Raw genomic sequence first — 130,213 nt, 5'->3', positions numbered from 1 at the left:
TAGAACAACACTATTAACACTGTACTGTAGAACAACACTTTTAACACTGTACTGTAGAACAAAACTATTAACGCTGTACTGTAGAACAACACTATTAACGCTGTACTGTAGAACAACACTATTAACGCTGTACTGTAGAACACTATTAACGCTGTACTTTAGAACAACACTATTAACGCTGTACTGTAGAACAACACTATTAACGCTGTACTGTAGAACACTATTAACACTGTACTGTAGAACAACACTATTAACGCTGTACTGTAGAACACTATTAACACTGTACTGTAGAACAACACTATTAACACTGTACTGTAGAACAACAACTTTCCCACTATTAACACTGTACTGTAGAACAACAACTTTCCCACTATTAACGCTGTACTGTAGAACACTATTAATACTGTACTGTAGAACTACAACTTTCCCACTATTAACACTGTACTGTAGAACAACACTATTAACGCTGTACTGTAGAACAACAACTTTCCCACTATTAACGCTGTACTGTAGAACAACAACTTTCCCACTATTAACACTGTACTGTAGAACTACAACTTTCCCACTATTAACACTGTACTGTAGAACTACAACTTTCCCACTATCAACACTGTACTGTAGAACTACAACTTTCCCACTATTAACACTGTACTGTAGAACTACAACTTTCCCACTATTAACACTGTACTGTAGAACTACAACTTTCCCACTATTAACGCTGTACTGTAGAACAACAACTTTCCCACTATTAACGATGTACTGTTGAACAAAACTATTAACGCTGTACTGTAGAACAACACTATTAACACTGTACTGTAGAACAACACTATTAACACTGTACTGTAGAACAACAACTTTCCCACTATTAACACTGTACTGTAGAACAACAACTTTCCCACTAACGCTGTGCTGTAGAACACTATTAACGCTGTACTGTAGAACAACAACTTTCCCACTAACGCTGTGCTGTAGAACACTATTAACGCTGTACTGTAGAACAACTTTCCCACTATTAACGCTGTACTGTAGAACTACAACTTTCCCACTATTAACGATGTACTGTTGAACAAAACTATTAACGCTGTACTGTAGAACAACAACTTTCCCACTATTAACGCTGTACTGTAGAACAACAACTTTCCCACTATTAACACTGTACTGTAGAACTACAACTTTCCCACTATTAATGCTGTACTGTAGAACACTATTAATACTGTACTGTAGAACTACAACTTTCCCACTATTAACACTGTACTGTAGAACTACAACTTTCCCAATATTAACGCTGTACTGTAGAACAACTTTCCCACTATTAACACTGAACTGTAGAACACTATCAACACTGTACTGTAGAACTACAACTTTCCCACTATTAACGCTGTACTGTAGAACTACAACTTTCCCACTGTTAACGATGTACTGTTGAACAAAACTATTAACGCTGTACTGTAGAACAACACTATTAACACTGTACTGTAGAACAACACTATTAACACTGTACTGTAGAACAACAACTTTCCCACTAACGCTGTACTGTAGAACACTATTAACGCTGTACTGTAGAACAACTTTCCCACTATTAACACTGTACTGTAGAACTACAACTTTCCCACTATTAACGCTGTACTGTAGAACACTATTAACACTGTACTGTAGAACTACAACTTTCCAACTATTAAAGCTGTACTGTAGAACTACAACTTTCCCACTATTAACACTGTACTGTAGAACAACAACTTTCCCACTATTAACACTGTACTGTAGAACTACAACTTTCCCACTATTAACGCTGTACTGTAGAACTACAACTTTCCCACTATTAACACTGTACTGTAGAACAACAACTTTCCCACTATTAACGCTGTACTGTAGAACCTTATCTTTCTCACTATTAACGCTGTACTGTAGAACAACACTATTAACGCTGTACTGTAGAACAACACTATTAACACTGTACTGTAGAACAACACTTTTAACGCTGTACTGTAGAACAAAACTATTAACGCTGTACTGTAGAACAACACTATTAACGCTGTACTGTAGAACAACACTATTAACGCTGTACTGTAGAACACTATTAACGCTGTACTTTAGAACAACACTATTAACGCTGTACTGTAGAACAACACTATTAACGCTGTACTGTAGAACACTATTAACACTGTACTGTAGAACAACACTATTAACGCTGTACTGTAGAACACTATTAACACTGTACTGTAGAACAACACTATTAACACTGTACTGTAGAACAACAACTTTCCCACTATTAACACTGTACTGTAGAACAACAACTTTCCCACTATTAACGCTGTACTGTAGAACACTATTAATACTGTACTGTAGAACTACAACTTTCCCACTATTAACACTGTACTGTAGAACAACACTATTAACGCTGTACTGTAGAACAACAACTTTCCCACTATTAACGCTGTACTGTAGAACAACAACTTTCCCACTATTAACACTGTACTGTAGAACTACAACTTTCCCACTATTAATGCTGTACTGTAGAACACTATTAATACTGTACTGTAGAACTACAACTTTCCCACTATCAACACTGTACTGTAGAACTACAACTTTCCCACTATCAACACTGTACTGTAGAACTACAACTTTCCCACTATCAACACTGTACTGTAGAACTACAACTTTCCCACTATTAACGCTGTACTGTAGAACTACAACTTTCCCACTATTAACGCTGTACTGTAGAACAACAACTTTCCCACTATTAACGCTGTACTGTAGAACAACAACTTTCCCACTATCAACACTGTACTGTAGAACTACAACTTTCCCACTATCAACACTGTACTGTAGAACTACAACTTTCCCACTATTAACGCTGTACTGTAGAACTACAACTTTCCCACTATTAACGCTGTACTGTAGAACAACAACTTTCCCACTATTAACGATGTACTGTTGAACAAAACTATTAACGCTGTACTGTAGAACAACACTATTAACACTGTACTGTAGAACAACACTATTAACACTGTACTGTAGAACAACAACTTTCCCACTAACGCTGTACTGTAGAACACTATTAACACTGAACTGTAGAACAACAACTTTCCCACTAACGCTGTGCTGTAGAACACTATTAACGCTGTACTGTAGAACAACAACTTTCCCACTAACGCTGTGCTGTAGAACACTATTAACGCTGTACTGTAGAACAACTTTCCCACTATTAACGCTGTACTGTAGAACTACAACTTTCCCACTATTAACGATGTACTGTTGAACAAAACTATTAAGGCTGTACTGTAGAACAACACTATTAACACTGTACTGTAGAACAACACTATTAACACTGTACTGTAGAACAACAACTTTCCCACTAACGCTGTACTGTAGAACACTATTAACGCTGTACTGTAGAACAACTTTCCCACTATTAACACTGTACTGTAGAACTACAACTTTCCCACTATTAACGCTGTACTGTAGAACACTATTAACACTGTACTGTAGAACTACAACTTTCCCACTATTAACGCTGTACTGTAGAACTACAACTTTCCCACTATTAACACTGTACTGTAGAACAACAACTTTCCCACTATTAACACTGTACTGTAGAACTACAACTTTCCCACTATTAACGCTGACCTGTAGAACTACAACTTTCCCACTATTAACACTGTACTGTAGAACTACAACTTTCCCACTATTAACACTGTACTGTAGAACAACAACTTTCCCACTATTAACACTGTACTGTAGAACAACAACTTTCCCACTATTAACGCTGTACTGTAGAACCTTATCTTTCCCACTATTAACGCTGTACTGTAGAACAACACTATTAACGCTGTACTGTAGAACAACACTATTAACACTGTACTGTAGAACAACACTTTTAACGCTGTACTGTAGAACAAAACTATTAACGCTGTACTGTAGAACAACACTATTAACGCTGTACTGTAGAACAACACTATTAACGCTGTACTGTAGAACACTATTAACGCTGTACTTTAGAACAACACTATTAACGCTGTACTGTAGAACAACACTATTAACGCTGTACTGTAGAACAACACTATTAACACTGTACTGTAGAACAACACTATTAACGCTGTACTGTAGAACAACACTATTAACGCTGTACTGTAGAACACTATTAACACTGTACTGTAGAACAACACTATTAATACTGTACTGTAGAACTACAACTTTCCCACTATTAACACTGTACTGTAGAACAACAACTTTCCCACTATTAACGCTGTACTGTAGAACTACAACTTTCCCACTATTAACGCTGTACTGTAGAACTACAACTTTCCCACTATTAATGCTGTACTGTAGAACACTATTAACACTGTACTGTAGAACACTATTAACACTGTACTGTAGAACTACAACTTTCCCACTATTAACACTGTACTGTAGAACAACAACTTTCCCACTATTAACGCTGTACTGTAGAACAACAACTTTCCCACTATTAACACTGTACTGTAGAACAACAACTTTCCCACTATTAACGCTGTACTGTAGAACTACAACTTTCCCACTATTAACACTGTACTGTAGAACTACAACTTTCCCACTATTAACACTGTACTGTAGAACACTAACGCTGTACTGTAGAACTACAACTTTCCCACTATTAACGCTGTACTGTAGAACACTATTAACACTGTACTGTAGAACAACACTATTAACACTGTACTGTAGAACAACAACTTTCCCACTAACGCTGTGCTGTAGAACACTATTAACGCTGTACTGTAGAACAACTTTCCCACTATTAACGCTGTACTGTAGAACTACAACTTTCCCACTATTAACGATGTACTGTTGAACAAAACTATTAACGCTGTACTGTAGAACATCACTATTAACACTGTACTGTAGAACAACACTATTAACACTGTACTGTAGAACAACAACTTTCCCACTAACGCTGTACTGTAGAACACTATTAACGCTGTACTGTAGAACAACTTTCCCACTATTAACACTGTACTGTAGAACTACAACTTTCCCACTATTAACGCTGTACTGTAGAACACTATTAACACTGTACTGTAGAACTACAACTTTCCCACTATTAACGCTGTACTGTAGAACTACAACTTTCCCACTATTAACACTGTACTGTAGAACAACAACTTTCCCACTATTAACGCTGTACTGTAGAACTACAACTTTCCCACTATTAACGCTGTACTGTAGAACTACAACTTTCCCACTATTAACGCTGTACTGTAGAACTACAACTTTCCCACTATTAACGCTGTACTGTAGAACAACACTATTAACACTGTACTGTAGAACAACACTTTTAACGCTGTACTGTAGAACAAAACTATTAACGCTGTACTGTAGAACAACACTATTAACGCTGTACTGTAGAACAACACTATTAACGCTGTACTGTAGAACACTATTAACGCTGTACTTTAGAACAACACTATTAACGCTGTACTGTAGAACAACACTATTAACGCTGTACTGTAGAACACTATTAACGCTGTACTGTAGAACAACACTATTAACGCTGTACTGTAGAACAACACTATTAACGCTGTACTGTAGAACAACACTATTAACGCTGTACTGTAGAACAACACTATTAACGCTGTACTGTAGAACAACACTATTAACGCTGTACTGTAGAACAACACTATTAACGCTGTACTGTAGAACAACTATTAACGCTGTACTGTAGAACACTATTAACACTGTACTGTAGAACAACACTATTAACGCTGTACTGTAGAACCACTATTAACGCTGTACTGTAGAACACTATTAACACTGTACTGTAGAACACCTATTAACGCTGTACTGTAGAACACTATTAACACTGTACTGTAGAACAACACTATTAACACTGTACTGTAGAACAACACTATTAACGCTGTACTGTAGAACACTATTAACGCTGTACTGTAGAACACTATTAACACTGTACTGTAGAACAACACTATTAACACTGTACTGTAGAACACTATTAACACTGTACTGTAGAACAACACTATTAACACTGTACTGTAGAACAACACTATTAACACTGTACTGTAGAACAACACTATTAACGCTGTACTGTAGAACAACACTATTAACGCTGTACTGTAGAACAACACTATTAACGCTGTACTGTAGAACAACACTATTAACGCTGTACTGTAGAACAACACTATTAACGCTGTACTGTAGAACAACACTATTAACGCTGTACTGTAGAACAACACTATTAACGCTGTACTGTAGAACAACACTATTAACGCTGTACTGTAGAACACTATTAACGCTGTACTGTAGAACACTATTAACGCTGTACTGTAGAACACTATTAACACTGTACTGTAGAACAACACTATTAACGCTGTACTGTAGAACACTGTTAACACTGTACTGTAGAACAACACTATTAACACTGTACTGTAGAACAACACTATTAACGCTGTACTGTAGAACACTATTAACACTGTACTGTAGAACAACACTATTAACGCTGTACTGTAGAACAACAACTTTCCCACTAACGCTGTACTGTAGAACAACACTATTAACGCTGTACTGTAGAACAACACTATTAACGCTGTACTGTAGAACAACACTATTAACGCTGTACTGTAGAACAACACTATTAACGCTGTACTGTAGAACAACACTATTAACGCTGTACTGAATAACAACACTATTAACGCTGTACTGTAGAACACTATTAACGCTGTACTGTAGAACACTATTAACGCTGTACTGTAGAACACTATTAACACTGTACTGTAGAACAACACTATTAACGCTGTACTGTAGAACACTATTAACACTGTACTGTAGAACAACACTATTAACACTGTACTGTAGAACAACACTATTAACGCTGTACTGTAGAACACTATTAACACTGTACTGTAGAACAACACTATTAACGCTGTACTGTAGAACACTTGTTTTGTCAAAATACCAACAAGATCACGTTGGCAGTTGATTAGACACACCCTGTTTCTGTTTTTTCTGTCTGCATGCCCTCTGGTAAAGAAAGCCTTATCAGTGATCTCATAGTGTGGACAAAACAAGATGACCATTCCACTAGTTCAGCTCTCTCCCATAGGTCTCATCCTAGGTAAATAGACAGTACATAACCTTTGAAGTCCACTGATATGAGTGTATCATATTGTAACTGTACCTTTTCACGTAAGCTGATTTGAGATCCTACGTGGTGTCGTGTGAGTGTGTGTTGGTGTGCCATGTGTGTTGGTGTCGTGTGTCCTCCTGCACCTTGTGGATGTGAGCTTTAGGGTTATGTTCAGGGTTAGAGTACGTGCATGTCGTGAGCTAGCTACATAAATAGATACAGAGTGAAGGTTCAGATATGAAGGTTCAGATATCCATGTTTGTGTGTGTGTGAGAGTGTATGTTTGTGTGTGTGTGTGTGAGAAAGAGTATGTTTGTCTGTGTGTGTGTGTGAGAGAGAGTGTATGTTTGTGTGTGAGTGTGTGTATGTTTGTGTGTGTGTGAGTATGTTTGTGTGTGTGTGAGTGTATCTGTGATAGTGTATGTTTATGTATGCGCGTGTGTGTGAGAGAGAGTGAATGAGTGCCTGCATGTTTACCACATTCAGGATTCAGTCCAAGGTACATGTAGAGAAGTGCATTGCACTAGACTTTTAAAGGTTTAGCATACATCCACTGCGTGAACCGTGAATGGGATCTCTGCAAACGTTGGGAACATTGCCTTTAATAGGAGCATCGTCAACAGTGTAATGTGCTTCTCTACAGGTCTGGAGGTCTGGACCTATAGCCGGGAGCAGTGGGCTATCCTGTTTCTCTTGGGCCCGTGAAATGCTCAACAAATTGTGTGAGGAGTTGGATTGGGCGGATTTCGCAATTCCCTTCTCAGACCGGTGCATTGGGAAGTTCAATGTTACAGTCTGTCAGGTTGCATAATCCTTGTAATGTTACGGGGGAAATACAACTAATGGGACGCAGAATTACATTTATATCACACTCGCACAAATGCGACCAGTTATTTTTCGTATTTGCATTTAATTTCTTTCACTAGCAAATGTGAGTGAACTGCTGTCACTTTAGAGCCACTGAATGTCCATCTTATGTTCGCTAACGTTAGTTAGCTTGAACCAATGTGTTTACCTTTCTACAACAAGGAGTCCAAAAGGGATTTGTCCATGTGTTTACGTACAGCTGACTGTCGGCAAACTCAGCATCACAACAAGCAGGAGGAGGGGCTGACTAGCAGTAGCTACGTCCAATAATAATGTATTCATATCAGTTGACACAAACGCCGTACATGTCTGTGTTGCAGATCAAGAATCGGGATGTTAGATTTACTCAGTGGATTTATTTTTTTATTACAATGTACATTAAAAAAATAAAATAAATAAATAAATCAGGCCCTATTAATTTCTGCGTAATTTTAACTGGGATCTCATATCTGCTTACATGGACAGGAAACAGCTGTCCACTCCTACCTGACCCATGAGGACTTGACTCACACACACACCAATCTGTGTCTACTACCATAAGATCATACTGTATGTGGAGGCTAGCCTGGTCTAGACCTGTATCATACTGTATGTGGAGGCTAGCCTGGTCTAGACCTGTATCATACTGTATGTGGAGGCTAGCCTGGTCTAGACCTGTATCATACTGTATGTGGAGGCTAGCCTGGTCTAGACCTGTATCATACTGTATGTGGAGGCTAGCCTGGTCTAGACCTGTATCATACTGTATGTGGAGGCTAGAACGGGACCACTGAATGCTGAAAAAAAATATATAAACAAATCTGTCCTTGGTTGCAACATCACTACCGAGTTCCAAACTGCCTCTGGAAGCAACGTCAGCACAATAACTGTTCATCGGGAGCTTCATGAAATGGGTTTCCATGGACGAGCAGCCGCACACAAGCCTAAGATCACCATTCAGACCATTAAACTCTGTGACATGGTGAAATCCCTGAGTGGTTTCCTTCCTCTCCGGCAACTGAGTAAGGAAGAACGCCTGTATCTTTGTAGTGACTGGGCGTATTGATACACCATCCAAAGTGTAATTAATAACTTCACCATGCTCAAAGGGATATTTAATGTCTGTTTTTTTTAACCCATCTACCAATAGGTGCCCTTCTTTGCGAAGCATTGGAAAACCTCCCTGGTCTTTGTGGTTGAATCTGTGTTAGAAAATCATTGCTAAACTGAGGAAACTTACAGATAATGAATGTGTGGGGTACAGAGATGAGGTAGTCATTCAAAAATCCTGTTAAACACTATTATTGCACACAGGTTTTTACTCCTGAACTTATTTAGGCTTGCCATAACAAGGGGTTGAATACTTATTGACTAAAGACTTTACAGCTTTTCATTTTTAATGAAAAAAACATAATTACACTTTGACATTTTTGGGTGTAGGCCAGTGACAAAAAACATCTCAATCGTGTAGATTTTTTTATTCAGGCTTTGTGAAAAAAAATCAAGGGGTGTGAATACTTTCTGAATAATAAAGACAAGATAAAAAATTTTTTTGTTTTTCCAGAAGTGGTTTGACAACAGCATTATCAACAATTCTTAAATAACGATGGACAACTATACAACTATCCAGACTTCATGAGAACACAATGTTCCCATCACTCCTGAGGAGTTTCAAATAATTGTTGGTACTGTCCCTAGTGCTGCTGTTCCTCTTCTAGGACAATATAGCGCTTCTCCAAGTGAAACTTTTGAGGAATTTGTAGCCTCAATTCAGCTTGAAGGAATTTACATTTTTTAATACTCTAGATGTAATAACATATCTAAGAACTCTGTCAATGTGTTACTATTACTTCTGCTAAAATATACTGGAATGTAGACCTGGGACAAGTGAACTGGAACAAAGTTGGTGTTGTTTGGCAAATATTGAATATCTAATAAGGTGAAAGAAGTATGATATAAACTCATTCAGAGTATACCCGGTAAAGACCTTTACTGTACACAGATTTAAAATTGTTATTGATGACAAATGTTAGTCGTGGTTGTGACCCAGAAACTGACTGCTCTCATGTCAGAAGGTTTGATTTAGAATCCTTTAAGGGAAACCTTCTAGGTGCTGCCAGGTGGGATCAGGATCTGCACGGGGCACGTATGAATACTGAATGAATGGTGACAACTGTATAAGCATCTGCAATGTCTTGTTTATAACAGTATGATGCTGTTATAACATACAGTTCAAATCAAGAGTTAGCTACAAAATATCCTTATTATACGTCTATTTAATAAAGACCCCAAACCAATACCCTGAACTGATCTATCATCCGTGTTGACTTCACTTCCTTTGGAAAGAATGAGAGCAGTTCCCTTTTCAGGGAAAAAACATCTTGTTCCCCCTCTAATTGGAGCCATATGTTGGGCAATACATCCTAAACATTATTCCATGACTCTATAGTAAGCTGCTGCTACAGCCTGCTCCACAGGAAACCCAGGGCTTCATGTTCACCTGCTAAACCTCTGTTTAGATGGGTGGCGTGGACTAGTGTGTGAGTGAGAGAGAAAGAGAGAGAGAGGGGTGGTCTAGTGAGCGAGAGAGGGGTGGTCTAGTGAGCGAGAGAGGGGTGGTCTAGAGAGAGAGAGAGGGGTGGTCTAGTGAGAGAGAGAGGGGTGGTCTAGTGAGAGAGAGAGGGGTGGTCGTGTGAGAGAGAGGGGTGGTCGTGTGAGAGAGAGGGGTGGTCTAGTGAGAGTGAGGGGGTGTAGTGTGAGAGTGAGGGGTGGTCTAGTGTGAGAGTGAGGGGTGGTCTAGTGTGAGAGTGAGGGGTGGTCTAGTGTGAGAGTGAGGGGTGGTCTAGTGTGAGAGTGAGGGGTGGTCTAGTGTGAGAGTGAGGGGTGGTCTAGTGTGAGAGTGAGGGGTGGTCTAGTGTGAGAGTGAGGGGTGGTCTAGTGTGAGAGTGAGGGGTGGTCTAGTGTGAGAGTGAGGGGTGGTCTAGTGTGAGAGAGAGGGGTGGTCTAGTGTGTGAGAGAGGGGTGGTCTAGTGTGAGAGAGGTGGTGTAGTGAGAGAGGGGTGGTGTAGTGAGAGAGGGGTGGTGTAGTGAGAGAGGGGGTGGTCTGGTGTGAGAGAGAGGGGTGGTCTGGTGTGAGAGAGAGGGGTGGTCTGGTGTGAGAGAGAGGGGTGGTCTGGTGTGAGAGAGAGGGGTGGTCTAGTGTGAGAGAGAGGGGTGGTCTAGTGTGAGAGAGGGGTGGTCTAGTGTGAGAGAGGGGTGGTCTAGTGTGTGAGAGAGGGGTGGTCTAGTGTGAGAGAGGGGTGGTCTAGTGTGAGAGAGAGGGGTGGTCTAGTGTGAGAGAGAGGGGTGGTCTAGTGTGAGAGAGAGGGGTGGTCTAGTGTGAGAGAGGTGGTGTAGTGAGAGAGGGGTGGTGTAGTGAGAGAGGGGTGGTCTGGTGTGAGAGAGAGGGGTGGTCTGGTGTGAGAGAGAGGGGTGGTCTGGTGTGAGAGAGAGGGGTGGTCTAGTGTGAGAGAGAGGGGTGGTCTAGTGTGAGAGAGGGGTGGTCTAGTGTGAGAGAGAGGTGGTGTAGTGAGAGAGGGGTGGTGTAGTGAGAGAGGGGTGGTCTAGTGTGAGAGAGAGGGGTGGTCTAGTGTGAGAGAGAGGGGTGGTCTAGTGTGTGAGAGAGGGGTGGTGTAGTGAGAGAGAGAGGGGTGGTGTAGTGTGAGAGAGAGGGGTGGTGTAGTGTGAGAGAGAGGGGTGGTGTAGTGTGAGAGAGAGGGGTGGTGTAGTGTGAGAGAGAGGGGTGGTGTAGTGTGAGAGAGAGGGGTGGTGTAGTGTGAGAGAGAGGGGTGGTGTAGTGTGAGAGAGAGGGGTGGTGTAGTGTGAGAGAGAGGGGTGGTGTAGTGTGAGAGAGAGGGGTGGTGTAGTGTGAGAGAGAGGGGTGGTGTAGTGTGAGAGAGAGGGGTGGTGTAGTGTGAGAGAGAGGGGTGGTGTAGTGTGAGAGAGAGGGGTGGTGTAGTGTGAGAGAGAGGGGTGGTGTAGTGTGAGAGAGAGGGGTGGTGTAGTGTGAGAGAGAGGGGTGGTGTAGTGTGAGAGAGAGGGGTGGTGTAGTGTGAGAGAGAGGGGTGGTGTAGTGTGAGAGAGAGGGGTGGTGTAGTGTGAGAGAGAGGGGTGGTGTAGTGTGAGAGAGAGGGGTGGTGTAGTGTGAGAGAGAGGGGGTGGTGTAGTGTGAGAGAGAGGGGTGGTGTAATCAGAGAGGGGTGGTGTAATCAGAGAGAGAGGGGTGGTGTAGTGAGAGAGAGGGGTGGTGTAGTGAGAGAGAGAGGGGTGGTGTAGTGAGAGAGAGAGGGGTGGTGTAGTGAGAGAGAGAGGGGTGGTGTAGTGAGAGAGAGAGGGGTGGTGTAGTGAGAGAGAGAGGGGTGGTGTAGTGAGAGAGAGAGGGGTGAGGTAGTGAGAGAGAGGGGTGAGGTAGTGAGAGAGAGGGGTGAGGTAGTGAGAGAGAGGGGTGAGGTAGTGAGAGAGAGAGAGAGGGGTGAGGTAGTGAGAGAGGGGTGGGTGTAGAGAGAGAGAGGGGTGGTGTAGAGAGAGAGAGGGGTGGTGTAGAGAGAGAGAGGGGTGGTGTAGAGAGAGAGAGGGGTGGTGTAGCGAGAGAGAGGGGTGGTGTAGCGAGAGAGAGGGGTGGTCTAGTGAGAGAGAGGGGTGGTCTAGTGAGAGAGAGAGGGGTGGTGTAGTGAGAGAGAGAGGGGTGGTGTAGTGAGAGAGAGAGAGAGGTGGTGTAGTGAGAGAGAGAGAGAGAGGGGTGGTCTAGTGAGAGAGAGAGAGAGAGAGAGAGAGAGGAGAGAGAGAGAGAGAGAGAGAGAGAGAGAGAGAGAGGGGTGGTGTAGTGAGAGAGAGGGGTGGTGTAGTGAGAGAGAGGGGTGGTGTAGTGAGAGAGAGGGGTGGTGTAGCTAGCCAGTAGTGTAGTGATTACTCACTGCAGCCTAACATTATACAGTGGGTACATTATGTCAACATTGTAGAGTAAGTTTTGCTTAACAAAAGCAAGAGGGGCTCCTTAATACCATGCATTCATTGGTCTGTTATGTGCTTCCACTCAAGGAAACCTAAAGGTCAATGGTCTGTGTAGTGTACCCAATGTAATGACTACTTTATACACTGGGTACATTGTATCAACATTGTATCAACATTGTGGAGTTAAGTTTTGCTTTAATGGCAGACGCTTGGAAACCATTCAAGAAAATGTGTAGGCTACACGTGCAGTATTTCAAATGATGCAACACATTGTACCAAAACTAAAAACCAGACAGCATTGTATGAAATCCATGGTTCCTGCTTTAACTTCATACTTTTGTACGGTGATGTAATACCATAGTTCAGACGGTTTACCTGACCGTCAAAGGGGCAGAAGTTCGGACATCGTGGTTCTGATCAGATACCGTAGCTCGCAACCAATCACAAAAGGCTGCCATTGTAAGTGGCTTGTTTCAGGTCGTTTGATCTTGTTCTTGACACGTCTTGTTTTGACTGATGTCACGTCTATGTAATATGGCAAAACAATTGCTCTAAAAATGGCAAAATGTAGCTAAATCAACAACTGGAACTATGTATTTGAGAGACAAGTGCTCATTGGGCAACTTTATGTTTTAAATAAACATTGGAGATTAAACATAGTTTACATGTTATCACCAATCTAAGCCAACCTCGTCTGTTTTTGCCCCATCGTTTTACACGCGGCAGTTGAGTTTCTAAACAACCAACCCGTCTATTGGTGCTTTGCTGCAGGTTTGTGCCAAGACTATTAGCTAGGTTCCCATCCAAACATGCACTCGCAAATACAGCGCAGGTATTATTGTGGACAAAAGAGCAAGATTATTTTTAATTGTCAAACAGCTGCCAAGCATAGATGATCATGTCACCAGAATAAGACCCTCGATATTTATTGAAAAGATCAAACTCATCACCGTGCACTTTCACCTCTTTGTGAAGTTGAAAACGCATTTCATATGTAACCTGTGAACTGCGTGGTTTCCCAAGTCGTAGTGGTTCAACCACACAATATTATCGCGTGACGCCAATTTACATCAATATTTCTGCATAAGAGTTTCCACCGCCATTCTTGCATAATTCATTTTTGCAGACAAAAAGTATACCGTATTTTGTGTTGTCTGAATTTGGAAATTTTACCGACAGATTTGCTGTTTCCATCATGCCTGTTGTGTTTTTTATTTTTTTATAAAGAAGGCTTGATGGAAACATGGTTCTAGATGGATATGCTGATTAGACTAGGGGAATGCTGATTAGACTAGGGGAATGCTGATTAGACTAAGGTAATGCTGATTAGACTAAGGTAATGCTGATTAGACTAGTGTAATGCTGATTAGACTAGGGGAATGCTGATTAGACTAGGGGAATGCTGATTAGACTAGGGTAATGCTGATTATACTAAGGTAATGCTGAGGGCACATAGTGGAGACAGCTACAGTGGGGGGAAAAAAAGCATTTGATCCCCTGCTGACTTTGTATGTTTGCCCACTGACAAAGAAAGGATCAGTCTATAATGTTAATGATGTTTATTTGAACAGTGAGAGACAGAATAACAAAAATATCCAGAAAAACGCATGTCAAAAATGTTATAAATTGATATGCATTTTAATGAGGGAAATAAGTATTTGACCCCCTCTCAATCAGAAATATTTCTGGCTCCCAGGTGTCTTTTATACAGGTAACGAGCTGAGATTAGGAGCACACTCATAAAGGGAGTGCTCCTAACCGCAGCTTGTTACCTGTAAAAATGACACCTGTCCACAGAAGCAATCAATCAGATTCCAAACTCTCCACCATAGCCAAGACCAAAGATCTCTCCAAGGATGTCAGGGACAAGATTGTAGACCTACACAAGGCTGGAATGGGCTACAAGACCATCGCCAAGCAGCTTGGTGAGAAGGTGACAACATTTGGTGCGATTATTCGCAAATGGAAGAGAACACAAAAGAACTGTGAATATCCCTCGGCCTGGGGCTCCATGCAAGATCTCACCTCGTGGAGTTGCAATGATCATGAGAATGGTGAGGAATCAGCCCAGAACTACACGGGAGGATCTTGTCAATGATCTCAAGGCAGCTGGGACCATAGTCACCAAGAGAACAATTGGTAACACACTACGCCGTGAAGGACTGAAATCCTGCAGCGCCCACAAGGTCCCCCTGCTCAAGAATACATATACATGCCCGTCTGAAGTTTGCCAATGAACATCTGAATGATTCAGAGGACAACTGGTGAAACTGTTGTGGTCAGATGAGACCAAAATGGAGCTCTTTGGCATCAACTCAACTCGCCGTGTTTGGAGGAGGAGGACTGCTGCCTATGACCCCAAGAACAACATCCCCACCGTCAAACATGGAGGTGGAAACATTATGCTTTGGGGGTGTTTTTCTGCTAAGGGGACAGGACAACTTCACCGCATCAAAGGGACGATGGACGGGGCCATGTACCGTCGTCAAATCTTGGGTGAGAACCTCCTTCCCTCAGCCAGGGCATTGAAAATGGGTCGTGGATGGGTATTCCAGCATGACAATGAGCCAAAACACACAGCCAAGGCAACAAAGGAGTGGTTCAAGAAGAAGCACATTAAGGTCCTGGAGTGGCCTAGCCAGTCTCCAGACCTTAATCCCATAGAAAATCTGTGGAGGGAGCTGAAGGTTTGAGTTGCCAAATGTCAGCCTCGAAACCTTAAAAGAGAAGCGGGACAAAATCCCTCCTGAGATGTGTGCAAACCTGGTGGCCAACTACAAGAAACATCTGACCTCTGTGATTGCCAACAAGGGTTTTGCCACCAAGTACTAAGTCATGTTTTGCAGAGGGGTCAAATACTTATTTCCCTCATTAAAATGGAAATCAATTTATAACATTTTTTGACATGCGTTTTTCTGGATTTTTTTGTTGTTATTCAGTCTCTCACTGTTCAAATAAACCTACTATTAAAATTATAGACTGATCATTTCTTTGTAAGTGGGCAAACGTACAAAATCAGCAGGGGAGCAAATTCTTTTTTCCCTCACTGTACATACATTAACCCAGTCAGAACATGCTGAGGCACCAGACTAGCAATCAGAACATGCATACCATAGTATAAGTACAGTCATGGGAGTCTTGATTTACATCTGAAAATGAAAGCCAGCCATCAGTAGCAAGTAGAGTACTCATTTCATTAAATCCTTTGATTTAAGAGAGCGAGGCAGATCATTTTGTTTTGTGTGTGTATATATTTAAAGTAATTACATGGTGAACTTGCTGTATATACACATGGCTTTCTGGACCACATGAGGAAACAAACATGACTGAACTCAAGTTTAGCTTTTATACTTATTTTTATTTTGAACTTTGATACATTTCAGTTCCTCCTCCACAGGTAGACGCATGGAAGAGCCTGTCCAACAGTCACCCCAACCTCTGACCTTTAACCTTATGCCAGGGTCAGACATGGTGACCCCTCATAGGCCCAGCAGCCCCTCCAAAATCAAGCAGCAACTCTGCCGTCTTGACCAATCCCGCCGTCCCTGTAGGTTTCATGTAAAATCTCGTACATCTCTCCTTTTAAAAAATACAAAGTACCGTACTCTTATGTACAAATCAAAAACCAACAAACACAAATGTATTGCTTCTTCCAACCTTGCAGCTCAGACACTAATCTTGCAACCATTGACGTTCTCCGCTTAATACACTGGTTCTAAAAAAAAATTCTAACACGGGGATCAACATATCCCCATTCTCTTTTTGTTTTGGGGGTTTCCTCAACAAAAAGTTTTTAAAAAAGGAAGTTGAAGAAGGTGAATGTGACGCATGCTGGTAGTAAAGGACCAATCAGACGTCAGAACAGAAGATAAAACAGTTCTCTCCACAGGAGGCAATGAGCTGCTGCTCAGATGTCCATTTCAAACTGGCTGTCATCTACAGAGGGAGAGAGACAAAAGGAGAGAGCAGGGAGAGAGAGAAAGAGGGTGGGGAAGAGAAGAGAGAGACATTAACAAATCCGTCATTACTTGTATCAGTCCACTAAGTCCTAACCACACCCATAATAATGGATTGACGGGGAGCGTGACAGTGTTGTGTTCATCCTTCTTACAAATGTGTTTTTGTCAACTCCAGACAGGCGAGACAACAAATCTCCCAGAGCAGACACACAATCACCTCACCCTTCTGTTTGTTTCTGTCTGGGGGAGAGAAAAGAGGTCATCTTTAATCTCCATCATATTTAGCCTCACAGAGAGAGGAGGGACAGAGGAGGAGAGCGGAGGGAGAAAGGGGGAGAGATGGACAGAAAGAGGGGTCAGAGGATGGTGTGCCTTCTCCCCACAAAAACAGTCATCTCGTGACCAATAGAAGCAGCTAAAACTCAGACCACTCCATCTCTACTGTTTATCTCGTATCCATGTGCTGACCTGACCTCAACACACTCAGATAACCAACCTGACACAGTCTGCAACTAGCCCACAACATAGTAGTGTGTCGTCAGCTGTAAAACAGAACCGTGCCCTAGGACAACAGATAGCCAGCTGATACAGTCTGCAACTAGCCCACAACATAGTAGTGTGTCGTCAGCTGTAAAACAGAACCGTGCCCTAGGACAACAGATAGCCAGCTGATACAGTCTGCAACTAGCCCACAACATAGTAGTGTGTCGTCAGCTGTAAAACAGAACCGTGCCCTAGGACAACAGATAGCCAGCTGATACAGTCTGCAACTAGCCCACAACATAGTAGTGTGTCGTCAGCTGTAAAACAGAACCGTGCCCTAGGACAACAGATAGCCAGCTGATACCTAGAGATATCTACAGTCAAGAACCAGATAAGATACACACTGATATAAACAGATAGCTGCAGAGCTTTTGGTAGGACAACATTACAATGTTCTATGGGTAATTCCACAGAGATGGACTTACGCTGAGACTCAGATTTTTCACTTAAAATGTACGCCAAACCAAAACATTTAACAAACCAGAACATTTTACCAAAACAGATTTACTGGAACAACTGTGCAGATGCAAAGTTTGGTAACAGAGATCTGGTAAAAATATTTAAATATCTGCTCTGAATTAAGATTCAATAATGTCTGCAGAAATAAGTGTCAGTTAGGCCATGACACATTGAGTTTGAAAAAATATATATATTTTAATTATTGAACTACAGTAAGTGAAATGGATTTAAACCCAGTAACAGAATTACATCATAAATCCCTGATCTGTACTACACAATTATGGATATGAATGTCATTCTATTCATGGTGATGTATCCTAAATAGGTCCACAAAAAGGTAGAAATACGCACTATCCTCCTTTGCATATTTGGGTATTATTCTACACACCGACTTATTTTAAATGAGCTCTGCCCCCAAACAAGACCATATCTGAACTATACTACTTCTCCGTTACCGTACTCTACTGTCCAAATTCGTGAACCCAACTGTTCTCTGTGACTACTATAATTTCCCCATTGTAACCAATTCAATTGCAGAAATTCCATTTACAGATTTGGTAACGGAATTTCAAGTTTTAAATCACTCTATAACTCAAACAAAATGTGATATCTGTAAAAACACTAACTAATTGATAGTTCAGAGAAGTAACAAGTGAAGGTAGACCTGTCATTATCCTCCCTTATGAGGGAGAGAAATTAGAAAATACCTTGAAGATGTGGGTTTTTGGTAATGGAATTTCAAAGCACAAGGCAAAGTCTCAAACTTACAACAGGCAGAAAAAATGATCCAAAACGAAATAGAAGTGTTGATATTAGTTGGCCGAGGTCTTTACGTCAACATTGTGTTTATAGGCATTTATAATATCTTAAGACTTTAATGGTAGATGTTTTCTAAGACCTCTTGTCCATCTGTTTTAGGATGGACAGTTTAAGACAAAATGTTTATTTGCCTTAATAACAAAAATAAAGACCCAGCTTTCATTTGACATACTCCTATGAACTTCACATGTTGGGGCTCATGGCTCCTTTACCTAATGTGAATAGGCTACTTCTAGGAAGGAAGCCTTGTTCTATAGTAAATGAACAGGGCCCAGGACTTGGAAGGCTAGGTCCTGACTGACTACTATTACATAGGCTTATTACGTCACTTTGGGTCCAAGGCTGCAGTGGCCTCGCGTCACAGTACTGTCAAGGGGTTAAGACCTAGTAACGTTCCACATACACTCAACACAGACAGGAATAACAGAAGGTGATAATGCCTGTAAAAATGCTGCTCTGGTCTTCTACTCCCCCTCATCCACTTCTTAAAACACTAGGTTCCATGAAGACATGGAATGGACATAAAGGTAGGTGCATGTCAACATGATCATATAGGTGGTTGAATGGACATAAAGCTAGGGTAGAGCTAGCAGGTTATACCAGTGTGTACCTACCATGTCCCCTTTGGCCTCCTCTGTGTGTACATGTTCATATGCACGTTTATGTCAGTGTGCACATCTGTACAGAGTCTGTGCATACACAGTACGCATGTCTAGTGTGTCAGGTGTGTGCGTATTCCTACCTCCCAGGTCCTTCTCCTCCTCCTCCTCCTCTTTAAGTTCCTGTAGTTTGCCCAGAGGGTGGAGAGCGGGCACCGTCACCCCAGGGATCTGGGGCAGGCAGCATGGAGGTGTACGGGCAATGGGAGAGTTCCGACAGTCCAGGAGGAACTTCCTGTCGTAGATGATGCGTGTTCCTGTCGGGGGGGGAGGGATGATGTGTTAGCTTGGTGGTGCAGACTCAGGGGCCTTTCAGAACACACACACACACACTTAGATCATGTGACACTTAAAGTCCACCTGTGTGCAATCTAACTAATTATGTGACTTCTGAAGGTAATTGGTTGCACCAGATCTTATTTAGGGGCTTCATAGCAAAGGGGATGAATACATATGCACGCACCACTTTTACATTTTGAATTTTTTTATCCAAAGAGGAGTGGGACAAAATCCCTCCTGAGATGTGTGCAAACCTGGTGGCAACTACAAGAAACGTCTGACCTCTGTGATTGCCAGCAAGGGTTTTGCCACCAAGTACTAAGTCATGTTTTGCAGAGGGGTCAAATACTTATTTCCCTTATTAAAATGCAAATCATTTTATAACATTTTTGACATGCGTTTTTCTGGATTTTTTTGTTGTTATTCTGTCTCTCACTGTTCAAATAAACCTACCATTAAAATGATAAATGATCATTTCTTTGTCAGTGGGCAAACTTACAAAATCAGCAGGGGATCAAATACTTTTTCCCCCTCACTGTTTTACAGTTTTTAGTGTCCCGTTGGTAGGATAGTCTTAATCGTAGATCGTCCAGTTTGTTTTCCAATGTTTGCATTATTGGCTAACGTGCAGAGGTTAGTGGTGGTTTACCTACTTGTCAACGAATTCTTACAAGGCACCCGCCCTCCTCCCGCTTTTCTTCAAACAGATGACAGACGATTTGAGCCTTGGCTCGACAAAGCAATATCCCCTTCGCGTCAGACTCATTAAAGAAAAAAACTCTGTCCAGTTTGAGGTGAGTAGTTCTGATGTCCAGAAGATCTTTTTGGTCATAAGAGAAGGTAGCAGCAACATTATGTACAAAATGAGTAACAGTTGAAGTGGGAAGTTTACATATACTCAGGTTTGAGTCATTAAAACTCTTGTCAACCACTTCAAAAAGTTCTTGTTAACAAACTATAGTTTTGGCAAGTCGGTTTTCCAACAATTGTTTACAGACAGATTATTTCACTGTATCACAATTCCAGTGCGTCAGAAGTTTACATACACTAAGTCGACTGTGCCTTTAAACAGCTCGGAAAATTCCAGAAATGTACGTCATGGCTTTAGAAGCTTCTGATAGGCTAATTGACATCAATTGAGTCAATTGGAGGTGTACCTGTGGATGTATTTGAAGGCCAACCTTCAAACTCAGTGCCGCTTTGCTTGACATCATGGGAAAGAAAAAAATCAAGAAAAAAAAAATTCAGCCAAGACCTCAGAAACCAAAAATTGTAGACCTCCACAAGTCTGGTTCATCCTTGGGAGCAATTTCCAAATGCCTGAAGGTACCACGTTCATCTGTACAAACAATAGTACGCAAGTATAAACACCATGGGACCACACAGCAGTCATATCGCTCAGGAAGGAGACGCATTCTGTCTGCTAAAGATGAACGTACTTTGGTGCGAAAAGTGCAAATCAATCCCAGAACAGCAAAGGACCTTGTGAAGATGCTGGAGGAAACCAGTACAAAAGTATCTCTATCCACAGTAAAACGTCTCCTATAAATCGACATAACATGAAGCCTCTCAGCAAGGAAGAAGCCACTGCTCCAAAACCGCCATAAAAAGCCAGACTACAGTCTGCAACTGCACATGGGGGGTTGGCGCCCCCCTTGGGTTGTGCCGGGGCGGAGATCTTTGTGGGCTATACTCGGCCTTGTCTCGAGATGGTAGGTTGGAGACATCCCTCCAGTGGTGTGGGGGCTGTGCTTTGGCAAAGTGGGTGGGGTTATATCCTACCTGTTTGGCCCTGTCCGGGGGTTTCATCGGATGGGGCCACAGTGTCTCCTGACCCCTCCTGTCTCAGCCTCCAGTATTTATGCTGCAGTAGTTTATGTGTCGGGGGGCTAGGGTCAGTCTGTTACATCTGGAGTATTTCTCGTGTCTTTTCCGGTGTCCTGTGTGAATTTAAATATGCTCTAATTCATTCATTCTTTCTTTCTCTCTCGGAGGACCTGAGCCCTAGGACCATGCCTCAGGACTACCTGACCTGATGACTCCTTGCTGTCCCCAGTTCACCTGGCCGTGCTGCTGCTCCAGTTCCAACTGTTCTGCCTGCGGCTATGGACCCCTGACTTGTTCACCGGACGTGCTACCTGTCCCAGACCTGCTGTTTTCAACTCTCTAGAGACAGCAGGAGCGGTAGAGATACTCTCAAAGATCAGCTATGAAAAAGCCAACAGACACTCTTGTGTTACTGACTTGTTGCACCCTCGACAACTACTATTATTATTATTATTATTATTATTATTATTATTATTATTATTATTATTATTATTATTATTAGACCATGCTAGTCATTTATGAACATTTGAACATCTTGGCCATGTGCTGTTATAATCTCCACCCGGCACAGCCAGAAGAGGACTGGCCACCCCTCATAGCCTGGTTCCTCTCTAGGTTTCTTCCTAGGTTTTGGCCTTTCTAGGGAGTTTTTCCTAGCCACCGTGCTTCTACACCTGCATTGCTTGCTGTTTGGGGTTTTAGGCTGGGTTTCTGTACAGCACTTTGAGATATCAGCTGATGTAAGAAGGGCTATATAAATACATTTGATTTGACAAAGATCATACTTTTTGGAGAAATGTCCTCTGGTCTGAGAAGGATGGCAGCATCATGGGGGTGGCAGCATCATATTGTGGGGGTGCTTTGCTGCAGGAGGGACTGGTGCACATCATGGAGGTAGGAAAATTACGTGGATATATTGAAGCAACATCTCAAGACATCAGTCAGGAAGTTAAAGCTTGGTCACAAATGGGTCTTCCAAATGGAAGCATACCTAGCATACTTCCAAAGTTGTGGCAAAATGGCTTAAGGACAACAAAGTCAAGGTGTTGGAGTGGCCATCACAAAGCCCTGACCTCAATCCTATAGAAAATTTGTGGGCAGAACTGAAAAAGCATGTGCGCTCAAGGAGGCCTACAAACCTGACTCAGTTACACCAGCTCTGTCAGGAGGAATGGGTCAAAATTCACCCAACTAATTGAGTATGTAAACTTCTGACCCACTGGGAATGTGATGAAAGAAATAAAAGCTGAAATAAATTACTCTACTATTGTTCTAACATTTCACAATCTTAAAATAAAGTGGTGATCCTAACTGACCTAAGACAGGGAATTTTTACTAGGATTAAATGTCAGGAATTGTGAAAAACTGAGTTTAAATGTATTTGGCTAAGGTGTATGTAAACTTCCAACTTCAACTGTAAAAACAACGCGGAATATTAAAATAAATAGCACAGTTGGTTAGCAGTCGGTAAATGTCAGTCTTCCCCTCCAGCGCCATTATAGCCAGTCAGGCCCTATTGGTCATCCCCTCCAGCGCCATTATAGCCAGTCAGGCCCTATTGGTCAGGTGCTCCAGCGCCATTATAGCCAGTCAGGCCCTATTGGTCATCCCCTCCAGCGCCATTATAGCCAGTCAGGCCCTATTGGTCATCCCCTCCAGCGCCATTATAGCCAGTCAGGCCCTATTGGTCAGGTGCTCCAGCGCCATTATAGCCAGTCAGGCCCTATTGGTCAGGTGCTCCAGCGCCATTATAACCAGTCAGGCCCTATTGGTCAGGTGCTCCAGCGCCATTATAGCCAGTCAGGCCCTATTGGTCAGGTGCTCCAGCGCCATTATAGCCAGTCAGGCCCCATTGGTCAGGTGCTCCAGCGCCATTATAGCCAGTCAGGCCCTATTGGTCAGGTGCTCCAGCGCCATTATAGCCAGTCAGGCCCTATTGGTCAGGTGCTCCAGCGCCATTATAGCCAGTCAGGCCCTATTGGTCAGGTGCATGCAATACATAAATGAGTCACGAAGAGAGCACGGGTTGAGGGAATGGTTTTCCTCAACAAATTAGGGATTTGGGCAAAATGTTCAGCAACACGGACAGCGCGATAAACACTGTTCTTTTGATGTTGAGGTGGTCGCTGTAGCAGGGTAAGAGAACGACAACGGTTGCTAGTTACAGTCACTCTGTCAATTTGTTTTTTAACACAGCGCAGCAAGTCTGAGGCTCAGTGCATATAGTTGATTTGATTAAAACACAGGATGTGTCAATATATGTAAAATAAATGTTGACCAATCGATTGGTCTGAAAAACAGACCACATTCGGTCGACCAATATTTTTATTTTAGTCAGGGACATCCCTAAAACTGACTCATGTACCATAACATCTATTGGAGAGATTAGTTATAAACTCAACCATATTATTCAGTGTACAAAAATGTATGATTCAGATTTATCCAATATGCTCCTTGAAAACCAGCCATGAATCTTTTGATGTCAAAACTGCACAAATACAAGAGTGTATCTGGAAGAAACTGGGACTGCACCCCTCCCTGGCCTTAGGGTCAGGGCTGTTGGATGCATGCCAAACACACATACGGTTTTCAGCCCAAGGAGAAGAGAGGGAGGAGGAGGGAGGGAGGGGAGAAGAGGGGTCATCAGTTGGCCATTGTGAGTCAGGGAAGAGAGGAAAACTGGAGGATACAGAGGAGAGGTTGTGGGTTGGCAGTAGTGAGCCAGTTCTAGGAAAGTGGAGAACATAAACAAGTTCTCCTAGAACCAGGAAGTGGTGACAGGAGGCAGACCAGAAATATGTGGTCACCACCAAACATACCGAGCACTCTGGGTCGCCTGCACCGGGCACTCTGTGTCGCACTATGTAGTACGCTACAGAGCTGTTCTGTAGTCACCAGCAGAGTTTTCCCTACATTATGTTTGCTTAGGTGGGTTGACGAGGCCTCCTGTGGCGATACCCCATTCCTGAGGTTGCCTGGTTGAGTGGAGGTTATGTTGAGTCAAACCAGATGTCATCTCCTCCTCAACAGGCCTAGACCATTAGGAATACAGTATGTAAAAGGAAACTTGACATGCCACTCCATACAAAGTTTGTCTGCATGTTTCACTTTGCATGTCTACAGTAGAGACTGTTTGGTAAACTAGGCTCCGACAGGTCGCTGACAGACTGATGACATCCCTGAATTGCAACATAACATTGATAAACAGCCGTTCCAGATATTATATCATACTGAATATCATGCTGATGAACTGAAGTTTCACCTGAACCACTGTATCGATCATAGATTTAAAAAAAAAAAACTCACTAGCAGGCTGACTGACAGAACATTTGATAAACAGTCATTAGATATGAATCATCCAATGTTGTGGTGTCTACTAGTGAAGTCTGCCCTGGACAGGGTTACACGGAGAGGACAGGGAGTGCTGCCGTGCAGTATTTAGTATTAGCAGTGGTGTAAAGTAATTAAGTAAAAATACTTTAAAGTACTACTTAATTTGTGGCATCTGTACTTTAATTTTAATATTTTACTTCACTACATTCCTAAAAACAATTATGTACTTTCTATTAAGTTATCTTTACTTTTACTCAAGTATGAAACACATTATCGCTTTTGGCAAGTGGCCGATCAGAGTACTATGGGCTTAGGCGCGTGCCCGAGTCGACCGAATGCTTTATTTTCTTTAGTCTGTTTACCTAAACGCAGATTCCCAGTCGGAATATTATCGCTTTTTTATGAGAAAAATTGCATAAAAATTGATTTTAAACAGCGGTTGACATGCTTCGAAGTACGGTAATGGAAAATTTAGAATTTTTTTGTTACGAATTGCGCCATGCTCGTCACCCTTATTTACCCTTTCGGATAGTGTCTTGAACGCACGAACAAAACGCCGCTGTTTGGATATAACTATGGATTATTTTGGACCAAACCAACATTTGTTATTGAAGTAGAAGTCCTGGGAGTGCATTCTGACGAAGACAGCAAAGGTAATAACATTTTTCTTATAGTAAATCTGACTTTGATGAGTGCTAAACTTGCTGGGTGTCTAAATAGCTAGCCCTGTGATGCCGGGCTATCTACTGAGAATATTGCAAAATGTGCTTCCACCGAAAAGCTATTTTAAAATCGGACATATCGAGTGCATAGAGGAGTTCTGTATCTATAATTCTTAAAATAATTGTTATGCTTTTTGTGAACGTTTATCGTGAGTAATTTAGTAAATTCACCGGCAGTGTTCGGTGGGAATGCTAGTCGCATGCTAGTCACATGCTAATGTGAAAAGCTGGTTTTTGATATAAATATGAACTTGATTGAACAAAACATGCATGTATAACATAATGTCCTAGGGTTGTCATCTGATGAAGATCAAAGGTTAGTGCTGCATTTGGCTGTGGTTTGGGTTTATGTGACATATGCTAGCTTGAAAAATGGGTGTCTGATTATTTCTGGCTGGGTACTCTGCTGACATAATCTAATGTTTTGCTTTCGTTGTAAAGCCTTTTTGAAATCGGACAGTGTGGTTAGATTAACGAGAGTCTTGTCTTTAAAATTGTGTAAAATAGTCATATGTTTGAAAAATTGAAGGTTTTGCATTTGAGGTTTTTGAATAACGCGCCACGGGATTACACTGGCTGTTACGTAGGTGGGACGATTTGGTGCCACCTACCCTAGAGAGGTTAAAACCTGTTAGGGACAGACGTTCCGCTAGCGTAACGCCTCACCAATATCAAATGGTGGAGCGTGGTGCGAAATACCTCAAAAATGCTATAACTTCAATTTCTCAAACATATGACTATTTTACACCATTTTAAAGACAAGACTCTCGTTAATCTAACCACATTGTCCGATTTCAAAAAGGCTTTACAGCGAAAGCAAAACATTAGATTATGTCAGCAGAGTACCCAGCCAGAAATAATCAGACACCCATTTTTCAAGCTAGCATATAATGTCACAAAAAACAAAACCACAGCTAAATACAGCACTAACCTTTGATGATCTTCATCAGATGACACGCCTAGGACATTATGTTATACAATACATGCATGTTTTGTTCAATCAAGTTCATATTTATATAAAAAAACAGCTTTTTACATTAGCATGTGACGTTCAGAACTAGCTTTCCCACCAAACACTTCCGGTGAATTTACTAAATTACTCACGATAAACGTTCACAAAAAACATAACAATTATTTTAAGAATTATAGATACAGAACTCCTTTATGCAATCGAGGTGTCCGATTTTAAAATAGCTTTTCGGTGAAAGCACATTTTGCAATATTCTGAGTAGATAGCTCGCCATCACAGGCTAGCTATTTTGACACCCACCAAGTTCGACCCTCACCAAACTCAGATTTACTATAAGAAAAATTGGATTACCTTTGCTGTTCTTCGTCAGAATGCACTCCCAGGACTACTACTTCAATAACAAATGTTGGTTTGGTTCAAAATAATCCATAGTTATATCCAAATAGCGGTGTTTTGTTTGTGTGTTCAAGACACTATCCAAAGGGTGACGAAGGGTTACGTGCCCGATGCATTTCGTGACAAACTTTCTAAATATTCCATTACCGTACTTCGAAGCATGTCAACCGCTGTTTAAAATCAATTTTTATGCAATTTCTCGTAAAAAAAGCGATAATATTCCGACCGGGAGTCGTTGTTTTCGTTCAAAGACGAAAGAATAAAAACATGGTGTCGCCTCGTGCACGCGCCTCCAGTCTCGGTTCTCTGATCGACCACTTACCAAATGCGCTAGTGTTTTTCAGCCAGGGCCCGCAAAGACATCATTCAGCTTTTTGCCGCCTTCTGAGAGCCTATGGGAGCCATAGGAAGTGTCACGTTACAGCAGAGATCCTCAGTTTTGGATAGAGATGATCAAGAAGGCCAAGAAATGGTCAGAGAGGGCGCTTCCTGTTTGGAATCTTCTCAGGTTTTGGCCTGCCAAATGAGTTCTGTTATACTCACAGACACCATTCAAACAGTTTTAGAAACTTTGGAGTGTTTTCTATCCAAAGCTAATAATGATATGCATATTCTAGTTTCTGGGCAGGAGTAATAATCAGATTAAAATCGGGTACGTTTTTTTATCCGGCCGTGAAAAATACTGCCCCCTATCCCAAACAGGTTAACATGAAACCTAGCCCATCCCATGTAATGCTACGCTCTGTCAGTGGCAATGGGATAACACACACCCACCCTCCCCTCATCACATTACAGCAGGGAGAGACTGGCCGGGGGACCGGAGCAGTCTCTCCACACCATGTGTATGCTTGTTGTGCTCACATCAGCAGTTAGTTGCAGAACATTAACTTCTGGTTATAGAAGTCATGTAAAACTGCTCTAGGCCATCTGTTATTATTTAACTTGGCAAGTCAGTTAACAAATTCTTATTTACAATGACGGCCTACCCCAGCCAAAACCGGACGACGCTGGGCCAATTGTGCGCCGCCCTATGGGACTCCCAATCATGGCCGGTTGTGATACAGCCTGGAATCAAACCAGGGTCTGTAGTGACGCCTCTGGCACTGAGATGCAGTGCATTAAACCACTGCGCCACTCGGGAGCCCCTGGTGTAAGGCATCAATGAAGAATCACCATAAGCACTGTAATGACAGTAACAGAGCTGTTATAGATAGCTATGTTATAACTACTCCTTAAAGCTCATAACGAATTTGTTCTGGCCTGGTCATGCCTTCCACGACACAAAAGTACCATGAAGGATCCATAGAGGACCTGAAACCCCACTGCTTTCTGCAGTCAGCCAAATCGCACATTCCACCACTCCCGCGCGCCCTCCCACGTGTCCTCACTTCAACAATTCTTAGAAAGGCCTCTCGTTGCAGTCCATTTATGCTTCCCAATCCCTCCCCCTCTCACACTTTCCTCTCTCTCTAATTCAAAGGGCTTTATTGTCATGGGAAACATATGTTTACATTGCCAAAGCAAGTTAAATAGATAAAAGTTAAATACACAAGAGAAAATGAACAGTAAACTACACTCAGTAAACAAAAGTTCCAAAGGAATTGAGACATTACAAATGTCATTGTGTGACAGTGATGTAACGATGTACAAATGTTTAAAGTACAAAAGGGAAAATAAATAAACATAAAAATGGGTTGTATTTATAATGGTGTTTGTTCTTTACTGTTTGACTTTTTCTTGTGGCAGCAGGTCACACATCTTGCTGCTGTGATGGCACACTGTGGTATTTCACCCAGTAGTTATGGAAATTGTGGGCAGTGTGCACATAGCCTGTCTTCTCTTGAGAGCCAGGTCTGCATACGGCGGCCTCTTTCAATAGCAAGGCTATGCTCACTGAGCCTGTACATTGTCAAAGCTTCCCTTAAGTTTGGGTCAGTCAGTGGTCAGGTATTCTGCAATGCTGTACTTTCTGTTTAGGGACAAATAACATTCTAGTTTGGAAAGAATAAACAAAAAAAACGAAGTAATGTGTCAAGTAATAATTTTTGTTTTCTCATGATTTGGTTGGGTCTAATTGTGTTGCTGTCCTGGGGCTCTGTGGGGTCTGTATGTGTTTGTGAACAGAGCCCCAGGACCAGCTTGTTTAGGGGACTCTTCTCCAGGTTCATCTCTCTGTAGGTGATGGCTTTGTTATGGAAGGTTTGGGAATCGCTTCCTTTTGGCTGTTTGTAGAATTTAACAGCTCTTCTGTATTTTTCCGGCGTTCCCTCTCACTCGGCTAGAACATAATGTTCCTACAGTATTCCTGAAATGCACCAGGGAAGCTGTGGTGGTGCCCAGAGGGCGTCTCCCTCTCTCCTCCCCAATCATCACCCTGAATCTGGCCAGCCCACCAATAGGTCATAGGTTAAGAGGAGCTTGTTGTCCACCAGTCGGCTTTTCCGCTCCATAATGTGGCATGTTTTCAACTGACAAAACATAGACAACTGACAAAACAGCAGATCTCAACTGACAAAACATAGTTTTATGTAAGCTAAAACTACATTTCGCCCCAGCAAAGTTAAATTGGCAATTGGTTCCCAACATAGCACTTTACATGAGTTTTTTTTTTATGTGAATTTCAGCAGCCAGTTCTCTCAGCGAGTTTACAGAGGTCTGAGCTGTGTAGTAAACAGAAAGTTTCTTATCCCACCTTCATACTGCTCTGCACAGACTGCACGTAAACAGCAGCCATGCAGTTGAACACGTGATCCCCGTTATTTTCCACATCACTTAACTCATTTTCGTCTATCAATAATAATATTGCCGTAACATTACGGGAAGAGTGAGGTCCCGTATTAAAATGACTGGATGCAATAATATAAACACATTTTTTAAAGATGCATTGAATGAAGTTGCAGTTGCATTTAAAATATCACATAGTATACCGTACGCAATTTCCAACAAACACAGTTCGCTGCAAGTCAGTCAGACAGAAACGAACCTAGTTTTAGCGAGCTAACGAGCACGTGTCACATTAGCGCATGTATTATATCCGAGCCGAATAAACGGGAGTCACAAGACAGTGAGGGTTAAGTAACGTTGATGAGAGGTTGCAAGATTTGGGGAAGTAATGTACGTTTCAATACAGCTATATTTAACTTGTTATTTCCTTGGACAACCTTCGTCAAGTACCTCGCTAGTTTAGTTCCCCTTTCCCCAGAATATAAACGTTAGTTTTCTATATAACATGTTTTGCTGGCTAACCTTAGCTAAACTACCACTGGTACAAAACGTGTTGTGCGTGTTACACGGTTGATCGTAAACATCCGGGCCAGGTGCTCTTACCTCCGGGCGTTGTGGAGAAGAGAGTACCCCCGGGAGTCTGACTGTAGCAGTCCGGGAGCTGAGACCAGTCTTTCAGGGTGAGAACCCGGGTAGGGATTGGGCAACTCTTCGCCTCCTGAGCGTTGGTCGTCATCCTGGGTTTATTTGGCGTCTTCTGATCAACCGCAGACAGATGCTTAGTGTGAAGATCGGTTGATCTTGCAAATTGGATTGTTTACCAACGTTTACCAAACAACAAGTAATTTGCTAACAAGATAAAACAACAAAACCTTGGCTACAGTAGTTCGTTTTAACTAACAAAATAAAAGACGGAATCGACTGCAGAGCTGTTCAGGGCGGACGGTTTTGTTGCCAGATAAGTGGAGCTGTCAGCTCAGCAACAACCGCAGCATGAGAGAACGAACTGCCTATTGAACATGTTAGCGTGCATTTAACAACTATCAGGGTGACTCCGGTCATGTGACGTGTTGTGATCGCTACAGCCATATATTATACATACAAAGGCACCAGCCGAACCTGATCTCCACGAAGAAGGGCGACTGGTTGGTCAATCAAATATTAGCTCCGCCTGTGAAGGGTGGAGCTGTCCAAAACGGGAGTGACATGGTCATTTCGATCCGGAAGTAATCTAGTGGATCTAATCTGAAGCGATGGTGTCGAACAGAAAGCAACACTGACCAGAAACAAGTCCCAACTTGTTTCACTTGACAACAATGGCAAAGCAAATACATTATTCAGCAGAAACACCACCAAGACTCCAAATACAATAAATTCCATCAAAAAAGAGAATCAACTGATCTACATAAATTCACCACATTCTGATAATGTACCTACCTGGACGTCACTAAATGGATCTTTCTGTGTATTGATTTCCATTTCCATGTGATGTGTACACAGGCTAGATATATAATACAGGTCATGGGTACAGGGAGTGTGCTAGTGTATGACGTTTCATTTTTAATTGACACGAATTTCTCCCAAATTTCGTGGTATCCAATACAAAGTGTAATCTAGAATTGGCTTCCTATTTCGCAACAAAGCATCCTTCACTCATGCTGCCAAACATACCCTCGTAAAACTGACCATCCTACCGATCCTCGACGATGTCATTTACAAAATAGCCTCCAATACCCTACTGAATAAATTGGATGCAGTCTATCACAGTGCCATCCGTTTTGTCACCAAAGCCCCATATACTACCCACCACTGCGACCTGTATGCTCTCGTTGGCTGGCCCTCGCATCATACTCGTCGCCAAACCCACTGGCTCCAGGTCATCTAAAAGTCTTTGCTAGGTCAAGCCCCGCCTTTTCTCAGCTCCCTGGTCACCATAGCAGCACCCACCCGTAGCACACGCTCCAGCAGGTATATCTCACTGGTCAACCCTAAGGCCAATTCCTCCTTTGGCCGCCTTTCCTTCCAGTTCTCTGCTGCCAATGCCTGGAACGAACTACAAAAATCACTGAAGCTTCATATCTCCCTCACTAGCTTTGAGTAGCTCACAGATCACTGCACCTGTAAATAGCCCATCCAACTACCTCATCCCCATACTGTATTTATTTCTTACTCCTTGGCACCCCAGTATCTCTACTTGCACATTCATCTTCTGCACATCTATCACTCCATTGTTTAATTGGTATATTGTAATTACTTTGCCACCATGGTCTATTTATTGCCTTACCTCCCTTGCACGCACTGTATATAGACTTTTTCTACTGTATTACTGACTGTTTATTCCATGTGTAACTCTTGTTGTATGAGTCGAACTGCTTTGCTTTATCTTGGCCAGGTCGCAGTTGTAAATGAGAAGTTGTTCTCAACTGGCCTACCTGGTTAAATAAAGGTGAAATAAAAAAAACTCAATGAGAAACAAGATTCTCTGGTCTGATGAAACCAAGATTGAACTCTTTGGCCTGAATGCCAACTGTCACATCTGGAGGAAACCTGGCACTATCCCAACGGTGAAGCGTGGTGGTGGCAGCATCATGCTTTGGGGATGTTTTCAGCGGCCTGGGACTAGTCAAGATCCAAGGAAAGATTAACGGAGCTAAGTACAGAGATCCTTGATGAAAACCTGCTCCAGCAGGACAATGACCCTAAGCACACAGCCAAGACAACACAGGAGTGGCCTGAACCCGATCGAACATCTCTGTAGAGACCTGAAAAGAGCTGTGCAGCAATGCTCCCCATCCAACCTGAACAGACCTGGAGAGGATCTGCAGAGAATGGGAGAAACTCCCCAAATAAAGGTGTGCCAAGCTTGTAGCGTCATACCCAAGACTCGAGGCTGTAAAGAGTCTGAATACTTACGTAAATGTGATGTTTTTTAATACATTTGCAAAAATAAAAATGACGTTTTTGCTTTGTCATGGGGTATTGTGTGGATTGATGAGGGGGAAAAAACATGAATCCATTTTAGAATAAGGCTGTAAAGTAACAGGTTCTGAATACACTAACTATTTAGCGGTCTTAAGGCTTGGGGATAGAAGCTGTTCAGGAGCCTGCTGGGCTGTCCGCACCACCCTCTGTGGCGCCATACCAAGCAGTGATGCAGCCAGTCAAGATGCTTTCAATGGTGCATTTGAGGGCCCATGCCAAATCTTTTCAACCTCCTATGGGTGAACAGGCACTGTGTGCGTGGACCATTTTAAGTCCTTACTGATTTGGACATCGATTGTGGGAGAAGTCGGAGCTCAGGGATGATAGACGTGTTTCCCCACTAGTAATCACCAGTTGGAGGGGCGTTGAAGTAGATTTTCCCCAGTCATATGTGGTAAAAACCACCTTCCCACGTGGTTATGAGCATTAGCTGTCAAATTCAGTATTTATTCAAATGTAACGCATCAGAGCCATGAGTTGAGTGTGCAGATTCTATTTTGTAAGATGACAATACATAAAATACATTGTGCTGTAACTAGTCAAACATGCTATTCATTTTGGGGAAATGAAAACAAAGCCCTACCTACACAAACAAAGTGCACCGCCACAAGTACATTTCAATATGTTTATTGAATATTAAGGTAAATATTTCACATTAATACAGGCTACGTAAAGTAGAGCTACTATACGACGTGAAATGTACTCTCATTTTAACCCTTTTTAGTATGTAAACAAGTATACATGTATTTACCACTAAAAGATATTCTGATTTCTTTCTCTCTTTAGGTAATCATCATCCTCTAGTTGTTGGCTGAGTATCATTAGCTACGTCATCACCTTCATCAGCCCTCCCCCGAGGAGAGTGACAACTCTGTACGTGGGTGGAAGTCCTAAATCTAAGCTACACAGAGCATGGAGCCGGTTGGACAGTTTGTTCATCAGACATCAACAGGACTTTAAACAGAACTAGGGCCCAGAGTTTTCCCTCCCGAACCCACAACAGCCATCGCTGAAACGGTAGTAGATTTCTTTATTTCTTATTTTGAGTTAGGCACATTAAAGAACGGTGTCAAGATCATTTCTCTCCATTTCTCCAAACTCTGCTTTGTTCTCCGTTCTCTACTAAAGTTAACACGTTTTACAATTCTGTTGGTTTTTGTTGTCAGTTGGAAATTAAATTCATGTTTGTGGTGTATGTGTGTGTGTGTGTGCGCGTTTGATTTCTGTCGATGCCGGCCGGCTAGTTGACGTGGTTCAGGTGCACGTGAGGAGCCCAGGTACCAGGCCACACCTGAACGAGGAGGAAGAAGAAAAGTGGAACATGTGAGAGAGAAGGAGATTCCATTAGCAAAGATAACTGTGTGTGTGTGTGTGTGTGTGTGTGTGTGTGTGTGTAGAAAAAGTCTCACCTGCTGTGGGTCGGTGTTGTCTGCGTTGTTGGGGACCACCTTGATGATGGGGCTCCATGCAGGGTCAGCAGCGTGCAGTCCGTTGAACATGCCCCCCCCCGGACTCTCCCCCATAGGGGGGTTGGGAGGCAGTATGGTCCCTCCATACATCGACATGGCCATACCCTGGACACAACCAGGTTATTATACACATCACAACCAGGTCCACTAACTACAGTATATTAACATGGTCCTACCCTGGACACAACCAGGTTATAATACACATCACAACCAGGTCCACTAACTACAGTATATTAACATGGTCCTACCCTGGACACAACCAGGTTATTATACACATCACAACCAGGTCCACTAACTACAGTATATTAACATGGTCCTACCCTGGACACAACCAGGTTATTATACACATCACAACCAGGTCCACTAACTACAGTATATTAACATGGTCCTACCCTGGACACAACCAGGTTATTATACACATCACAACCAGGTCCACTAACTACAGTATATTAACATGGTCCTACCCTGGACACAACCAGGTTATAATACACATCACAACCAGGTCCACTAACTACAGTATATTAACATGGTCCTACCCTGGACACAACCAGGTTATAATACACATCACAACCAGGTCCACTAACTACAGTATATTAACATGGTCCTACCCTGGACACAACCAGGTTATAATACACATCACAACCAGGTCCACTAACTACAGTATATTAACATGGTCCTACCCTGGACACAACCAGGTTATAATACACATCACAACCAGGTCCACTAACTACAGTATATTAACATGGTCCTACCCTGGACACAACCAGGTTATAATACACATCACAACCAGGTCCACTAACTACAGTATATTAACATGGTCCTACCCTGGACACAACCAGGTTATAATACACATCACAACCAGGTCCACTAACTACAGTATATTAACATGGTCCTACCCTGGACACAACCAGGTTATAATACACATCACAACCAGGTCCACTAACTACAGTATATTAACATGGTCCTACCCTGGACACAACCAGGTTATTATACACATCACAACCAGGTCCACTAACTACAGTATATTAACATGGTCCTACCCTGGACACAACCAGGTTATTATACACATCACAACCAGGTCCACTAACTACAGTATATTAACATAGTTCTACCCTGGAGACAACCAGGTTATAATACACATCACAACCAGGTCCACTAACTACAGTATATTAACATGGTCCTACCCTGGAGACAACCAGGTCATTATACACATCACAACCAGGTCCACTAACTACAGTATATTAACATGGTCCTACCCTGGAAACAACCAGGTCCACTAACTACAGTATATTAACATGGTCCTACCCTGGACACAACCAGGTTATTATACACATCACAACCAGGTCCACTAACTACAGTATATTAACATGGTCCTACCCTGGAGACAACCAGGTCCACTAACTACAGTATATTAACATGGTCCTACCCTGGAGACAACCAGGTTATAATACACATCACAACCAGGTCCACTAACTACAGTATATTAACATGGTCCTACCCTGGAAACAACCAGGTCCACTAACTACAGTATATTAACATGGTCCTACCCTGGAGACAACCAGGTCCACTAACTACAGTATATTAACATGGTCCTACCCTGGAGACAACCAGGTCCACTAACTACAGTATATTAACATGGTCCTACCCTGGAGACAACCAGGTCCACTAACTACAGTATATTAACATGGTCCTACCCTGGAGACAACCAGGTCATTATGTGTGTGTCAAAACAAATACAAAATGCTCAGAATAAAACAGGTGTAGACCTTACTGTGAAATGCTTACTGACAAGCCCTTAACCAACAATACAGTTCAAGAAAGAGTTAAGAAATGTTTTACTAAATAAACAAAAACTAAAATCTAAATGAATCACAAGGTAACAAGACATATACATAACAATAACAAGGCTATATACAGGGGGTACCGGTACCGAGCCAGTGTGCAGGGGTACAGGTTAGTCCAGGTCGTTTGTGTGTTACCTTGGGGAAGTCCATGTAGTTGTTGGGGTGGTTGATGTGTTGCTGGTGGTAGTTGTTAGCGGGGTTAGAGATGCCGGTGTCGTCCTGCTCCATAGGCTGGTACTGGGAAAAGGTGTGGTCCGCCTGCAGCCCAGGGTGGATCATGTGACTGCCCATCAGGGGCTGAGACCAACCTGACATGGCTTCTAGAGGAGGAGGAGATGGGAGGTAAGAGACCGAGAGATACCGTGTGTGTGTGTGTGTGTGTGAGTGAGTGAGGGGGGGCGGTGGTGTGTGTGTGTACGCGAGGTGGGGTGTGTATATACCCATTAGCTGTTCATCAGGGTTGTAGACATTGGGGATGGAGAGACCAGTGTCATGACGTTGGCCTGTGGGTAAGGTTTATGACCCCCCCCCCCCCCATAAATAGCTTTCTCTCTTCCCCTCTCTGACCCTACTGAAGGACTTGAATAGCCTGTGTTAAATATAGAGAGTCTGGGAACATCAAACAAATGGGGAAAAGGAACCATATTTTGGTAATAAAACCAGTTGGAAATATGCTTGGGAACGTGAGTATGGATTTCATTTCAGTTGTCATCTGAGACATTATGACTGATGACAGGACGACATAAACTGTACCTGAGAAAGTATACACCCTCTAGTTATCAGAGTAACATGGAATTGTTATGCAATTGAAATGTTTGATATTGAAATTGTTTGTTAGGAGATTAAATGTAATTTTAGCTTCCAAATGAGAGAATTGGGTTTTCATAAGGAAAGTGCCCTGCTTGATCAGTGGCCCACCCCTGTGAAGAGACAGGGGTTATAAACGATAAAAACATCCTTCCCCCTCTCCACTATATAAGCCTTTGATGAAAAGATAACCACAGGTTCCAGTACGTGAGGTCTGCAGCCTCTACGTTAGAAGGACACACGTCAAGTACAGAACTAAGCCAACCTCGGCGTGAGCTTTGGTGGCGAATGGTATGAACTTATTCACTACAGAAGTGATACTTCCTAGCCGTTGAGTTAGCAGCGGCCGCTGTAGACGTGGGCTAGGAAAGGACGGACGACGGATCCAGTCTAACAGACGGACGAAGATATCACCACGTATCCAACTTACCACCAGAGACATTCTTCCGAGGACAGGAAGATCTGTTGGCCAACCCGGCCAGCAGCTACGACCAATCTACCGAAGCGCAGCTCAGAGTAAATATTTATTGCATTTTCCTTTTCCAAATGGGCGGTAATTTAGAATGCATAAGATAATGTATTTACGATAGCATAGCTGCTGTTTCTTCGTTCCTAAGTCTTCCTGCTCTTTCATTCAAGCCCAACCCCCTTTCCTTTGTGGAACCTGCCATCATGTATGACATCATTTCTATTCGGTGTATTTGTAATTCTGTGTGATTAGTTTAGGTATTTAGTAAATAACTAATTAAACCCAATTTTGTATTGCTGATTCAACTTGTTAGCCAGGGTTCGTGAAGATAGCCAAGAATTTACAACTTTCATTATGAGACTGAAAATAAGATACGGGTTAATATTGACTGCTATCGATGTAAAATATGACTAAGTATTTTAAGAGTTTATTCGGAAGATAACGGCTCTATAAACTTTCTTCCGTGGTGCCCCGACTTTCTAGTTAATTACATTTACATGATTAGCTTAATCAGGTAATATTAATTACAGAGAAAGGATTTTATAGGTTAGCATGTCATATCACTTAATCCGGCATAGCCAAAGACACGATACCAGCGTGGGTTAGTAGTTGTGTGTGAACACATCAATCTGGTGTGTGTCCGTCTGGTTTGTGTGACTACTCACCCGAGGCGCTGCCGACCCCGAAGGACCATATGCCTCCCTGTCCTACAGGAGCGGTGTAGGAGGTCTGGAGGAGAGGAGGGTTGACGGTGGTCTGTCTGATCCTCGCCAGCCTCTCTGTCCCGATGGGAGGAGGCACCTTCCTGTCCTGCTGGCTGCTGCCCTGGCCCTGCTTGGACTGGTGGGGAGGGGGGGCCGCGGGGCCAGACGACGACACCTTGGAGGGAGGGGGCACCGCCTGGGACTCGCCTGGGGAGAGGAGGGGTTAAAGATTAGGGGTTTTGAGTCTAAAAGACAGTTATACAATTTAAGTGAGAGTTTTGCCTTGGTTAAATCATTTATTTTCTGTGTGCTGAATTCCTGGAAAATAATCTTTGTGGGCATTTTAGATACATTTTCACACATTTTACACATCTGTGTCAGTACCTGATGTGGCAGCGCTCCAGGGGTGAGGGGAGAAGTGCTGTCTGCTAAAGGAGGGGGTGCCCACAGCTGCTGGGCCGTGGAGATAGACTGGACTACCAGACATACTGGTAGCATAGCTGGTCAGACTCAGAGCTGTAAGACAAGGAGAGAGTTTGGGACATATAGAATGTAAGGTCAAACAAAGTCGAATATAATTTTTTTTATTACATCTAAAATGTCCCTTTCTTTTACCAATAGGACTGTTGACCATCCTCTGTGAGGCAGAGCGGTACCCAGGGGCCTTGGAGCTGTCTGGAGGAGGGGCCATCATGCCATCCATCTGTCCCATGTAGGCAGGGGGGGCAGAATACTGCTGCTCAGGAGGGGAGCGGGCAGGGAGGTGACACGCACCCCACACCTGGTTGTTACCCACCTAATAAAGAGACAAGTGGTTAGTGAGCAACTGGGCCACAGGTATGACCCGAAATTAGTAGGCACTGAAGTTTAGGTCACAACATTTTCTGCATTGAATCTTAACTGGACATAGGTAAAGTCGGGGCAGTCTCTTTGGATCTTACAAAAGGCCTTTGATACTGTGATTCATGAGGTCCTCCTATCCAAACCATTCTCCCTTAATGTGTCCACTGAAGTTATTAGTTGGATGTATTCCTATCTGACGAACAGAAGTCAAAGGGTTTGTTTGGAGAGTCAGTCTCTTTACTTTACATTGGGGTCCCACAACGGTCAATATTAGGCACCCTTCTGTTTACCTTCTATATACAGTTGAAATCGTAAGTTTACATACACCTTGGCAAAATACATTTAAACTCAGTTTTTCACAATTCCTGACATTTAATCCTAGTAAAAATTCACTGTTTTAGGTCAATTAGGATCATCACTTTATTTTAAGAATATTAAAATGTCAGAATAATAGTAGAAAGAATGATTTATTTCAGCTTTTATTTCTTTCATCACATTCCCAGTGGGTCAGAAGTTTACATACACTCAATTAGTATTTGGTAGCATTGCCTTTAAATTGTTTACCCTGGGTCAAATGTTTCGGGTAGCCTTCCACAAGCTTCCCACAATAAGTTGGGTGAATTTTGGCCCATTCCTCCTGACAGAGCTGGTGTAACTGAGTCAGGTTTGTAGGCCTCCTTGCTCGCACACGCCTTTTCAGTTCTGCCGACAAACTTTCTATGGGATTGAGGTCAGGGCTTTGTGATGGCCACTCCAATACCTTGACTTTGTTGTCCTTAAGCCATTTTGCCACAACTTTGGAAGTATGCTTGGGGTCATTGTCCATTTGGAAGACCCATTCGGCCAAGCTTTAACTTCCTGACTGATGTCTTGAGATGTTGCTTCAATATATATCCACATAATTTTCCTCCCTCAAGATGTCATCTATTTTGTGAAGTGCACCAGTCCCTCCTGCAGCAAAGCACCCCCACAGCATGATGCTGCCACCCCCGCTTCACAGTTGGGATGGTGTTCTTCAGCTTGCAAGCCTCCCTCTTTTTCCTCCAAACATAACAATGGTCAGTATGGCCAAACAGTTCTATTTTTGTTTCATCAGACCAGAGGACATTTCTCCAAAAAGTACGATCTTTGTCCCCATATGCAGTTGCAAACCGTAGTCTGGCTTTTTTATGGCGGTTTTGGAGCAGTGGCGAGCGGCCTTTCAGGTTAAGTCGATATAGGACTCATTTTACTGTGGATATAGATACATTTGTACCCGTTTCCTCCAGCATCTTCACAAGGTCCTTTGCTGTTGTTCTGGGATTGATTTGCACTTTTCGCACCAAAGTACATTCATCTCTAGGAGACAGAACGCGTCTCCTTCCTGAGCGGTATGACAGCTGTGTGGTCCCATGGTGTTTATACTTGCGTACTATTGCTTATAAAGATGAACGTGGTACCTTCAGGCATTTGGAAATTGCTCCCAAGGATGAACCAGACTTGTGGATGTCTACAATTTTTGTTTCTGAGGTCTTGGCTGATTTCTTTTGATTTTCCCATGATGTCAAGCAAAGAGGCACTGAGTTTGAAGGTAGGCCTTGAAATACATCAACAGGTACACCTCCAATTGACTCAAATGATGTCAATTAGCCCATCAGAAGATTCTAAAGCCATGGCATACTTTTCTGGAATTTTCCAAGCTGTTTAAAGACACAGTCAACTTAGTGTATGTAAACTTCTGACCCACTGTAACTGTGATACAGTGAATTATAAGTGAAATAATCTGTCTGTAAACAATTGTTGGAAAAATGACTTGTGTCATGCACAAAGTAGATGTCCTAACCAACTTACCAAAACTATAGTTTGTTAACTTCTTATGGCTGGGTGGCAGTATTTAGTAGCTTGGATGAAGAAGGTGCCCAGAGTAAACTGCCTGCTACTCAGGCCCAGAAGCGAAGATATCTACTAATAATATGCATTTGGATAGAAAACACTCTGAAGTTTCGAAAACTGTTTGAATGATGTCTGTGAGTATAACAGAACTCATATGGCAGGCAAAAACCTGAGAAAAATCCAACCAGGAAGTGGGAAATCTGAGGTTTGTAGTTTTTCAAGTCTTGGCCTATCCAATATACAGTGTCTGTGGGGTCATATTGCACTTCCTAAGGCTTCCACTAGATGTCAACAGTCTTTAGAACCTTGTTTGAGGCTTCTACTGTGAAGTGGAGGGGAATAAGAGCTGATTGTATCAGGTGTCTGCCAGATGGGCATGAGCTTCAGCCATGCGCACGCCCGTGAGAGGTAGCTCGGGTTCCATTGCATTTCTGAAGACAAAGGAATTCTCCGGTTGAAATCTTATTGAAGATTTATGATAAAAACATCCCAAAGATTGATTCTATACATCATTTGACATGTTTCTACGAACTGTAATGGAATTTTTTGAGTTTGTCTGGCCTGCGCGTTGTGAATTTGGATTTGTGAACTGAAGGCGCGAACAAAAAGGAGGTATTTGGACATAAAGGATGGACTTTATCGAACAAAACAAACATTTATTGTGGAACTGGGATTCCTGGGAGTGCATTCTGATGATGATCATCAAAGGTAAGTGAATATTTATAATGCTATTTCTGACTTCTGTTGACTCCAACATGGCGGAAATATTTTTGGCTTGTTTTTGTGTCTGAGCGCCGTACTCAGATTATTGCATGGTGTGCTTTTTCGGTAAAGCTTTTTTGAAATCTGACACAGCGGTTGCATTAAAGCATTATTTTCATCAACATTTATGATGAGTATTTCTGTAAATTGATGTGGCTCTCCGCAAAATCACCGGACGTTTTGGAGGCAAAACATTACTGAACGTAACACGCCAATGTAAACTGAGGTTTTTGGATATAAATATGAACTTTATCGAACAAAACATACATTATTGTGTAACATGAAGTCCTATGAGTGTCATCTGATGAATATCAAAGGTTAGTGATTCATTTTTTCTCTATTTCTGCTTTTTGTGACTCCCTTCTTTGGCTGAAAAAATGGCATGTGTTTTTCTGTGACTAGGCGTTGACCTAACAATCATTTGGTGTGCTTTCGCTGTAAAGCCTTTTTGAAATCGGACACTGTGGTTGGATTAACGAGAAGTTTATCTTTAAAATGGTGTAAAATACTTGTATGGTTGAGGAATTTTAATTATGAGATTTCTGTTGTTTGAATTTGGCGCCCTGGACTTTCACTGGCTGTTGTCATATCGATCCCGTTAACGGGATTTCAGCCGTAAGAAGTTAACAATACATTTTTGGAGTGGTTGAGAAACGAGTTAATGATTCCAACCTAAGTGTATGTAAACTTCCGACTTCAACTGTAAATGATCTCCCACAAGTTAACATGCAGATGTATGCAGACGATACAGTTCTGTATGTACACAAAAAATAAAAAATATATTAACAAGTTAACTGAAGCTGTAGTACATGTTTCTAAATGGACAACTAATTCTTGCCTGCCTTTAAATAGACAAAACGATGTACTTCTCCAAGAAATCCATTGATTCCTCCCAACGAGCTGTTCTTGTTAATGAGGAGAATCTGAAAGTTGTGTCTAACTTCAGGTATATCAGAGTTTTTTTGGGGGACTCCAACTTGACATTTAAGAAACATGTGAAGGTGTTTAACAAGGTCAAGTTTGGATTATCCAACTTTAGGTTAATAAGACCTTTCCTTCTTCTGGAGGCCACCAAACACTACATGCTATGATCTTCTCACATCTGAGATATTGCCTCACATGCTGGTCACAAGCAGGACCTACTATTCTGAAACCAATTGAATCACTCTACAAACAAACACTTACCATTTTTGATAAACTAAAGTTACCACCATTGTCATATCATTTACAAACAATTTATGTAGTCTGGATAGCTTAAGCAGTATGTAGATGCAAGCCTTTAAGCAAGTCTTTAAGATCCTGCATGTTCTTGGCCCTCCACTCCTATGCCAGCATATGATGCTCAAGGAAAGCACCTCCAGGATAACAAGGGCAATAACTAGAGGTTGATTGCATTGTCCCTTTTTGACACAGTAATTTTGATCAATCGCCCTTCTCTGTTAGAGCTACAGTATACTGGAATGCAATGCCCATGGACTTGAGAAGCTGCACTGATTATTGTATTTTTAAATTTAAATTGAAAACATGACTCAAAACCTACAGGAGGGTAGCTCTTCAGGAACAGGGTTGGAGTGAAAACCTACAGGAGGGTAGCTCTCCAGGAACAGGGTTGGAGTGTAAACCTACAGGAGGGTAGCTCTCCAGGAACAGGGTTGGAGTGAAAACCTACAGGAGGGTAGCTCTCCAGGAACAGGGTTGGAGTGAAAACCTACAGGAGGGTAGCTCTCCAGGAACAGGGTTGGAGTGTAAACCTACAGGAGGGTCTCTCTCCAGGAACAGGGTTGGAGAGACCTGCTCTATTGAAATAAAAAAGGATTCTGTGGAGAACAGAATGTGTGGGGACACCCACCTGGTTGTTGTTGTCGAACATGCTGCTGAAATGGTTGAAGAGGGCTGCAGGGCCGAAGTTAGGGGGCATCTGCTGGGGCTTGGCCCCACCATGGACCTGCTGCTGCATCTGAGAGCCGTTCATCAGACCCATGGAGGGGGGCTGAGGGGGCATGGAGGGGGGCTGAGGGGGCATGGAGGGGGGCTGGGTCGCCTGGGGCTGCTTTTGTTTGAGGTGCTCATGTTGTTGTGTGTTGTGGGGTAGGAACGTTTGTTGTTGCTGGTCGAGGTGTTGGTAGTAGGGCCCTGTCGGGGGCTGCATGCGGTGTGAGACACGGGGAGCGGGAGCTGAGAAGTGGGGTACGGTGCTGGAGGAGGATGGGGGGAGGTGGGAGCTGGACTGAAGAGGGAGGAGAGGTGGAGGGGGGTCTGATGAGGAGGAGGTTAGGAGAGGAGGGGGTTGGTGCTGCTGGCGGGGCTCAGGTTTGGAGGGGGCAGCCATGACAGGGGCGGTGAAACTACCTGAACTAACCACATTGTTGACTGAGATGGACAGGGCCTCCTGAGAGAGGGAGGGGGTCAGCTTCTCCTTGCCTGGGGGAGCAGTGGCGACGCTGGGGGGTGACTTGGGGGGCTGAGAGATGGGGGTGACCTGGGGTTGAAGAGGGTTAGGGGTGTTTGTAGCCGTTAAGCCCGTGTGTTGGTGGGCGGGAGACCCTGTACCTCTCACCGAGTGACTACTACTACTACTGACAGTGGTGGCAGTAACCATGGAGACAGAGTTGACCCCTATGTGCTTGGGGTCAGAGGTGAACAGCTGTTTCCTGACTGAGAAGGATGTGGGGGTGCTGGGCTGGGCCCCAGGGGGGGGGTTAGGGGTGTGGGGTGACCCTGTAGTCGTAGCTGTCTGACTGTTAGAGGCACTAGGGCTGGAGACCGAGGAGCCCGTGGATGATGTGTTAATGTGATCATTATGACTAGACATGTTGGATCTGGCCTGGTTGTTCCCACTACTACCACCGTTGTGTTTGGGGGAGCTGTTGGCACTACCGGGACTCAGCGGCCGCACCGGGAACGGGCCCCAGGTGCTGGCGGCAGGGGAGAAGGTCCCACCGAACTGGGCCATGGGCAGCATGGGGTGTCTGATCTGATGCATGGTCTGAGCTGCCAGGAGGGCCAGCTGGGGATGGGCGTAGGCCAGGGGGAGAGACACGGGGAAGGGCTGCCTCACCCCAGACAGACCCTTACCCATCTTACCCCCTGTCTGAGAGGAAGAGGACTGGAAGGAGACCCCAGAGGATGTGACCAGGGAGCCCAGGGCCTTGGCCCCGACGCTGAGGTTAAGGTTAGCCCCAGTGGGGGTGGGGAAGGGGGCTGAGGTGATCTTGGAGCCCGGGGCCCTGATGTGGTTCCTGGGGATCAGGTCCTCGAGTTCCTTGGCTGGGTCCTGGATCAGAGAATTGATCAGCTGGACCGCGTGGCGTGTTGACTCCGTGCCACCTCTGGAATGGACCATCACAACACAGGGGTCAGAGGCCACACAATGTACACATTCCACAGACATGGTTCCAACCAATCACAGTATCTCAACTCTTCACTGATATCCTGGAGATACGGCAGGAGAATTGATAAATCAACACATCTATTACTCTGTTAAATACTTAGAATCCCTCAGATAAATCATCTATTACTCTGTTAAATACTTAGAATCCCTCAGATAAATCATCTATTACTCTGTTAAATACTTAGAATCCCTCAGATAAATCATCTATTACTCTGTTAAATACTTAGAATCCCTCAGATAAAACATCTATTACTCTGATAAATCATCTATTACTCTGTTAAATACTTAGAATCCCTCAGATAAATCATCTATTACTCTGTTAAATACTTAGAATCCCTCAGATAAAACATCTATTACTCTGTTAAATACTTAGAATCCCTCAGATAAAACATCTATTACTCTGTTAAATACTTAGAATCCCTCAGATAAAACATCTATTACTCTTTTCTCTGCTTCCTCCTGTTCAGCTCTAGACTCTGCTGACTGGTGTAATAATGGGCTGCTGCCACCAGAGGTCATGCTCTCCATCTCTCAGGTCCTACCTGATGGTGATCATTCGCTCTCCGTTCTTGTCTTTCTGTTTGTCCACGTCAATGTGTGCTCCCGTGACGTCCTGTATAGCTGTGATGTTGCAGCCTCCTCTACCCATGATCCTCGACACCACCGAGGCCGGCACCGACAGCTTCTTAGACCTACAGCCCGGAGAGAGAGAGGTTCATATGGGGTTTAGAACCGGGGTTTAGAACCGGACCAAAGGACAAGATCCATGAGGAGCCACAGGCCTGACAACTTACTTTTCCTCATTGCCTAAAACAGTGGTTCCCAACCAGGGAACCTGGGGGTACTCCGGGCACAGAAACATTCAGTTGGTGGTACAGTAACCAAAAAAGGTTGGGAACCACTGGCCTAAAATATCCGATAGATTTACTTGAAGCATTTTTAGATGGTGTGTGTGTGTCTACCCACCGTCTCACCACCTCCTTCCAACCCTCCTCTCTCTTCTGTCCCCTCTTGGGGCTGGTGAGGCTCTTGCTGTTGGGGGATGTGATGGGTAGAGACATGGTCTTAAACTGAGACGGTACAGAGCTGCTGGGGGTCAACTCACTCATGTCTGGAGCTCTGAGAGGTTGAGGGGAAGAAAGAGGGGGGAGAGAACAAGGGGGAGGAAGAGAGAGAAAGGGATAAAGGTTAGATTGTAATTTAATAAGGTTATGGTTTTATCTATGTATTTGTAATAGAAATGCACTGTTGTGTGTGATTTGATGGTTTCCTTTAGGAAACCTACAGTTGTTAGTCTAAGTCAAACCAATGGCTCTCCTCTAAAGCGCTGCAGTTCACTCACTTATGTGTAGGCTTGGAGATGGAGACGGTGACTTGGTTGCCTGGATGTAGCTGAAGACAGTGTTTCTTCTCTGGGCCTGGCAGCAGGCTGTGAATGGGACCCGAGGACGAAGAGGAGGAGGAGGAGGAAGAGGAGGATGAGGAAGAAGAGGGGAGGTCGGGGAGGAAGTTGAGCTCCTGGCTCTTGCCCCCGCTGCTGCTACTCTCACTGGCACAGTCAGTGCTGTCCAGGGGGTCTGAGTCGCTGGTGCCCCCCGCCCCTGTCGCCCCACCACCCCGTGGCTCCCCATGGATCTTGTTGGCCTTGTGCTGTGCCAGCACCACCTGCTGGACAGAGATGGAATCATCACTGATTAGACACCTTGATTGACAGATTGACTTATAACTGAGTGGGAAAAAGACAAGTGGACATATTTGCAGCCACCCAGAAAATAACAGCTTCACTCTCGTCCTTAAATTTAGCTCGGCTACATTATATTCTGCAGTCATGTCACATTGTACATCATATGGGGAGGCAGGTAGCTTAGTGGTTAGAGCGTTGGACTAGTAACCGAAAGGTTGCAAGATCGAATCCCCGAGCTGACAAGGTAAAAATCTGTCGTTCTGCCCCTGAACAAGGCAGTTAACCCACTGTTCCTAGACCGTCATTGAAAATAAGAATTTGTTCTTAACTGACTTGCCTAGTTAAATAAAGGTAAAATAATACATTTTTAAAGAAATACAGTACCAGTCAAAAGTTTGGACACACCTGCTCATTCAAGGGTTTTTATTTATTGTTACTATTTTCTACATTGTAGAATAATAGTGAAGACATCAACACTATGAAATAACACATATGGAATCATGTAGTAACAAAAAAAAAAGTGTTAAACAAAACAAAATATATTTTTGATTCTTTGAAGTAACCACTCTTTGCCTGATGACAGCTTGGCATTCTCTCAACCAGCTTGAAGGAGTTCCCACATATGCTGAGCACTTGTTGGCTGCTTTTCCTTCACTCCACGGTCCAACTCATCCCAAACCATCTCAATTGGGTCTAAATAAATCACAAACAGTGTCACCAGCAAAGCACCACCACACCTCCTCATCCATGCTTCACTGTGAAACCACACAGTCACAGTGGTTAGAACCAAAAATCTCACATTTGGACTCATCAGACCAAAGGACAGATTTCCACCGGTCTAATGTCCAACGCTCCTGTTTCTTGGCCCAAGCAAGTCTCTTCTTATTATTGGTGTCCTTTAGTAGTGGTTTCTTTGCAGCAATTCAACCATGAAGACCTGATTCACACAGTCTCCTCTGAACAGTTGATGTTGAGATGTATCTGTTACTTGAACTCTGTGAAGCATTTATTTGGGCTGTAATCTGAGGCTGGTAACTCTAATGAACTTATCCTCTGCAGCAGAGGTAACTCTGGGTCTTCCTATCCTGTGGCGGTCCTCATGAGAGCCAGTTTCATCATAGCGCTTGATGTTTTTTTGAGACTGCACTTGAAGAAACTTTCAAAGTTCTTGAAATATTCTGGATTGACTGATCTTCTTGTCTTTTAATGATGGACTGTCGTTTCTCTTTGCTTATTTGAGCTGTTCTTGTCATAATATGGACTTGGTCTTTTACCAAATAGGGCCATCTTCTGTACACCACCCCTACCTTGTCACAACACAACTGATTGGCTCAAACTTTTTGGGGTTACTACATGATTCCATATGTGTTATTTCATAGTTTTGATGTCTTCACTATTATTCTACCATGTAGAAAATAGTAAAATAAAGAAAAACCCTTGAATGAGTAGGTGTGTCCAAACTTCTGACTGGTACAGTATAGATATATACACATTACAAAAATTAAATGAAATCTATATTTTAAATACACCAACCACTTGTGGGTCCTGCAGTATGATTGGTTAATACCTGTGGGTCCTGCAGTATGATTGGTTAATACCTGTGTGTCCTGACATATGATTGGTTCGCTGGGGGACGAGTCCTTGGTCTTGTTCTTCTTAATTTTGCGGCTGGCACTGGTCGTCGTGGCAACACTGGCCCTCTTCTTGCCGAACACACAGCTGAAGGTGGCGGGGATACCGATGGTGGTGGTGGTGGTCGCACTGGGGGGATCGATGGGGGGGTCCACTTCTGAATAGTTCCACAATATTACATATTACACATTTGTTTCCTTACCTTGAAAACTGTCTATGGACACGGAGTGACTACAATCTGCACCTTGCTTTTGTTAAACTAGCCACCGCAAACACATTTTATTATCAGCATTTTGGGAACAAATAATTAGATATTGAAACCAAGATATAATTTACCCTCAGCGGAGTCGTCCTGCTTCTGCATCTCACTGTCTTCCTCCTCATCCTCCTCCTTGGTTGTCTTCTGCTCCTCTTCCTCCTCCTCCTGCTTTCTCTTCTGCTCCTCCTTCTTCTTCTTGCGCTTCTCCTTGCGTTTCTCTCTCTTGGCGGCCAGGGCCTGCTTCTTGCTCTCCTCCCTGGACTTTTCCAGGTCGAGCTCCTTGAGCAGAATGCTGGCGTTCTTGTTGGCCTCTGCAGCCTGCTGGTCTTTGGCTTTGACGATGGTCTCCATGCACTGATGGCACTTCTTCAACAACTCCTGAGAGAGAGGGAGGGATGGAGAGAGAGGAGGGAGAGAACCATTAGGGTTATGCTTTGACGATGGTCTGCATGCACTGGTGGCACTTCAACAAGTCCGAGAGAGAGGGAGGGATGGAGAGAGTTAGTGGAAACTCAAATCTTTCTAACCCACCGTCATACTTATACAAGCTAAGGCGTATTTGACATTCAATGACATCCAGCCAACATACAAGCTCACAGAGTGATCATTCCAAACCGGTGGAGGTGTTACCTTGTCAGCGATGGTGGCAATGTACCTCATACACTCAATGTCTGAGGGGAACTGGTTGACCTCTTTTACCAGGTACTGAACCACCTTTACATGACCCTGAGAAACACAGACACAAAGGGGGGGAGCGCTAACTGTAAATAGGCAAACATTGTTTCAGGCTGGGGGCAACAGGTAAAGGCAGGGGGAAGACTGCAGGGCCTTATAGTGGAACCAGATAGTGAGGGGGCCAGGTGTTGCAGAGGGGAAGGGTCATCCTGCGACACAACCTACCTTGCGGAAGGCAGCCATGAGCGGTGTGATCTTGCGGTTGTCTGCAGCGTCTACGTCGGCCCCAGCCTGCACCAGCAGCTGAACCACATCAAAATGGCCGCCGTTGGCCGCCAGCCACAGAGGTGTGTTCCCTTTCTTATTGCGCACGTCAATGTGAGCCCCTCTGGAGAACGGAGCAAAACAGACAACAGTTCCCATTCAATGTGAGCCCCTCTGGAGAACGGAGCAAAACAGACAACAGTTCCCATTCAATGTGAGCCCCTCTGGAGAATGGAGCAAAACAGACAACAGTTCCCATTCAATGTGAGCCCCTCTGGAGAACGGAGCAAAACAGACAACAGTTCCCATTCAATGTGAGCCCCTCTGGAGAACGGAGCAAAACAGACAACAGTTCCCATTCAATGTGAGCCCCTCTGGAGAACGGAGCAAAACAGACAACAGTTCCCATTCAATGTGAGCCCCTCTGGAGAACGGAGCAAAACAGACAACAGTTCCCATTCAATGTGAGCCCCTCTGGAGAACGGAGCAAAACAGACAACAGTTCCCATTCAATGTGAGCCCCTCTGGAGAACGGAGCAAAACAGACAACAGTTCCCATTCAATGTGAGCCCCTCTGGAGAACGGAGCAAAACAGACAACAGTTCCCATTCAATGTGAGCCCCTCTGGAGAATGGAGCAAAACAGACAACAGTTCCCATTCAATGTGAGCCCCTCTGGAGAACGGAGCAAAACAGACAACAGTTCCCATTCAATGTGAGCCCCTCTGGAGAACGGAGCAAAACAGACAACAGTTCCCATTCAATGTGAGCCCCTCTGGAGAATGGAGCAAAACAGACAACAGTTCCCATTCAATGTGAGCCCCTCTGGAGAACGGAGCAAAACAGACAACAGTTCCCATTCAATGTGAGCCCCTCTGGAGAACGGAGCAAAACAGACAACAGATAAACACAGGATAAAAAGATGAACGAGTGAGAAAACATGACCTTTTAGGGAAATTCCTGGTTTCAAAATGAATACCCACTCAGACAAACACTTTGATTCATTCAGATTGGTTGATTGGTTGGTTTAACACCCACCTATTGATGAGCAGCTCACAGAACTTGTAGTGGCCCTTGTCTGCAGCGATGGTGAGGGCTGTGTCCCGGGACGAGGGGACAGGAGGGGCGTTGACGTCAGCCCCTTTATCCAGCAGCACCCGGCCCACCTCAGCATAGCCCCCCGACGCTGCCTCCATCAGCGGGGTCAGACCAGTCTACCAGGGGAGGGGGAGGTCAACATCACACGTACAATATCACACACTGATGTCAATTCTCAAGTTAGGATTCACCAGAGCCTATATGTACCTTGGCTCTGGACTTCCTTGATATACTACTATAACATGGACTGTGAACGGTCCCGTCTCCTAACCTTGGCTCTGTGCTCTACGTTGGCCTTGCGGTCCAGCAGCAGACTGACCACCTCAGCGCGGCCCTGGAAGCAGGCCAGAGTCAGGGCCGTGTTCCTGTTGGTCTCGATCTGAGCGTTGATGTCTGAGCCCATGTCCAGCAGCAGCTTGACCGCTGGCACGTGACCGTTCATCGCTGCCAGCATCAGGGGAGAGATACCCAGCTTACTGCCCGTCCTAGAGAAGAGCCACACACAGAGAGCCGGGCGACAGACAGACACAGAGACACAGACAGACAGAGACACAGACAGACAGACAGACAGAGACAGACAGACAGATAGACAGACACAGAGACAGACAGACAGAGGAAGAGAGAAATGGAGGATTTCATCAATGAATGAGATACATGAGGAGAGGTGCTTTCACTACCAAAAGGTGCAATTATCACTTATTTTAACAACCCAGTGGAAGTTTGATGAAGAAATGTATTTGATGAAGACCTGGAAAAGTCAAAGTAGGGGTATCAGTTAAAAGAGAAGATGTGGTCTCGCCCTGTCCTGCCTCGCCCTGTCCTGCCTCGCCCTGTCCTGCCTCGCCCTGTCCTGCCTCGCCCTGTCCTGCCTCGCCCTGTCCTGCCTCGCCCTGTCCTGCCCAGTACCTGGAGTTGATCTCTGAGCCGGCGTTGAGGAGGATCTTGATGATGTTGACGTAGCCTCCGGACGCCGCCAGGCTCAAAGGGGTGTAGTCTGACACGTTACGATGCTCTTTATTGGCACCTCGCAAGAGCAACAACTCCACCACCTAGGAGAGGAAATTACACTTATCTGTAAGTACTGGCAAATAGTCTTTAATATGTTTTCAATATGCTATTTCAGTCAGTGAATGGTGAGTCGGTTCAGTGAGTCATTTCAGTGTGGTGATTCATAGAAGGGAAATGAGCGTGTACCATAGAATTATTAGAAATAATAAACTCATTTCAATCAGACCTCTGTGGTGTGCAATCAGACCTCTGTGGTGTGCAATCAGACCTCTGTGGTGTGCAATCAGACCTCTGTGGTGTGCAATCAGACCTCTGTGGTGTGTACCTCTTGTCGTCCCCCTGAGCAGGCCAGGGAGAGGGGTGTGTCTTTGGTTCTCTCTGACTGGGCCTCTATGTCGCCCCCTTTATCCAGAAGGACCTCCACCACCCCTGCGTGGCCCGCTGTCGCAGCCAGGATCAGAGGGGTGAACCCTGGTGAGAGGACGAGCAGAGGGGGTCACAACCAGATATACAGATACACCCAATACAATGCGAAGCACTTTCAACACTGTATAAATCCTGCCTTGTGTGTAAAATAATATATATATACCTGATTAATCAGAAATGAAAACATGTCTTGACGGATATACAGGCCCTAACACTGGACAGTAACGTTGTGTGTGTGTGTGTTACCTTTCTTGTCGCGGTGCTCGATGTTGGCTCCTCGTGCGATGAGAACAGACACCAGCTCCTCGTGTCCTCCAGCACATGCCAGCGTCAGCGCTGTGTCATGATTACTCTCCGTCTGAAAGGAGAGGGACACTTACAACAGCGCTGTGTCATGATTACTCTCCGTCTGAAAGGAGAGGGACACTTACAACAGCGCCGTGTCATGATTACTCTCCGTCTGAAAGGAGAGGGAGACTTACAACAGCGCTGTGTCATGATTACTCTCCGTCTGAAAGGAGAGGGACACTTACAACAGCGCTGTGTCATGATTACTCTCCGTCTGAAAGGAGAGGGACACTTACAACAGCGCTGTGTCATGATTACTCTCCGTCTGAAAGGAGAGGGACACTTACAACAGCGCTGTGTCATGATTACTCTCCGTCTGAAAGGAGAGGGACACTTACAACAGCGCTGTGTCATGATTACTCTCCGTCTGAAAGGAGAGGGACACTTACAACAGCGCTGTGTCATGAGTACTCTCCGTCTGAAAGGAGAGGGACACTTACAACAGCGCTGTGTCATGATTACTCTCCGTCTGAAAGGAGAGGGACACTTACAACAGCGCTGTGTCATGATTACTCTCCGTCTGAAAGGAGAGGGACACTTACAACAGCGCTGTGTGTAGGTGTGTGTCTCAGCCTTGAATGGGCTTTACATGAGCACTGATAACCACAGTGTGTGTGTGTGTGTGTGTGTGTGTGTGAGGAGTGACTTACGTGTGCGTCAATGTCCACAGAGGGGTAGAGGGGCAGTGGGGAGGGGGGTGAGCCCATGTTGGAGGGGGTCTGTGAGAGGGGGTCAGACAGGGGGGTGGGCGACGTCGTAGTGTTTAACATGGGTACTCTGCTGCTCACCGCTGCTGGAACAGAGAAAGAAGGAGAGAACGGAGGGAGAGAGAGAGAGAGAAGAGTTAGTATTTGTTACTTCTCAGGCCTTTCTTCTGGGGATTTTGTTCATCAGTCCTGAACTTTCAAATCAGAGCAGTTGAAGGAAAGGAGAATTCTAAGGAAATGAGTTAAGACTATTGAGATGCAGCCACCCACAACAGGCAGAACAGCTGTAAGACAACGCCACACTACACAAACTCACCTGCCATGATGTCATCCAGTGTGTCTGTAAGCGTCTGAGCAGGCGTAGCCACCATGAGTCCGTCTGGGGCCTGCTGCCCTACCATCCCTGGTCCTAACCCCTGACCTTGACCCAGCATCTGCCGGCCCACTAGTACCCTCTGCAGCTCAGGGCTGGTAGTGCCAGGGCATGGGTAGTCGGCTGGGCACGGGCTGTACTCAGGTAGGGGCTGGATGGGCACGAAGGCAGTCTGGAGGGGGGGAGGAGGAGGGTGGAGATGGGAGTGGGGTGAGGACAGGGGCTGGGGGGAGGGCGAGGGCGGCAGGGGGGGCTGCTGTCCGTCCCTGTAGAGGATAGTGTCCACCTGGGGTAGTTTAGGGTAATCTTCCACCTCATCGTCGTCTTCATCATCATCGTCATCCTCCTCATCATCCTGGAACAGATACGAGGTAAACTTCTAAAAATCAAACAAAGCTTTTAAATAAAACAGTTCACAAAACACAGCAGGGACGGATCAGTCAGCTTCTATTAGACACGAGGGGACGGATCAGTCCGCTTCTATTAGATACGAGGGGACGGATCAGTCCGCTTCTATTAGATACGAGGGGACGGATCAGTCCGCTTCTATTAGATACGAGGGGACGGATCAGTCAGCTTCTATTAGATACGAGGGGACGGATCAGTCAGCTTCTATTAGACACGAGGGGACGGATCAGTCCGCTTCTATTAGATACGAGGGGACGGATCAGTCAGCTTCTATTAGATACGAGGGGACGGATCAGTCCGCTTCTATTAGATACGAGGGGACGGATCAGTCCGCTTCTATTAGATACGAGGGGACGGATCAGTCCGCTTCTATTAGATACGAGGGGACGGATCAGTCAGCTTCTATTAGATACGAGGGGACGGATCAGTCAGCTTCTATTAGACACGAGGGGACGGATCAGTCCGCTTCTATTAGATACGAGGGGACGGATCAGTCAGCTTCTATTAGATACGAGGGGACGGATCAGTCCGCTTCTATTAGATACGAGGGGACGGATCAGTCCGCTTCTATTAGATACGAGGGGACGGATCAGTCCGCTTCTATTAGACCCGAGGGGACGGATCAGTCAGCTTCTATTAGATACGAGGGGACGGATCAGTCCGCTTCTATTAGATACGAGGGGACGGATCAGTCCGCTTCTATTAGATACGAGGGGACGGATCAGTCAGCTTCTATTAGACACGAGGGGACGGATCAGTCAGCTTCTATTAGACACGAGGGGACGGATCAGTCAGCTTCTATTAGACACGAGGGGACGGATCAGTCAGCTTCTATTAGACACGAGGGGACGGATCAGTCAGCTTCTATTAGACCCGAGGGGACGGATCAGTCAGCTTCTATTAGACCCGAGGGGACGGATCAGTCAGCTTCTATTAGACCCGAGGGGACGGATCAGTCAGCTTCTATTAGACCCGAGGGGACGGATCAGTCAGCTTCTATTAGACCCGAGGGGACGGATCAGTCAGCTTCTATTAGACCCGAGGGGACGGATCAGTCAGCTTCTATTAGACCCGAGGGGACGGATCAGTCAGCTTCTATTAGACCCGAGGGGACGGATCAGTCAGCTTCTATTAGACCCGAGGGGACGGATCAGTCAGCTTCTATTAGACCCGAGGGGACGGATCAGTCAGCTTCTATTAGACCCGAGGGGACGGATCAGTCAGCTTCTATTAGACACGAGGGGACGGATCAGTCAGCTTCTATTAGACACGAGGGGACGGATCAGTCAGCTTCTATTAGACACGAGGGGACGGATCAGTCAGCTTCTTCTATTAGACACGAGGGGACGGATCAGTCAGCTTCTATTAGACACGAGGGGACGGATCAGTCAGCTTCTATTAGACACGAGGGGACGGATCAGTCAGCTTCTATTAGACACGAGGGGACGGATCAGTCAGCTTCTATTAGACACGAGGGGACGGATCAGTCAGCTTCTATTAGACACGAGGGGACGGATCAGTCAGCTTCTATTAGACACGAGGGGACGGATCAGTCCGCTTCTATTAGACACGAGGGGACGGATCAGTCCGCTTCTATTAGACACGAGGGGACGGATCAGACCGCTTCTATTAGACCCGAGGGGACGGACCAGTCCGCTTCTATTAGACCCGAGGGGACGGACCAGTCCGCTTCTATTAGACACGAGGGGACGGATCAGTCCGCTTCTATTAGACACGAGGGGACGGATCAGTCCGCTTCTATTAGACACGAGGGGACGGATCAGACCGCTTCTATTAGATCCGAGGGGACGGACCAGTCCGCTTCTATTAGATCCGAGGGGACGGACCAGTCCGCTTCTATTAGATCCGAGGGGACGGACCAGTCCGCTTCTATTAGATCCGAGGGGACGGACCAGTCCGCTTCTATTAGATCCGAGGGGGACGGATCCAGTCACGCTTCTATTAGACCCGAGGGGACGGATCAGTCAGCTTCTATTAGACCCGAGGGGACGGATCAGTCAGCTTCTATTAGACCCGAGGGGACGGATCAGTCAGCTTCTATTAGACACGAGGGGACGGATCAGTCAGCTTCTATTAGACACGAGGGGACGGATCAGTCAGCTTCTATTAGACACGAGGGGACGGATCAGTCAGCTTCTATTAGACACGAGGGGACGGATCAGTCAGCTTCTATTAGACACGAGGGGACGGATCAGTCAGCTTCTATTAGACACGAGGGGACGGATCAGTCAGCTTCTATTAGACACGAGGGGACGGATCAGTCAGCTTCTATTAGACACGAGGGGACGGATCAGTCAGCTTCTATTAGACACGAGGGGACGGATCAGTCCGCTTCTATTAGACACGAGGGGACGGATCAGTCCGCTTCTATTAGACACGAGGGGACGGATCAGACCGCTTCTATTAGACCCGAGGGGACGGACCAGTCCGCTTCTATTAGACCCGAGGGGACGGACCAGTCCGCTTCTATTAGACACGAGGGGACGGATCAGTCCGCTTCTATTAGACACGAGGGGACGGATCAGTCCGCTTCTATTAGACACGAGGGGACGGATCAGACCGCTTCTATTAGATCCGAGGGGACGGACCAGTCCGCTTCTATTAGATCCGAGGGGACGGACCAGTCCGCTTCTATTAGATCCGAGGGGACGGACCAGTCCGCTTCTATTAGATCCGAGGGGACGGACCAGTCCGCTTCTATTAGATCCGAGGGGACGGATCAGTCCGCTTCTATTAGATCCGAGGGGACGGATCAGTCAGCTTCTATTAGATACGACGGGACGGATCAGTCAGCTTCTATTAGATACGAGGGGACGGATCAGTCAGCTTCTATTAGATACGAGGGGACGGATCAGTCAGCTTCTATTAGATACGAGGGGACGGATCAGTCAGCTTCTATTAGATCCGGGGGGACGGATCAGTCCGCTTCTATTAGATCCGGGGGGACGGATCAGTCCGCTTCTATTAGATCCGGGGGGACGGATCAGTCCGCTTCTATTAGATCCGGGGGGACGGATCAGTCCGCTTCTATTAGATCCGGGGGGACGGATCAGTCCGCTTCTATTAGATCCGGGGGGACGGATCAGTCCGCTTCTATTAGATCCGGGGGGACGGATCAGTCCGCTTCTATTAGATCCGGGGGGACGGATCAGTCCGCTTCTATTAGATCCGAGGGGACGGATCAGTCAGCTTCTATTAGTTACGGGGGGACGGATCAGTCCGCTTCTATTAGATCCGAGGGGACGGACTAGTCCGCTTCTATTAGTTACGGGGGGACGGATCAGTCCGCTTCTATTAGATACGACGGGACGGACCAGTCCGCTTCTATTAGACACGAGGGGACGGATCAGTCAGCTTCTATTAGATACGAGGGGACAGATCAGTCAGCTTCTATTAGATACGAGGGGACGGATCAGTCAGTTTCTATTAGATACGAGGGGACGGATCAGTCAGCTTCTATTAGATACGAGGGGACGGATCAGTCAGCTTCTATTAGATACGAGGGGACGGATCAGTCAGCTTTTATTAGATACGAGGGGACGGATCAGTCAGCTTTTATTAGATACGAGGGGACGGATCAGTCAGCTTCTATTAGATACGAGGGGACGGATCAGTCAGCTTCTATTAGACACGAGGGGACGGATCAGTCAGCTTCTATTAGATACGAGGGGACGGATCAGTCAGCTTCTATTAGACCCGAGGGGACGGATCAGTCCGCTTCTATTAGATACGAGGGGACGGATCAGTCCGCTTCTATTAGATACGAGGGGACGGATCAGTCAGTTTCTATTAGAGATGAATGGAGGATAACGCCAGAAAAGCAGAAACTCCTGATTACCCTTCAGACCAAAATGACAAAAAAAACAGACCAGCACCAACTCCTAACCTCTTCTTCCTCCTCTCTGTTCTCCTCCTCGTCAGACCCTGTGTCTGACCCAGGCTGCGTGTGCACATTAACCCCTGGTGATGCTGTGAGGGCCCCAGGCATGGTAGTGTTGGCCCCTTCCCCCGGCCCTGGCCCCGAACCCTGGCCTGCCTCCTGCTCTTCCTTCAGGCCCTTGGCCTCCATGTACTCTTTGGTGAACTGCTGCTGGGTCTTCAGCTGCAGCTGGCGCTCCACCTTCTGCAGCTCCTTCAGGATCTTCTTCTTCTTCTGGACCTAAAAGACACGTCGCCACGGGGGGGAGAAATCAGACCCATAGCTCTATGGTCAGACCTCGCACATCCATTCGTTGAAAGACTAGATGGGTGGAGCTTATCGATCTATCTGTCCCCTGTTCATTAGGCACCAAACTAAATACATGTAACAGGATGGGACTACTTGGACTGCCTGGAATAAGAAATGCACATTTTCGCTTTGTGTTGCAAAAAGCTACAAGTTTCCGTTGTGTGCCTTATACTTGTATTGAGGGTCTATGACAGTGTTTCCCAAACTCGTTCCTGGGGACCCCAACGGTAATGAAGTCATCCAGATTTGATTATTTGAATCAGCTGTGTAGTGCTAGAGGAAAAACCCCTTGGATCCCCAGGACCGAGTTTGGGAAAGTAATTCAATAGGATCTCTGTGGTCCAATAACTATGAATGATCCTCTCTGTCTGCTTTCACCTGCTCCTCCCGGCTCTTCTTCAGCTCTTCGATCTTGTCTTTGGTGAGCGGCTCTCCCTGGATGAGTTCCAGAGACTGCAGCTGGGCCTTCTCTATGGCTGAGATCCTCTGGCCCAGCTCATTCAGCTTCCCCTCCGTCTCCTCCACGATACACTCCAGGGGCTGGCACAGGTGGAAGGGGGGCAAGGCCTCTGCATCCCCGGGACCCGGGCCGGGACGTACCCCCCCTGGACTGGAAGGGCTGGGAGGGAGGGCAGCCTGTCTCTGCTTGGATGAACCTGGAGAGGAGGGATGGAGGAAGAAGAGGGATGAAGAGAGATGGAGGGAACGAGGGAGAGAGGGATGATTTGCAGGATTAGGTCGCATTAAAACAAAGCCGATTATAGATAGATAGATAGATAAAACTATATAAATAAATTAATTAATTAAAAAAACAGGCCAGGCCCCTCCGTTCATAACAGGCCAAGCCAAGGCCCTCCGTTCATAACAGGCCAAGCCAAGGCCCTCCGTTCATAACAGGCCAAGCCAAGGCCCTCCGTTCATAACAGGCCAAGCCAAGGCCCTCCGTTCATAACAGGCCAAGCCAAGGCCCTCCGTTCATAACAGGCCAAGCCAAGGCCCTCCGTTCATAACAGGCCAAGCCAAGGCCCTCCGTTCATAACAGGCCAAGCCAAGGCCCTCCGTTCATAACAGGCCAAGCCAAGGCCCTCCGTTCATAACAGGCCAAGCCAAGGCCCTCCGTTCATAACAGGCCAAGCCAAGGCCCTCCGTTCATAACAGGCCAAGCCAAGGCCCTCCGTTCATAACAGGCCAAGCCAAGGCCCTCCGTTCATAACAGGCCAAGCCAAGGCCCTCCGTTCATAACAGGCCAAGCCAAGGCCCTCCGTTCATAACAGGCCAAGCCAAGGCCCTCCGTTCATAACAGGCCAAGCCAAGGCCCTCCGTTCATAACAGGCCAAGCCAAGGCTCTCCGTTTCACCTTTGCTGGAGACGGGTGGTGGGGACGTGGTGATGTTGGAGGGGGTTCTGTCTGGCTCCTGGGGGGGAACCACCATGGCCAGGGCCTGGAATGGGACACGAGGAACCTGGGGATAGATGAGTGGTCGTAAAACAACTAGTTAAAGACAATGTCCATGCTGGCCATTTCCTGTTTCAATAGGGTAAAACAATTTCATCAAAAATGTCTAACCTGAGAGAGGTCTTGTGAGGGGGGTGTGAGTTGGCAGAGCTCGGACGCGTGGACAGACAGGATGTTGTTAGGGAAGTCTAGCAGGTAGGACACCACGTTGGTGTGGCCACCCTTCGCAGCTTCAATCAGCATTGTCGAGCCGTCCTATTGGAGGATAAACAGGAAGTGAGTAGGTCTGGATGAGGCTTCATTACAGTTAACTTTCTATTACGATACTCTTGTTCTTATGGCTGAGTTAAACAGCTTCCTCATGAGTTTGATGTGTGTTTTACCTAGAGTCTGTGTGTGTGTGTGTTTTACCTAGAGTCTGTGTGTGTGTTTTACCTAGAGTCTGTGTGTGTGTTTTACCTAGAGTCTGTGTGTGTGTTTTACCTAGAGTCTGTGTGTGTGTTTTACCTAGAGTCTGTGTGTGTGTGTGTGTGTGTGTGTGTGTTTTCTACCTTCAGTCTGTGTGTGTGTGTTTTCTACCTTCAGTCTGTGTGTGTGTGTGTGTTTTCTACCTTCAGTCTGTGTGTGTGTGTGTGTGTGTTTTCTACCTTCAGTCTGTGTGTGTGTGTGTGTGTTTTCTACCTTCAGTCTGTGTGTGTGTGTGTGTGTTTTCTACCTTCAGTCTGTGTGTGTGTGTGTGTTTTCTACCTTCAGTCTGTGTGTGTGTGTGTGTTTTCTACCTTCAGTCTGTGTGTGTGTGTGTGTTTTCTACCTTCAGTCTGTGTGTGTGTGTGTGTGTGTGTGTGTGTTTTCTACCTTCAGTCTGTGTGTGTGTGTGTGTGTTTTCTACCTTCAGTCTGTGTGTGTGTGTGTGTGTTTTCTACCTTCAGAGTGTGTGTGTGTGTGTGTGTGTGTGTGTGTGTTTTCTACCTTTAGTCTGTGTGTGTGTGTGTGTGTGTGTGTGTGTGTGTGTGTGTGTTTTCTACCTTCAGTCTGTGTGTGTGTGTTTTCTACCTTCAGTCTGTGTGTGTGTGTGTGTGTTTTCTACCTTCAGTCTGTGTGTGTGTGTGTGTGTTTTCTACCTTCAGTCTGTGTGTGTGTGTGTGTGTTTTCTACCTTCAGTCTGTGTGTGTGTGTGTGTGTTTTCTACCTTCAGTCTGTGTGTGTGTGTGTGTTTTCTACCTTCAGTCTGTGTGTGTGTGTGTGTTTTCTACCTTCAGTCTGTGTGTGTGTGTGTGTGTGTGTGTGTGTTTTCTACCTTCAGTCTGTGTGTGTGTGTGTGTGTTTTCTACCTTCAGTCTGTGTGTGTGTGTGTGTGTTTTCTACCTTCAGAGTGTGTGTGTGTGTGTGTTTTCTACCTTCAGAGTGTGTGTGTGTGTGTGTGTGTGTGTGTGTGTGTGTGTTTTCTACCTTCAGTCTGTGTGTGTGTGTGTGTGTGTGTGTGTGTGTGTTTTCTACCTTCAGTCTGTGTGTGTGTGTGTGTGTGTGTGTGTGTGTGTGTGTGTGTGTGTGTGTGTGTGTGTGTGTGTGTGTGTGTGTTTTCTACCTTCAGTCTGTGTGTGTGTGTGTGTTTTCTACCTTCAGTCTGTGTGTGTGTGTGTGTGTGTGTGTTTTCTACCTTCAGTCTGTGTGTGTGTGTGTGTGTGTGTGTGTGTTTTCTACCTTCAGTCTGTGTGTGTGTGTGTGTGTGTGTGTGTGTGTGTTTTCTACCTTCAGTCTGTGTGTGTGTGTGTGTGTGTGTGTGTGTGTGTGTGTGTGTGTGTGTGTGTTTTCTACCTTCAGTCTGTGTGTGTGTGTGTGTGTGTGTGTGTGTGTGTGTGTGTGTGTGTGTGTGTGTGTGTGTGTGTTTCTACCTTCAGTCTGTGTGTGTGTGTGTGTGCGTTTTCTACCTTCAGTCTGTGTGTGTGTGTGTGTGTGTTTTCTACCTTCAGTCTGTGTGTGTGTGTGTGTGTGTGTTTTCTACCTTCAGTCTGTGTGTGTGTGTGTGTGTGTGTGTGTGTGTGTGTTTTCTACCTTCAGTCTGTGTCTGTGTGTGTGTGTGTGTGTGTGTGTGTGTGTGTTTTCTACCTTCAGTCTGTGTGTGTGTGTGTGTGTGTGTGTGTGTGTGTGTGTGTGTGTGTGTGTGTGTGTGTGTGTCTACCTTCAGTCTGTGTGTGTGTGTGTTTTCTACCTTCAGTCTGTGTGTGTGTGTGTGTGTGTGTTTTCTACCTTCAGTCTGTGTGTGTGTGTGTTTTCTACCTTCAGTCTGTGTGTGTGTGTGTGTGTGTGTGTGTGTTCTACCTTCAGTCTGTGTGTGGGGTCAGCTCCGTGCGCCAGCAGCAGCTCCACCACCGCCAGGTGTCCTCCAGCGCAGGCCAGAGACACCACCGTGTGGTCCTTGTTAGCTGTCGCTCTGTTCACATTAGCACCTGGACACAAAACACAGGAAGTCAAATCTAAAACGCAAGAATATTACAGAGTTACATTTTATAGAGGGGAATAAGTTGATTGAAATACATTCATTAGGCCCTAATCTATGGATTTCACGACTGGACAGGGGTGAAATGCAAAGCACTCACTTTGTCACTTCAACTTCTCCTTCCAGTGTCTGCCATAGTAGGACTTAGTTTTAAAGAGCATCGTAGTGGTTTAAAAAACGGTCTAACCTAACCCACCCTTGCTGATGAGGAACTGCACGGTACAGAGGTGTCCTGCTCTGGCTGCCTTCATCAGGGGTGTCCTCCCTCCCTCAGACTCATGCTCCTGGAAAACAGACAAACAGGACGTGGATTTTAGGAGAGGACATGGGCGGAAGGAAAGAAGGAAAGAAGATAAGGACAAGGACATAAGGAAAGGAAAGAAGGAAAGGACATAAGGAAAGAAGTAAAGAAGAGAAGGAAAGACGGAAAGAAGAGAAGGAAAGAAAATAAGGAAAGGACATAAGGAAAGAAGAGAAGGAGAGAAGGAGAGAGATAACAGGTGTGTGTGTGTGTGTGTGTGTGTGTACCAGATCGGCTCCAGTCTGCAATAGAACGTCAGCCACGTCAGTGTGTCCGTTCTCACACGCGTACGTCAGCGCTGTGTCTCCCGTCGCCGTGGTAGCGTGCACGTTCGCCCCTACAGAGAGAGTTCAGAGGTGAGCCAAAAGAAAAACTAACAAGCCCTGTTAAAAGACTGTCAACTTTCCCTACAACATCCATCTAGTTACTAGGCTAAGGCCTGGAGTCTCACATAAGTTCCCTACAAAAATACTAAAGATCAAACTAAGAATCTTCAATATGATTCCCCATCCCACCTGCAGCCAGGAGGTACTTGACCAGCTCCAGGTGGCCCTCCTGTGCAGCCTCCATGAGAGGAGTGGAGCAGCCCAGCTCGATGTCGGCCCCAGCCTTGATGAGGAAGTCAGCCACCTCCAGGAACCCTCCACAGCAGGACAGGGTCAGGGCTGTCTCCTGGGTCTCCTCTGTCTGGGCATTGATGTTCGCACCTGGAGGGAGGGAGAGAGATAGAGGGAGAGAGGGAGGGAGAGAGATAGAGGGAGAGAGGGAGGGAGAGAGATAGAGGGAGAGAGGGAGGGAGAGAGATAGAGGGAGAGAGGGAGGGAGAGAGATAGAGGGAGGGAGGGAGGGAGAGAGATAGAGGGAGGGAGGGAGGGAGGGAGGGAGGGAGGGAGGGAGGGAGGGAGGAATGAGAGGTTAGGGTCTATATTAGGAGTGAGACTCTCTCCAACAGGCCTGACAAAGCACTTCATTACCCACAATAACATATTATATATGCAACAGCATTGAACAGTGGGCAGATGTCCATGTATCTGCCAGTTGATTACCCTGAGCCAGTAGCAGGGCCACCATCTCTTCATGACCTTCTCTGGCTGCCTCCATCAGAGGGGTGTAACCTTCGTCATTCACCTGGACACATTAAAACATACTGTTACAGGTCTCAGTGGCTGAATCCCAAAACCCCCCCTTCCCCTGGCCCCTCCATTTCAGAGTTCACGCGCACCTCCGTCATTTACACAACTGTCCCAAAGCTGAAGGAGTGAAAACGATCCAGGGCGTAGGGGCTAACTATCCCCTCTGGTAGGCACTTTGACTGAGCCTGCAATGCTACCGGCCTCATAGCGAAGTGAATCCCATAAGGCACCATGTCATTTTAAAAATGTGTGCAATTTCACACAAAAGAATGGAAAGGAGTGCTTAATTGTATGACACGTGCATTGGTTTGTCTGATGTCGAGACTTGGCATGTAAAAGATAAAATAAACAGAGGTTTATATTATGTAAAACGACAGGGGGTTTTACTAGTTAAAAGCAGAACATGAATTGCATGACGTAAGCCAGGTGCATGTCCTGAAGTTGATGGGTTGAATGGTCCCCTTGCCACTCTCTGGAAGTCACCCTCTGAGTGACAACCGAGGGCCCATCAAGCGGGTTGGTAAGGGCGAGGTGGTGGTTTGGGATTCACCATGTCTCACTCTCATCCTTCACCTAGACACACATGAAAACATACACTCCAATAGGACTGTGTGTTGCTGCTCACCTCCTCTAGGTTGGCCCCTCTCTCTATGAGCAGAGCTGCTAGACCTACATGCCCACCGCAGGCTGCCAGGGTGAGGGGCGACTCGAAGGAGTCAGCGGGCATGTTGACCTGCGCCCCGCTGTCCAACAGTAGCCGTGCCACCTCCACATGCCCATCCTGGGACAGGAAGCACACACACACAGGGACAACATAAGCACCTGAGTAGGTTATGACACAGGGTCACACACACACACATTCTAACACTGGGGGGGAGAGGAGAGAGAAGAGAGAGAGAGAGAGACATTCTAACACTGGAGAGAGAGAGAGAGAGACATTCTAACACTGGAGAGAGAGAGAGAGAGACATTCTAACACTGGAGAGAGAGAGAGAGAGACATTCTAACACTGGAGAGAGAGAGAGAGAGACATTCTAACACTGGAGAGAGAGAGAGAGACATTCTAACACTGGAGAGAGAGAGAGAGACATTCTAACACTGGAGAGAGAGACAGACATTCTAACACGGGAGAGACAGACATTCTAACACGGGAGAGAGAGACATTCTAACACTGGAGAGAGAGAGAGAGAGAGAGAGACATTCTAACACTGGAGAGAGAGAGAGAGAGACATTCTAACACTGGAGAGAGAGAGAGAGAGACATTCTAACACTGGAGAGAGAGAGAGAGACATTCTAACACTGGAGAGAGAGAGAGAGACATTCTAACACTGGAGAGAGAGAGAGAGACATTCTAACACTGGAGAGAGAGAGAGAGACATTCTAACACGGGAGAGACAGACAGACAGACAGACAGACAGACAGACAGACAGACAGACAGACAGACAGACAGACAGACAGACAGACAGACAGACAGACAGACAGACAGACAGACAGACAGACAGACAGACAGACAGACAGACAGACAGAGAGAGACAGAGAGACAGAGAGACAGAGAGACAGAGAGAGAGAGAGACTGAGAGACTGAGAGACTGAGAGACTGAGAGACTGAGAGAGACATTCTAACACTGGAGAGAGGGGCTGTGTGTTGGGTCATATGTTCACCATGCAGGGAGAGAGGAGAGAGGGGCTGTGTGTTGGGTCATATGTTCACCATGCAGGGAGAGAGGAGAGAGGGGCTGTGTGTTGGGTCATATGTTCACCATGCAGGGAGAGAGGAGAGAGGGGATGTGTGTTGGGTCATATGTTCACCATGCAGGGAGAGAGGAGAGAGGGGCTGTGTGTTGGGTCATATGTTCACCATGCAGGGAGAGAGGAGAGAGGGGCTGTGTGTTGGGTCATATGTTCACCATGCAGGGAGAGAGGAGAAAGGGGCTGTGTGTTGGGTCATATGTTCACCATGCAGGGAGAGAGGAGAGAGGGGCTGTGTGTTGGGTCATATGTTCACCATGCAGGGAGAGAGGAGAGAGGGGCTGTGTGTTGGGTCATATGTTCACCATGCAGGGAGAGAGGAGAGAGGGGCTGTGTGTTGGGTCATATGTTCACCATGCAGGGAGAGAGGAGAGAGGGGCTGTGTGTTGGGTCATATGTTCACCATGCAGGGAGAGAGGAGAGAGGGGCTGTGTGTTGGGTCATATGTTCACCATGCAGGGAGAGAGGAGAGAGGGTTGCATGTTGTGTTGGGTCATATGTTCACCATGCAGGGAGAGAGGAGAGAGGGGCTGTGTGTTGGGTCATATGTTCACCATGCAGGGAGAGAGGAGAGAGGGGCTGTGTGTTGGGTCATATGTTCACCATGCAGGGAGAGAGGAGAGAGGGGCTGTGTGTTGGGTCATATGTTCACCATGCAGGGAGAGAGGAGAGAGGGGCTGTGTGTTGGGTCATATGTTCACCATGCAGGGAGAGAGGAGAGAGGGGCTGTGTGTTGGGTCATATGTTCACCATGCAGGGAGAGAGGAGAGAGGGGCTGTGTGTTGGGTCATATGTTCACCATGCAGGGAGAGAGGAGAGAGGGGCTGTGTGTTGGGTCATATGTCTCACCATGCAGGGAGAGAGGAGAGAGGGGCTGTGTGTTGGGTCATATGTTCACCATGCAGGGAGAGAGGAGAGAGGGGCTGTGTGTTGGGTCATATGTTCACCATGCAGGGAGAGAGGAGAGAGGGGCTGTGTGTTGGGTCATATGTTCACCATGCAGGGAGAGAGGAGAGAGGGGCTGTGTGTTGGGTCATATGTTCACCATGCAGGGAGAGAGGAGAGAGGGGCTGTGTGTTGGGTCATATGTTCACCATGCAGGGAGAGAGGAGAGAGGGGCTGTGTGTTGGGTCATATGCTCACCATGCAGGGAGAGAGGAGAGAGGGGCTGTGTGTTGGGTCATATGTTCACCATGCAGGGAGAGAGGAGAGAGGGGCTGTGTGTTGGGTCATATGCTCACCATGCAGGGAGAGAGGAGAGAGGGGCTGTGTGTTGGGTCATATGTTCACCATGCAGGGAGAGAGGAGAGAGGGGCTGTGTGTTTGGGTCATATGTTCACCATGCAGGGAGAGAGGAGAGAGGGGCTGTGTGTTGGGTCATATGTTCACCATGCAGGGAGAGAGGAGAGAGGGGCTGTGTGTTGGGTCATATGCTCACCATGCAGGGAGAGAGGAGAGAGGGGCTGTGTGTTGGGTCATATGTTCACCATGCAGGGAGAGAGGAGAGAGGGGCTGTGTGTTGGGTCATATGTTCACCATGCAGGGAGAGAGGAGAGAGGGGCTGTGTGTTGGGTCATATGTTCACCATGCAGGGAGAGAGGAGAGAGGGGCTGTGTGTTGGGTCATATGCTCACCATGCAGGCTTCCATCAGGGCTGTGTGCATCTCATCTGTCTTATGCTCCTGATCTGCCCCGGCTTCCAGCAGAAACCTCACCATGTCCAGATGACCTGGAGGGAGGGAGGGAAATCATTTCATTGAAATGTTGTTGTCTGAGACTATGAATGATGCTTGGGGGGGGGGGGGGGGGCACCACAAAACGTAAATAAACAAAGGGAACACTTGAATAGTAGACAACAAGTGAAGAAGACCTTTGTAGCAGGCGAGAGTGAGGGCGCTCTCCTTGAACTCGTTGGAGTGTGTGTTGATCCCGGCGCCGTACTCCAGCAGAACCCTGGCCACCTCCACGTGGCCCGCGCTCGCCCCCTCCATTAGAGGAGTGTGTCCGTTCTCGTTGTGGTCCTCGATGTTGGCCCCCTCCTTTAGGAGAACCTTCACCACATCTACAAACCCCCCAGCACACGCATACGTCAGGGCCGTGTTACCTACAGAGGGAGAGAGAGAGACCGTACGTCAGGGCCGCGTTACCTACAGAGGGAGAGAGACCGTACGTCAGGGCCGTGTTACCTACAGAGGGAGAGAGACCGTACGTCAGGGCCGCGTTACCTACAGAGGGAGAGAGACCGTACGTCAGGGCCGCGTTACCTACAGAGGGAGAGAGACCGTACGTCAGGGCCGCGTTACCTACAGAGGGAGAGAGACCGTACGTCAGGGCCGCGTTACCTACAGAGGGAGAGAGACCGTACGTCAGGGCCGCGTTACCTACAGAGGGAGAGAGACCGTACGTCAGGGCCGCGTTACCTACAGAGGGAGAGAGAGACCGTACGTCAGGGCCGTGTTACCTACAGAGGGAGAGAGACCGTACGTCAGGGCCGCGTTACCTACAGAGGGAGAGAGAGAGACCGTACGTCAGGGCCGCGTTACCTACAGAGGGAGAGAGACCGTACGTCAGGGCCGCGTTACCTACAGAGGGAGAGAGACCGTACGTCAGGGCCGCGTTACCTACAGAGGGAGAGAGACCGTACGTCAGGGCCGCGTTACCTACAGAGGGAGAGAGACCGTACGTCAGGGCCGTGTTACATACAGAGGGAGAGAGACCGTACGTCAGGGCCGCGTTACCTACAGAGGGGTCAAGGCCGTGTTACCTACAGAGGGAGAGAGACCGTACGTCAGGGCCGCGTTACCTACAGAGGGAGAGAGACCGTACGTCAGGGCCGCGTTACCTACAGAGGGAGAGAGACCGTACGTCAGGGCCGCGTTACCTACAGAGGGAGAGAGACCGTACGTCAGGGCCGCGTTACCTACAGAGGGAGAGAGACCGTACGTCAGGGCCGCGTTACCTACAGAGGGAGAGAGAGACCGTACGTCAGGGCCGCGTTACCTACAGAGGGAGAGAGAGACCGTACGTCAGGGCCGCGTTACCTACAGAGGGAGAGAGAGAGACCGTACGTCAGGGCCGCGTTACCTACAGAGGGAGAGAGAGACCGTACGTCAGGGCCGCGTTACCTACAGAGGGAGAGAGAGAGACCGTACGTCAGGGCCGCGTTACCTACAGAGGGAGAGAGAGAGACCGTACGTCAGGGCCGCGTTACCTACAGAGGAGAGAGAGAGACCGTACGTCAGGGCCGCGTTACCTACAGAGGGAGAGAGACCGTACGTCAGGGCCGCGTTACCTACAGAGGGAGAGAGACCGTACGTCAGGGCCGCGTTACCTACAGAGGGAGAGAGACCGTACGTCAGGGCCGCGTTACCTACAGAGGGAGAGAGACCGTACGTCAGGGCCGTGTTACCTACAGAGGGAGAGAGACCGTACGTCAGGGCCGCGTTACCTACAGAGGGAGAGAGACCGTACGTCAGGGCCGCGTTACCTACAGAGGGAGAGAGAGACCGTACGTCAGGGCCGTGTTACCTACAGAGGGAGAGAGACCGTACGTCAGGGCCGCGTTACCTACAGAGGGAGAGAGACCGTACGTCAGGGCCGCGTTACCTACAGAGGGAGAGAGACCGTACGTCAGGGCCGCGTTACCTACAGAGGGAGAGAGACCGTACGTCAGGGCCGCGTTACCTACAGAGGGAGAGAGACCGTACGTCAGGGCCGCGTTACCTACAGAGGGAGAGAGACCGTACGTCAGGGCCGCGTTACCTACAGAGGGAGAGAGACCGTACGTCAGGGCCGCGTTACCTACAGAGGGAGAGAGACCGTACGTCAGGGCCGCGTTACCTACAGAGGGAGAGAGACCGTACGTCAGGGCCGCGTTACCTACAGAGGGAGAGAGAGAGACCGTACGTCAGGGCCGCGTTACCTACAGAGGGAGAGAGAGAGACCGTACGTCAGGGCCGCGTTACCTACAGAGGGAGAGAGAGAGACCGTACGTCAGGGCCGCGTTACCTACAGAGGGAGAGAGAGAGACCGTACGTCAGGGCCGCGTTACCTACAGAGGGAGAGAGAGAGACCGTACGTCAGGGCCGCGTTACCTACAGAGGGAGAGAGAGAGACCGTACGTCAGGGCCGCGTTACCTACAGAGGGAGAGAGAGAGACCGTACGTCAGGGCCGCGTTACCTACAGAGAGAGAGAGAGAGACCGTACGTCAGGGCCGCGTTACCTACAGAGGAGAGAGAGAGACCGTACGTCAGGGCCGCGTTACCTACAGAGGGAGAGAGAGACCGTACGTCAGGGCCGCGTTACCTACAGAGGGAGAGAGACCGTACGTCAGGGCCGCGTTACCTACAGAGGGAGAGAGGACCGTACGTCAGGGCCGCGTTACCTACAGAGGGAGAGAGAGACCGTACGTCAGGGCCGCGTTACCTACAGAGGGAGAGAGACCGTACGTCAGGGCCGCGTTACCTACAGAGGGAGAGAGAGACCGTACGTCAGGGCCGCGTTACCTACAGAGGGAGAGAGAGACCGTACGTCAGGGCCGCGTTACCTACAGAGGGAGAGAGAGACCGTACGTCAGGGCCGCGTTACCTACAGAGGGAGAGAGACCGTACGTCAGGGCCGCGTTACCTACAGAGGGAGAGAGAGACCGTACGTCAGGGCCGCGTTACCTACAGAGGGAGAGAGAGACCGTACGTCAGGGCCGCGTTACCTACAGAGGGAGAGAGAGAGACCGTACGTCAGGGCCGCGTTACCTACAGAGGGAGAGAGAGAGACCGTACGTCAGGGCCGCGTTACCTACAGAGGGGTCAGGGCCGCGTTACCTACAGAGGGAGAGAGAGAGACCGTACGTCAGGGCCGTGTTACCTACAGAGGGAGAGAGAGACCGTACGTCAGGGCCGCGTTACCTACAGAGGGAGAGAGAGAGACCGTACGTCAGGGCCGCGTTACCTACAGAGGGAGAGAGAGAGACCGTACGTCAGGGCCGCGTTACCTACAGAGGGAGAGAGAGAGACCGTACGTCAGGGCCGCGTTACCTACAGAGGGAGAGAGAGAGACCGTACGTCAGGGCCGCGTTACCTACAGAGGGAGAGAGACCGTACGTCAGGGCCGCGTTACCTACAGAGGGAGAGAGACCGTACGCCAGGGCCGCGTTACCTACAGAGGGAGAGAGAGAGACCGTACGTCAGGGCCGCGTTACCTACAGAGGGAGAGAGAGACCGTACGTCAGGGCCGCGTTACCTACAGAGGGAGAGAGACCGTACGTCAGGGCCGCGTTACCTACAGAGGGAGAGAGAGAGACCGTACGTCAGGGCCGCGTTACCTACAGAGGGAGGGGGAGAGAAGGAGTATGTTTGTGATGTTGTGACTTAATTCAACTCAATGGGGCCAGGTGACTTAATTCAACTCAATGGGGCCAGGTGACTTAATTCAACTCAATGGGGCCAGGTGACTTAATTCAACTCAATGGGGCCAGGTGACTTAATTCAACTCAATGGGGCCAGGTGACTTAATTCAACTCAATGGGGCCAGGTGGCTTAATTCAACTCAATGGGGCCAGGTGGCTTAATTCAACTCAATGGGGCCAGGTGGCTTAATTCAACTCAATGGGGCCAGGTGATTTAATTCAACTCGATGGGGCCAGGTGATTTAATTCAACTCGATGGGGCCAGGTGATTTAATTCAACTCGATGGGGCCAGGTGATTTAATTCAACTCGATGGGGCCAGGTGTTTTAATTCAACTCGATGGGGCCAGGTGACTTAATTCAACTCAATGGGGCCAGGTGATTTAATTCAACTCAATGGGGCCAGGTGGATGGAGCATAGATACATATTATCCAAGCAGAAATCTAAACACTTTGGTTTGGACAGAAAATGACAATAAATAACCACACACACAAGGCAGATGGAAAAGGAGTGTGTATTCGTACCGGTGGAGGACTGTGCGTTGGCATCAGCCCCGTGGACCAGGAGCAGCTTGACGATGTCAACGTAACCGCCGCTCGCGGCCGCCATCAGGGGCGTGATGTCACCTTTAATCCCCCGGTCCTCCACATTGGCATGCATGGCCAGCAGCACCTAACAACCAATCACAGCAGGGGTCGGGGATCAGAGGTCATATAATGTAAATGTATGGTGTAGAGTGTTTGTGGGGGACTCCACCTCATCCTGACCTCACCCCCCCAAAAAGGAGACACCAAAGTTACTAAAATGACTTTTTTAAAGGACCATTAGACACCTCTCTCTCTCTCTCACACACACACACACACACTGCACTGTTCTCTCTCTCTCTCTCACACACACACACACACACACTGCACTGTTCTCTCTCTCTCTCTCACACACACACACACACACTGCACTGTTCTCTCTCTCTCTCACACACACACACTGCACTGTTCTCTCTCTCACACACACACACACTGCACTGTTCTCTCTCTCTCACACTGCACTGCTCTCTCTCTCTCTCACACTGCACTGTTCTCTCTCACACACACTGCACTGTTCTCTCTCACACACACTGCACTGTTCTCTCTCTCACACACACACACACACACTGCACTGTTCTCTCTCACACACACACACACACACACTGCACTGTTCTCTCTCTCACACACACACACACACACTGCACTGTTCTCTCTCACACACACACACACACACACACTGCACTGTTCTCTCTCTCACACACACACACACTGCACTGTTCTCTCTCACACACACACACACTGCACTGTTCTCTCTCTCTCACACTGCACTGTTCTCGCTCTCTCACACTGCACTGTTCTCTCTCTCACACACACACACACACACTGCACTGCTCTCTCTCTCACACACACACACACACACACGCACGCCCCCACCCCCTGCACTGTTCTCTCTCTCACACACACACTGCACTGCACTGTTCTCTCTCACACACACACACACACTGCACTGTTCTCTCTCTCACACACACACACCTGCACTGTTCTCTCTCTCACACACACACACACTGCACTGTTCTCTCTCTCTCACACACACACACTGCACTGTTCTCTCTCTCTCACACACACTGCACTGTTCTCTCTCACACACACACACACACACACACTGCACTGTTCTCTCTCTCTCACACACACACTGTTCTCTCTCACACACACACACACTGCACTGTTCTCTCTCTCTCACACTGCACTGTTCTCGCTCTCTCACACTGCACTGTTCTCTCTCTCACACACACACACACTGCACTGCTCTCTCTCTCACCCACACACACACCCTGCACTGTTCTCTCTCTCACACACACACACACTGCACTGTTCTCTCTCTCTCACACACACACACACTGCACTGTTCTCTCTCTCTCACACACACACACACCGCACTGTTCTCTCTCTCTCACACACACACACACACACTGCACTGTTCTCTCTCTCTCACACACACACACACACTGCACTGTTCTCTCTCTCTCACACACACACACACACTGCACTGTTCTCTCTCTCTCACACACACTGCACTGTTCTCTCTCACACACACACACACACACACACACACTGCACTGTTCTCTCTCTCTCACACACACACTGTTCTCTCTCACACACACACTGCACTGTTCTCTCTCTCTCACACTGCACTGTTCTCGCTCTCTCACACTGCACTGTTCTCTCTCTCTCACACACACACTGCACTGCTCTCTCTCTCACACACACACACTGCTCTCTCTCTCACACACACACACACACACACACACACACTGCACTGTTCTCTCTCACACACACACACACTGCACTGTTCTCTCTCTCACACACACACACACACACCTGCACTGTTCTCTCTCTCTCACACACACACACACACACACACTGCACTCTCTCTGCTCTGCTCTCTCTCTCACACACACACTGCACTGTTCTCTCTCTCACACACTGCACTGTTCTCTCTCTCACACACACACACACTGCACTGCACTCTCTCTCACACACACACACACTGCACTGTTCTCTCTCTCTCACACACACACACACACACTGCACTGTTCTCTCTCTCACAGCACACACACACACTGCACTGTTCTCTCTCTCTCACATTGCACTGTTCTCTCTCTCTCACACTGCACTGTTCTCTCTCTCTCACACTGCAGTTCTCTCTCTCTCACATTGCACTGTTCTCTCTCTCACACATTGCACTGTTCTCTCTCTCACATTACACTGCACTGTTCTCTCTCACATTGCACTGCTCTCTCTCTCTCACACACACACACACACACACTGCACTGTTCTCTCTCTCACACACTGCACTGTTCTCTCTCTCACACACTGCACTGTTCTCTCTCTCACACACTGCACTGTTCTCTCTCTCACACACTGCAAAGTTCTCTCTCTCACACACTGCACTGTTCTCTCTCTCACACACTGCACTGTTCTCTCTCTCACACACACCTGTGCGAGCTCATAGTATCCAGCAGAGCAGGCGAGGCAGAGAAGACTCTCTCCTTCCTCAGTGTGTTCGTTGACGCTCCGCCCCTCGTCTAGCAGCTTCCTCACGGCGTTCACGTCTCCGTCCGAACACGCCTCCGCTAGACTCCGGCTGAAAATAACCAGACTGCTACAATTACTGCCCCTGTGACAGCAGAACACACACGGCCCTTACATACTGTACACACACCTCAATCACACTACTATTATTTTGAAAGAAAAACTCCCAGACATTGATCCCAGAGGTAACACACTGACTGATTGATCCCAGAGGTAACACACTGACTGATTGATCCCAGAGGTAACACACTGACTGATTGATCCCAGAGGTAACACACTGACTGATTGATCCCAGAGGTAACACACTGACTGATTGATCCCAGAGGTAACACACTGACTGATTGATCAGAGGTAACACACTGACTGATTGATCCCAGAGGTAACACACTGACTGATTGATCCCAGAGGTAACACACTGACTGATTGATCCCAGAGGTAACACACTGACTGATTGATCCCAGAGGTAACACACTGACTGATTGATCCCAGAGGTAACACACTGACTGATTGATCCCAGAGGTAACACACTGACTGATTGATCCCAGAGGTAACACACTGACTGATTGATCCCAGAGGTAACACACTGACTGATTGATCCCAGAGATAACACACTGACTGATTGATCCCAGAGGTAACACACTGACTGATTGATCCCAGAGGTAACACACTGACTGATTGATCCCAGAGGTAACACACTGACTGATTGATCCCAGAGGTAACACACTGACTGATTGATCCCAGAGGTAACACACTGACTGATTGATCCCAGAGGTAACACACTGACTGATTGATCCCAGAGGTAACACACTGACTGATTGATCCCAGAGGTAACACACTGACTGATTGATCCCAGAGGTAACACACTGACTGATTGATCCCAGAGGTAACACACTGACTGATTGATCCCAGAGGTAACACACTGACTGATTGATCCCAGAGGTAACACACTGACTGATTGATCCCAGAGGTAACACACTGACTGATTGATCCCAGAGGTAACACACTGACTGATTGATCCCAGAGGTAACACACTGACTGATTGATCCCAGAGGTAACACACTGACTGATTGATCCAGAGGTAACACACTGACTGATTGATCCCAGAGGTAACACACTGACTGATTGTCGAGGTCACCGCTGGCCCAGAGGTAACACACTGGACTGATTGATCCCAGAGGTAACACACTGACTGATTGATCCCAGAGGTAACACACTGACTGATTGATCAGAGGTAACACACTGACTGATTGATCAGAGGTAACACACTGACTGATTGATCCCAGAGGTAACACACTGACTGATTGATCAGAGGTAACACACTGATTGATTGTGGCAGGGTCTACAGACAATCACAGACTACAAAGAGGTCTCGGACCCTGACGTTTTGCTCCCGGACAAGCTAAACATCTTCACCCGCTTTGAGGATAACAGTGCCACCAACGCGGCCCGCTACCAAGGACTGTGGGCTCTCCTTCTCCGTGGCCGACGGAAGACATTAAAGCGCGTTAACCCTCGCAAGGCTGCCGGCCCAGACGGCATCCCTAGCCGCGTCCTCAGAGCACCTCAGACCAGCTGGCTGGTGTGTTTACGGACATATTCAATCGCTCCCTACCCCAGTCTATTGTCCCCACATGCTTCAAGATGTCCACCATTGTTCCTGTACCCAAGAAAGCGAAGGTAACTGAACTAAATGACTATCGCCCCGTAGCACTCACTTCTGTCATCATGAAGTGCTTTGAGAGACTAGTCAAGGATCATATCACCTCCACCTTACCTGTCACCATAAACCCACTTCAATTTGCTTACTGACCCAATAGATCCACAGACCATGTAATCGCCATCACACTGCACACTGCCCTATCCCATCTGGACAAGAGGAATACCTATGTAAGAATGTTGTTCATTGACTATAGCTCAACATTTAACACCGTAGTACCCTCCAAGCTCATCATTAAGCTCGGACCCTGGGTCTCAACCCCGCCCTCTACAACTGGGTCTTGGACTTCCTGACGAGCCACCCCCAGGTGGTGAAGCTGACCCTCAACACTGGGGACCAACAAGGGTGCGTGCTCAGCCCTCTCCTGTACTCCCTGTTCACCCATGACTGCGTGGCCATGCACTCCTCCAACTCAATCATGTTTTCAGACGACACTACAGTGGTAGGCTTGATTACCAACAACGACGAGACAGCCTACAGGGAGGAGGTGAGGGCCCTCGGAGTGTGGTGTCTGGAAAATAACCTCACACTCAATGTCGACAAAACTCGGAGTGTGGACGTCAGGAAACAGCAGAGGGAGCACCCCCTCTATCCACATCGAAGGGGACAGCATTGGAGCAGGTGGAAAACTTCAAGTTCCTCGGCGTAAACATCACTGACAAACTGAAATGATCCACCCACACAGACAGTGTGGTGTAGAAGGGGCAACATCAGGAGGCTGATGAAATTTGGCTCGTCACCAAAAACACTCAAACTTTTACAGATGCACAATCGAGAGCGTCCTGTCGGGCTGTATCACCGCCTGGTACGGCAGCTGCTCCGCCCATAACCGGAAGGCTCTCCAGAGGGTAGTGAGGTCTGCACAACGCATCACCGGGTGCAAGCTATCTGCCCTCCAGGACACCTACACCACCCGTTGTCACAGGAAGGCCAAAAATATCATCAAGGACAACAACCACCCGAGCCACTGCCTGTTCACCCCGCTATCATCCAGAAGGCGAGGTCAGTACAAGTGCATCAAAGCTGGAACCGAGAGATTGAAAAACAGCTTCTATCTCAAGGCCATCAGACTGTTAAACAGCCATCACTAGGTATGTGATGGCTATGTAACCCTGCACCTTAGAGGCTTCTGCCCTACATAAATAGACTTGAAATCACTGGCCACTTCAATAATGGAACACTGGTCACTTTAATAATGGAACACAAGTCACTTTAATAATGGACCACTAGTCACTTTAATAATGGAACACTAGTCACTTAATAATGTTTACATATTTTTGCTTTACTCATCTCATATGTATATACACTGTATTCTATTCTACTGTATTCTAGTCAATGCCACGCCAACATTGCTCGTCCTAATATTTATATATTCTTTAATTCCATTCTTTTAAGTTTGTGTGTATTGTTGTGTATTGTTAGATATTACTGCACTGTTGGAGCTAGAAACACAAGCATTTTGCTACACCCACAATAACATCTGCTGAACATGTGTATTTGAGCAACAAACTGATTTCATTTACAGACTGGGGTAGATACATACTTGTCGGCCTGGCCAGCGTTGAGTGTGTTCTCTGCTCTCATGCGCGTCAGGGCAGCAGCCGCCTCGTCCAGGGCACAGCTCACTGACGACGTCAGCCTCCGCAGCACCTCGGGATCTGCGAACGCTTTACCATCCGCAGTTGACAGTTTACCAATGCCTTCCGGGTTAAAGGTCATCACAGGAAACACAGGCATGGGGGCAAAACCATACCAATGAAGCCAGGCAGTTGATCGTAGAGGCAAGTCCAGCCACAGCCAATCCATGGTTAGTAGAGGCATTCATAAAAAAAACACAGAAAACACAAGCATGGGTTAGATCCAAGTCAGGAAAACTGATTTGACAAGCTTCACTGTCTTGGGTGTATACACTGAGCGTACAAAACATTAGGAACACCTGCTCTTTCCATGAGACTGACCAGGTGAATCCAGGTGAAAGCTATGATCGCTTATTGATGTCACTTGTTAAATCCACTTCAATCAGTGTAGATGAAGGGGAGGAGCCAGGTTAAAGAAGGATAAGCCTGGAGACAATTGAGACATGGATTGTGTAACATACAGAGTGTGAATGGGCAAGACAACAGACTGAAGTGCCTTTGAACAGGCTATGGTAGTAGGTGCCAGCGTATGGTCCACCACTCAAGTCGACAACTGTGGGAAGCATTGTAGTCAACATGGGCCAGCATCCCTGTGGAACGCTTTCGACACCTTGTAGAGTCCATGCCCCAATTAATTGAGGCTGTTCTGAGAGGGGGTGCAACTCAATATTAGGAAGGCGTTCCTAATGTTTTGTACTAGAGGTTGACAGATTAATCGGCATGGCCGATTACTTTGCATTCCACGAGGAGACTGGGTGGCAGGCTGACCACCTGTTATGCGAGTGCAGCAAGAAGCCAAGGTAAGTTGCTCGCTAGCATTAAACTTATAAAAAACAATCAATCTCAACATAATCACTAGTTAACTACACATGGTTGATGATATTACTAGGTTAACTAGCTTGTCCAGCGTTGCATATAATCAATGCGGTGCCTGTTCATTTATCATCGAATCACAGCCTACTTCGTCAAACGGGTGTTGATTTAACAAAAGCACAATCGTTGCACGAATGTACCCAACCATAAACATCAATGCCTTTCCCCCCCGTGTTTACGATGCTCTTATGTCAGGATTACCCCTGCCTGAGCTAGATAAACCCAGACTTAGATGGGAAAAAGATCTGGGCATTCATCTTGATGAGGGACTATGGAGTGACCTATGCAGGGATGGTGTTACTTCCACATTGAAGTCCAGATACAGACTGATCCAGTTTAATTTCCTCCATCAGCTCTATATCACCCCATCTAGACTGCAGTTCAACCCTGATATCTCCTCCCTATGTTTTAGATGTGGCTCAGATGAAGGAATATTCCTCCATTCCACTTGGCAGTGTTCAAAACTACATGGTTTCTGGCAGGGGGTATGCGATACCATATCCTCAATCCACGGGGTTGCATTCCCTTTAGACCCGTAGGTCTGTCTACTGGGTAACTTGACTAACTCCAATCTTAGGCAAAGTCATACTATAAAGCTAACAGAAATATTGCCAGCTATTGCCAAGAAATGTATTGCATTGAAATGGAAATCGGATTCCCCCTGCCAGTTGCATGTGGCTATCGGAAGTTAATAGTTGTATCCCACTGGAGAAATCACTTACTGCTTGAGGAATAAGTTAGACATTTTACTGAATTTGGCAACCTTTTATTAACTACATGGAGAATCTCCCCTCACATCGATATGGAGAATCTCCCCTCCCATCACATCGATATGGAGAATCTCCCCTCCCATCACATCGATATGGAGAATCTCCCCTCCCATCACATCGATATGGAGAATCTCCCCTCCCATCACATCGATATGGAGAATCTCCCCTCCCATCACATCGATATGGAGAATCTCCCCTCCCATCACATCGATATGGAGAATCTCCCCTCCCATCACATCGATATGGAGAATCTCCCCTCCCCTCCCATCACATCGATATGGAGAATCTCCCCTCACATCGATATGGAGAATCTCCCTTCACATCACATCGATATGGAGAATCTCCTCACATCACATTGATTGAATCTCTATATAATCCTCACAATGTTTCACACGTAATGTATAATATGACAGGTGACCATATGATCCAATGTCTCATTCTTTTTTATTATGACTTTTATTTATTGTATTTTTGTATAAACAATTATTATTTTACACTCGTCTGTTACTGTCACTCATATTGTTGTCTAATATCTTTTCATTTTTGTTTTGAATGTTCTAAATTGGAAAATTAAAAAATAAAATATTCCAAAAAACAATGCCTTTCTTAAAACCTGTTTGGGATAGGGGGCAGTATTTTACATTTACATTTTAGTCATTTAGCAGACGCTCTTATCCAGAGCGACTTACAGTAGTGAATGCATACATTTCATACAATTTCATACATTTTTTTTTCTGTGCTGGCCCCCCGTGGGAATCGAACCCACAACCCTGGCGTTGCAAACACCATGCTCTACCAACTGAGCTACAGGGAATGCCCCTGAGCTACAGGGAATGCCCCAATTTTCACGGCCGGATAAAAAACGTACCCGATTTAAACTGGTTACTACTCCTGCCCAGAAACTACAATAACCATATAATTAGTAGATTTTGATAGAAAACACTCTAAAGTTTCTAAGACTGTTTGAATGGTGTCTGTGTATAACAGAACTCATATGGCAGGCCAAAACCAGAGTAGATTCCATACAGGAAGTGCCCTGTCTGACAATTTGTTCTCCTTCTGTGGCATCTCTATCGAAAATACAGCATCTCTGCTGTAACGTGACATTCTCTAAGGCTTCCATTGGCTCTCAGAAGGCGCCAGAAAGACAATGACGTCTCTGCAGTCTCTGGGTGAAAAACAGCAGGAGTTTTTGTGAGTGGTCAGGCAGGGAACAATGACACTGGAGATGCGCGTCCACGAGACGACTCCATTTTTTTCTTTCAGCCTTTGAATGAATACAACGTCGCCCGGTTGGAATATTATTGCTATTTTATGAGAAAAATAGCATAAAAATTGATTTTAAACAGCGTTTGACATGCTTCGAAGTACGGTAATGGAATATTTTGACATTTTTTGTCACGAAATGCGCTTGCTCGTCCCCCTTCGGATAGTGACTTGAACGCACAAACAAAACGGAGGTATTTGAATATAACTATGGATTATATGGAACCAAAACAACATTTGTTGTTGAAGTAGAAGTCTTTGGAGTGCATTCTGACGAAGAACAGCAAAGGTAGTCCAATTTTTCTTAGAGTAAATCTGAGTTTGGTGAGGGCCAAACTTGGTGGGTGTCAAATTAGCTTGCCATGATGGCCGGGCTATGTACTCAGAATATTGCAAAATGCGCTTTCGCCGAAAAGCTATTTTAAAATCTGACACCGCGATTGCATAAAGGAGTTCTGTATCTATAATTCTTAAAATAATTGTTGTTTTTTGTCAAAGTTTATCGTGAGTAATTTAGTAAATTCACTGGAAGTTTGTGGTGGGTATGCTAGTTCTGAACAGCACATGCTAATGTAAAAAGCTGGTTTTTGATATAAATATGAACTTGATTGAACAAAACATGCATGCATTGTATAACATAATGTCCTAGGAGTGTCATCTGATGAAGATCAAAAGGTTAGTGCTGCATTTAGCTGTGGTTTTGGTTTTTGTGACATATATGCTTGCTTTGAAAATGGCTGTGTGATTATTTTTGGCAAGGTACTCTCCTGACATAATCTAATGTTTTGCTTTCGCTGTAAAGCCTTTTTGAAATTGGACAAGGTGGTTAGATTAACGAGAGTCTTGTCTTTAAAATGGTGTAAAATAGTCATATGTTTGAGAAATTGAAGTTATAGCATTTTTGAGGTATTTGTATTTCGCGCCACGCTATACCATTTGATATTGGTGAGGCGTTCCGCTAGCGGAACGTCTGTCCCTAACAGGTTAAAATCAATACACAGAAGTATATATTTTTAAACATGCATATTTAGCTTAAATAAAATCATGTTAGCAGGCAATATTAACTTGGGAAATTGTGTCACTTCTCTTGCGTTCATTGCACGCAGAGTCAGGGTATATGCAACAGTTTGGGCCGCCTGGCTCGTTGCGAAATAATTTGCCAGAATTTTACATAATTATAACATAACATCGGAGGTTGTGCAATGTAACAGTAATATTTAAGACTTAGGGATGGCACCCGTTCAATAAAATACGGAACGGTTCCGTATTTCACTGAAAGAATAAACGTTTTCAAAATGAGTTGGATTTGACCATATTAAATGATCAAAGGCTCGTAATTCTGTGTTTATTATATTATAATTAAGTCGATGATTTGATAGAGCAGTCTGACTGAGCGGTGGTAGGCAGCAGCAGGCTCGTAAACATTCATTCAAACTTTACTGCGTTTGCCAGCAGCTCTTCGTAATGCTTGAAGCACAGCACTATTCAACTCCTGAGATTAGGCTGGCAATACTATAGCGCCTATTAGAACATCCAATAGTCAAAGGTATATGAAATACAAATGGTATAGGAGAGAAATAGTCCTATAATAACTACAACCTAAAACTTCTTAACTGGGAATATTAAATCACCAGATTTCATATGTTCTCATGTTCTGAGCAAGGAACTTAAACGTTAGCTTTTTTACATGGCACATATTGCACTTTTACTTTCTTCTCCAACACTTTGTTTTTGCATTATTTAAACCAAATTGAACATGTTTCATTATTTATTTGAGACTAAATAGATGTTATTTATGTATTATATTAAGTTAAAATATAAGTGTTCATTCAGTATTGTTGTAATTGTCATTATTACAAATATATATCAATAACTAAATAAATAAATAGGCTGATTAAAATCGGTATCGTTTTTTTGGTCCTCCAGTAAATCGCTATTTGTATCGGCGTTGAAAAATCCTAATCGGTCTACCTATATTTTGTACAGTGTATGTGTACATGTTAAAAAGGTCTTCACACTGTAAGAGCTGCTCCATCTTTCCCCCTGAGAGACTAGGAGGAAATGTAGACATATTGCCTAAACCGACTGACCCAGTCCTCACAGATCTAACCCCAAGTGTCTGGGGTCTAGACTAGTCTAAGATAGGGATGAGGGTGCTACCTAAAGGGCCAGGGGGCCAGCTGGCGTCTAGGGGGCCAGCTAGCGTCTAGGGCACGGTTAGGCAACTCCAGTCCTCGAGGGCCTGATTGGTGTAAAACTTTCTCCATCCCTAGCAAACACAGCTGATTAATCACATTGCTGAAGATCATGATTAGGGTGATTATTGGGGTCAGGTGTGTTAGCTGGGGCAAAACTGTGGCACCAATCAGGCCCTCAAGGACTGGAATTACCCACCCCTGGTCTACGGGGCTAGCTAGTGTCTAGGGCACGGTTAGGCAACTCCAGTCCTCGAGGGCCTGATTGGTGTAAAACTTTCTCCATCCCTAGCAAACACAGCTGATTAATCACATTGCTGAAGATCATGATTAGGGTGATTATTGGGGTCAGGTGTGTTAGCTGGGGCAAAACTGTGGCACCAATCAGGCCCTCAAGGACTGGAATTACCCACCCCTGGTCTACGGGGCTAGCTAGTGTCTAGGGGGCTAGCTAGTGGTGAATTATAGATGGGGTCTACAGGGTGGCAGGGAAGGGAGAGGACCGAGACGCGGGGGAGGGAGAGGACCGAGACGCGGGGGAGGGAGAGGACCGAGACGCGGGGACGCTGCTTGTTCTGTTAGCCTAGACTGAAGGACCTATTTCACAAGGAGCAAGATCCACTTCCCATCCAGGGAGGCCATCCAAGCCAAAATACTGTGTGTGCGAGTTGACACCAGAGATGTGGGAGAAAGTGAGTGCAAGCTAGAATGATCCCAACTCTCCCCCTGATGTTTGCCTCTAACCTACATTAGTGGAAGTAGAAGTTTCAAGTTGTAGTTGCCACATGCATAAGTACAGTGAAATTGTTAACTTGCAAGCCCTACACAACAGTGAAGTAAAGATGACATCACTCACAAGCAAAGCTGGATCAGAGTTCACAAGACACAGCCATACAGAACGCAACCATCTTTGCAACAGAAAAGTTTACCCTCTGCCTGTGTGACTGAGTCAAACCTTAGCCAACACCTGGCTGTCAGAAGGATTTCACAACGTTGCCCCAGGCGGGCAGGCAGGCCAAGGGAAGTAGTGGAGGGCTAAGGTCTGGGGGGTTGATGGTTGTATTTCCTGTCTAAACAACATCCCATGGGCTTTTGACAACAAGCAGAATTAAGAGGCTGTTTATATTCATCTGGCTAAAGCCTTCTGTTAACCAGCACATCTTGTTCAACAGTCAGCGACCTAGGGTTCTCAGAGGATTGTTCAAGATGGTCTGACAACCACTCACAACATGCCTTCTCTGACCTTACCAACACCAACAAAACTAGCTCAACCTGCCTGCCCTCCTAACATTTCATCCTGAATGGGTCAGAGCTAGAGTATGTCGACTAGGGCTGTCCATGACACCCCAAAAAATATCCGTCGACCGAGAGTCGTTTGCTCTTTAGAACTTGTATTTTTCCATATATAGACATCCTATGCATTTTAATAAAATCAACTACATGCACTGAGCGTGTCTGATGCTTTAAGCAACCTGTCTGATGAAATCATTAAGGGACAAAAATGACTAGAGGGAGTCCGACCGCAATTGATTTGATTGTGCGGGGCCGGGCTCAGACGTAGCGCGCTGGGTAAAACAAATGACAGCGAGTGACTGACTAGCACCCGTCGTCTCTCTCTCCTCCCTGCTGCAGCGACCACCACAGAACAGTGTTTATCACCCTGTCCGTAATGCTATTAATTACAGCCATTTCTGACTGGAAACTTCAGTTACCGAAAACACTCATTTGTTTAGGAAAGAAACATTCCCTCAACTCTCTTTATGGGACTCATGTAAGCATTGCATGCAGGTGACCAATATGGCCAGACATATAGCATAATCATATCAATAAATTGGTTATAAACTACGAACACATGACAGCAAAATGGATGCAGAGGATGTGACAAATAAAACTCAAAATGGGGGAATGTTTACTGGTTGCTCGGGAGGTAATGGGGAAGTTGGAGGTGTGGAATAAATGTGACTAGCTGTAGAAAATAGTGGAGAAGAAGAAGAAGGAGAAAGCACTACGTGTATATTATGTTGCCAAACAGCTGCTGTTAGATTACAATATCACTTCTCTGACCGTTTGGAACAATGGAAACTAATTATAAGCATACCAGAATGTTGTAACATTTGAAATATATTTTTTTTAAGCCTTTGCGTAATAACAACTAAAACCAGTCGAATACATTCATGAATGTCATTTCTAAAATGGAACGGTTTATATGTTCACGCTAATTATTCAAGGGGTGCTTTGTTATTTTATAAATAAAATACTTGATTGCATTTCAAATCATGACTCGTATGCTGTGTGATGACATGAATGAATGATTGTTACAATACCGTAGCATACATAAGTATTTACATATACAGTGCCTTAGGGAAGTATTCAGTATATAGAGTATTCATATGCTCACCATGCAGGGAGAGAGGAGAGAGGGGCTGTGTGTTGGGTCATATGCTCACCATGCAGGGAGAGAGGAGAGAGGGGCTGTGTGTTGGGTCATATGCTCACCATGCAGGGAGAGAGGAGAGAGGGGCTGTGTGTTGGGTCATATGTTCACCATGCAGGGAGAGAGGAGAGAGGGGCTGTGTGTTGGGTCATATGCTCACCATGCAGGGAGAGAGGAGAGAGGGGCTGTGTGTTGGGTCATATGTTCACCATGCAGGGAGAGAGGAGAGAGGGGCTGTGTGTTGGGTCATATGTTCACCATGCAGGGAGAGAGGAGAGAGGGGATGTGTGTTGGGTCATATGTTCACCATGCAGGGAGAGAGGAGAGAGGGGCTGTGTGTTGGGTCATATGCTCACCATGCAGGGAGAGAGGAGAGAGGGGATGTGTGTTGGGTCATATGTTCACCATGCAGGGAGAGAGGAGAGAGGGGATGTGTGTTGGGTCATATGTTCACCATGCAGGGAGAGAGGAGAAAGGGGCTGTGTGTTGGGTCATATGTTCACCATGCAGGGAGAGAGGAGAAAGGGGCTGTGTGTTGGGTCATATGTTCACCATGCAGGGAGAGAGGAGAGAGGGGCTGTGTGTTGGGTCATATGTTCACCATGCAGGGAGAGAGGAGAGAGGGGCTGTGTGTTGGGTCATATGTTCACCATGCAGGGAGAGAGGAGAGAGGGGCTGTGTGTTGGGTCATATGTTCACCATGCAGGGAGAGAGGAGAGAGGGGCTGTGTGTTGGGTCATATGTAAGTGAGTTACAGTATTAAGACTAAACAGGATGTACTCTTAAGGTCTTCATGGTGGTTATAGGAGGCTTCTATACTAATAAGCCTACTAATGATAATTACATGACTTATTATTATAATGAGGATCATAACAATAAGGAGATGGAGGGTTATTTTTATAAATATAATTTGACAATCTGGAAGTGTAAACCGTAAATAAATGATATATAATACCTGAGAGGTTGTTCCAGTGGAACATGTACATGCCTTATCAGAGCAGAGAAAAGATTAAAACTGACTTGGTAAAACAGAAATATCCAACATGTTGTTCTTGGTGCTCACTGAATCAGTATTCTACTAAACAAACAGTCAAACAGGCAACAGAAGCAGGATGTGTCTTATTTCTGGAGATGTTTGTATGTATATGGATGATTTATAAAGCCAGGCACATTTAACAGTTAGGCTACTGATTATAGACTTAATTTAAGTTGGTTTACTCTCTCGTCACTTTTCTTGGACCTTTAAGGCATGGGCTGATTTCTCCTCATTCTGCTGCCTCCACAGCATTGTTCTCTACACCAATATGCTGATTAACTTTGCACATAGAAACATGGTGTAGGAAAAGGTGTAATTTCAACAGTGCACTGACGCGTTTCAGAACTATCCAAGGCGAGAGGAAGGGCATCAGTTGTGTAAGCCTATATATTGTATTAGTGTGACACCCTTGTGCCGACGTAATATAACCATGTACAATTTCAGTAGCACATAACTTAGAGTGATGGACTGTACCATTCCCACGGCCTCCACAACGGACTAGTCCACTCAGACAGGTAATTATTATTTATTTATTTTTGCCGCTGATCGACAAAATAAAATGTTGGTCGACCAACAGCCCATCAACCAGTGGACTAAATGGGCTCAGCCTTAATGTTGACACCTATAAATATCTTGGTACGGCTGTCCCGGTCACTGTCATTCCATACCCACCTCACCCAGCTTCAGGGTAAAGTTACATCCACCGCAGCTAAAACATCCCTCACCCACTCTGCCAAGCACAGCCTTGGAACAATCAACATACTGCCAATCCTGGACAACGGCAATGTGGTTTAAAGTCCCCAAAACCTCCCTCAAACTAGATGTACTTTACCACACTGCCATCCGCTTTGTTACCAGCGCCCCCTTCATCACTGACCTTTACAGCCTGGTCAACTGGCTCTCTTTACCTACGCAACACTAGACCCCTCCACCAACAGCAACCTGCTCTCTGCTACATGTAGGGCTGGTTATTCTAAAGACAGCACTTCCTGTGGACATCAGTCATTTCAGTGTTCTGCCACCAATGACTGGAATGAGCTGCAAAAGACCTTCAAAACTTGACACATTCATCCCACCACACTCCTTCAAAAACACATTACCTGATCAATATACACCTTCTGATCAGTCAGTCTGACACCACACTCCTTCAAAAACACATTACCTGATCAATATACACCTTCTGATCAGTCAGTCTGACACCACACTCCTTCAAAAACACATTACCTGATCAATATACACCTTCTGATCAGTCAGTCTGACACCACACTCCTTCAAAAACACATTACCTGATCAATATACACCTGCTGATCAGTCAGTCCTGACACCACACTCCTTCAAAAACACATTACCTGATCAATATACACCTGCTGATCAGTCAGTCTGACACCACACTCCTTCAAAAACACATTACCTGATCAATATACACCTTCTGATCAGTCAGTCTGACACCACACTCCTTCAAAAACACATTACCTGATCAATATACACCTGCTGATCAGTCAGTCTGACACCACACTCCTTCAAAAACACATTACCTGATCAATATACACCTTCTGATCAGTCAGTCTGACACCACACTCCTTCAAAAACACATTACCTGATCAATATACACCTGCTGATCAGTCAGTCTGACACCACACTCCTTCAAAAACACATTACCTGATCAATATACACCTGCTGATCAGTCAGTCTGACACCACACTCCTTCAAAAACACATTACCTGATCAATATACACCTTCTGATCAGTCAGTCTGACACCACACTCCTTCAAAAACACATTACCTGATCAATATACACCTTCTGATCAGTCAGTCTGACACCACACTCCTTCAAAAACACATTACCTGATCAATATACACCTTCTGATCAGTCAGTCTGACACCACACTCCTTCAAAAACACATTACCTGATCAATATACACCTTCTGATCAGTCAGTCTGACACCACACTCCTTCAAAAACACATTACCTGATCAATATACACCTTCTGATCAGTCAGTCTGACACCACACTCCTTCAAAAACACATTACCTGATCAATATACACCTTCTGATCAGTCAGTCTGCACCACACTCCTTCAAAAACACATTACCTGATCAATATACACCTTCTGATCAGTCAGTCTGACACCACACTCCTTCAAAAACACATTACCTGATCAATATACACCTTCTGATCAGTCAGTCTGACACCACACTCCTTCAAAAACACATTACCTGATCAATATACACCTTCTGATCAGTCAGTCTGACACCACACTCCTTCAAAAACACATTACCTGATCAATATACACCTGCTGATCAGTCAGTCTGCACCACACTCCTTCAAAAACACATTACCTGATCAATATACACCTGCTGATCAGTCAGTCTGACACCACACTCCTTCAAAAACACATTACCTGATCAATATACACCTTCTGATCAGTCAGTCTGACACCACACTCCTTCAAAAACACATTACCTGATCAATATACACCTTCTGATCAGTCAGTCTGACACCACACTCCTTCAAAAACACATTACCTGATCAATATACACCTGCTGATCAGTCAGTCTGACACCACACTCCTTCAAAAACACATTACCTGATCAATATACACCTGCTGATCAGTCAGTCTGACACCACACTCCTTCAAAAACACATTACCTGATCAATATACACCTGCTGATCAGTCAGTCTGACACCACACTCCTTCAAAAACACATTACCTGATCAATATACACCTGCTGATCAGTCAGTCTGACACCACACTCCTTCAAAAACACATTACCTGATCAATATACACCTGCTGATCAGTCAGTCTGACACCACACTCCTTCAAAAACACATTACCTGATCAATATACACCTGCTGATCAGTCAGTCTGACACCACACTCCTTCAAAAACACATTACCTGATCAATATACACCTTCTGATCAGTCAGTCTGACACCACACTCCTTCAAAAACACATTACCTGATCAATATACACCTGCTGATCAGTCAGTCTGACACCACACTCCTTCAAAAACACATTACCTGATCAATATACACCTGCTGATCAGTCAGTCTGACACCACACTCCTTCAAAAACACATTACCTGATCAATATACACCTGCTGATCAGTCAGTCTGACACCACACTCCTTCAAAAACACATTACCTGATCAATATACACCTTCTGATCAGTCAGTCTGACACCACACTCCTTCAAAAACACATTACCTGATCAATATACACCTGCTGATCAGTCAGTCTGACACCACACTCCTTCAAAAACACATTACCTGATCAATATACACCTGCTGATCAGTCAGTCTGACACCACACTCCTTCAAAAACACATTACCTGATCAATATACACCTGCTGATCAGTCAGTCTGACACCACACGCCTTCAAAAACATGACCTGATCTGCTGACTGATCAATGCATACCTTCTGATCATTCAGTCTGATGTGTTTTCATTTTTGCTGCCTGTTGTTGTGGTATTTCTGCTCTAACCCAGTGTTAATGTTTCTCATTAGGGTGGCAGCTAGCCTAGAGGTTAAAGTGGTGGGCCAGTAACCTAAAGGTCGCTGGATGGAATACACGAGCAAGTCAAGGTAGAATATCTTGTCGATGTTTCCTTGAGCACTTAACCCCAATTTCCTGCAGGGACACCGTACTACTACGGCGGACCCTGTAAAACAACACATTTCACTGCACCTATCCGGTGTATGTGACAAAACATATGGATCTTTCTATAAATAAAATGGGGCCAATGTGTGAGAAAATGGCTTGAAACAAAAATGAAAGGACTTTCATGCAGTTCCACATGTATACTTATAGGAATACAAGTGAATCTATGCAAATTGTCCCTCTACTCCACCTACTGTATACAAAAACATAGGCCGAGGACTATTCATACTTTAACCAGGGTTCATGCAGAAATTGGCAAGTCAATTTCAAGGACTTTTTCAAGCACATCATTGTAATTTAAGGACATCAATATTATACAATTGGAGAATTTATATAAGTGTACATATATAGGGCCTAAAATAGAATGAGGAAATGTCTGATTTTCAAGGTAGGCCTATTCCAGTAGCTGAATTTCTAAACTCCAATTTCAAGTAGGCTGCTTCAAGCCACCTGTATTGTTTAAAATTGCAGGTCTAACATGAAAAACTACATGTATTTTTGTCATGTTATTTCATTCCCGGGTCATATTATGAATAAGGCCATTAGGCTGTCATTTTTGTCATTATATGCAGAATAATTAATAGCAAGTGTTGGGTGTTACGCAATAGTCTATCCTACACAACTGCGCACAGTAGACTTGGTGTCCAATCCAAGGCACAAAGACATGAACACGTTACCTTGATGCTTTCTCTTGAATCTAACGAGACCCTGCTATAAATCAAGCATACAGACGATCAACCTCAAATAGCTAGAGAAATTCAATCCAACGTGGATCCAGGCACAACGGTCTTCACCAACTTAAAGAACGAGACACCAAAATATTCTGGACATTACTCAAGCACCTTTCTTCCAGCACTTGGCTGTTTTGGCATTGCATGTGCTATGACAACAGCTGTTCCTCACTTGACTGTCACTTGGAAAACTCCTTCCTGGATCAGATGTGTGAAAATATCACAGCGTAAACCAGATGGACACCAAATGCACATCCAACAAGTACTTTGCATAATAATTGAAGAACCACATTAATGACAGTATCGATTTAGGTTTTACGTATCAAGGAAATGTGACTTTCGGTTAGAAGCATCAGATGTTTTACCACCCACCAGGTGAATCCAGCAGTATTAATGTTTTACCTCCCACCAGGTGAATCCTGCAGTATTAATGTTTTACCTCCCACCAGGTGAATCCAGCAGTATTAATGTTTTACCTCCCACCAGGTGAATCCAGCAGTATTAATGTTTTACCTCCCACCAGGTGAATCCAGCAGTATTAATGTTTTACCTCCCACCAGGTGAATCCAGCAGTATTAATGTTTTACCTCCCACCAGGTGAATCCAGCAGTATTAATGTTTTACCTCCCACCAGGTGAATCCAGCAGTATTAATGTTTTACCTCCCACCAGGTGAATCCAGCAGTATTAATGTTTTACCTCCCACCAGGTGAATCCAGCAGTATTAATGTTTTACCTCCCACCAGGTGAATCCAGCAGTATTAATGTTTTACCTCCCACCAGGTGAATCCAGCAGTATTAATGTTTTACCTCCCACCAGGTGAATCCAGCAGTATTAATGTTTTACCTCTAGAGTAGTGAATATGTATGTAGAGATGCCATCTTCCACATACTTTAGTGCTAACATTTCAGTATAGGCAATCATGTCCTGTGTAAGTGGCTGTGATCTGTTAATAGGATTCCATTGTTACTGTGATACCCATTTTATTACATTTAATAGTCTGTCACCCACGCACTGTTGCCTTGTTCTCTTCATCCACTGTATGGACCGGTTTCTTCTGGCCCTGTGGGGTCCTGGGGGTTATCTTTGTACTTGCCCTAGTCCCTGCACACTTGATTCAATTGACCAAATCACCACCAAACTCCTGACTGGAGCCGAGTGCGTTGGATGCGGGGGCAGTGATGTGCCACCTCAGGTCCCCGGGACAGGACTGGGGGACACGGTCATAGGCCAGACGGTGTTTGAGCTGCTAGTGAAGAATTTCTAGTTATTTTCAGCATAGGCATTATGTCCTTTGTCAGTGGCTACACTGTGCAAATAGGATTCCATTGTTATCGTAACACATTTTATTAATTGTATTTAATTTTCTCTTATGTGTATTTTATTTTCTGTCAGAATTTTTTTTTGTATGACTCCTTGGTGTGGGGTGGGTGGTTGGGGGGGGATAAAAGACTGGGGATGTTGTATTGCTGTCAATGTCAAATCAAACATTTTATTAGTCAGATGCGCAGAATACAACAGGTGTAGTAGACCTCAGAGTGAAATGCTTACTTACAAGCCCCTAACCAACAACGCAGTTTAAAAAAATACGGATAAGAAAAAGAGATAAAAGTAACAAGTAATTAAAGAGTAGCTGTAAAAAATAATATATACGGGGGGTGCCGGTACAGAGTCAATGTGCGGGGGCACCGGTTAGTTGAGGTAGTATGTACATGTAGGTACAGTTAAAGTGACTATGCATAGATGACAACAGAGAGTGGCAGTGGTGTGGAGAGGGGAGGGGGGGCAATGCAAATAGTCTGGGTAGCCATTTGACTAGATGTTCACGAGTCTTATGGCTTGAGGGTAGAAGCTGTTAAGAAGCCTCTTGGACCAAGACTTGGCGCTCCAGTACCCCTTGCCGTGCGGTAGCAGAGAGAACAGTCTATGACTAGGGTGGCTGGAGTCTGACAATATTTAGGGCCTTCCTCTGACACCGCCTGGTATAGAGGTCCTGGATGGCAGGAAGCTTGGCCCCAGTGATGTACTGGCCGTATGCACTACCCTCTGTAGTGCCTTACAGTCAGATGCCTTAGCAGTACCATACCAGGCGGTGATGCAACCAGTCAGGATGCTCTCGATGGTGCAGAGGTAGAACCTTTTGAGGATCTGAGGACCCATGCAAAATCTTTTCAGTCTCCTGAGGGGGAATAGGTTTTGTCGTGCCCGCTTCACGACTGTCTTGGTGTGCTTGGACCATGTTAGTTTGTTGGTGTTTTGGACACCAAGGAACTTGAAGCTCTCAACCTGTTCCACTGCAGCTCCGTCAATGAGAAGGGGGGTGTGCTCAGTCCTCTTTCCTGCAGTCCACAATCATCATCTTTGTCTTGATCACGTTGAGGGAGAGGTTGTTGTCCTGGCACCACACAGCCAGGTCTCTGACCTCCTCCCTATAGTCTGTCTCGTTGTTGTCGGTGATCAGGCCTACCAATGTTGTGTCATCTGCAAAATGAATGGTGTTGGAGTCGTGCGTGGCCACGCAGACATGGGTGAACAGGGAGTACAGGAGGGGGCTGAGCATGCACCCCCAAGGGGCCCCTGTGTTGAGGATCAGCATGGCGGATGTGTTGTTACCTACCCTTACCACCGGCCTGTCAGGAAGTCCAGGATCCAGTTGCAGAGGGAGGTGTTAGGCGCCAGGGTCCTTAGCTTATTGATGAGCTTTGAGGGCACTATGGTTTTGAACGCTGAGCTGTAGTCAATGAAAAGCATTCTCACATAAGTGTTCCTTTGCCCAGGTGGGAAAGGGCAGTGTGGAGTGCAATAGAGACTGCATCATCTGTGGATCTGTTGGGGCGGTATGCAAATTGGAGTGGGTCTAGGGTTTCTGGGATGGTGTTGATGTGAGCCATGATCAGCCTTTCAAAGCATTTCATGGCTACAGACGTGAGTGCTACAGGTCAGAAGTCATTTAGGCAGGTTACCTTAGTGTTCTTGGGCACATGGACTATGGTGATATGCTTGAAACATGTTGGTACTTCCGGCGCCGACAAAGATGGCCGCCTCGCTTCGCGTTCCTAGGAAACTATGCAGTATTTTGCTTTTTTATGTGTCATTTCTTACATTGTTACCCCAGGAAATCTTAGGTTTTACTACATACAGTCGGGAGGAACTATTGGATATAAGAGCAACGTCAACTCAACAACATTACGACCAGAAATACGACTTTCCCGAAGCGGATCCTCTGTTTGGCCTACCACCCAGGACAATGGATCAGATCCCAGCCGGCGAGCCAAAACAACGGCGCCGCAGAAGAAGGGGCAGACAGAGCGGTCTTCTGGTCAGGCTCCGTAGACGGGCACTTCACGCACCGCTCCCGAGCATACTACTCGCCAATGTCCAGTCTCTTGACAACAAGGTAGACGAAATCCAAGCAAGGGTTGCATTCCAGAGAGACATCCGAGACTAACGTTCATTGTTTCACGGAAACATGGCTCACTCGAGACATGCTATCTGAGTCGGTACAGCCACCTGGTTTCTTCACGCATCGCGCCGACAGAAACAAGCATCTCTCTGGTAAGAAGAAGGGTGGGGGTGTATGCCTTATGATTAACGAGACGTGGTGTGATCATAACATACAGGAACTCAAGTCATTTTGTTCACCTGACTTAGAATTCCTCACTATCAAATGCCAATCACATTATCTACCAAGAGAATTCTCTTTGATTATAATCACAGTCGTGTATATCCCCCCCAAGCAGACACATCGACGGCCCTGAAAGAACTTCATTGGACTCTATGTAAACTGGAAACCACATATCCTGAGGTTGCATTTATTGTAGCCAGGGATTTTAACAAGGCTAATCTGAAAACAAGGCTCCCCAAATTCTATCAGCATATCGGTTGTGCTACCAGGGCGGGCAAAACCCTAGACCACTGTTATTCTAACTTCCGCGACACATATAAGGCCCTCCCTCGCCCTCCCTTTGGAAAAGCTGACCACGACTCTATTTTGTTGCTCCCAGCCTATAGACAGAAGATAAAAACAGGAAGCTCCCACCCTCAGGTCTGTTCAACGCTGGTCTGACCAATCGGATTCCACGCTTCAAGATTGCGTCGATCACGTGGACTGGGATATGTTCCGCATTGCGTCGAACAACAACATTGACGAATACGCTGACTCGGTGTGCGAGTTCATTAACCTGTTAGGGCTAATGACACGGCTGGATAAAAAACGTACCCGATTTAATCTGGTTACTACTCCTGCCCAGTAACTAGAATATGCATATAATTATTGGCTTTGGATAGAAAACACCCCAAAGTTTCTAAAACTGTTTGAATGGTGTCTGTGAGTATAACAGAACTCATATGGCAGGCCAAAACCTGAGAAGATTCCATGCAGGAAGTGGCCTGTCTGACAATTTCTTCCCCTTCTTGATTATCTCTATCCATTACAGAGGATCTCTGCTGTTACGTGACACTTCCTACGACTCCCATGGGCTCTCAGAAGGCGGCAAAAAGCTGAATCGTGGCTTTGCAGGCTCTGGCTGAAAAAAAGTTGCGCGTTTGGGTAGTGGCTGGTTACAGTACTGTGAGACTCAGGCGCGTGCCCGCGTCGACCGAATGCTTTGTTTACCTAAACGCAGATTCCCGGTCGGAATATTATCGCTTTTTTACGAGAAAAATGGCATAAAAAAATCGATTTGAAACAGCGGTTGACATGCTTCGAAGTACGGTAATGGAATATTTAGAAATCTTTTGTCACGAATTGCGCCATGCTCGTGACCCTTATTTACACTTCGGATAGTGTCTTGAACGCACGAACAAAACACCGCTATTTGGATATAACGATGGATTATTTTGGACCAAACCAACATTTGTTATTGAAGTAGCAGTCCTGGGAGTGCATTCTGACGAAGAACATCAAAGGTAATCAAACTTTTGTAATAGTAAATCGGAGTTTGGTCAGGGCTAAACTTGGTGGGTGTCTAAATGGCTAGCCGTGATGGCTAGGCTATCTACTCAGAATATTGCAAAATGTGCTTTCACCGAAAAGCTATTTTAAAATCGGACACCTCGATTGCACAAAGGAGTTCAGTATCTATATTTTTTTAAATAATTATGTTTTTTGTGAAAGTTTATCGTGAGTAATTTAGTAAATTCACCGGAGGTTTGCGGGGGGGTATGCTAGTTCTGAACGTTACATGCTAATGTAAAAAGCTGGTTTTTGATATAAATATGAACTTGATTGAACAAAACTTGCATGTATTGTATAACATAATGTCCTAGGTGTGTCATCTGATGAAGATCATCAAAGGTTAGTGCTGCATTTAGCTGTCTTCTGTGTTTTTGTGACATTATATGCTAGCTTGAAAAATGGGTGTCTGATTATTTCTGGCTTGGTACTCTGCTGACATAATCTAATGTTTTGCTTTCGTTGTAAAGCCTTTTTGAAATCGGACAGTGTGGTTAGATTAACGAGAGTCTTGTCTTTAAATAGCTGTAAAATAGTCATATGTTTGAAAAATTGAAGTAATAGCATTTCTAAGGTATTTGAAAATCGCACCACGGGATTACACTGGCTGTTGCGTAGGTGGGACGATTTCGTCCCACCTAGCCCAGAGAGGTTAACAAGTGCATCGGTGATGTCGTACCAACAGCGTCTATTAAAACATTCCCCAACCAGAAACCGTGGATTGATGGCAGCATTCGCGCAAAACTGAAAGCTCAAACCACTGCTTTTAATCAGGGCAAAGTGACCGGAAACATGACCGAATATAAACAGTGTAGCTATTCCCTCCGCAAGGCAATCAAACAAGCTAAGCGTCAGTACAGAGACAAAGTGGAGTCAAAATTCAACGGCTCAGACACGAGAGGTATGTGGCAGGGTCTACAGTCAATCACGGATTACAAAAGAAAACCAGCCCCGTCGCAGATCACGATGCCTTACTCCCAGACTAAAGAACTTTTTTGCTTGCTTTGAGGACAATACAGTGCCACTGAATGGCCCGCTACCAAAACCTGCGGGCTCTCCTTCACTGCCGCCAACGTGAGTAAAACATTTAAACGTGTTAACCCTCACAAGGCTGCAGGCCCAGACGGCATCCCTGGCCGCATCCTCAGAGCATGCGCAGACCAGCTGGCTGGCTGGTGTTTACAGACATATTCAATCAATCGTTATCCCAGTCTGCTGTCCCCACATGCTTCAAGAGGGCCACCATTGTTCCTGTTCCCAAGAAAGCTAAGGTAACTGAGCTAAATGACTACCGCCCTGTAGCACTCACTTCCGTCATCATGAAGTGCTTTGAGACTAGTCAAGGACCATATCACCTCCACCCTACCTGACACCCTAGACCCACTCCAATTTGCTTACTGACCCAATAGATCCACAGATGACGCAGTCGCCATCACACGCACACTGCCCTAACCCATCTGGACAAGAGGAATACCTATGTAAGAATGCTGTTCATCGATTACAGCTCAGCATTTAACACCATAGTACCCTCCAAACTCATCAAGCTCGAGACCCTGGGTCTCGACCCCGCCCTGTGCAACTGGGTCCTGGACTTCCTGACGGGCCACCCCCAGGTGGTGAGAGTAGGTAACAACATCTCCACCCCGCTGATCCTCAACACTGGGTCCCCACAAGGGTGCGTTCTCAGGCCTCTCCTGTACTCCCTGTTCACCCACGACTGCGTGGCCATGCACGCATCCAACTCAATCATCAAGTTTGTAGACGACACTACAGTGGTAGGCTTGATTACCAACAACGATGAGAGGGCCCACAGGGAGGAGGTGAGGGCCCTCGGAGTGTGGTGTCAGGAAAATAACCTCGCACTCAATGTCAACAAAACAAAAGAGATGATCGTGGACTTCAGGAAACAGCAGAGGGAGCACCCCCCTATCTACATTGACGGGACAGTAGTGGAGAGGGTGGAGAGTTTAGTTCCTTGGCGTACACATCACGGACAAACTGAAATGGTCCACCCACACAGACAGTGTGGTGAAGAAGGCGCAGCAGTGCCTCTTCAACCTCAGGAGGCTGAAGAAATTCGGCTTGTCACCAAAAACACTCAGACTTTTACAGATGCACAATCGAGAGCATCCTGTCGGGCTGTATCACCGCCTGGTACGGCAACTGCTCCGCCCACAACCGGAAGGCTGTCTAGAGGGTTATGGGCGGGGGCAAACTACCTGCCCTCCAGGACACCTACACCACCAAATGTCACATGAAGGCCAAAAAGATCATCAAGGACAACAACCACCCGAGCCACTGCCTGTTCACCCCGCTAACATCCAGAAGGCGAGGTCAGTACAAGTGCATCAAAGCTGGAAGCGACAGACTGAAAAACAGCTTCTATCTCAAGGCCATCAGACTGTTAAACAGCCATCACTAACATTGAGTGGCTGCTGCCAACATACTGACTCAACTCAAGCCACTTTAATAATGGGAAAATTGATGTAATCAATTTATCACTTGCCACTTTATATTATTTATATTAGATAATGTTTACATAACCTACATTATTCATCTCATATGTATATACTGTACGCCATACCATTTACTGCATCTTGCCATCTTTATGTAATTAGATGTATCACTAGCCACTTTAAACAATGCCACTTTATATGCTTTTATAATCTACATTACTCAATTCATATGTATATACTGTACTCTATACCATCTACTGCATCTTGCCATCCTGATGTAATGTATCACTAGCCACTTTAAACAATGCTGCTTTATATGTTTTCATACCCTACAATACTCATCTCATATGTATATACTGTACTCCATACCATCTGTTACATCTTGCCTATGCCGTTCGGCCATCACTCATTTATATATTTTTATGTACATATTCGTATTCATTCCTTTACACTTGTGTGTACAAGGTAGTTGTTGTGGAATTGGTAGATTACTTGTTAGATATTACTGCATGGTTGGAAGCACAAGCATTTCGCTACACTTGCAATAACACCTGCTAACCATGTGTATGTGACAAATACATTTGATATTACAGACTGGGTCAGGGAGAGGTTGAAAATGTCAGTAAAGACACTTGCCAGCTGGTCAGCACATGCTCGTAGTACACGTCCTGGTAATCCGTCTGGCCCGGTGGCCTTGTGAACGTTGACCTGTTTAAAAGGTCTTACTCACATCGGCTGCGGAGAGTGTGATCATAATCTTTCATTACAGCTGGTGTTCTCATGCCTGTTTCAGTGTTATTTGCCTCAAAGCGAGCATAGAAGTAGATTAGCTCGTCTAGTTCGCTCGTGTCACAGGGCAGCTCTCGGCTGTGCTTCCCTTTGTAGTCTGTAATGGTTTGCAGGCCCTGCCACATCCGACGAGCGTCAGAGCCGGTGTAGTACGATTCGATCTTAGTCCTGTATTGATGCTTTGACTGTTTGATGGTTCATCGGAGAGCATCGCGAGATTTCTTATAAGCTTCCGTGTTAGAGTCCCGCTCCTTGAAAGCGGCAGCTCTAGCCTTTAGCTCGGTGCAGACGTTGCCTGTAATCCATGGCTTCTGGTTGGGGTATGTACGTACGGTCACTGTGGGGACGACGTCATCGATGCACTTATTGATGAAGCCAATGACAGATGTGGTGTACTCCTCAATGCCAGTGGAGGAATCCCGGAACATATTCCAGTCTGTGCAAGCAGAACAGTCCTGTAGCTTAGCATCTGTTGCTGCTTCCACTGGTACTTCCAATGGAATTATGGTCAGATTTGCCAAATGGAGGGCGAGGGAGAGCTTTGTATGCATCTGTGTGTGGAGTATAGATGGTCCAGAGTTCTTGTCCCTCTGGTTGTACATTTAACATGTTGATAGAAATTTTGTAAAACTGACTTAAGTTTCCCTGCATTAAAGTTCCCGGCAACTAGGAGCACCGCCTCTGGGTGAGCGTTTTCTTGTTTGCTTATGGCGGAATACAGCTTTTTCAATGCTATCTTAGTGCCAGCCTCTGACTGTTGGTATGTAAACAGCTACAAAGAATATAGATAAACTCTCAGCAGCTTATCATGAGAAACTCTTAGATATCGTGCACCAGCTGTTTACAAAAATACATAGACTGCCACCCCTTGTCTTACCAGACGCTGCTGTTCTATCCTGCGTGTACATCGTATAACCAGCCAGCTGTACGTTGATATTGTCGTCGTTCAGCCACGACTCCGTGAAGCATAAGATGTTACAGTTTTTAATGTCCCGTTGGTAGTTTAATCTTCCCAATAAGTCGTCCATTTTATTGTCCAATAAAGCAGAATTGAGGGAGTGGTTTATTCGAGCGCCTCCGACTCCTCAGAAGGCCGCCCGCCCTCCGGCCTCTCTTTCTCCGCCTCCTCTTCACGCAGATCACTGGGGTCGGGGGAGGGAGCTGTATATCCTCCGCCTCGGGCTTGTCAGAGTCGAGAAGAAAAAGGATTTTGCTAGTCTGTGGTGAGTAATCACAGTCCTGATCTCTAGAACTTCTTTTCGGTCATAAGAGACGGTCGCGGCAACATTAAGTACAAAAACTGTAAAAAAAAATTTACAAACAACGTAAATAAACAATCAGTTGGGGGCACGTAAAACGTCTGGCTTCTGCTCCGGCACCATCTTACACATAATGTCTCTATGTTCTCAAACTTACAAATGAAGTATTAAAGTAACTATATATAGTGCATTCGGAAAGAATTCAGACCCCTTTACTTTTTCCACAATTTGTTACGTTACAGCCTTATTCTAAAATTAACAAAGTTATTTCCCCCCCTCAATCTGAACACAACACCCCATAATGACAAAAATTTGTATTCATTTTTGCAAATGTATAAAATAAAAAACCTGAAATACCACATTTACATAAGTATTCAGACGCTTTACTCAGTACTTTGTTGAAGCACGTGTGGCAGTGACTACAGCATTGAGTCTTCTTGGGTACGGAGCTACAAGCTTGGCACTACTGTAATTGGAGAGTTTTTCCGCAATCTTTTCTACAGATCCTCTCAAGCTCTTTCAGGTTCGATGGGGAGCGTAGCTGCACAGCTATTTCCAGGTCTATCCAGAGATGTTCGATAAGGTTCAAGTCCAGGCTCTGGCTGGGCCACTCAAGGACATTCAGAGACTGGTCCCGAAGCCACTCCTGTGTTGTCTTGGCTGTGTGCTTAGGGTCGTTGTCTTGTTGGAAGGTGAACCTTGGCCCCAGTCGGAGGTCCTGAGCGTTCTAGAGCAGGTTTTCATCAAGGATCTCTGTACTTTGCTCCGTTCATATTTCCCTTGATCCTGACTAGTCTCCCCGTCCCTGCCGCTGAAAAACATCCCCACAGCATAATGCTGCCAACGCCATGAGTCACCAGAGGGATGGTGCCAGGTTTCCTCCAGACGTGACACAGGCCAAAGAGTTCAATCTTTCTATTTTCTTTCTTAAGGGGTGGATCAGCTTTAATATTGCAGAAAGATTGTTGCTTCCATCAATGCAATAGTCATTTCAAATCCCCCATATATTTTCTTGGTACATAGACATAAATAACCTGTTTTTTTTTATATACACCTTTATTATTCCCCGCAAACCCAACCACCCCTCTCCCAATTTGAGTAAACTAAAACAATAACTCTTAGGCTTCTACCTTGAGTTTATACATAATCTACTTTATGATAGTTATATTTTGTTTGTTTGTTTTTAGTCCTTCCTCTATTTCTGATGTCCATCCAGTTTGATTTCTATTTGTAACGGTGCTATTTCACACCATCTATGAACCTATATACATTTTACAGACCACGTATGTTTTACATTGGTTATCTTGTAATTAGTCGCACCCTTCAGCACCATCCAGTTTGGATTTCTATTTTACATATTTTTTCAACTGTGCTGTGATGCTGCACAAAAGTACTGAACCGTTCTATTCTCATAGCTTCTACAGATTGTAAATTAAAGAAACAATTTTGCTAAAATAATTATTGTATTATTGATTGACTGACTATGACTTTTCAAATCACTCAGTATTGCTATCTGCAGTGTTAGTTCCAGGCAAATGTTGTAATTCTTCATCCATTCCTGAACCTGTGACCAAAAACAAGCTACATATGGACAGTACCAAAATAAATGATCTAATGATTCTGTCTCTTCACAGCAGAATCTGCAGAGCTGGGAAGATTGTATCCCCATATCTATAACATTCTATTGGTTGCAAGAATATTGTATAACAATTGTAAATTGAAAAATTAGAAGTTTTGAATCCGGCGTTGTTTTGCGTGTCAATTCATAAACCATGTGCCATGGAATAGGTACATGGAAAATCTTGTCAACTCTTTTCCAATTTATATGGCACATTTTTTGGTAATTAAATTGGAATACGTTTTTATTTATCACAATTTCTTTATCCAATTATGGTCTTTAATGCAGGGCCGACAGACAAGTTCAATCTTGGTTTCATCAGACCAGAGAATCTTGTTTCTCATTGTCAGAGACCTCCAACTCCAAGAGGAGTGTCATGTGCATTTTACTGAGGAGTGGCTTCCTTCTGGCAACTCAACCATAAAGGCCTGATTGGTGGAGTGCTGCAGAGATGGTTGTCCTTCTGGAAGGTTCTCCCATCTCCACAGAGGAACTCTGGAGCTCTGTCAGAGTGACTATCGGGTTCTTGGTCACCTCCGACCAAGGCCCTTCTGCCCCGATTACTCAGTTTGGCCGGGCGGCCAGCTCTAAGATGAGTCTTCGTGTATTCCAAACTTCTTCCATTTAAGAACGATGGAGGCCACTGTTCTTGGGGCCCTTCAATGCAGCATTTTTTTTGTACCCTACCGCAGATCTGTGCCTCGACACAATCCTGTCTCGGAGCTCTACGGACGATTCCTTCAACCTCATGGCTTGGTTTTTGCTCAGACATGCACTGTCAACTGTGAGACCTTATATAGACAGGTGTGTGCCTTTCCAAATCATGTCCAATCAACTGAATTAACCACAGGTTTCTACAACTTGATTGGAATCCACATCTCAAGGACAATAAATGGAAACAAGATGCACCTGAGCTCAATTTCGAGTCTCATAGCAAAGGGTCTGAGTACTTAGGTAAATAAGGTATCCGTTTTTGTTTTATATATATATATATATATATAAATTTGCAAACATTTCTAAAAAGGTTTTTGCTTCGTCATAATGGGATGTTGTGTCTAGATTGATAACGACATGTTTTTATATAATACATTTTAGAATAAGGCCGTAAGGTAACAAAATGTGGAAGAAGTCCAGGGGTCTGAACAATTTCCGAATGTACAGTACCAGTCGAAAGTTTGGACACACCCACTCATTCAAGTTGTATTGATTTTCTACGTTGTGGAATAGTAGTGAAGACAGCAAAACTATGAAATAACACATGAAATCAAAATATATTTTAGATTCCTCAAAGTAGCCACCTTTTGCCTCGACAGCTTTGCACATTTTTAATTTCACCTTTATTTAACCAGGTAGGCAAGTTGAGAACAAGTTCTCATTTACAATTGCAACCTGGCCAAGATAAAGCAAAGCAGTTCGACAACATACAAAAACAGAGTTACACATGGAGTAAAACAACATACAATCAATGATGCAGTAGAAAAAAAACAAGACTATATACAATGTGAGCAAATGATGTGAGATAAGGGAGGTAAAGGCAAAAAAGGCCATGGTGGCAAGCGTCCCACCCGTGGTGCACTCCATCAACAGCAGGTGCATTTCAAGAGCGGCAAATTTGAATCCAAATAAATGTCAAAATTCAAATTTTTCAAACATACAACTATTTTACACCCTTTGAAAGATAAACATCTCCTTAATCTAACCACGTTTTACGATTTCAAAAAGGTTTTACGGCGAAAGCATAAATTTAGAGTATGTTAGGACAGTACATTTACAAGAGTTGTGTGTAATGTTTTGTCAATTCAAAGACAGGGTCACCAAAACCATAAAACCAGCTAAAATGATGCACTAACCTTTTACAATCTCCATCAGATGACACTCCTAGGACATTATGTTAGACAATGCATGCATTTTTAGTTCTATCAAGTTCATATTTATATCCAAAAACAGCGTTTTACTATGGCATTGATGTTGAGGAAATCGTTTCCCTCCAATAACCGGCAGTCAAGTCAGTACCACAAATTAAATAATTAAAATTAGAAAACATTGGTAAAATATTATATTGTCATTTAAAGAATTATAGATTTACATCTCTTGAACGCAATCAACTTGCCAGATTTAAAAATAACCTTACTGGGAAATCACACTTTGCAATAATCTGAGCACTGCGCCCAGAAAAATACGCGTTGCGATACAGACTAGACGTCATGTTGGGGAGATCTAAAATCGAAAATACTATGTAAATAATCCATTACCTTTGATTCTCTTCATCAGATGTCACTTCCAGGTATCACAGGTCCATAACGAATGTAGTTTTGTTCAAAAAAGCTCATCATTTATGTCCAAAAATCTCCGTCTTGTTAGCACATGATCTAAGCCAGCCGGACTTCTCGTCATGAACGAGGGGAAAAAATATATTTACGTTCGTTCAAACATGTCAAACGTTGTATAGCATAAATCATTAGGGCCTTTTTTAACCAGAACATGAATAATATTCAAGGTGGACGAATGCATTCTCTTTTATAACGTATTGGAACGAGGGTACCCAACATGAACTTGCGCGCCAGGTGTCTAATGGGCCATCATCGTTCCATGGCTCTTGTTCGGTCAGATCTCCCTCCAGAAGACTCAAAACACTTTGTAAAGGCTGGTGACATCTAGTGGAAGCAATAGGAAGTGCCAAAATATTCCTCAGCCCCTGTGTTTTTCAATGGCATAGGTTTAAAGGTAATACAACACATCAGGTATCCACTTCCTGTCAGAAAATGTCTCAGGGTTTTGCCTGCCAAATGAGTTCTGTTATAGTCACAGACACCATTCAAACAGTTTTAGAAACTTTAGAGTGTTTTCTATCCATATATAATAAGTATATGCATATTCTAGTTACTGGGTAGGATTAGTAACCAGATTAAATCGGGTAAAAAAATTTATCCAGCCGTGCAAATAGTGCCCCCTAGCCCTAACAGGTTAACAGTGTCCAAAGAAGGGCCAGAAGTATATAGAATGGTGTCGTCTGCGTAGAGGTGGATCAGAGATTCACCAGCAGCAAGAGCGACATCATTGATGTATACAGAGAAAAGAGTTGGCCCAAGAATTGAACCCTGTGGTACCCCCATAGAGACTGCCAGAGGTCCGGACAGTAGGCCCTCCGATTTGACACACTGAAGTCTGTCAGAGAAGTAGCTGGTGAACCAGGCGACGCAATCGTTTGAGAAACCAAGGCTACTGAGTCTGCCGATGAGGATGTGGTGATTAACAGAGTCAAAAGCTTTGGCCAGGTCAATGAATACGGCGCACAGTATTGTTTCTTATCGATGGAGGTTACGATGTCGTTTAGGACCTTGAGCGTGGCTGAGGTGCACCCATGACCAGCTCTGAAACCAGATTGCATAGCGGAGAGGGTGCGGTGGGATTCGATATGGTCGGTAATCTGTTTGTTGACTTGGCTTTCAAAGGGTAGGATGGATATAGGTCTGTAGCAATTTGGGTCAAGAGTGTCACCTCCTTTGAAGAGGGGGATGACAGCAGCTGCTTTCCAATCTATGGGAATCTCAGACGACACGAAAGAGAGGTTGAACAGGCTAGTAATAGGGGTTGCAATAATTTCGGCAGATCATTTTAGAAAGAAAGGGTCCAGATTGTCAAGCCCAGCTGATTTGTAGGGGTCCAGATTTAGCAGCTCTTTCAGAACATCAGCTGAATGGATTTGGGAGAAGGAGAAATGGGGGAGGCTTGGGCGAGTAGCTGTGGGGGGGGTGCAGTGCTGTTGAATGCAGTAGGGGTAGTTAGGTGGAAAGCATGGCCAGCCGTAGAAAAATGCTTATTGAAATTCTCAATTATAGTGGGCTTATCGGTGGTGACAGAGTTTCCTATCCTCAGTGCAGTAGGCAGCTGGGAGGAGGTGCTCTTATTCTCCATGGACTTTACAATGTCCCAGAACTTTTTAGAGTTTGAGTTGCAGGAAGCAAATTTCTGTTTGAAAAAGCTAGCCTTGGCGTTTCTAACTGCCTGTGTGTATTGGTTTCTAACTTCCCTGAAAAGTTGCATATCGCGGGGGCAGTTCGATGCTAATGCAGAACGCCACAGGATATTTTTGTGTTGGTTAAGGGCAGTCAGGTCTGGGGAGAACCAAGGGCTATATCTGTTCCTGGTTCTACATTTCTTGAAAGGGGCATGCTTATTTAAGATGGTGAGGAAGGCATTTAAAAAAAATAACCAGGCATCCTCTACTGACGGGATGAGGTCAATATCCTTCCAGGATACCAGGGCCAGGTCGATTAGAAAGGCTTGTTCGTTGAAATGTTTCAGGGAGCGTTTGACAGTGATGAGTGGAGGTCGTTTGACCGCTGACCCATTACGGGTGCAGGCAATGAGGCAGTGATCGCTGAGATCTTGGTTGAAAACAGCAGAGGTGTATTTAGAGGGCACGTTGGTTAGGATGATATCTATGAGGGTGCCAGTGTTTGCGGCTTTGGGGTTGTACCTGGTGGGTTCATTAATAATTTGTGTGAGATTGAGGGCATCAAGCTTGGATTGTAGGATGGCTGGGGTGTTAAGCATGTCCCAGTTTAGGTCACCTAGTAGCACGAGCTCTGAAGATAGATGGGGGGCAATCAGTTCACATATGGTGTCCAGAGCACAGCTAGGGACCGAGGGGGGTCTATAGCAGGCGGCAACGGTGAGAGACTTGTTTTTGGAGAGGTGGATTTTTAAAAGTAGAAGTTCAAATTGTTTGGGTACAGACCTGGATAGCAGGACAGAACTCTGCAGGATATCTCTGCAGTAGATTGCAACACCGCCCCCTTTGGTCGTTCTATCTTGTCTGAAAACGTTGTAGTTAGGGATGAAGATTTCAGAGTTTTTGGTGGACTTCCTAAGCCAAGATTCAGACACAGCTAGGACATCCGGGTTGGCAGTGTGCTAAAGCAGTGAATAAAACAAACTTAAGGAGGAGGCTTCTAATGTTAACATGCATGAAACCAAGGTTATTACGGTTACAGAAGTCATCAAAAGAGAGCGCCTGGGGAGTAGGAGTGGAGCCAGGCACTGCAGGGCCTGGATTCACCTCTACATCCCCAGAGGAGCAGAGAAGAATAAGTATGAGGGTACGGCTAAAAGCTATAAGAATTGGTCGTCTGTGACATCCAGAATAGAGAGAAAAAGGAGCAGGTTTCTGGGGGCGATAAAATAGCTTCAAGGTATAATGTACAGACAAAGGTATGGTGGGATGTGAGTACAGAGGAGGTAAACCTAGGCATTTAGTGATTATGAGAGAGATAGTCTCTAGAAACATCATTGAAACCAGAAGATGTCATAGCATGTGTGGGTGGAGGAACTGAGAGGTTGGATAAGGTATAATGAGCAGGGCTAGAGGCTCTACAGTGAAATAAGCCAATAAACACTAACCAGAACAGCAATGGACATTGCATATTGGCATTAAGGAGAGGCATGCTTAGCCGAGTGATCAAAGGGTCCAGTGAGATTCAGACAGCTAGCCGGGCCACAGGTAGCAAGCTGGTGGAAGGTCTGTTTTTAGCCACCTCGTGCGTTTCCGTCTGTGGGTTAGTGGGGTTCCGTGTTGGCAAAATAGTTAGTTATAGTGGCCCAAGAAAAGTGTCCGATAGACCTATTCAGATCGCAGCCGATAAGACAGCTAACGATTAGCCGGCCGCAGATAGGCGATCAGGTTACGTCGCGACGGAGGGGCCAGTTGGATAACTCCCTCGGGCAGATAACGTCGGTGGTCCAGTCGTGAAGACCCGATGGGGCTCCGCATCGGCAGTAAAAAGGGTCAGGATAGGTGATTGTAGCCCAGGAGACACTTCAGCTGGCTAGCTCAGGAAAAGCCCACGAGTGGCTGACGGAACTCTTCAGCTGGCTAGCTCCGTAATAATGTGTGTTAATTCCGTGACCGACGTTGCCAATAGTCACTCAGGTAGCAGCTAGTTAGCTGCAAGATCCAGGTGTAAACATTCTTGGCATTATCAAAACAAGCGTCACTTGGAATGCTTTTACAACAGTCTTGAAGGAGTTCCCACATATGCTGAGCAATTATTGGCTGCTTTTCCTTTACTCTGCGGTCCAACCCATCTCAATTGGGTTGAGGTCGGATGATTGTGGAGTAGAGGTCATCTGATGCAGCACTCCATCACTCTCCTTCTTGGTAAAATAGCCCTTACATAGCCTGGAGGTGTGTTGGGTCAATGTCCTGTTGAAAAACAAATTATAGTCCCACTAAGCGCAAACCAGTTGGGATGGCGTATAGCTGCAGAATACTGTGGTAGCCATGCTGGTTAAGTGTGCCTTGAATTAAAAATAAATCAGACAGCGTCACCAGCAAAGCACCCCCACACCCTCTCCTTCTTGCTTCACGGTGGGAACCACACATACAGAGATCATCCGCTCACCTACTCTGTGTCTCACAAACACACGGTGGTTGAAACCAAAAATCTCCAAGTTGGACTCAGACCAAAGGACAGATTTCCACCGGTCTAATGTCCAACGCTCCTGTTTCTTGGCCCAAGCAAGTCTCTTCTTATTATTGGTGTCCTTTAGTAGTGGTTTCTTTGCAGCAATTCAACCATGAAGACCTGATTCACACAGTCTCCTCTGAACAGTTGATGTTGAGATGTGTGTTACTTGAACTCTGTGAAGCATTTATTTGGGCTGCAATTTTTGAGGTGCAGTTAACTCTAATGAACTTATCCTCTGCAGCAGAGGTAACTCTGGGTCTTCCTTTCCTGTGGCAGTCATGAGAGCCAGTTTCATCATAGCGCTTGATGGTTTTTGCGACTGTACTTGAAGAAACTTTCAACGTTCTTGAAATTTTACGCATTGACTGACCATGTCTGAAGTAATGGACTGCTGTTTCTCTTTGCTTATTTGAGCTGTTCTTGCCATAATATGGACTTGGTCTTTTACCAAATAGGGCCATCTTCTGTATACCCCCCCTACCTTGTCACAACACAACTGATTGGCTCAAACGCATTAAGACGGAAAGGAATTCCACAAATTAACTTTTAACAAGGCACACCTGTTAATTGAACTGCATTCCAGGTGACTACCTCATGAAGCTGGTTGAGAGAATGCCAAGAGTGTACAAAGCTGTCATCAAGGCAAAGGGTGGCTACTTTGAAGAATCTGAAATCTAAAATATATTTTGATTTGTTTAACACTTTTTGGGTTACTACATGATCCCGTATGTGTTATTTCATAGTTCTGATGTCTTAACTATTATTCTACAATGTAGAAAATAGTAAAAATAGAGAAAAAGCATGGAATGAGTAGCTGTCTAAACTTTAGACTGGTACTGTACATACATTAAAAAATATATTTTGGATTTTTGTGCCCATGAAAGCTTCTCAGCCGTAACAGAGGCAAAATGTTAGGTAGTTACACTGCAATTCTGGGATCTCTATGTAAATAAAGCTATCCGACAGCTAGTGCTTTCAGAAAGTATTCATACCCCTTGAACAACATAACGCTTTGTATTCAGGACAAAAGTTCATTTCTTGGCCACATTTTTTGCAGTATTCGTTAAGTGCCTTGTAAACAGAATGCATGTTTTAGAATATGTTTTATTCTATACAGGCTACCATCTTTTCACTCTGTCATTTAGGTTAGTATTGTGGAGTAACTACAATGTTGTTGATCCATCCTAATTTCTCTCATATCACAGCCATTCAATGCTGTAACTGTTTTAAAAATCAACATTGGCCTCATGGTGAAATCTCTGAGCAGTTTCCTTCCTCTCCTTACAGATAATGGTATTTGTGGGGTAGTCATTCGAAAAATCATGTTAACCACTATTATTGAACACGGACTGAGTCTATGCAACTTATGTGATACGTTAAGCACATTTTTACTCCTGAACTTATTTACGCTTGTCATAACAATGGGTTTTAAATACTTATTCGCTTTTCATGTTTTGTTCATTTCTCAAATGTTCTATAAACAAAATTCCACTTTGACATGATAGGGTATTGTGTATAGATCAGTGACACAAAATCCACATTTTAATCTATTTCAATTCAGGCTGTAACATGTGGAAAAAGTAAAAGGGGTGTAAACATAATTTGTTTTAAATGATATGTTTTATGAAACTTCTCTGTATATAGTGTGTTATATGTTCAGTGGTATTGTGTGTTCTGTTCTCCGTTATACCTCTTGGCCAGGTCGTCATTGTAAATGAGAATAGGTTCTCAATTGACTTGATTAAATAAAGGTGAAATAAATCATTAAGGCAGCACAGAAACTTCGTCCGAAATGGCAGCTTATTCCCTATATAGTGCACTACTTTTGATTAAGACCCATAGGCCTCTGGGATAGGGAATAGGGTGCCATTTTGGATGCGGCCTGTGTGTGTGTGTGTGTGTGTGTGTGTGTGTGTGTGTGTGTGTGTGTGTGTGTGTGTGTGTGAAGACTACATTGACGTTTTCCTGTCATTTGCATTTTCTGTTGATATTTATGCGGAAAAATATTTTTACAGTAACATTTACATTCTTGAATACTGTAAAACCTAGAAACACACCCTGGTCCATATAACACACACAGAGAATGTTAACCCATAAGCACCTGCTCTAACACTACAACACTGAAGAGCCGGACACACGAAGGCTATGCACGCACGCACACGTTGACATTAGAAACACGGACATACATCTCTTTCTGGCTTTCCATCAGGCTGACGATCCCCTGTTTGAAATGCCTCCTTCCTTCCCCTGAAGTAATCAGTGCTGGTCAGATGATGGGTGAAAGCTATGCTGTTAGCTGCAGATAACCACATGTTCACTTCAACAAATCAAGCAGAACTGCAACAGACAGCAAGACAAGGTGGCAGGTATGGGGGCGGTACTAGATGGGGAGGGTTGGGGTCTGGTTGGGTAGAATGGGGTTGCTGGTGGGGTCCTTTTCGGTCAAGTAGGGTTGGATGGAATTGGTTTGGATGGGGGTACTAGGCCGAAGTCTTGGGGTGAGATGAGTTTGAATTGAGTTGAATTAAATAGAGGAAGGTTAGGGAAAGGGCTGAACCGTGGGATCAGGCAGAGCTGGGTTCTGAATGACAGCGGCCAGGGTTAGGGCCCAGTGATGATTCAGTGTCATACCTGCAGTCTCTAGCAGGGCCTTGAAGGCGGGCCCGTGTCTAGGTGAGGGGTTAGAGGTGGGGGTTTAGAGGTCGTACCTGCAGCCTCTAGCAGGGCCTCGAGGCAGGCCTGTGTCTAGGTGAGGGGTTAGAGGTGAGGGTTTAGAGGTCGTACCTGCAGCCTCTAGCAGGGCCTCGAGGCGGGCCTGTGTTTCTGGGTCGACAGTGCGGAGGTCCACTCCGTCTGTGGCGCTGGACAAAAGCAGCTCCGAGGCCGTCTTCATGATGGGGTTCTCCAAGTCCTCCTGGTCCAAGATAAATGACTCCACCTGGGGTAAGAAGTAGAGGGACAGAGACAAGTGTAAGCAACACATAACATATAAAGCACATAACAGCAGAAGGGGAAATCTCACTTGATGTTGCATCTTGATCTGCAGCCAACCCCCAAAATGTGTAATATTATATTGCTTATATATGTGTATTCCATAGGTCCTATTCAACTCTGTCCATCAACAACTATGAGTCTAACGTAAACGAGCACAGCTCTTCAGGATGACTGGTGTCCTGCACAGCTCCACTCTTATTTGCATGACTGGATGTTTTTCTCCAACACCTCTTCATGAGTGAGTAAAACCATGTGGCTCAGATAACCAGCTGAAGCTGAAACGTATTGGCCGTGGCGTGTAGAAAGGATCCGTCATCTACTCTGGACAATTGACCAATCAAATGAGGGGTGTGGTTCCATATTTATAACATATTTTCTAGAGAATTATGTCAGAGATTTTTATTGTTTATAAAAAAGGGGAGGTTCAGTTACATGTCTCGCCGTTTTGGTCCAAAGTTGTGTCTGTATGAGACTTCAGGCATCCGCATGCTTCCCATCAGGAACAGTTCAACATATTAGGAGCACATTGTGAAGTTTTTGTTCCTTCTGGTCTTCGGGAAGGTTTTTTTGGCCTAAGTCGGTAGCCGAAGTGTACGCCCCTTCGCCGGTGATTGGTCAACAGTAGGGATTCTTCAATTAAGTGTTTGTTGTCATTCAATGAGAGACTAATCATTTATGTACATTTTTTCACTTGAGAAACACTGAACCAAACATCTTAGTTAGATGTAACATTGTGCAAATAAGATCACCTCGGCAAAAATGTAAATTAATTTAAGATTTTAGAAATCGTAGATTAATTCAGACTATTTTGAGGAAGTGTATGAGTCGCTATGACATCTCGAAATGGACAAACAGTACTATTGCTGCTTTCTCGTTTTTCAAGCGAATGTCTTAAGGGAGTATGAGAGCCCTCGTTCGGAGCACACTCGCCAGCCGAACCGAAGCATGCGGAAGGCTTTAGTCCGAGCCTCAAGTTTTCCTGAACATGTGACCTGACCAGGAAAAAGACGGAAGCCACTCCTCAGTAAAAGGCACATGACAGCCCGCTTGTCCATTACGTGGCCCACCAAGCCCAGAGGTACAGCTGTAGGGTTCGCATGGGACAGCTAGAAGGCAGGCAGGAACAGTGAAAACTAGACCTCCCTCTGTCATTTCTCAAGGAGTCCCTGTCCAATATGTGAGTCTCAGGCCTGCGTTGGTTTTTCCATTTGTTGACCTAGACATTCTGTACACACCCAGATGTCTCTTAAGGTCGGAGTCCCTCCCTCCACCTGTAGCCTCTGCCTCTAGGGCAGCAATGCAGCCTGACACATTCACATTGGCCCAGAGGCCTCATTAATGACACGGTCTGGGCATTGAGGAAGATTCCGCCAAGCCAAGGCTTCAGATACATAAACCACAGTCTTATTTGAGGAAAAAGAAACAAATAAACATTCTTAAAGAAGGTATGCATACACTGAGCTGTGACGCGCTTTAGATCAGGGATGGACAACTCCTGTCCTCAGGGGCCTGATTAGTGGCACACTTTTGTTCCAGCACCAGCTAACATACCTGACTCCAATAATCAACTAAATATAAATCGTCAGTTTAAAATGCAATTATACTGAACAAAAACCATGAACACAACATGTAGTGTTGGTCCCATGTTTCATGAGCTGAAATGAAAGATTGCAGAAATGTCTCAAATTTTGTGCACAAATGTGTTTACATCCATGTTAGTGAGCATTTTTCCCTTGCCAAGATAAACCATCCAGCTAACAAGTGTGGCATATTAAGAAGCTAATTAAACAGCATGATCAATACACAGGTGCACCTTGTGCTGGGGGTAATAAAAGGTTACTAAAATGTGCAGTTGTGTCACGCAACAATGCCACAGATTTCTCAAGTTGAGGGAGTGTACAATTGGTATGCTGACTGCAGGAATGTCCACCAGAGCTCTTGCCAGAGAATGTAATGTTCATTTCTCTAGCATAAGCCACCTCAAACTTAATCTTTGAGAATTTGGCAGTATGTCCAACCGGCCTCACAACCGCAGAACACATGTCGGGCAGCAGGTAGCATAGTGGCTAGAGCGTTGCTCCAGTAACCAAAAGGTTGCTAGATCGAAGGTAAAATATGTCCTTCTGCCCCTGAACAAGGCAGTTAACCCACTGTTCCTAGGCCATCATTGTAAATAAGAATGTGTTCTTAACTGACTTGCCTAGTTAAATAAAAGGTTGAATAAAAAATTATAAATTAATTTAAATTGACTAATTTCCTCATATGAACTGTACCTCAGTAAAATCATTGAAATTATTGCATGTTGTGTTTGTATTTTGTTCATTATAGTCTAAATCATCTGTGTGACTCCAGAGCATGTGAGTGGAGTGGAGCGAAGCAAGCCCACTTTGACTGGAGCGCAGAATGAGTTCCCGAAAGTTCCCAATTTCACTCCAGTATCGCTTCAGTGGCACTCAATTCATGAGCTCAGGGCATGCCCGGCCCAGCATGCATTTGTAGGTTACTTGCGTGCTGCTATAGCCCTTTGCTTTAGCTACGTTCATGGAGTTAGCTAAATATTTTCATAAAGAAACTGAAAACAGACAGGTGCAAAATCAAGGTGACTGAAAAAGATGAGGAAGACCAAGAGCAAGGCAGGGAGTGCAGTGATAGTGTCCACAACTAAATAATCATTGTGGAATCTGAAAAGACACGTATCCCGAAAGCATGGTGGTGTACTACGTGCACATGCTAACAGGAAGGAACGAGGTGGGTAGCTAGCTAAGTGTCATTCTAGCAAAGTATTTATAAACAAAAAAAATCTGATATCTTAAAAGTTTGGTTCATTTTTGTTCTGTTAGCTATAAAATAGGCCATCACTGATTTTGGTCCAATAGGCCTGACATATTAGTTCTTCCAAGGAGCTTTCAGTTTTGATAGAGTTATTTTGCCTAAAAACCTTTAGGCCTACCTATTAGGGCGGTCCCCGACAAAAAAATAATAATATTGGTCGCCCGAAAGTTGTCTGTTCTTTCGACCAAATCGATTGGTGTAAATGTTTAAACATCCTTTTCCATATATAGACAAGCCATATGTTTTAATTAAATCATCTAACACACACACACACACACACACAAACCGTTCAAAAGTTTGGCGTCACTACTGGCAGCTTCATTAAATAGTAGCCGCAAAACACCAGTCTCAAAAGTGAAGAGGCGACTCCGGGATGCTGGCCTTCTAGGCAGAGTTACAAAGAAAAAGCCAAATCTCAGACCCATAAAAAAGAAAAGATTAAGATGGGAAAAAGAACACTTGACAGAAGAACTCTGCCTGAAAGGCCTGCATCCCGGAGTCGCCTCTTCACTGTTGACGTTGAGGCTGGTGTTTTGCAGGTACCATTTAATGAAGCTGCCAGTTGAGGACTTGTGAGGCGTCTGTCTAGTTTAGATTGTTTCTCAATGTACTTATCCTCTTGCTCAGTTGTGCACCGGAGCCTCCCACTCCTCTTTCTATCTGGGTTAGAACCAGTTTGCGCTGTTCTGTGAAGGAAGTAGTACACAGCCTTGTACAAGATCGTCAGTTTCTTGGCAATTTCTCGCATGGAACAGCCTTCATTTCTCAGAACAAGAACAGACTGACGAGTTTCAAAAGAAAGGTCTTTGTTTCTGGCCATTTTGAGCCTGTAATCAAACCCACAAATGCTGATTCTAAAGATACTCAACTAGTCTAAAGAAGGCCAGTTTTATTGCTTCTTTAAATCAGAACAGTTTTCAGCTGTGCTAACATAATTACAAAAGGGTTTTCTGATCAATTAGCCTTTTAAAATTATAAACTTGGATTAGCTAACACAACATGCCATTGGACCACAGGAGTGATGGTTGCTGATAATGGGCCTCTGTACACATGTCGATATTCCATCATTTGTATTTATTTTTTATTAAAATTAGCTACAATAGTCATTTACAACATTAAGAATGTCTACACTGTATTTCTGATCAATTTCATGTTATTTTACAATTGACAAAATGTGCTTTTCTTTCAAAAACAAGGACACTCCTAAGTGACCCCAAACTTTTGAACGGTAGTGTATATTCATTGAGCTTGTCTGATGGTATAAGCGCACTATTTCATGAATTAAGCCACAAATGACTCGAGGGAGCCGGAGATCAAGATAACCAGAAGAAGAAAAGAATAAATACCTGACCATCCTTCTCGCTCTCCTCCTGGATTTCACAGATTCTGCCAGTAATAGGCTACACAAGGAGAAGGCAACCTTTCATGTGGACCGCCAATTTATATATCTTACCATTTCTACCGATCTGCCTGCCAACTATGGTTTTCATCGGCACATTTTTATTTATAATAACATCTTGTAAAAATTGCCAATAAAGCCAACAAATAAAAACATTGCAGCCTGCAGGAAGAAAATATCCTGATAAATATCCTATAAATCATGTTGACTTAGCATGGCCTGTCTGCAATGAACTTGAAACACTGTATCAAGGATTAAGTTGGGTCCAGCCTGAAGCTCCTGCTAGCAAACCTGCAACACTGTATACAATATTCTGGACCCTCAGTTTCCTGGCTGCCAGCGAGCTCAGGACAGACACAGCTGTAGGCTATTTGCACAATGGATAAGAAGTAGTCAGGTAGGCCTATTTTATGACGTTTCCACTGGGTCAGAGTGTGACATTTTTTCCCTTTCACGCTGAGTGGTTATCGAAAAGGAGAGGGCTGGAAAGATTTTTTGCTTGCTGTTTGAGGTGAAGAAAACAGTACTTTGACAGGATACACAGCTCATTAATGGAACGTGAAGCTAAAATCAGAAATATTATCAGATCCCCAAATGGGCACATATAAAGTGCATTAGGAAAGTATTCAGACCGCTCCTTCCACATTTTGTTACGTTACAGCCTTATTCTACAATGGATTAAAAAAAGAGAAAGAAAAAAGACGGAAGCCACTCCTGAGTAAAAGGCACGACAGCCCGCTTGGAGTTTGCCAAAAGGCACCTAAAGACTCTCAGACCGATCAAACCAAGATTGAACTCTTTGTCCTGAATGCCAAGCGTCACATCTGGAGGAAACTTGGCACCATCCCTATGGTGAAGCATGGTGGTGGCAGCATCATGCTGTGGGGATGTTTTTCAGCAGCAGGAACTGGGAGACTTGTCAGGATCGAGGGAAAGATGAACAATGCAAAGAACAGAGAGATCCTTGATGAAAACCTGCTCAGGATCTCAGACTGGGACGAAGGTTCACCTTCCAACAGGACAACGACCCTAAGCACACAGCCAAGACAACACAGGAGTGGCTTCGGGACAAGTCTCTGAATGTCCTTGAATGGCCCAGCCAGAGCCTGGACTTGAACCCAATCTAACATCTCTGGAGAGACCTGAAAATAGCTGTGCAGCTACGCTCCCCATCCAACTTGACAGAGTTGAGAGGATCTGCAAAACAAATGGGAGAAACTCCCCAAATACAAGTGTGCCAAGCTTGTAGCATCATACCCAATAAGATTCAACACGGTAATCGCTGCCAAAAGGCTCTTCAACAAAGTACTGAGTAAAGGGTCTGACTATTTTAAATTTGCAAACATTTCTAAAAACCTGTTTTTGTTTTGTCATTATGGGGTATTGTGTGTAGATTGATGAGGGGAAAAAAACTATTTAATCTATTTTAGAAAGCTGTAACATAAATTGTAGAAAAAGTCAAAGGGTCTGAATACTTTCCGAATGCAGTGTGTGTGTGTGTGTATATATATATAAATATTTTTTTTTAACTACTGCTTGAGTAAAAAAAAAAAAATACTGGTCAACCAACAGCCTATCGACCAAACAAACGACTAATTTGGGTCAGCCTTACTGCCAATAAAAAAAATACGTTTTAAAATGTTGTTCCATGATCTAGCCCTCTTAGAATAATTGAAAAGGCCATCATAATTAATGTTTTGTGGAGTTCATATGACTTTACATGTCTGACTGGGCTTCTATCCATGGCTTTACATGTCCAGGCTTATTTTGATGTTATTTAATTAAGGTGGGCTATCATTAGGCTAATTAAACTTTAATTTGTATTTATAGAGAAGGAAACACAGCAGCAACAAACTTTGCAGAAGAAAGACACATTCCAAGCTTACTTTTCTGAACATAAAGCCCCGGCAGTGTCGCGGGAGAGAAAGAGGTAATTCGATGATGCTTTCTTTAAAAATGGTTTACTTTGACTATGAGCCCTAAACTAATGGATAATGGGAAAGGATGCTGTACTTTGCAAGTGCAGCACAATCAGGCTACACACCGCCTTGCTATAGTACGGTCCGAGACACCCTCATGCCCTCCAAGACCTGGAAGCCAATCTGAGAGACCTATTGCAATTAGTTGAAGGTTTTAATATCAAGGCCTCACAATGTTGATGAATTGCGAGCACATACCATGACTCCAAACAACAGGAGCCATTTAGTATTAGTTTTTATTTACCTTTATTTAACTAGACAAGTCAGTTAAGAACAAATTCTTATTTACAATGACGGCCGACCGGGGAACAGTGGGTTAACTGCCTTGTTCAGGGGCAGAACAGATTTTTACCTTGTCAGCTCGGGGATTCAATCCAGCAACATTTCGGTGACTGGCCCGCCCCATTTAGCTTAAACTGGAAGTGAGCCGCACCAATGTGTCAGAGGAAACAACGTACACCTGGTGAGTGTCAGCGTGCACGCGCCCGGCCCGCCAAAGCAGTCGCTAGAGCGCGATGGGACAAGGATATACCGTGTCGTGGACGAATCAGAATGAGTTGGGTAACATAGATAATTAAGATGTTTTATTAGTATAATATGCTTATGTGAGATACTTGTCATTAGAAAGTGTCCTTTGACTCTGGAATGTTTCAGTTACACATTTCCCTTAGCTGGGGCTCAGACACTTGGGGCCCAGAGAGGGGAAGAGGTCAGACTTGTCTTTTACTTGTCTCTGTTGCTCTGCAGAATATCAGCAAGAGAGGAGGACAGAATTAAATATTGTCTTCATATGTGAATGTCTCTTTACCTATGCTTAAACCATGTGAAGGGATGGCGTGATTACTGGGGAACCAATGACTTGTCTCCACAATGTCTCTGAGCAAGTCACTCCCTCCTTTTCTTTATTGTGGGGAGGATTATGGCAGTAAATGGACCCTTGTATGTCCTCTCTTAGATCTCACACTTATCCTGTGATAATATATGGCCTAGAGGCTCACTCCCCCCAGTGAGCCTGTCCAGGAATGGGGTCAAGAGGGGGTTTGCTTGAGATGGGAGTATCTAGAGTTGACAATTGATATATGCCATTGGATGAAATAGTTCTGTTCAATACCGTACCAGGGAGGGACAGTTCTAAGGAGACCAGATACTGGGCTATACCATTAATCCTGTTGACATAGCAGTTACTGTCTGTTGTGTTTTATGGATATCTGTCATACAAAACGTAACCTTTGTGAACTGTTACTAAGTATCTGTGGTTTGTCAATGTACGTTGAAGGGGCTGTATCGTTGCTATAAAAGATCCCTGTAGCCATTCTGTAATCACCTCATTAAATGATTCATTCGAGAGAATGCATTATTGGGGGTCAAGAACTTTTGCAAAAGTATCTTAATTAAGTATTAAAGATGCAGTTAACTCGGACTGGTGTGTTTGTAACTCCTCATTTGGTAATGCAGAAATTAGCCACCACAACCGGCCGGCCAAACCCTCCCCTAACCCAGACGATGCTGGGCCAATTGTGTGCCGCCTCATGGGTCTCCCGGTGGCGGCTGGCTGCGACACAGCCTGGGATCGAACCAGGATCTGTGGTGAGGGATCTTATACAGTGAGGGAAAAAAGTATTTGATCCCCTGCTGATTTTGTACGTTTGCCCACTGAAAAAGATATGATCAGTCTATAATATTAATGGTAGGTTTATTTGAACAGTGAGAGACAGAACAACAACAAAAAATCCAGAAAAACGCATGTCAAAAATGTTATAAAATGATTTGCATTTTAATAAGGGAAATAAGTATTTGACCCCTCTGCAAAACATGACTTAGTACTTGGTGGCAAAACCCTTGTTGGCAATCACAGAGGTCAGACGTTTCTTGTAGTTGGCCACCAGGTTTGCACACATCTCAGGAGGGATTTTGTCCCACTCCTCTTTGCAGATCTTCTCCAAGTCATTAAGGTTTCGAGGATGACGTTTGGCTGTGCTTCTTCTTGAGCCACTCCTTTGTTGCCTTGGCCGTGTGTTTTGGGTCATTGTCATGCTGGAATACCCATCCACGACCCATTTTCAATGCCCTGGCTGAGGGAAGGAGGTTCTCACCCAAGATTTGACGGTACATGGTCCCGTCCACCGTCCCTTTGATGCGGTGAAGTTGTCCTGTCCCCTTAGCAGAAAAACACCCCCAAAGCATAATGTTTCCACCTCCATGTTTGACGGTAGAGATGGTGTTCTTAGGGTCATAGGCAGCATTCCTCCTCCTCCAAACACGGCGAGTTGAGTTGATGTCAAAGAGCTCCATTTTGGACTCATCTGACCACAACACTTTCACCAGTTGTCCTCTGAGTCATTCAGATGTTCATTGGCAAACTTCAGACGGGCCTGTATATGTATTCTTGAGCAGGGGGACCTTGCGGGCACTGCAGGATTTTAGTCCTTCATGGCGTAGTGTGTTACCAATTGTTTTCTTGGTGACTATGGTCCCAGCTGCCTTGAGATCATTGACAAGATCCTCCCGTGTAGTTCTGGGCTGATTCCTCACCATTCTCATGATCATTCCAACTCCACGAGGTGAGATCTTGCATGGAGCCCCAGGCCGAGGGATATTGACAGTTCTTTTGTGTTTCTTCCATTTGCGAATAAATCGCACCAAATGTCACCTTCTCACCAAGCTGCTTGGTGATGGTCTTGTAGCCCATTCCAGCCTTGTGTAGGTCTACAATCTTGTCCCTGACATCCTTGGAGAGCTCTTTGGTCTTGGCCATGGTGGACAGTTTGGAATCTGATTGATTGCTTCTGTGGACAGGTGTCTTTTATACAGGTAACAAACTGAGATTTGGAGCACTCCCTTTAAAACCTGTTGGGTCTAGGGGGCAGCATTTGCACGTCTGGATAAAAAAAATGTACCCGATTTAATCTGGTTACTAATCCTACCCAGTAACTAGAATATGCATATACTTATTATATATGGATAGAAAACACTCTAAAGTTTCCAAAACTGTTTGAATGGTGTCTGTGAGTATAACAGAACTCATTTGGCAGGCAAAACCCTGAGACATTTTCTGACAGGAAGTGGATACCTGATGTGTTGTATTGACTTTAAACCTATCCCATTGAAAAACACAGGGGTTTAGGAATATTTTGGCACTTCCTATTGCTTCCACTAGATGTCACCAGCCTTTACAAAGTGTTTTGAGTCTTCTGGAGGGAGATCTGACCGAACAAGAGCCATGGAACGGTGATGTCCCATTAGACACCTGGCGCGCTAGTTCATGTTGGGTACCCTCGTTCCAATACGTTATAAAAGAGTATGCATTCGTCCACCTTGAATATTATTCATGTTCTGGTTAAAAAAGGCCCTAATGATTTATGCTATACAACGTTTGACATGTTTGAACGAACGGAAATATATTTTTTCCCCTCGTTCATGACGAGAAGTCCGGCTGGCTTACATCATGTGCTAACGAGACGGAGATTTTTGGACATAAATGATGAGCTTTTTTGAACAAAACTACATTCGTTATGGACCTGTGATACCTGGAAGTGACATCTGATGAAGAGAATCAAAGGTAATGGATTATTTACATAGTATTTTCGATTTTAGATCTCCCCAACATGACGTCTAGTCTGTATCGCAACGCGTATATTTCTGGGCGCAGTGCTCAGATTATTGCAAAGTGTGATTTCCCAGTAAGGTTATTTTTAAATCTGGCAAGTTGATTGCGTTCAAGAGATGTAAATCTATAATTCTTTAAATGACAATATAATATTTTACCAATGTTTTCTAATTTTAATTATTTAATTTCTGACGCTGACTTGACTGCCGGTTATTGGAGGGAAACGATTTCCTCAACATCAATGCCATAGTAAAACGCTGTTTTTGTATATAAATATGAACTTGATAGAACTAAAAATGCATGCATTGTCTAACAATGTCCTAGGAGTGTCATCTGATGGAGATTGTAAAAGGTTAGTGCATCATTTTAGCTGGTTTTATGGTTTTGGTGACCCTGTCTTTGAATTGACAAAACATTACACACAACTCTTGTAAATGTACTGTCCTAACATACTCTAAATTTATGCTTTCGCCGTAAAACCTTTTTGAAATCGTAAAACGTGGTTAGATTAAGGAGATGTTTATCTTTCAAATGGTGTAACATAGTTGTATTTTTGAAAAATTTGAATTTTGACATTTATTTGGATTCAAATTTGCCGCTCTTGAAATGCACCTGCTGTTGATGGAGTGCACCACGGGTGGCACGCTAGCGTCCCACCTAGCCCCAAGAGGTTAAGAGTGTGCTCCTAATCTCAGCTCGTTACCTGTATAAAAGACACCTGGGAGCCAGAATCTTTCTGATTGAGAGGGGGTCAAATACTTATTTCCCTCATTAAAATGCAAATCAATTTGTAACATTTTTGACATGCGTTTTTCTGGATTTGTTTGTTGTTATTGTGTCTCTCACTGTTTAAATAAACCCATCATTAAAATTATAGAGTGATCATTTCTTTGTCAGTGAGCAAACGTACAAAATCAGCAGGGGATCAAATACTTTTTTCCCTCACTGTACCGCTGCACCACTTGGGAGGCCCCATAGCTGACCCTTTAACACAACAACACACCAGGATTGACGAGGAAAAAAAGCATGCAGCAAATTCAGTACATACAGCATGGGCCCCCTCACGCAGCTCCATGCTGGGACTGGAGCTGCCCAAGGTCAGGGCCAGAGAGAGGGACTTGTGTCTGTCTGTGTACCCAACAACATTCCGACTAACCTGTCCCAGTTCCAAACTAGCGTACTGTTTACTAACATTGCTTGGCAAAGATTTCTGAGGAAAGTGATGCAAGTGCTTATGAGGAAGTGCAGATAAAATGAGGGAATACATACTGTGAATTCAACACTAGCAATATTCAAAAGAGCATGAATTACGTGGTAAAACTTCAGACAATAGGTAATAAACAGTTTCAAATTCACTAAAACATTTAAATAATTGTGACAAAATGTTCACATTCCTAGTAGTACAGGATGCTAAGATATTGTTTTCATTACATGTGCCACCTGCAACTGTCAAACAGCATTCAAAATAAAAAGAGTTGACTGAGCTAACTCCGCTACTGGGAGTCCACAGACAGACTCAGTAACAGTCTGTGTGAAGGAATGTAGCGATACACTTGGAATGCAGAACCAAATTACCTTTGGGGGATGTAGTTCCAAGATGACCAACAAAACAACAATGGCCATCAGTCCTGCCCATCAATGAACTACAGTTCCCACCACTGTGTGGCATCCGGAGAGCTGGAAAGGCCTGGAAAGGCATCTGCTTAATCCTGGAGCTCAGAGTTCAGCTGTAGCCCACAGGAGTGAGCTCTCCACTAGGCTAACGTTTCACAACAATACCTCCCTTTGAGCCAGATCCTCATGGAGGGGTGCCAGGTAGTCTAGTGGTTAAGAGCATTGTAACCGAAAGGGCGCTGGTTCGAATCCCCGAGCCAACTAGCTGAAAAATCTGTCAATGTGCCCTTGTGCAAGGCACTTAACCCTAATTGCTTCTGTAAGTCACTCTGGATAAGAGTGTCTTGCTAAATGACAAATGTAAAAAAAAAAAAATACAATTCCTTTAAGGCCACAAAACATGAAAGGTATCAGACATACACCGTACATTCAGCCTCAATGAATTCCTTACAGACACGAGAGCCATATCTGCCGGCTCTCGTCTCCTATCTCTGGAACCATGCTCCAAATGAAACACAAGTTAACATCCATTCCAGACGTAAAGCTCACAGTTTACTGATGGTATGGTCAGGTAGTGTCTGCACCATGTTAACATGCCAGGCTCCACAGCTTCCATCAACACCATGACATGTGAAAGTGCTCTCTGTAGGTGCACATGTTACGACAGACAGACTTGTAAGATGACAGAAGAAAATGTCAATGCCTCATTAACAAATAAAATTATTTGTTGAAATATATGGGAAACTTCTTAGTGGATTGGTTTTCTAGTATAATCTGGGTTTGGGCCCCCTAGCCCTGAGCCACTATCAGGCTATTGTCTGGGCTGACAGTTCCAAACACGCATCACACATGGCCCTTGCCTGGAAACCCGATTGCATTGAATTCTATGTCAAGCTGAAATGAGCGGGTGAGCCAGGAACGTTTCCTCTCACGACCTCTACAAGCCAGAATATTGGAAAAAAATATTTTTTAATGGTTGTCTGTGTGGTTGGTCCTGTCGCAGGTAGGAATGAGATGCATTGTATCCACAGGAAAGTATAATTACGTCAACTTTTCAAAGAGCTGGCAGTGCATTCAGATGGATCACCTGAAGCATGGGCACAATATGAAAAAGCATGCATTCTTGCAGAGCTCGTGCAGAATTGACATGGTTCTGCCCATGCTTCATGTGATTGAAATCTCAACGCACTACCAGAGCCTTGATAAGGTGATTTAATTATACTTTCCCTGTGGATAGATTGTGTCACATTCCTACCGTCAAAAGGAACAGCAGTAACATCCGGTAGTGTTTAAAATGTAATTTTATTCTACATGCTGGGTTGTACAGGTCCATGAGAGAACGCTTTCTTGATCCAAACGCTCATTTTTGCACGACGTATAAATAATTGCAAAGTCTGGATTCCAGGAAAACATCATCCTAGACTGTTCCTAGAATGGGATTCTATACTGTCACATCACACCATATTACATAGATTAGCAAGCCTAATTACTTTTCAACAGTTTGAATGACAAGGCAGGCATGGTGCCTTTGTAGCCCATGTAGGAAGTGGACAGAATAGCCAGACAGGTAGTGATGTGTCAGTCAGACAACCAACTTGAGTGTCATGGTTGGCCGCCACAAATCCACAGACAGGTTAGAGTAGGGTAGGTTAGAGTAGGGTTAAGGGTATGGTATGGTATGGTAGTGCATGGTAAGGCAGGGCAACCACTGCTGTGTCTTCAAAAGTCACACCTTCACCTGACCTGGAAATGTTGACCTGGATGTTGATTGGTTGGTGGTGAGGGCAAACGGTGTCAGGGAACCAATCCACATTAGAACGATTTTAGAGTTGAACCCATTAATTTGTCATCATTAAAAGATGACAGAACAGGAGATCGTGGTTTGTGTGATTATGTTGTAGATCGCGATATCAGCTCAACAGACGTGTTTCAACCTCAACTATGGTGTCCTGTGAGCCTGCCAACAAATGGAAAGTTGGCCACAACTCTGAAAAGGGACTGCTATGAATTGTAACAACGCAGGACAGTGATACAGAGTTGGCATTGCCTCGCGAGGCTGAGACAAATGTCATCTGATCATTCTGTGTTATTTATGACAACCCGATGATCCCTCACACAACTAGTTAGGGCAGTTTAACGTTAGCTAGCTAACTGTCTAAAACGTGTTGAGGAATTTCAGGACAGTCGGATTTAAAATGTATATAATTTAGAAAGGTGACGTAATTGCACCATTACGATAAAATGGTAGCTAGTTTTAATATTGGCAAGATTGACAACCCTTGCTTGTTCTGGCCGTGTGTGAATACGTGCTCTCCCACCAATGTGTACAGTGTGCGAAGTCGAGAATGTGTGTCTGTGCTGTGAGACGATTGCTAACTTACTAGCTAGCTAAAGTTAGCTAGCTAATACTGTCGATGGCATGATCGCTTCCACCTGAACTAGGCCGTGGTCACAGCCTACGCCGCATAAATAAAACATTCCATCGATTATCGTGCAATTATGTCGGTGTCTTGCACTATTCTCCTTGTCTGACAACCCATGAGAAATTTAGTTTGCTGGAGACATGTTTCGGGCAAATTCGTAGTTGTTTTTTAGGTTATTTCGTCAGCCTAGGAGGGGGTGGTTGCGGACAGCTAGCTAGCTGGCCAGGCAAGGAGATGAACGTTTGCTAGCTAACGTTAGCTGGCTAACTAGCATATCTAGCAAACATTACCTCTGATACCTCGTCTTCGTCGCTGTTGGATCCGGGACCAGAGGAAAGGACTGCAGCAGCAGCCAGTTTGAAATCCAGTCTGTCTGTAGGAGGCCCACCGGGCTCGCCGAATAATCGTACTTTCTTTCCGCCCACACCAATCCCTATGCCCCGGAGTCCAACTCCTGGTGTTCCTCCGACCCCCATCCCTACCGCTGGGGTGCGAGGAGTCACCGAGTCAATCTCGTCCTCGAAGCCGTCCGTCAGCATTCTCGTCCCGGCTACAGCATCCTGCATACTTATATTGACAATGCGTATATTAGCGTTCTTATTGTTGACCTTAACTTCCTTTAGGGGTATCTCTTGTGGAATACTCGGGTGTTTTTACTTCAGGAAATCCTGAAACTCTCCCAAAGCGAGGGTTGAGGAGGATCTCTTTCCCCCAGCCATTAGCTAACTTTCTAGCTAACAACCCAACACACTGCGCACCGTTTCTCAGAAACCCCGCCTCTAAACAAAATACTGAAATCGCCATTGGCTGATGTAAAACATTGACTGACAATGATTGGTTTATATTGGTGCTTGTCAAGTGAAAGCACGCGACGTCACGTTAGGTTTACCGATATCACGAGTCTCTCAGAACGAACGTCAAGACGTGCTGTGGCCTCACTGGCCCTGGCATTTCACAGGTATTAAAAGTAAATTGGTATAAACTGGAATATTCCATAATTTACTTTCATGTCAACATGATATTTGGAACGCCATAAACAGGGACATCAAAAGGAAAGTAACTGAACTGAATGACTACCGACCTGTAGCACTCACTCTTATCATCATGAAGTGCTCAGAGAGTCTAGTCAAAGACCACATCACCTCCTCCCTCCCCAAATCGCCTACCGGCCCCGACAGATCCACAGACAAAGCAATCACCATTGCACTGCACACTGCCCTCACCTACCTGGACAAAAGGAATGCATATGTGAGGAATGAATGCTGTTCATTGAATGCAGTTCGGCCTTCAATACCATAGTGCCCTCTAAGCTCACCACAAAGCCAAGGGACTGAACTCCTCCCTATGCAACTGGGTCCTGGACTTCCTGATCAGCCGTCTCCATGGTGAAATTAGGCAACATTACCTCCTCCACACTGATTCTCAACACAGGGCCCCACAAGGGTGCGTCCTCAGTCCCCTCCTGTACTCCCTGTATGCCCACAACTTCGTGGCCTCACACAGTTACAACTCCATCATCAAGAAGGCTGACAACAGGACAGTAGTAGGCCTGATTACCAACAACGACGAGACAGCCTACAGAAATTAGGTAGGCACTCTGACGGCATAGTGCCAGCTAAACAACCTGTTACTCAATGTCAGCGAAACAAAGGAGCTGATTGTGGACTTCAGGAGGAACCAGGCTGGGCCAGCCCCCCTCCTCATCAACAGGGCCACCGTGGAGATGGTCAAAAATATCAGGATCCTCTGGGTACACATCTCCAAAGAGCTGAAATGGTCAAACCACACGGACACTATGGTGAAGAAGGCACGACAGCGACTGTTCAACCTCAAGAGGCTGAAGAAATTTGCCCTATCCACGAGGGCCCTTGTGGTGTTCTACAGGAGTACCATCGAGAGTATACTGTCGGGCTTCATCATGGCCTGGTACGGCAACTCCACCACCGCTGCCCGCAAGGCTCGACAGAGGGTGGTACGCTCAGCTGAACGCACCATTGGATGCACACTGCCTGCCCTCCAGGTGCAGGAAGGCCAAGAAGATCATCAATTACCTCAGCCACCCAAGCCATGCCCTGTTCTCCCCGCTTCCATCACTAATACGCAGGCAGTATAGGAGCATCATGTAAAAAACTGTCAGACTGGCCAATAGCTTCTACCCCCAGACCATCAGTCAGATCCAACAGCAGATCTCTTTGTTTCTTGGGACCTAGAACTAGCTTCTCTGTTTTGTCTGAGTTTAAAAGTAATAGATTTTCCACCATCCACTTCCTTATGTCTAAAACACAGGCTTCCAGGGTAGGCAATTTTGGGGCTTCACCATGTTTCATTGAAATGTACAGCTGTGTGTCGTCCGCATAGAAGTGAAAGTTTACATTGTTTTTCCGAATGACATCACCAAGAGGTAGAATATATAGTGAAAACAATAGTGGTCCTAAGACGGAACCTTGAGCAACGCTGAAACGTGCAATTGATTTGTCAGAGGAGAAACCATTCACAGAGACAAACTGATATCTTTCTGACAGAGAATAACTAAACCAGGCCATAACTTGTCCGTGTAGACCAATTAGGGTTTCTAATCTCTCCAAAGAATGTGGTGATCGATGGTGCCAAAAGCAGCACTAAGGTCTAGGAGCACAAAGACAGATGCAGAGCCTTGGTCTGACACCATTAAAACGTAATTTACCACGTTCACAAGTGCAGTCTCAGTGCTATGATGGGGTCTAAAACCAGACTGAAGAATTTCGTATACATTATTTGTCTTCAGGAAGGCAGTGAGTTTCTGTGCAACAGATTTTTCCGTTTTTTTGGAGAGGAATGGGAGATTCGATATAGGCTGATATTTTTTACATTTTCTGGGCCAAGGTTTAAGAGAGGCTTTATTACTGCCACTTATAGAGGGTTTGGTCCACAGCCGGTGGATAGGGATATGTTATACTTAGCTTCGGCTGGTGGATGTCCTGTAGAACCATGTCCAGATAAAGCGTCCAGGTTGAAAAAGTTGAGCGAGGGGAAAGAACTAAGACGTTGGTAAATGTATTAAAAGAAAAAAACCGAGTAACAGCACAACAGCACTGAGACAAGTCCGGAAGTTGTTACAGTTGTAAATATGTATATTTTATAATGTTTTATAATTTTTTCATTTACTTCTCTTTTTGACCTGCACTGTTGGAGCGTAAGAATTTCACTGTACCCTGCAATTACATCTGCGACAGTGTACATGTGACTAATAAAATCATCTAATCATCTCAAATCTAATAATCTAATAACACCAAGAGGAAAGTAGAAAGATTGACCCTCACTAAAGTGTACAGTAGATTACAGTATTGTATGTGGTTAGCATAAACCCATTCTGCAATTAGGTTACTTGTTAAGCTGCTGTACTGACTGTAATCCCATGTGAATATTAGCGAGAGGTGATGGATGGAGTACTTCAATGCAGAGGTCTTCACGGGTCCACCCAAACCGGATACCTGAGACCCTTTCGGATTCAGGTCCAAAATGTAAACTTGTAACTCAGGTCCAGGTCTGGTCCTGTTTGATTGTCACATGTCCTTGGTCTATGGAACTACTGCTTATATATTCGGGTGGACCCAACCGGACCAGATCACGGCTCTGTATAGCCTATTTATTTGATGCTAAGAAGGCAAAGTTGTTGGTGTATAGGGGGCCTACAAGTTCTTTGGACTGAAATAGGTGCCGGCACTCATTTTGGATTCTGGTACTGTTTATATTTAGGTGCAGGAACTCTGCATTACTTTTGAGCTAATATTCTATAAGAGGTGCAGGAACTCAAGCAGTAGAACATTTGAGGTGCCGGTACTTACAGTGAGGGAAAAAAGTATTTGAGCCCCTGCTGATTTTGTACGTTTACCCACTGACAAAGAAATGATCAGTCTATAATTTTAATGGTAGGTTTATTTGAACAGTGAGAGACAGAATAACAACAAAAAATCCTGAAAAACACATGTCAAAAATGTTATAAATTTATTTGCATTTTAATGTGGGAAATAAGTATTTGACCCCTCTGCAAAACAGAATGAAAAACAATTTTTCCCCCCAAAACTACACAGACTTAGTACTTGGTGGCAAAACCCTTGTGGGCAATCACAGAGGTCAGACGTTTCTTGTAGTTGGCCATGTTAAGCAGAAGAGAAACTTAGCTGATAAACATTATTATGAATAAAATAGAGTCCTTCTTCTGTTCCTCTCCTGTGCACAACACTCCAACACACTGCACATGTTTGTAGGAGTACAACAAATTCTGCCGCAGGACAGCTCCGCTGGTTTAGGGACTATAAGTGCCTTGATCAAGTGCACAACGTCAGGAGATGGTCCCTGGGGTCTGCAATTAATGCTTACGCCGTTGGGTTACTGTAATGGTACCCAGGAGTAAAGAGACCCTATAATACACTTGTCCACTTACTTATACATGTAGTTCTATGCCAAGGAGTACCAACCATCATTCCTGTTCCCAAGAACTCTAAGGCTTCATGCCACGATGACAATCGCTCTGTAGCACTCACATCTGTAATCATGGAGTGCTTTGAAAGGCTGGTTATGGCACACATTAACCTCATCATCCCAGACACCGTAGACCCACTCCAATTTGCATACTGCCCCGACAGATCCATACACACACCCATCTAGACAAGAGGAACACCTATGTGAGAATGCTGTTCATTGACAACAGCTCAACGTTCATCACCATTGTCCCCTCCAAGCTCGTCACCAAGCTTAGGACCCTGGTACTGAACACTGGATCCTGGACTTCCTGACAGGCCAACCCCACTTCCTGACAGGGATGAGTGATTAGTCCCCTCCTGTACTCCCTGTTCACCAATGACTGCATGGCCACGCACAACTCCAACACCATCATCAAGTTTGCTGACGACACAACGGTGGTAGGCCTGATCACCAGCCATGAGGAGACAGCCTACAGGGAGGAGATCAGTGACCTGGCAGTGTGGTGCCGGCACAATAGCCTCTCCCTCAACGTCAGTAAGTGTCACGTCCTGACCAGTAAAAGGGGTTAATTGTCATTGTAGTTTGGTCAGGGTGTGGCAGGGGGTGTTTGTTTTGTGTGTTTCGGGCTTTTTGATTTATATTCTATATTTTCTATTTCTATGTTTAATTCTAGTTTTCTAAATCTATGTTGTGTTTTTCAATGACCTCCAATTAGAGGCAGCTGGTTATCATCTCTAATTGGAGGCCATATTTAAGTGTGTTCGTTTTCACTTGTGTTTGTGGGTGGTTGTTTCCAGTATAGTCTGTGCACCTTATTGGACTGTTTTCGTCGTTTGTTTTGTTTAAGTGTTTTTCCTTTAATAAATAAGAAGATGAGCACTTTACCCACTGCATTTTGGTCCACTCCTTACGACGACCGTTACAGTAAGACCAAGGAGCTGATCGTGGACTACAGGAAATGGGGGGGCGAGCACACTCCCATTGTAACGCCCTGGCCATAGAGAGGGGTTTTTGTTCTTTATTTTTGGTTAGGCCAGGGTGTTACATTGGGTGGGCGTTCTATGTTCATTTTTCTATGTTTTTGTATTTCTTTGTTTTGGGCCGTGTGTGGCTCCCAATCAGGCACAGCTGAAGTTCATTGTTGCTGATTGGGAGTCACACATAAGTAGCCTATTTTTCCTTTGGGTTTTGTGGGTGATTGTTTTCTGTCTCGTTCGTTTTTGACCAGACAGGACTGTTTGCTATCGTTGCTGTTTTATGTTTTGTTTATAGTGGTTCATTTTATTAAATATTCATAATGAATCCACAACCTCCGCTGCATCTTGGTTTTCTTGCGACGACAGCCCTTACAGAATCACCCACCAAGAAACGGACCAAGCAGCGGAGGAAGGAGAGGCACCAGGAGAGGAGCTATCATGAGTCGTGGAATTGGGAGGAATTGCTCGACGGAGGTGGACCGTGGGCTC

The 130,213-nt window shown here is 45.1% G+C and overlaps 2 protein-coding genes across 19 annotated transcripts; both read right to left on the bottom strand.

Moving 5' to 3' along the window:
* Nucleotides 1-16,286: 16,286 nt before the first annotated feature.
* Nucleotides 16,287-30,612, bottom strand: LOC100194635 (eukaryotic translation initiation factor 4E binding protein 3-2). The gene is made up of 3 exons (NM_001139720.1): nt 30,243-30,612; nt 19,472-19,645; nt 16,287-16,885 (listed from the first exon to the last, which is right to left on the bottom strand). The coding sequence occupies exons 1-3, from the start codon at nt 30,373-30,375 to the stop codon at nt 16,857-16,859; spliced, it is 336 nt and encodes a 111-aa protein (NP_001133192.1). The 5' UTR covers nt 30,376-30,612; the 3' UTR covers nt 16,287-16,856.
* A 2,620-nt stretch (nt 30,613-33,232) lies between these two features.
* LOC106604312 (ankyrin repeat and KH domain-containing protein 1) lies at nt 33,233-125,038 on the bottom strand. 18 transcript variants are annotated; one of them, XM_082975079.1, is made up of 38 exons: nt 124,574-125,038; nt 110,220-110,373; nt 76,829-76,985; nt 73,473-73,635; nt 70,977-71,124; nt 66,918-67,151; nt 66,684-66,776; nt 63,925-64,088; nt 63,213-63,294; nt 62,682-62,873; nt 62,394-62,503; nt 62,053-62,149; nt 61,688-61,815; nt 59,480-59,623; nt 59,270-59,375; nt 58,291-58,568; nt 57,571-57,843; nt 53,199-53,631; nt 52,826-52,968; nt 52,074-52,185; nt 51,712-51,872; nt 51,300-51,442; nt 50,665-50,878; nt 50,334-50,509; nt 49,258-49,420; nt 48,988-49,083; nt 48,435-48,735; nt 48,065-48,255; nt 46,125-46,450; nt 45,749-45,901; nt 45,325-45,474; nt 43,241-44,720; nt 38,530-38,710; nt 38,299-38,430; nt 37,876-38,121; nt 36,070-36,251; nt 34,031-34,195; nt 33,233-33,912 (listed from the first exon to the last, which is right to left on the bottom strand). In XM_082975079.1, exons 1-38 carry the CDS (start codon nt 124,847-124,849, stop codon nt 33,862-33,864), a joined length of 7,998 nt encoding a protein of 2,665 aa, XP_082831205.1. In that variant the 5' UTR covers nt 124,850-125,038; the 3' UTR covers nt 33,233-33,861. The 18 variants fall into 18 exon arrangements, with proteins under 18 accessions (XP_082831205.1, XP_082831204.1, XP_082831193.1 ...); XM_082975078.1 differs by having other exon boundaries at nt 36,070-36,254; nt 124,574-125,037; XM_082975067.1 differs by having other exon boundaries at nt 36,070-36,254; nt 38,299-38,710; nt 63,925-64,080; nt 66,682-66,776.
* Nucleotides 125,039-130,213: the final 5,175 nt, after the last annotated feature.

The sequence above is a fragment of the Salmo salar genome, chromosome 05 (assembly GCF_965601325.2).
Source record: "Salmo salar chromosome 05, fSalSal1, whole genome shotgun sequence".
Taxonomy (NCBI): Eukaryota; Metazoa; Chordata; class Actinopteri; order Salmoniformes; family Salmonidae; genus Salmo; species Salmo salar.
This window is presented reverse-complemented; position numbering and strand designations above follow the sequence as displayed.

Coding starts and splice junctions, on each gene's coding strand:
- LOC100194635 (NM_001139720.1), bottom strand. CDS start 30,375: ATGACGACCAACGCTCAGGAGGCGAAGAGTTGCCCAATCCCTACCCGG. Junction 19,646..30,242: donor CTTCTCCACAACGCCCGGAG/GTAAGAGCACCT, acceptor CCCCCCCGACAG/GAACACGCATCATCTACGAC. Junction 16,886..19,471: donor GGAGGAGAAGGACCTGGGAG/GTAGGAATACGC, acceptor CTCCCTCTGTAG/ATGACAGCCAGTTTGAAATG.
- LOC106604312 (XM_082975064.1), bottom strand. CDS start 124,849: ATGCAGGATGCTGTAGCCGGGACGAGAATGCTGACGGACGGCTTCGAG. Junction 66,777..66,917: donor CACTCTCGCCTGCTACAAAG/GTCTTCTTCACT, acceptor CCCTCCCTCCAG/GTCATCTGGACATGGTGAGG. Junction 48,256..48,434: donor GCAGGACGACTCCGCTGAGG/GTAAATTATATC, acceptor GGAACTATTCAG/AAGTGGACCCCCCCATCGAT.